The sequence below is a fragment of the Stegostoma tigrinum genome, chromosome 12 (genome assembly GCF_030684315.1).
Source record: "Stegostoma tigrinum isolate sSteTig4 chromosome 12, sSteTig4.hap1, whole genome shotgun sequence".
In the NCBI taxonomy this organism is placed as follows: Eukaryota; Metazoa; Chordata; class Chondrichthyes; order Orectolobiformes; family Stegostomatidae; genus Stegostoma; species Stegostoma tigrinum.
The window spans coordinates 43238426-43382604 of NC_081365.1; positions in this window are offsets into that span (position 1 = coordinate 43238426).

The following is a 144179-nucleotide window of genomic DNA, read 5'->3' on the forward strand; positions in this document are numbered from 1 at the left end:
CAACTACATCCTTGACAATCCATCTACTGCCCAGACTGGATGACCACATCATCCACTAACATGTCACTCACCTACCACCCTATCTAACTGCTACATCACCTACCGATCACCTCAACCACCCACCATCCTACCCACCTGACATCCTATCCAATGGCATCAATGACCTCATCTATTTACCCCCTACCAACTTATCCACCTTGCCCAGTTATCCACCTCACTCATTCTATACATTTCCTTATTATTAATTAATCTACAGCCCTTCTTCTCCGAACATATGTGCTATCGCCCTTACAAGCTATAAACCCAAAATAAAGATTTTACAAACTGTAAGCAATAAGAAGAAAATACTCACCCAACCTTACTCACCCAATCAGTTGCTTCCTCTTTCCTCTTTCTGACACTCCTTCCAGGCTGTTAGACAGTAATGATGACTAAAAGTATTTGAGGAGATAAATAGAGTTTTGAAATATCACAGGGTTCACAGCTATGCTGAGCCAGCACAAGAAAGTTCTTGAGGTGGTAGGGAAGATCAACCATTATATTAGTGAATGTTGGGGCAGGCTTGAGGGACTAATGGCCTACTCCTCTTATTTCTTCTGTTCCTGTGTTCCCTGACATTATGTTGCTCTTTTGTGTCAAATAGTACTTTAGGAATAGCTGCGAAGTGTAGCAACAAAAGAGCTCCATGTTAACTATGTATCTTCCGTATCGACCCAGTGATATATGCAACATATGTATGGTGGTGTTATTTATCGGGGGTGAGTTTAGATTGGAAATGGGTTGAAGAAGCTTGTCATGGTCTCTTGACCCTTTTTGCATGCAGAGACAGCCATGCAGATGCGTTTTTAAATGGTCTGGTCATTGTTTGATGGCAAAATAAACGTCATAAATTTTTATTGTCTCTGATGGTGAGCTTATAGGCTCGAAGAGCATGCAATCAAATCAGATTGGCTGCCAGCTCTTGATAAGCACGGCCTCTGCCCGAGGAATCTCGAATCTGGGGAAGGCCTACCGATAATCTCAGCATTACCTGGTTGGCACTTGGTTCAGTGGGCCATCCCAAAGAGAATTAGCACAAGTCTCTAAGTGGCTCTGTTGCTAGCAGATAAGACCCGTGTCACCTCAAACGTTGCTCTATTTGCTTTATGTAAGGGCTTTAGGACATTGAACAAACTTCACTGTGTTGTTAAGGAACTGCTTTCCACAGGGTATTGTATTACAGTATAAGCATAGTTAGTTAGCTAGAAAGTAGGTAAATTAAAGATGGAGGATAGATAGAATTCAGGAAACAGTCTCTTAACAATGTAGCAATAAGATTAGAACCTGCTTTAACTTTGGTTAGTATGTATGAGTATGTACAGCATTAACATGCAATACAAAAACGTCTACACTTGAAGACTTTACTTTGGCTTCTCCTCAATCAGTCCGTTTTGAATCCAAACTCTTAGGTGCAGGCATAAAATCATTTTACAAAGGACGGTAGAAGCAAAATTGTAGTGCTAAAGATCAAGAAACAGAATTGAAATTATTTAGAGAAAAGAACAACTCAAAACAATCACTGCCAAAAAATCACTGGTACAGCTTTAAGACCACTGGCAACCAGAAAAATCATAACATGAACAGCTGCTGTGAACTAAAAATCTCTGAACAGAAAAGCCCTGCAGAGAAATCGCCAAGGTGACTGTAAGTGAATAAAACCTTCTTACAGCTTGTAATAAGGGAATAAGCTTTCAAGAGAAATTTTAAAAAAAGCCAAGTTTACTGGGGCTGTCAAGAGATAAATCCAGATCCAACAATCACAAAAAGAGACAATTACCGGACTCCTGGTCAAAATATTTAAACTATTTCCTAATTTGGAAAAAGTTAAATCCCACAGTAATCTATTAGAGGACCACTATAATGCCAGATGGGGTCATATGGTTGACAAACATTAGCAGTAGAGTCGGCAACAATGTTTAAGAGATTTAAGAGAATCTCTTAATGATTTAAGAAAAAAACAGCGTCTTATTGTACAGCTGCATGGCTTCAACATTCATGTCATTTTAAAAATTTATCTCGTATTAAAAAGGAAATGAAATGTCTGAAGTGTTAAGTCGACTAACAAGAAAAGCTGATTCACTACTTGACTTACAACTCTTGCAGCACTTAAATTTGCAAGCATTAGAATATGGCTGAATTAGCTGAGGTAATTAGTTCTGATGTCTCTAGGTGGCAAAGTTAGTATTTAATTCACCAGCAGTAATCATTTACTGCTATGTTAATTGCATTTTGGAATATTTGGAGGGGAGTTGCCAGTGTTGGCATTCCAATGTATCTGCTGCACTTGTCCTTCAAGATACAAATGGTCATGGATTTGGAAGGAGCTATCAGAGGAACTTGAAGAATTTCTGCAATGGATGTACACACTGTTGGTGGTACACAGATGGAACACACTGGTGCTACTGAACATTCAGGAAAAGAGTGAGTGGTGGTGGATTCATTTTTTATTCATTCATGGAAGTAGGTATCATTGGCCAGGTGTCAATATTTATTGTTCATCCCTAGTTGCCCCAAGGCAGTGTTGATGTGAAATCTTCTTCAACTGCTTCAGTCCACGTGATATAGATACATCCACAGTGTCATGGGAAGGGAGTTCCAGGATTTTCACCTCACAATTTTGGAGGAACACTGATATATTTCCAAGTCAGGATTGTGAGTTGCTTGGAGGGAAACTTGTAAGTGATGGTGTTCTCACGTATCAGCTACCCTTGTCCTTCTAGATAGAAGTGGATACAAGTTTGGAAGGTGTGGTTAAAGGAACCTTGGAGAATTTCTGAAATGCATCTTCAGGATAGTATTGTAACAGAATATTGATGATGGGTGGAGTGGATGTTATTGAATGTGGTGCCAATCAGGTGGGCTGCTTTGTCCTGGATGATTCCAAAGTCTTGAGTGTGGTTGAAACTACATTCATCCAGGCAGATGGAGAATATTCCATCACACTCCTGACTTGTGCCTTGTAGATAGTAGACATGCACTGGGGAGTCAGGAAGTGAGTTACTCGCTGTAGAATTCTTAGCCTCTGACTTGTTCTTTTAGCCAATATGTTTGTATGGTTTATCTGATTCAGTTTCTAGCCAATCCCCAGAATGTTGATATTGGGGAATATAATGATTGTAATGCCATTGAATATCAAGAGACAATGATTAGATTCATCTTTGTTGGAGATGATATTTGCTTGGCACTTCTGTGACGTGAATGTTACTTGCCGCTTGTCAGCCTAAAACCTGAGTATTACTTCAGGTCTTGCTATACTTGGATATGGACTGCTTCAATATCTGAGGAATTATGAATGGTGCTGAATATTGTGCAATCATCATCCAATACCCTCTCTTATAAACTTATGATGGAGGGAAGGTCACTGATAAAGCTGCTGAAGAGGATTAGACCTGAGGAACTTCTGAACAGATGCCTTGGAGTTGAAATGACTGACCTCCAACAGTGACAATTATTTTCCTATGTTCCAGCCATGATGCTAACCAGTGGAGAGTTTACCTTGATTCCTGTTGAATCCAGTTCTAGCATGGATCCTCAATGCCACACTCGATCAAAAACGGGCTTAATGTTAAGGGTAGTCACTTTCAACTCACCTCTGGAATTCAGCTATTTTGTCCATGTTTGAACCACAGCTGTAATTATGTCAGGAGCTGAGTGGTCCTTGTGAAGCCAAAATTGAGCGTCCGTGAGCAGGAAATTGCCAAGCAAATGCTGTTTGACACCACTGTTGATGACATTCTCAGTCACTTTACTGAAGGTTGGAAATAGAGTAAAGGACAATAATTGTCCAGTTGGCTTTGTCCTGATTTTTGTGCACAGCACATACCTGGACAATTTTCCCACATTGTCAGATAGATGCCAATGCTGTGCCTGCAATGGAAGAGTTTGGCTAGGGGCACGGTACATTCTGTAGCAGAAGACAGCGGTATTATTGCCAGAATATTGTCAGGGCGCATAGAGTTTGCACAATCCAGTATGTCGAACTGCTTCTTGAGATCATGTGGAGTGAACCGAATTGGGTGAAGATGGGCATCTGTGATGCTGTGGAGCTCCAGAGGAGGCTGAGATGCATCATCCACATCAACACTTTGGTTGAACGTTACTGCAAATGCTTCCACCTTATCTTTTGAGCTGATGTGCTAGCCTCCTACATCACTAAGGATGCAGAGATAATGGGAACTGCAGATGCTGGAGAATTCCAAGATAATAAAATGTGAGGCTGGATGAACACAGCAGGCCAAGCAGCATCTCAGGAGCACAAAAGCTGACGTTTCGGGCCTAGACCCTTCATCAGAGAGGGGGATGGGGAGAGGGAACTGGAATAAATAGGGAGAGGGGGGAGGCGGACCGAAGATGGAGAGTAAAGAAGATAGGTGGAGAGGAGAGTATAGGTGGGGAGGTAGGGAGGGGATATCCCCTCCCTACCTCCCCACCTATACTCTCTCCACCTATCTTCTTTACTCTCCATCTTCAGTCCGCCTCCCCATCTCTCCCTATTTATTCCAGTTCCCTCTCCCCATCCCCCTCTCTGATGAAGGGTCTAGGCCCGAAACATCAGCTTTTGTGCTCCTGAGATGCTGCTTGGCCTGCTGTGTTCATCCAGCCTCACATTTTATTATCATTATGGATGCAGATGCTGTGGAACCTTGTCTTCCAGTGAATTCCTTAATTGTCACCACCATTCACGATTGGATGTAACTGGACTTCAGAACTTAGATCTGCTCCATAGGCTTTGAAATCACTTTATTCTTTGTGTCACTTACTGCTTCTGCTGTTTCACATGTAATTCAACCTGATGTGTAGCTTCACCAAGTTCGCACCCCACTTTTAGGTGTGCCTGCTGCAACCCTGCACTCTTCATTGAGCTAGAGTTGATCCCCTGGCCTGATGGCAAAGTTCAAGCGTGGGATATGTGGGGCTTTGGGGTTGCAGATTGTGTTGCAATATGATTCTGCTGATGGCCCTCAGTGCCTCATGGATGGCAAGTCCTTATTTGCTAGGTCTGTTTTTAGTCTATCCCATTTAGCATAGTCACTGTGCCACACAATACAATGGAGGGTATCCTCAATGTAAAGATGGGGCATTTTCTCCACGAGGGCTGTGTGATGGTCACTCTTACTGATATTGTCATGCACAGATGTATCTGCAGAATTTTGGTGAAAGTGAGTTAAAGTTTATTTTCCCTCTTGCTGATTCCCTCATATCTGCCACCGACCCAATCCAGTAGTCATATTTTTAGGACTCGACCAGCCCAGCGAGTTATGGTATTGCTGAGCCACTCGTAGATCATAGAATCCCTACTGTGTGGAAACAGGCCCTTTGGCCCAACAAGTCCACACCAGCCCTTAGAGCATCCCACCCAAATCCAACCCCTATTACCCACCTAATCTACAAATCCTTGAACACTATAGGCAATTCAGCATGACCAACCCACCAGCCTGCACATCTTTGAGCTGTGGGAGGAAACCTATGTAGACATGGGGAGAATGTACAAATTCAGATAGCCAGTGCCAGAGGGTGGAATCAAACCCAGGTCTCTGGTGCTGTGAGGCAGCAGTGCTCACCACAGAGCTACCATGCTGCATCGAAACGTGCAAACTCCACCCAGACATTCACCCAAGGCTCGAATCAAACCCAGGTCACTGGCACTGTGATACAGCAGTGTTGACCACTGAGCCGCCCTTCCCACTCTTGGAGGTGGACATTGAAGAATCCCACCCAGGGTACATTCTGCAGTCTTGAAACCTCAGTGTTTCCTCCAAGTGTGGTTCAACATGCAAGAGCACTGATTCTTCACCCAATGGGAGGTTGGTACATGGTAATCAGCTGTAGGTTTCCTCATCCATACCACAAATGGATTTTAAAGACATATGCCATTGTGTTTCCCTTTTCCCTCCATTTCAGGCTATGCTTAAGAATGATGTATTTCTCATTCCATCGCTGATTTGATTAGTAATTCCAATTTTGATTGTATCAGTTCATCAGGAAGAAGTTAAAAACAATCTCCATTGCCAGTCCACTGTCACACTCTTATTGGTCAATAATGGACTTAGTTTGCTTGTAACATGCTACAAATTGATGTATTCCTTATTTATGTTTAATATTAACTGATTCTCTGATCATGTGACAGCACTTAACAGAGCACCATATCTGACTACTATTTGGACTGTTTCCAAGTTTCATTTCATTGATACCCTAAAATATATATCAAGAATTTGATAGTGCAATAGAATTAATCCAAGCAATGCCAACTTAACTGAACATAATGGAAAATATAATGAATAATATGTCCCATATAAAAATATTGTTTAAGTGCACATTCCCACAATCAGTTTGCCCTTTAGGAGTTATGTAGCCCCCATCTATTTGTTTTCAAATGTTGATTTTAGTACTCTGGTCTGCAATAATTGTGACCAAGGTCATTCACAGCAATTCCTTTCTGAATGGCTACAACAAATTTTTACATGTTAAAACCATCAAACTGATACATTAGAGCTCATTAAGATTAAATTGGTTTAAATCCAAAACAGGAAGCTAATAAGTTTCAGTTAATTTCTTTGCTATCTTCCATTTAAACGTAAATTGTTATCCCATTTCAGCAAGGACAGCAGGTACAGAAAATGCAAGTTTTTCATGAAACATGGCATTAATAGATTATGATATAAATATAATTGCATCGATACTGTTAAAAAAACTGCTTGCATTTGTATAGAACATTTAACATGTTAAATCTTCTGAACAGGATTATCAAACAAAATATGACATTAGGGCTAGTAAGGTGACCAAAAATCAGATAGTAGGAACTGTAAATGCTGGAGAATCTGAGATAACAAGGTGTAGAGCTGGATGAACACAGCAGGCCAAGCAGTATCAGAGAAGCAGACCCAAGGGTCTAGGCCTGAAATGTCAGCCCTCCTGCTCCTCTGATGCTTGGTCTGCTGTGTTCATCCATCTTGTTATCTCAAAAGTCAGACAGGTAAGTTTTAAAAAATATCTTACAGGAAGAATGACAGTTACAGAGGGTGACAGGCTGAAGCTTAGGACTCAGGAGCTGCCAGTGATGGAGAGATTAAAATCAAAGGCATAAGAAGCCAGACTTAAGCAATGCAGAAACTGCACAGGATTGTGGGGCAGGAGGAGGTTGCAAAGATGCAGAGGTGGGAGGGCAAGGCCATGGAATGATTTGTAACCAACGGTGAAAATTTTAAAATCAAGATGTTGCTCCACTGAGAGATAACACAACTCAGTGAGCATATAGGGATAGGTGAACAGAGCTTGGTGGGAGCTAGAACATGGGCAGCAGTGTTTTGTATGAGCTTACATTTATGGATGGTGGAAAATGGAAAGCTGGCTAGGAATGCATTTCAATAATCTAGCCTGGAGATGATAGGAGCATGGATCATGGGATTGTATGGTTCAAAAGAGGCCTTTCAGCCCATCAAGTCTGTGCCATCAAAATACACTACTACCATCACTAGCTCCACTTTTCTACACTATGCCCATAGCTTTGACTGTTATGACACTTCATGCACATCCAAATACTTTCTAAAAGTTGAGAGGTTTCTCAGGCAGTGCTTAATGGCCGAGGGACTCGACAGATGATCTAACATAGGTCTAGAATTAAATAGATTAAATAGATGGAAGCAGGCAATCTTTGTGATATCACAACTATGTGTTTGAATTCTGGACTTTGAAATCAAATGCAAAGAAAACATTCATGTGCCAGGGTGATAGATGGAGTCAGTGGCTAGGGAGTGTGATTTGTATTAAGGGCCACAGACAATTGTTGTCATCTTACAACATTTAATTGTAATGTTCATGCCAAGCTGGATTTTGGATATGCACATTATTGTCCAATTGAATAATTTATTGAATCAATCTAATTGTGGCAATCATTATTCCTTAGTATTAAATGGATTAGCAACTGTGTTACCATGGTGCAGGCAGGAATAAATCTAGTGGATGCAATAAATATAACACGTAATGAGAAATGCAACCAATTTATGTTTTATTTCACTGTCACAATACCAACACATCTCTAAAGTGCAGCATCAATGAATAGATTGCACAAATGTACAATGTTAGAGCACTTGGCTCAGTGAAAAATTAATCAGATTATTCAAATTTACTAGCTGAATAAACAGAAATTAGTCACTGGTCTGCTGAAGATAAACATGACATTATACTAGAAGCAATAAAGAGTATAAGCAGAGATGAAACAAATATTACACAGGAGTAGTAATATACTGATCCTGAATAGATGTGTCAGTACAAATTTAAAATTGATTTCATAGACACTCAACTGTCATTGACAAAACCAAAGAACCGTCCACAGTCACCACACTGAAGTCACCATTCTAAAATATCAACAGAATTCATTAAGTGATGAGAAATGAAATTGAAAGGAGATTTACAAACAGCTCTTACGGAAGAATGGGCCAATCTACCCTGGTCCCTTTGGTGCACTCCTGTCACAACTCAAGGTTGAGAAATTGGGTTATTTTAGTGTCTATTTTTGAGTTTCATTTAAGTGTACAAAATGGTGCTGATAGTGCTTTCTTTTCAGTTGTTGCAGATGTGGCTGTATCTGCTTGAGCCAGCATTTATTGCCAATCTTGGGGGAGAAGGTGGAGGTGAACTACCTTCTTGAACCATTGTAGTACATTGGAGATGTACATCCACAAAGGAAGGGCTTTCCAGCATTGTGACCAAATTACATTGAAGGAAAGGGAATATAGTCCCAATTTAGAATGCTGCGTAGGTTGGAGGGAGCATGCAGGTTGTGGTGTTCCTATGCATTTGCTGCCTTGTCCTAATGGTGGCTGAGGTCATCGGTTTGGAAGGTGCTGCCGAAAGCTCTTTGGGGGGGATTCTCCAAAGCATTGTGTAGATGGCACATACTTGGAGGATGGGGTATCAGTAAAGAGCCTGTCTTGCCCTGGTTGGTGCCAAATTGGTGAAGCTGTACACATCTAAGTAAATGGAGAACACTCCAGATTTTGGCTTGGCGGAGAATTTTGAAAATGGACAAGGAAAGTCCTTACGGAGTCAGGAGGAAAGATCTTCATATCAGAACCTTTAGCATCTGACCTGTTGTTGTAGCCATAATATTTGTATAGCTAGTTCAGTTTAGTTTCTAGTCAATAGTAATACACAAGGATATTGAGATGGGGGAATTTAGTATTGGTAATGCTATTGAACGTCAAGGAGAAATTTTCTATTGTTAGGGATGGGCAGTGCCTGGATCTTGTGTGGCATGAATGTTACTGATCACTTATCAAAATAAGCCTGGATGTTGTCCAGGTCCTACTGCATATGGACACAGTTTGCTTTAGAATCTAAGGAGACATGAATGGTGCATGCAGACTCATGTGCCATGAATTAGTCTCGACATAATAGTAATGATAGTGTTTTCACAGGAGTAGAGGATGTCCACCCTTCCCCATCTCTATAAGCTTTTTAGCTGTCTTACATTTCTCCCTAGCTCTGTAAGGTCTTCTAGTCCCTATCTCCTTCCCTATGCCTATAACCTCTTCCAGCTGAAGACTAGCATCTGTGAAGAAATGGGTATCAGAGGAGGCTGAGATGGATCAGCCACTCAGCACTTCTAGCCGAGGATTACTGCAAATGTTTCAGTTTTATCTTTTGCACTGAAGTATTGCCCACCCTCCTCCTCCTCCTCCTCCTCCCCCCCTCCACCCTCCCCCATCATTGAGGGCAGGGATATTTGCGCAACCTTCTCCTCCAGTGAGTTACTTAAGCTCACCACCATTCGTTACTGAATATGGTAGGACTCGTCTTTGGTTGTGAAATCACAGCCCTACCTATCACATACTGCTAAAACTGTTTGGGATGCTAGTAGTCTTCTGTTGTAGCTTCACCGAGTTGACACTTCATTTTTAGTATACCTGATGCTGTTCATGGCATGCCGTCTCGCACTGTTCTTTGAACCAGAGTTGATCCCTTGGCTTGATTGGAATGACAGAGTGGCGGATTGCCAGGCCATGAGGTCACACATTGTGTTGGATTACAATTTAGCAGCTGTTGCTTGGCGACAATGCCTGATGGCTGCCCAGTCTTGAGTTGCTGGATCTATAGCTGTTGATTTACAAGCTTGCATCTTCTACAAATGTTTAGAACTTGCTTGACCATCAGATTCTCTTCCCCTAGCAGTCATACTGTCATAGTAGACTCCCTTATACACAGGATCATCTTATCTTTGCTGAAATTGTCTTTCAGGTGCACAAACTCACAGGATTCTGTGAGCTGTGTTTATGCTGTCACTTACCTATAAATGCTCTTTTTCAAATACTGAAGGGAAATTTGCAAATATTGTGGAAGCAATCACAAAAACTAAAGACAGTATGCCCAGTGTGGGGAAGACAATGTTTTAATTGCAAGAAGATAAACAAGGGTATAAATACTATGGTAAAGCTATCAAAATAGATGTTGGATGACGATTCTGACAATTTAACTATTTATACCCGAGATATTCCAGACAAGACAATTCAGACAGGGTTTAGAAGAATCAGTTGGAGAACTTTTGGGGTGAAATATACTTTGAGACATTCTCCCGCCAACAGTGTTAGATAGCACTGGATAGCAGGAACTGCAGATGCTGGACAATCTGAGATAACGAGGTGCAGAGCTGGATGAACACAGCAGGCCAAGCAGCATCAGAGGGGCAGGAGGGCTGATGTTTCGGGTCTAGACCCTTCTTCACAAGAAACGTCAGCCCTCCTGCCCCTCTGATGCTGCTTGGCCTGCTGTGTTCATCCAGCTCCGCACATTGTTGTCTCAGTGTTCGCGTAGTACCCATTTGTTGCTGCCCTCGTTAAGTAATCTGCCACAATCTCATGGTTTTGTCATGGCGAGTGGAAAAACTGATTTCTATTTCATTTCAACCGGGTGATAGGAGAGGAAATTTTATGATTTGTGCTTCCAGCTAGGGCCTGTTTCTTTCTTCCCTTTTTCCATTTCTTCCAGTGGCTTTTAGTGGCTTTCACCAACTCTGAGCATTGGTGTTCCTTTTTAGTTAGCTGTGATTTAATACAACTCTTCACAGGATCTCAGCTCCACTCAGATACCACATTACATGGTCACAGAACAGCAGTCTTGTGTGTACTGTGTCTTTATTGAACTGTTTGTAAGATGGCTTCCTCAAGTGAGGGGGCCTTATGGCATAGGTGACACAACTATAGAGAGCCAGGGAGGACATTAGTATTGTATTGCCTTTCTAACCAACAGTACTAGAATTTCATTTATTGTGAATGCTCAGTTACTGTAATGGTAGCACACTATAGGGTCATAACATTCAGCGGGGCTGTGGAGAGGGAGAAGGAAGAATATGATGAATGAGATCAAACTGATGTCACAGATCTGGATTGGTCCCTTTGCTGTTCTCTCTTATTTGGGGGCTTGGCCCAGATTATACTCAGAGTCCCTGTTTGCAGGAGTACGCATTAGAGCAAGTATGATGTAAAGCACAGACATTTCTAAAAGCCTAAAGGTTTCTGATGCAGGATCAAAATTATTACATCACTTGTACATAGAATCCAAGAATATTGTTTTTATTTTCAAACAATAGTACAAAATTAAATGCTTCTCAATCATGACATGTCACGATCATAGTCCAATTTTTACCATCAATATACAGCTTGCACGTTTTGATTATCACCTCATCACAGATTGAGATAATTCTGGGCAACCTACATGGAATATATAAATTAAAAACCAAAAGAACTGCGGATACGGTAAATCAGGAACTGAAACAGAAATTGCTGAAAAAGCTCAGCAGGTCTGGCATCATCTATGAAGGAAAAATCAGAGTTAATGTTTCAGGTCACAAAGCTTCTTGGGGAGTGGAATATATAAAAGCACCTGTACTAGAATTATCTTTTTAATCAGAGGAAAGGTCACCGGACCCAAAATTTTAACTCTGATTTTTTCTTCACAGATGCTGCCAGATCTGCTGAGTTTTTCTAGCAGCTTAGAACATAGAACACTACAGCACAGTACAGGCCCTTCAGCCCATGATGTTGTGCCGAACTTTTACCCTAATCCTAAGGTCTCCCTCACCTCCATCCCCACCTTATACTATCATCCATATGCCTGTCTAATAGCCGCTTAAATGCCCCTAATGAGGCTGACTCCACTGCCCACTCCAGCAATGCATTCCACACCCGACCATGCTCTGAGTAAAGAAAAGCTTCCATGTGTGTAGGGTATATAAAAAGAACCTGTACTAGAATGATCTTTTTTAATCAGGAGGTACTGATTAGGAGGTAACTGTGAGGTGGCAAGAAATTCACACCTCTTGCTTTACTCATGCTTGCTTGATAAATTCAGATTTTGGGAGAGGAGAGGTCTCCTGCAGAGTATTCAGTTTGAGAAAAAGACAATGAAGCTAGACTTAGAATATACAAATGGATCATAATACAACAACTTGCTGTGAGCAACAAAGGGAGAGAAAGCGATACTGGTTAGTGACAGCAAGGGATACTGAAGGGATCTGCTCTCCTCCTCTCTCTCTCTCTCTATATCTCATAAACCAGAACCTGCGAAGGAGCAACTTAAAAAGAATCACTGTTCACCAAGAAATCAAGGTTATCTGCAAACTTAATCACTCTTGAAAAAACAGAGCCACAGCTAAACGTTTGGGACTCAGATTACGCTCTCACAACTCAAGAAATCAAAAAAGCTTTAAACCACAAATGCCTTTGCATTCGAGGCTGGACTATATGGCTCACCACAGCCCAGAAGCCCGCAGCTTGGGTGGAGGGAACCTGCCCTACCTTGGAGTTTTGGAACAGTGCCACAGTAGCATTTCTGTATAGAGGACTCAGACACACTGAGTGCCTTCTGCCTGTGGGTAACTGTACCCTCCTCAGTTTGAACTCTTACAGAGCCGAGATTGGTGGTGGAAAGCTTGGCCACCTCTGCAGTGTACTTAGAGGAGACTTTTGGGGTCCCTGTATGTGATTCCTCTATTGGCTGGGAATTAATTTGGTTCAGAAAAGGTTATGGAGCATTAGCAACATAATATGGATGCTGGAGATCTAAGTGAACTATATAGTCCTGAATGGTTAACTCTCTTTCTCTACTAACACCAACCTGTCTCTTCATGAGGAAGGGTACCTGGAGTTAGGTCAAGATCTCTCATTCCCCTGTTGCCTTGCCATTGGTGCCAGCGTACTGGGGCATTTCTGCCTCAGCCAGCTGTGTAGACTTTGTAGTGAAAAACTCATCAGCAGGCACTCCCAAATCCAATCTAAATAAAATATCCACCGAGATATCAGCATCTGATCTGATGGGAATACAGGAGGCCACCTCTGAGGCACCTATGCTTTTTTCCTCAAAAGTTGAGGATTGTATGTTATGCAGGCCAGCCAGCTTAACAAAGGCCACTGCGGACATCACACTGTTTACCTGCAGGAGTCAGGACAGAGAATGTGACAAGCAAAGGATAAAGTTTGTGGCATGTTAACACTAAATGGCATTAACATTAGGGTGGCACGGTGGCTCAGTGGTTAGCACTGCAGCTCACAGCACCAGGGACCCGGGTTCGATTCCAGCCTCAGGCAACTGTCTGTGCGGAGTTTGCATGTTCTTCCCGTGTCTGCGTGGATTTCCTCCGGGTGCTCCGGTTTCCTCCCACAGCCCAAAGATGTGCAGGCTAGATGGATTGGCAATGCTAAATTGCCCGTAGTGTTCAGGGGTGTGTGGGTTATAGGGGGATGGGCCTGGGCGGGATGCTTCAAGGGGCAGCGTGGACTTGTTGGGCCAAAGGGCCTGTTTCCACACTGTAGGGAATCTAATCTAATCTAAATTATCGAGGTTCATTGGAAGGGAAGCACAACAATGAACTAGGCACCTGATTTGGTTGTTGGGACTTGGAGTTCTCTGCATCCCACTAGGTATGGTCCCAGTCTTTGCCAGCAAGATCCAAGATCTTCTCCTTGTATGAGCAAGGAACAGAATGTCAGGCCCTCACCATCTGTCCCTGTACTTTTTAGCTGCTTTGGGCTGTTTCCTTCTCTACTGAGGGAAAGGGAGGGATTGAATGAAATGAAAGTGGATGACACTTATTAGTGCTGCTGCAGATCGGGGAAACATGCTGAGGTGTCCCAAATGAGTGCATAGACAGTGCATGGGTAATGCAGGGTTAGTGGATGTGGGCTTTGGGATGGGTAAGAGTGAATCCATGAAGATATTGCATGTGATAACAAGAGTAATAGAGCATTAGCCTTGGTGACAAGTGTGTGCAATAGCAGAGGTAAAGTGTGGGGTTGAAGAGGGAAGATGGTGCCAGCTACTTTGGAGGAGCAGAGATTATCAATCATCTTTCTGCATTGTTAGACTTTGCTCCAATTGTGGAGACCACAGTGAAACAGGCAGCAAGATCAGACCAGACTGACAGGGTCTGCTGTCATGGTGTCCTCTGGCAGTACTGTGGGCAGAGTTTGTCCCTCTTCTGCACCATCTGTCCAGCTTGGCCCTCAAGTCAATTTGCACTTAACTTCCATTCCCAGGAAGAATGTGTGCGATTGTGCAGGGAAACTCTGGACTGCCAGCACTTAACTGAGTGTACAACATTTTAAATACAGTGCTGGAGCTAGAGATGCAGTATATACAAGGACAGCGAAATATTGGTGAATACTTGCAGCTGTAGCCAGGGGGAGAATTGGGCACAGTGGCTGAGGGACACCACAGGGACGTGGTATGTCTTTAATGAGGCAGATTTGGAACAGTTGTGTAAGAAAGCTTGGTGCACCTCGCAGAGAGAAAATGGCAAAAATGTCACAGTAAAAATATGGTAAGATTTAGCACAATACTTACCTAATAAGCTAATATTTGGAGTCAACCATTGTTACATTATCAAGATCTACTGAAGCTAATTCTTGGTGGTATTACCTTAAGTTTTTAGACAGTCCTTGTACATTTTAACCAAAAGACCTACTGAGGAGATAATCCGGAACCAGTTTTGCAATTTTTTTTCAAGCATTGTTTACTTTGATAAGTTGTGCATTGTAGTTGATGTCAGCTTTTATAAAACAAGAATAGTTTTAAGTTATCTGTGTATTTTATATGAATGTTTGACCTGGCAGTTTCTTTTTAATTTTTTCCAATACAATTTATTTTCAACAATTCTTTTTGCAGTGCTCTCTTTAGGTTGAGTGCTCTCAATTACTATTTCATGGATGTAGATATATAATGTACTGTTGCCAATGTCAATTTTCCATTATATCACACATACAATATCTAGGATCTTGTCACATGCGCAGTGTTTTCTAAAAGTTCTACACTCAAAACACGTTAATGTAACGGATGGCTACCCTTGCCATTTGAACAATAATTAAATTTCTTGACAAAAAATTACAGTATCAAACTTTTCTTCAATGTTTATTCAGAACAGAACTGTGAATTTATGTACTGCAATAATTTTGTTGCTTATTAGACTGAGCAACAGTATGGGAATAATACTGTTTAGGTATTAGAATCAGAGCTCTATCAAAGTACTTCGTTAAAAAAAATTGGAAATATTGCCTTAAGTCACTTAATGGTAACGAAACAGTTTCAGCACTGATGGTGTTGCGGTCGTGAAGCATGAAGCCACATAGGTTAATTGGATGTGCTGTCTAAAATTGGTCATATTGCTGCTTTGAGTTGTCTCGCAGAAATTTCATATTTCTGTAATCAAGCCACATAGAACTATGCTAAGTAGTGATGGCATCATGATAAATGCCCGATGCCTGCACTACGGTTTTCTGTCAGACAATAATTGGTCAATAAAATTATTGCTCTAACGTTCCCTGCAAAATATGATTTTGTTGTTTTCACATACATGATACCAATTGCATAATATTTATAATACCCAGCTCCGTATGTTTTTCTGCAATGTGCTCCTTGGTTTGTACTGCATCCTCTCAACAAAAGAATATAAATGATCCAAGCTTATTGCATTTTTTTTGTTTGCCGAGTGCATTTACACATCTATTTCTTCAGCATTCTGGATTACTCCACTGGTTTTCCAGCAATGCTCAGATATCTTATCACATAATATTCACAAAAGTGCATATTTTGAACAATAAATTCAGACAAAGAAAAGTATAGGTTGCACATTATTAACACCACTATGAGAACATTTGAAATTTATATTTTAGAAAATCTATGAGCTAGGCAATAAAAAAATTGAAAGTGTATTCAATAATTTATGAACCGAATTAAACATGACCACATCCTGCATAATAAATTGCCTGCATGTCCCCAACACTAAGTACATCTCTGGCTTGCATCTAATGCAGAAGTTTTTTTTAAATTTATTTTCAACCGGAAAGGTTTAAGTCTCTATGATGAAAATTGTTCAAACTAAACACTATAATTATTTCTGAAAGACTTGGCATTATTATATTTTGTTGTGGCCTGTACAGTTGGAATATAAATTAATCTCAAGATCATCAGGATATAGCTGTTTTAGTTGTGAAATAAAGTAGTTGGGAATTCCTGTTATTGCAGTTATTTATTCCAGCAGGGATTGTGTAATTGACTTCATGAATGTACATTCTTCCCACCTGTTCAGTACAGCATTTGGAACTTCCAAGAGCATCTTAGAGGATGGATCTAACATGTAAATCTGGCAATTAATGAGATTTAAGAAGACAGTCAATATTGTCAAACTAACAAATTACTTACCACTGCATTAGTCTCATCTAAAATTGAAATGAGCATGCAAAATCATTTTGGTCTCTCATTTTGGGAATGAAAACAAAAATTAACTAAGGATATTTAGGAGCTGAATTTTTGTCTCAGCCAAAGCTGAGAAGTAAGATTATTTTTAAAATGTCACTTAAAATGCACACAGTGTAAGAAGAACTGGTTATTTCAATTACAAAATACTAGTCTACAAGTTTAAATACAACTTACAATTTCAGCTAAATAAAACGAAAGTTGCAGTATTATGTAACATTACTGTATTTAATATCTATTGTCAAAAATTATGGTTAACAATATGTCACAATGTTTAGAAACAAAAATCCGAAATTGCTGGAAAAAGTCTAGAGGTCTGGCAGCATCTATGGACAGTTCAATATTTGGTCCAGAGACCCTTCTTTAGAACTGTGGTTTTTTGTCATGGTGATTACTTGGGATTCTGCAGTGCCTCAATTTTGCTGGTTTTTGTACTATCAGGAACCTGGTTGTAAAGCAACATCAACTGGAATTATGGTAACCAATAATATTGCATACTACACTACCTCTTTCCAAAGGTTTGCTGCAAAAAAATCTGTCTGACCATTACAGATAATGGGAACTGTAGATGCTGGAGAATCCGAGATAACAAAGTGTGGAGCTGGATAAACCCCACAGGCCAAGCAGCATCTTTGGAGCACAAAAAACTGACGTTTTGGGCGTGGACCCTTCTTCAGAAAGATGATAAAGGGTCTGATGAAGGGTCTACGCCCAAAACGTCAGCTTTTGTGCTCCTAAGATGCCTTCTGTGCTCACCCAGCTCCACACTTTGTTCTGAACATTAGTTTATCAAAATGGGTGCCTTTCCTCCCAGAGACCCTACAGAAGGATTTTCAACACAAGGCCAATAAAACTAGACTTTTAGTAGAATTCGCAAACTTATGCAGTTTTGCCAAAGATCAGCTTGTTTGCCCATTGGATTAAGAGGCTTTTATATATTTGGTGGTCTATGAGGCAGACAAAGCGTATCCTTCTGTCTGTATCCATAACTAGTTTCTGCCGGAACAAGTTGCTAGCCTTTCACCGAGCAGAGGCTAAAATATCACTTCATATTAAGCATGCCTGACCAGGATGCTCTCACATACTTACTATCTGTTGTAGAAATACTGGAAGCACTCACTGGTTCATAGTCAACCCATTTAGCCATGTGATGAACACATATGTCATGCTGATCAAGTCCTGGAGTGCAACTTGAGCCTGGAACTCTGATTCAGAGAGAAGACACTACCTAATATGGTGCAAGATTTGCTTCTTCCAAGTGTTTACCTGGTTGTTAATTGCAATTAGTATCTGGGTTAAACTGCATGGGAAATGCAGGGTTATAGTGCTGGGGGTGTGGCTATAGGTAGATGTTCTTCAGAGGGTCAGTGTGGACTGGATGCTTCCACACTGTATTGATTGTCTGATTATCATTAATTGCTATCCATTTACATTTCCTGCCCTGGCAAATGAGAATGGTTTAATTTAGCTCACCAACTAAACCTAGGGCAAATAAAAATAAATTAGTATTCTCAAAAAAATTCTGACTAAGCATTTAATGTCAATGATTGGCAGATTAACAGAATTTCTTGGCTTATGTCTCATCTGGGTGGACTTTGCAAAAAGCTTTATACATCAATAATATTTCACCAAATGAACTTTATGCCATTGTGAGAAAGGATCACCAGACCCAAGATGTCTCTGATGAAGGGTCCAGGCCTGAAACGTCAGCTTTTGTGCTCCTGAGATGCTGCTTGGCCTGCTGTGTTCATCCAGCTACACACTTTGTTATCTTGGATTCTCCAGCATCTGCAGTTCCCGTTATCTGAGAGCCAAGATGTCAACTTTTTTTTCCTTCACAGATGCTGCCAGACCTGCTGAGCTTTTCCAGCTCCTTTGTTTTTGCTCCTGTTTTTTGATGCCATTATAGGTTTGCCATAAATAAATGTATGACATTATTAAAGTTAGTTTATTTATTAGAATTAAACTGAACCTCAACCTGGTCATGGTTTTGGGACTGTCGGCCTGATTTAGCTGTCAACCCAGTATAATCAATGGCCTGATAATTGCTTTCAGTTGCTTAACATTTCATTTCCACCTATCTGGACTCCATTTTCTCCCCTTTGGTCCAGGAACTCCCCACCTATGTCCGTGACACCACCCACGCCCTCCACCTCCTCCAGGACTTCCAATTCCCTGGCCCCCAACACCTCATATTCACCATGGACGTCCAGTCCCTGTACACCTGCATTCCGCATGGAGATGGCCTCAAGGCCCTCCGCTTCTTCCTGTCCCGCAGGCCCGACCAGGCCCCCTCCACCGACACTCTCATCCGCCTAGCTGAACTCGTCCTCACACTCAACAACTTCTCTTTTGACTCCTCCCACTTCCTACAGACTAAGGGGGTGGCCATGGGCACCCGCATGGGCCCCAGCTATGCCTGCCTCTTTGTAGGTTACGTGGAACAGTCCCTCTTCCGCACCTACACAGGCCCCAAACCCCACCTCTTCCTCCGGTACATTGATGACTGTATCGGCGCCGCCTCTTGCTCCCCAGAGGAGCTCGAACAGTTCATCCACTTCACCAACACCTTCCACCCCAACCTTCAGTTCACCTGGGCCATCTCCAGCACATCCCTCACCTTCCTGGACCTCTCAGTCTCCATCTCAGGCAACCAGCTTGTAACTGATGTCCATTTCAAGCCCACCGACTCCCACAGTTACCTAGAATACACCTCCTCCCACCCACCCTCCTGCAAAAATTCCATCCCCTATTCCCAATTCCTCCGCCTCCGCCGCATCTGCTCCCATGATAAGACATTCCACTCCCGCACATCCCAGATGTCCAAGTTCTTTAAGGACCGCAACTTTCCCCCCACGGTGATTGAGAACGCCCTTGACCGCGTCTCCCGCATTTCCCGCGACACATCCCTCACACCCCGCCCCCGCCACAACCGCCCCAAGAGGATCCCCCTCGTTCTCACACACCACCCTACCAACCTCCGGATACAACGCATCATCCTCCGACACTTCCGCCATCTACAGTCCGACCCCACCACCCAAGACATTTTTCCATCCCCTCCCCTGTCTGCTTTCCGGAGAGACCACTCTCTCCGTGACTCCCTTGTTCGCTCCACACTGCCCTCCAACCCCACCACACCCGGCACCTTCCCCTGCAACCGCAGGAAATGCTACACTTGTCCCCACACCTCCTCCCTCACCCCCATCCCAGGCCCCAAGATGACATTCCACATTAAGCAGAGGTTCACCTGCACATCTGCCAATGTGGTATACTGCATCCACTGTACCCGGTGCGGCTTCCTCTACATTGGGGAAACCAAGCGGAGGCTTGGGGACCGCTTTGCAGAACACCTCCGCTCAGTTCGCAACAAACAACTGCACCTCCCAGTCGCAAACCATTTCCACTCCCCCTCCCATTCTCTTGATGACATGTCCATCATGGGCCTCCTGCACTGCCACAATGATGCCACCCGAAGGTTGCAGGAACAGCAACTCATATTCCGCCTGGGAACCCTGCAGCCATATGGTATCAATGTGGACTTCACCAGTTTCAAAATCTCCCCTTCCCCTACTGCATCCCTAAACCAGCCCAGTTCATCCCCTCCCCCCACTGCACCACACAACCAGCCCAGCTCTTCCCCCCCACCCACTGCATCCCAAAACCAGTCCAACCTGTCTCTGCCTCCCTAACCGGTTCTTCCTCTCACCCATCCCTTCCTCCCACCCCAAGTCGCACCCCCAGCTACCTACTAACCTCATCCCACCTCCTTGACCTGTCCGTCTTCCCTGGACTGACCTATCCCCTCCCTACCTCCCCACCTACACCCTCTCCACCTATCTTCTTTACTCTCCATCTTCGGTCCGCCTCCCCCTCTCTCCCTATTTATTCCAGTTCCCTCCCCCCATCCCCCTCTCTGATGAAGGGTCTAGGCCCGAAACGTCAGCTTTTGTGCTCCTGAGATGCTGCTTGGCCTGCTGTGTTCATCCAGCCTCACATTTTATTATCTTGGAATCTCCAGCATCTGCAGTTCCCATTATCTCTCACATTCAAGTTGATGGTAAGAAGACCAGCCTGTTTCAGGTGACATGCCCCAGTTGAAATTTGGAAGGAGAAATAAGTTGACCATGCAGAGTGCACTGTCCATTGAGCATTAATTTTGCTGGAGTTTGCAGGGGAATACAGCATCTCCTTTGTGGGGCAATGCAAATATAAATATCATTAACAGTACCCAGTGCCATATATTCACATATGCGTGGAAGTCAAACTGTCTATATGTCCACAACACCTAACCACTGTTCCTATGGGCCCCTCAGGAACAGGAAGTCTTTCTAAATCTTTTCAATAAAATTCCAGATATTTTGCAAGTCCAGATCACTTCCCTGGGGCAAGCTGGATCACATCTGTTGAGTCCACATCTGCCTTTCTGAAGACTGCTATGATACCCCTGACTTTGTTTACATATCATAGTTACAAATGCCAGGCATTAAATGAAGTTCAGTAGCCAGAATAGCAAGTTTCCTCTTCCACATTTAATTTCAAATGGGCTGATAGAAGATTTGCCCATTATATGACAGAGAAAATCTCTAGACAGGGCAAAAATCTACAATGTAAGTCGATAATAGATTACCACGACAGTTTGATAAACAGAAACATTTTAAATCTATTAAGAGAAACATTAAACACACAAAGTCCATAGGGGTAACACTGATCTTCTGGCAGGCAGACAAATGGTGGAGCTTCAGAGAATTTCAATTACTTCATGTTTTCATTAAAAGCTCAGAAATGCCTCTTTATTAAAGATGATAAGGATCACAATGATTTGTCAGTGACAAGATTTTAAACTATAATAGTTGAACCCAACTAATGTGGATATAAATTTGGTTATTTATAAAGTAAAGTAATGGTTGGCATTATATATCCATTCCAGCTTTGTGGAAATTATAGAATAGTGTTTAATACAAAGCATATATATTTAAATTATGTATGTGCATATATTTTACGTGTGACAGTGGTTCTCGATTATCTTTAGCCCATTAAATTACATTTTAGTGGAATTCTAACTAACTTACCAGTGAAAGAAAAAAAATCATGTTTATTTGCTTCTTTCCCAGGAAAACATTTTTACATTTTCCATCTAAGTCTAGGGGTTTTATTAAGTTTTCTAATAGGTAAGTGTATCTGACTTAAATGTAAATGAGTATGCATGAATAGTAAGTCATGCACAACTCAGGCTGTGCTGGCTTTTTAAAATGCTGGCAGGATGAATGTTGCTATTTTTAGTACCTATAGAAACTGAAATTCAACAGTGAAAAATTCTATTCAAATCAATGTATAATGTTGCAAAAGCATATGACTTTGTCAGACTGTAGGTAATGTTGGCGTGACTACATTTCATTTGTGTGCTTAACTTCTGAGAAAGTGGTGAATCAGCAAAATGTGCTTGAGTCAGGATGGTGTCTGACTATGCATAGGGCTGAAAATCTGGTGTTCTCATGATTTGCTATTCATCTTGTCATTTCAGGTAAAAGATCAGGATGGTTTTATCAAATTAAGGTTGGTGCGATGTGCAGTGCGCACAGTAATCAAACTATTGTCAGCAGTCAAGTAGTTGGATATTGAGTCTAAAGCAAGTTAATCTGTCCAGGATGGCATCAGTTTCTTGTATGTTTTTGCAGCTGCACTGACCCAGGCCAGTGGTAAATAATCCATCACTCTTCACTGCAGCTTTGCAGAGTTTGGAGAAACTTTCAAAATGATCAAGAATTAATTCACTCAAAAATAATGACACAGATCTTTCACACAGCAATAATTACTGTTCCTTTCTTGTTCCATACACACTTTTCTGGATCCCAATATTGGTTCACATTTTTGGCCAATTATTCAAAATTAGGCTTCTTCAGAAGCCCAGAGAGTGTACAGCTCCAAAAGAGTTCCATCTTAGCAAAGTAGTGTCAGGGAGCAGATAAGCAATGGTCCCTTGTGACAATAGGTGCTATAATGTACTTGAAATATCCATTGTGAATGTTAATGAACAGATTAGGGATAAATGAGTGAATGATCTGGGTATTAGCATGCATCAGTAAGGTGTGTAAGTGAGTAGTGGAAGGTGAATGAGTTGATTCGGGAATAGTGTGGTTGGTAGGTATTGCCTATTCTGGGTAAGTGAGCAGAATGCTAAATCAATTACATCTCTGATCTAATGGAAGCCAGAGGAAGAAAGCTGAAACAACTTTTCCTCAAGTATTTCAAATCTTTGTCATAGATTTTCTGCATCGACACATCATAAGACGATAAGGTACAGGAGCTGGATTAGGCCACTTGAGTGTGCTCTGCCATTAGATCATGACTGAGGTGTAAAATATAACTGAGAAGCATATCACCAAACCCACAATTGTCTGAAATCTTACTAGGCTCTACCACAATCTGCTCCAAGAAAGCATCTCAGAAATTACATAAATTCCTTTTCTTGGGATTTGCTACCAGCCTGATTTTGCCAGTCCAGCTGCATGATGACATCTCCCATGATTCTGTAATAGTGCCTTTTTTACCTGTCCTTTCTATGTTCCAATTTATTTTCGCAACAGCCATTGCTCAAAGCCCTGTGCGTTAATCCCATCAAGGTCTTTTCTTTGTGGTACTTCACTTCTACCCAAATGTTTCTGTGCCTTCCAATCCAATATTGCTTTTTGCTATCAATTTAAATTTTATTTCTTAAGACAACCCCTGGTCATCCTTTTGAGAGGACGTGCATTTTTTGGAAATTAATTCCTCAGCCCTGATACCCTTTCAGCCCTGTCTTTGTGATGCCCACAATATCATACCTGGTCATTTCAATCTGCTCTACAAGCTCATTTATCTTTTTTGGTGTATTGTATGCATTTAAGTAAACATCCTCAGTTTTGCAATGACCACCCCTCTTCTCTTAGTTGTCCCATTATCTGCCGTGCCCAAGTATCCTCACCCCACACACCACACACCAGCCATGTTATCACAAAGCCTGCCATTACATGCTACCTATTGTTAGTCGCTAACAGTCCCCATGAACAACTATTCACTGCCCTGGCCAGATCACTATCAACTCCTTTGTTTATCCAACTGCTTTTCTCTCTTCAGGCTCAATCCTCTATCTTGCTGTTTACACTCCCTACCCCATTCCTCTCTTCTGTAGTTGCCACAGTTGGTCCTAGTGTGGCAATACTATGACTTTAAGAAGTGCATTTTGTCCTTTTGTCTCAAGCTATCTTGATTTTAAAAACAGAGGTGACATGTGGTCTGCTCAAAGACAATGAAGTAAACAGCTTATGAGGCCTTGCAAATTTTTAAAAATTTGAAACAATAGAAGCAGCGTGAATGGGTGGGGTCAAGTTCCCACAGAACCAGGAATTTGAGTTTTAGTTTTCTGCTGTTGCTGGTCTGGCTTCTGCAGCAAGTAGGACTTGAACCAAGGCCTCCCATTCCAGGGTTAGGGATGCCATCACTGCCCCACAAGAAGGCTCAAAGAGTTCAGGTGTTGAGTTCCAGGTGGGCAGGCCCATAAGGGAACTCATACTCAATGAGCTCTGTGACAAAATTAACTTGCGATTTCCCCATTAGTCTTGTAGGGTTTATCACAGTTGTTAATCCTGTAGTTTAAAGCTTCAAGTTAAGAGCCCTCTTGTGGAACAGTGGTCATGTCCCTACCCCTGGACCAGGAGGCCTGGGTTTGTCTCATCTGCTCCAGAGACAGGTAATAACATCTCTAAACAGGCTGATTAGAAAAACAGGTTAATAAAACATAAATTTTCAGGTCATTAGTCCCTACCATATGTGATGGAGAGGAATTGATCAATGGTTATGACGTTAAAGGCCAAGAAGAGATGATTGCACTTTTTCCCTTATAGTTGAAGGTTAACATGCCTGTCAACAATCAACTGTCAGCTTAAGCCTGCATGTTATCCTCATTTTGCATAGTCAAGCACAGGTGGCAATATTATTGAAGAAGCTGGAATGAAGCATTGTGCTCAGTTTTATGAAGGCCCCTGGTGCTATACCAGATAATTTCACAAAGATTACGGTCATCAAGGAGGTTTTCACCAGTGCCTATTTTTGGGTGATATGCAGCAGGGTCTATAGCATTCTGGAGCTTGACAGAGATCAAAATTGACAAATTTAAGTGCTTATAAGCCAGATTGTTGAGAAACTAAGCCCTCTCACTTCAAAACTATTACAAGCACCACCTTCCATGAGTCAGGCTCAGGTTACAGCATTAAGTGGGAGGACATAAGAAAAGGGGATATGATACCATGCCATGCACTCTGCTGATATTTACATTTACCAGACAGGAAAGGGATGTCTAGCAATTTTCTTGCAGAAGAAAGTATAGACCAAAAAGAAAATGTGGTTATACCCACAGAATTGTATCCCCTTTCTCCCAATATATAACTTCAGACCATTTCAGAAAAATTGAACCATTTTAGGTATGAATTCAAGATTGTAGAACAACTAGGTCATTGATTGAGATATGGCAGAGTATTCTGGTTACAACTGTCAAAAATCAATGCTGGGAGCCTAACAAGTATCTTCTGGCCTGGTGCAATATAGGCCATTAAGCTTAATTCCAAACTGTACAGCTAGTTATTCAACTTTTTAATGAGATATACCTGATTACTGTTCTATCAATTTGAAATTTAAAGCTAGACTAATGTTTAATGTAATGACATCCTGATGTCATTCTGCTGAAACTTTCCACCTTGCTGAGGGAACATTATTCCATTAAACCACCTAATATACCAAACTTGTGAACAAGATTGACACATCATAATTCCTATAATCTCCATCTTCAAGTACACAAGTTATAACAATGGAAGTTACTGACCAAACAAACAGATCTGGGTAAAGAAAATGATCTTATGAAAAGTATTGAATAAAAAAGTACGATTACAATACTTGCTCAAAGTCAAGTAAACCAGACAGTCTGGGGATGTTGGAGATAGTAAGAACTGTAGATGCTGGAGTCAGGGGTAACAGTGTGGACCTGGAGGAGCACAGCAGGCCAGGCAGCATCAGAAGAACAGGAAAGTTGGCGTTTCAGGTCAGGACCCTTCTTCAGAATGGGGAGGGGGGGAAGGCAGCTCAGAAATAAATAGAGGAGGGCTGGGGCTGGGGAAAGGTAAAGGGTGGTGGAGATTGGTCAGTGGGATGGGTGGAGCAGGTAGATGGGAGAGAAAAATAGCCAGGTTTGGGAATGTTGTTTTGGTTTGCAGAGCACTTTATGATCCAAAGTAAATGACTCTCAGATTGACAACAATTTTTGACTGCGACTTATGGTACAAATGTACTCAGAGCATGAATGTTTTTGCAGTAATTCTTCTATTTTAATCTTAGTAGAGGATGATGTCTGAGGCAGTGTCAAAAAAGGATGATGCAAACCCATATTGACCATAATCAGCTTTTAGGTACTAGAGGTCTTACAAAGGATTTGGTGATGATCTGTGCTTTATTCTGTAGGAGTAAAGGCGGAACCTTTGCCCATACCTGTAGTTTATATTAATTAATAAACTGAACAGCTCCATCAGTAGCTGTCAGAGTCAACAAAACTCAACTTATATCACTGATTTCTTTTGGGATGCCACTAGAGACTTTTTCCAAAATTAATTAGCTTGCTGACTAAGCCTTCATACAATGGGTCCCTTCAGAAGAGCCGAAATATTAGTTTACTCTGAATTGGCTTCTAGGCTGCAGTATTATAATATTACAGAGGCTATTCAGTTCTATCATATTTCTCCAAACTATGGAGATGATTTGAGTTAAGGAGTTTGACCTCATTTGAATTCATCAGCTAAACATTGCTACACTGAGGCCATTCATTTCTAGAATGACATTGAGCAAACAAAGAGACTTCAAGACAAAATTTTGCTGTATTAATAAACTTGGCAGACTTGTAGATTAGGCACCAAACTGGTTTCATGCTGTGCTGTGCATTAAATTTGCTACTCAATAGATTTTGACAAAAATACCAGTTGGGAATTGGTTCGGATGTGATTGAGCTGAGAAACCTGAATCTCATCATCATTGAGGATTGACACTTGGATAATTTTAAAAGTCGCTATGAGGTGACAGGGATTATTAATAATATGTTCCTCTCAGGTTTAAAGGGCTTCCTTTGAATACTTCCATTACCACATAGCCCAAGCTGTATCTTTCCAAAAAGATCAGTTAGATCAAACTTGTCTTATCCTTAACTATTAATAAATACCTGGAGTGTCATGTCATTCATATTATTCCAGCACTACTTCATAAACTTACCAAACAACCAACAAATTAAAATGCTAACTAAAATTTACTTTTTAATGAGACTGCCCAAACATTGTTCTATCCAGATTTTTCCATGGATAGATTTTCCTATTGCCTATCCTCATGTTGCATCTAGATGTCACGTTAGCCACGAGTGAGGTCCTGGAAGATTGGAGGGTAGCAAATATTGTGCCCTTATACGAGGAGGGCTGCAAAAATAAAAAACCTGGGAATTGTAGATCTTTGAGTTTAACATCTGTCGTAGGTAAGTTATTTGAAAGGATTTTGAGGAATAAGATATACGTGCATCTGGAAAGATAGGGTTTGATGAGGAGTAGTCAGCATGGCTTTGTGCATGGGAAATCATGCCTCAAATTTGTTCAAATCCTTTGATGCAGAGACCAAGACTGTTGATGAGGGCAGGGTGGTAGCCATAGCCTATATTGATTTCAGTGAGGCCTTAGACCAGGTTAGAGATCACATGGAATCCAGGGAGAGTTGGTAAATTGTATACACAATTGGTTTGATGGTTAGACACAGACAGTAATAGTGGAAGGATGCTTGTTGGACTAGAGGCCTGTGACCAGTGGTGGACTTCAGTGTTCAGGCCTGGGCCCATTTCTATCGTTTAATCCTATCAATAATTTGGATGAGAGGGTACAGAGCATGATTAATAAGTTTACAGATGACACTAAAATAGGCAGTATTATGGACAGTGAGGAAAGTTATCAGAAATTGCAGCTGGATCTTGCCCAGCTGGGGAGGTGGGCTGAGAAATGGCAAATGGAATTTAAGATGGGTAACTGTGAGGTGTTGCATCTTAGAAAGTCAAATCAAGGTAGGAGTTTCATGGTGAATGATAGAGCCTTCAGGAGTGTAGTGGAACAGAGGGACCTTGGGGTACGGTGCACAGTTCTCTAAAATTGGAGTCTCAGGTAGACAGGGTGGTGAAGACTGCTTTTGGCACACTGGCCTTCATCAGTCAGGGCATTGAATATAGGAGTTGGGATGTTATGTTGCAGTTGTACAGGATGTTGGCGAGGCTGCACTTGGAATATTGTGTTCAGTTTTGGTCACCTTGCTATAGGAACAATGTTGTTAAACTGGAAAGAGCACTGAAGAAATTTACAAGGATGTTGCCAGGACTCCAGGGACTGAGTTATAGGGAGATGTTGGACAAGCTAGGACTTTTTTCTTCAGAGCAAGGAAACTGAGGGGGAATCTTATAGAAATGTAAAAGATAATGGGAGGCATGGGTAGGGGGAATGCACTCAGCCTTTTTACCAGAGTTGGGGAATGAAGGTCTGGAGGACATTAATTTAAAAGGCAAGAGAGGAAAGAATACACGGGAACCTGAGGAGCAACTTTATTTACACAGAAGGTGATAAGTATATGGAATGAACTGCCAGCAGAAGTGGTTGAAGTATGTACATTAACAACATTTAAAAGTCATTTGGATGGCTATATGGACAGGAAAGGTTTAAAAAGGATATGGTTGAAGTGCAGGGAAATGGGGTTAGTGTGAATAAACATTTTTGGTTGTTATGGACCAGTTTGGGCTGAAGGGCCTGTCTCCATGCTGTAGGACTTTATGACTATCATGGAGGTCATGCTTTATGAGATGTGGTTGGTCAGTACTTTGGTACAAGACAATTGCAGGATTGAGGTGATTTTCTCCTAGTGACAACTGAGTCCTGGAAAGGACCTGCTGTAGGTTGAACTATTTTCAAATGCATGAGTCACTTGGTCTTGGCATCCTTGACTGGAAGCCTACCTCTACCTGAGTAACAGTCACCTCATGTAAGGTGCTTCTGTCCATCTCCATGTCTACTGTAGTACCAATGTCCTATAACCTGCTGTGATGGCTTCAAAATCCAAGATATCCATGAAGATTCCACATGTTCCATTGATTACTGCAAAAAGGACTAATATTCCAACATATTGCCACATATCTTTGACAATAAACTCCATGATTAATTATTAACTGTACACAACTATGGACATGAAACTATTTGATGCTGGCATGCTAACACTGAGTAGGTGTAGAAAACAATCCCTGTGTATGAATAAATTAACCAAAGATACACCTGATATTGGACATTAGATTATCAATGTAAAGGAGGTCCAATCTGCAAGCACTGGGCAAAGCATGAGCATGTTGCAAAGAGGATTTCAGTTTTGGCTCATTAAAAGATGATGCGTAGGTTGGTCCTGAGAGATAGGAGAAGCCATTGGAAAGGAGAAGTGTAATTAGAAAGGATGTATAAATGTATTTACAGCAAGCATTGAAATTGTTTGTTTCCTATTAGACCAGTTGTCACAATGTAATCGATCACTTTACAATTGATTTCATGCTAAAAATCAGTCTTTTAAATTTTAAAAATGTCCCTCAAGCTCTTAGCAAGGCGGCATACAGGCATCCCTCGCACCAAGCACTGCTTGGATTACAATTCAACAACTTATAAAAACAAAGATTAAGCAATTCTGTTTTAATTAAAATCTGTGCCCCTGCCAGGCTCCAGTCTCCTTTGAGACAGACTACTGTTAGGACTTACACAAAGAAAAAAAGTGTTAGAAAATAAATTCAGACACTGGACACAAATATTATAATTCTCATTTGCTGCAATGCCAAGTACTTTATGTATCACATTTTTAAAATATAGGAAATACATGACAAACAATGTCATTTTTGAACATAAATTGCATACATAACAAACCCTGCCATTTTTCTGTTAACAGCAAGAAACTGAGATTTAATATACTATAAAGGTGATCGCTATCACAGGGGGACAGGTGAAGACTTTTTATTTCTTCATAGTGAGCTCAAAGCACTAATGTTATGGACTGGGAGGACAAAATGAGAAATCACATGACACGTGACAAGGTTATAGTCCAACAGGTTTATTTGAAAACACAGCTTTTGGAGCCTCAGTCCTCCTTTAGGTGCCCCAAAAGCTGTGTTTTCAAATAAACCTGTTGTTTTCTGTTGATTTCTGACCTTGTCCTCTGTCATGTTGTCAGTGGTGCTATAAGCTCTCTCTACTGTCATGTTCTTGATATCAGGTATTGCATGAATGCTTTTTCCCCATCCTTGTGAGATAAGGATTGAATTGTCATTTCAACCTGAAAAAGGAACAGAGGGGCTAAAATTCAATTTTTCAATGAGGCCAAGCAGATGATACTAGATCTAATGGTAATCACTATATGACACTATTTCTGCACAACCAGAAGGATGCAGAGGTTTTGGAGAAGGTACAGAAACAGTTTACCAGGATGTTGACTGGCTTGGTGGGTATTAGCTATGAGGAGTGATTGTGTAAATAGGATTGCCATTCAAGTGAAAACCAAAGGATGATGAACAACCTGATAGAAGCTTACAATATTATGAGAGGCATGCCTAGAGCGGATAGTCAGAGTCTTTTTCTCCCAGGGTAGAAATGGCAATTACTGGGGGACATAGGTTTAAGATAAAAGGACATTAGTTTAAAGGCGATATCAAGAACTGCAGTTGCTGGTGGCTGGTGGGGTGGATAGGTGGATCAGAAGATGGACATGATGCATCATGTCAAGGTGGTGAGGGGAAGGGTTGGACATTAGGATGAGACTGGGGGTGGGGAGATTTTTAACCTGGTGAATTCTATATTTAGGCTATCAGACTGTAGGCCCCCAGAGGGGGAATAGATGTTGCTCCTCCAGTTTGCAGCTGGCATCATTGTGACACTGGAGGAGGCCCAGGATGGACATATCACCCAGGGAGTGGGAAGGAGAGTTAAAATGGTTGGCAACTGGAAGGTGTTGGTATTTGTCATGTACAAAGTGCAAGTGCTCTACGAAATGGTCTCTGTGTCTATGCTTGGTCTCACCAACATAAAGGCCACAGCAGGAGCAGCGGATACAGTGGACCAAGTTGGCAGATTTACAGGTGAACCTGATATGAAAGGTTAGCTTTGGTGCCTTGAATGAAGGTGAGAGGGAGGTGGTGCAGGGGCAGGTGTAGCACTTCCTCCTGTGGCAGGGCAAGGTGCTGAGGGTGGTGGGATTAGTGGGGAGTGTACAGCAGACAAGGGAGTCACAGAGAGCCATCCCTACTAAAGGCCGATAGGGGTAGGAGGAAAATATCTGTTTGGTTGTGGGGGCCGGATTGTAGGTGGCGATTGTGATGTGCTGGATGTGAGGTTGGTGGTGTGATATGAGGACAAGGGGGGTTTTAGTTGGGGTGGGGGGAATATCTGTGGGGGCAGAAGTGTGGGAAATGCAAGAAATGCAGTTGAGGGCATTTTCAATCACCAGAGGGCTGGAAATTATGGTCCTTGAAATAAGAGGTCATCTGGGATGTTTGGGAGTTGTTAGCCCCATTTTGGGAGCAGATGCAGCGGGGGCAGAGGAATTAGAAGTAGGGGATCGCATTCTTGCAGGAAGGTGGGTGAGAGGAGGTGTAGTCTAGGTAGCTGTGGGAGTCAGTGGGCTTGAAATAGATATCAGTTGCGAGGTGGTCACCAGAGATGGAGACAGAGAGAGGAATCATAGATGGTTCAGGTGAATTTCAGATCGGGGGTGAAAGGTGTTAGTAAAGTCAATGAACTATCAAGCTCCCCAGTGGAGCATGAGACAGCACCAATACAGTCATCAATGTAGTGGAAAGAGAGGTGGAGGAAGGAAGTGTAACAGCAGAAAAGGAACTGTTCCACATATCCTATGAAGAGACAGGCATAGCTTGGGCCAAGTGGGTGCCCATGGCCACCCCCTTAGTCTGTGGCAAGTGGGATGAATTAAAGGAAAAGTTGTTCGAGGTGAGGACATGTTCAGTTAAACAGTTAATGGTGTTGGTGGTGGGGGGCTGGTTGGGCTTGCAGGAGAGGAAGAAGCAGAGCGTTTTTAGGCCATCTGCACTGGGGACACAAGTGTACAGGGGATTCCATGTCCCTAGTAAAGATGAGGTGTTGGGTGCCAGGGAATTGGAAGCCTTGGAGGAGGAGGAGAGTGTAGGTGGTGTCCTGGACTTAGGTGGGGAGTTCCTGAACCGGTTGGGGGGTTTTGGTAGGGGAAGAGTCAAGGTAAGTGGAGATGAGCTCTACGGGGCAGGAGCAGGCAGTGATGATGGGTCGGCCAGGGCAGTCAGGTTTGTGGATTTTGGAGATAGAAGCGGGCAGTCTGGGGTTGAGGAATGATGAGGTTGGAGGCTTTGGGCGGGAGGTCACCTAAGGTGTGAGGTAATGGATAGTCTGGGAGGTTTGTTCTGGTGGTCAGGGGTGGGGTCATGATAGACAGGGTGGTAGGAGGTGGTGTTGGAGAGTTTGCACCTGGCCTCAATTATGTAAAGATCAGTGCACCATACCACTTTTGCACCCTTCCCCTCTTAGGCAGGTTTGATGGTGAAGTTAGGGTTGGAGCAGAAGGCTGCACATTGTGTGGGGGAAGAGGTTGGAGTGACAGAGTGGTGGAGAGATTGAGGTGATGGCAGCTGGAAATGAAGAGGTTGAGGGAGAGTAGGAGGCCTCGGGGTGGCGTCGAGGAGGATGGCTTATGTTGGAGGCAGTGGGTTAGACTCTCAGTTAAAGAAATAGGAGTGGAGGCAGCAGGAAAAGTGTTTGCCATCCAAACATGAATGGAATTCATTGATGTGTGGGCGAAGGGGAATGAAGCAGAGTGTACTTTGTAAAGCAAAATGAACCAGAAAACTGAAATTGTTTAATTTCTCACTATATGAGTTAGTTCAAAATTTTTCCCCTTTTACAAATAATAGTCCCTTTCCCACTCCAAACTTTACTACTGCGATTGTCCTGGAAAAATATTGTTCTCAGTTCACCTACAACCAAGAAATTCCAACTTCCGGTCCTTTGTCTCTTCATTCAGCACAACATTTCCACATCTATTAGTTGGCTCAGCTACACACAACTCCACTTTAGATGCCTTAGCCTGATTAAGATCATTACTCTCTTACTGTGGCCATTCTTCCAGCACAGTTCTCATCTGTTCCCACATGCCCAAGTGATGCTAACTGGTATGGATTTCTCCATTCACCACCAGAACTGGCTGGATCATTCAAAGATTGTACCTTCATCAGCTAAAACTGAACTTGCATGTTTTTCTTTCCCATCTCATTGCATGACCCCTCCAAGCTCTTTGTCCAGGAAATCAATTCTTGCTCTCTTGACTATTCTCATAAATCACTGACTTATCAACATTCTTTCCATGGCATCTATCTTCATTGATTGAAAAATTCAGTATCCCCAGGCCCTGTTTTCTTGAAATCTTGATTATTGGCATCTTTAAAATCTGTGCCCACTTTTTTCAGAACTGATGTTTAAATCCTTCTGGTGTCTCTGTTCCTACCAGAATAATAAAATGACTTATTAAAGTCACAGATGTCATCCACAAAGACTGTCCCAATGTTAAGCTGTTTCTTCTTGTCCTCCTTGAGCTTTGAAAAACATATTCTATCTCACTTATTCTGTTTGCACTAGCCCGAGGGTAAGCATTACTAGATTAATGCCACACAACTAATTTCACAATCCTTAATTATCACAGTAAAATGCCTGCATTTCACTGTTTGATTGCATGATTATAGACTCTTTACTGCAGAACTACAAACTTATCAAACACTGCTCTACCTTCACCCAGCCAGATGAGACTACACTTGCTTGGTTCCATTTTTATTTTCCCAAATGTAGTCAGTACGCCTCATATAGCCTGACATGGGATGTTGGTGTTACTGTTAGGGCCAACATTTGTTGCCCAGCACCAGATTGCCCTGAACTCAATGGTTTGCTAGGCCATTTAGAGAAGTTTAGAGTCAATTACTATGAATTTGAAGCCAAAGAACCAGGTAATGATGGCAGGTTTCCTTCCTCAAATGACACTAGCCAACCAGATGTGTTCTTTTTAATAATGATCAATGGTGTCAATGAAACCAGCTTTCAACTCCATGACTGGATCCAAATTCCACCAGCTGTCCTAAAATTATTTGAATCCATGAGCATTAACCTGGGCTCTCAATTACTAGTGCTGTGATATTAAAAGAACACCACTGACTCATTTACAATGACTTTTCTTTCCAATTTCACATTGGTAACTCTGGCATCTCCCAATGAGCTATCCTTGGTCACTTCTGATTTCTCATCTACATATTGCTTACACAACATTAATGATGTTTCTATTTATTAATTATGGTGGACTGTCATTTTAAGAGTTCATTCACATGATATCATGCTTATGCCCTTTGTTATTTTGGATGGGAAACAGCTCAGGCTAACCCTGCTGTTGCACAGTGAGCACACTCCTTCAGAAAGTTTCTCCTGTTCTTAAACACTTCAATTTCATGATCCTTCTTCAAATGTAACAATTATGAACACCAAGTGTAAGCTCTCACACATTCACTAACAACACTAATAAATGCTGTACCCTTCAGTCATTGTCCTTCTGAACCACTTAGCTTTGTACATTTTCTGGCTACTTACCCTGCAATCAGATGAACAGAAATTTCTTTCAACTAAGTATTAGGAAAACTGAAGGGCAGAAACCCAGTTCTCTAGGCACCAATTCCATCCATGGACCTGGCAATGTTCTGAGACTGAAACAAACTGCTTGGAATCCTAAGGCTATATTCAATCATAAAATGAGCTTCTGATTTATTAGAACATTAATAAATAGCAGAGAAAAGAAAATTCTACTAGCGTGCAACTCAAATAATACCCTTTTAGAAACCTCAAATATATACATGCTCATTCACAATTAAGATAGACAAAAGATAGACAATTTGACAGATATCATAGTGTAAAAGAGAGCTGTGGACAGCAAGAAACAAAATCCTGAAGATCAAAAATCCAAATATCAAGAGTTGGTTAAATTGTTGCTCACAGTTCCTTTTGATTTCAGTAATGACGACATGTTTCCTGCAAAGCATTGGTCATTTTCCACCTCATTAGTTGATCTGGTAGATCTAGGGAGTTTTCTTGTTAGAGAGTTTGTTCTTTCAAGCTTTCTTCTTTGCGCAGAGAGGTGCGAGAGGCTGGGTGTTGGGGAAGAGGGGCAGTGCTTTGAAGCTCTCAGGCTCTGGTAAGCCTCTGACTGCCTATACATCTTCAGGATTGCACTAGACAACAGCTCAAAGGACTGTCATCAAGCATACTTCCCTTAACTCAAATACTCAGTGCTACCTTTCTCAATATAGCCCCCTCACTGCTTCAGACATTATCCTGCACAGCTAAAATTAGGTACCTAGTTGAAAAACACTCCTTATATGCCAGCTGTGTAGCAGTTCAAATTCTATTTTGATTTAGAGTACTATGATGGAAATATATATAGTCCATTACAAGAAATGGGAACAGGAGTAGGTCAGTCAACCCCTTAAGATTGCTCTGCCAGTCAATAAGATCACAGTTGAACTAATATGACTGTTCCTGGTTTACAGCATCCGCAGTTCTTTTGGTTTTTATTTATTATGACTAACTATTTTCCTGTCTGTATCTGTAATCCTTGACTCTTTCTGTCTGTCTAACTCAGTCTTGTAAATAATCAATAAGGCAGGTCCACTGCTCACTGAGGGACAGAATTGCAAACACAACTGATCTTCTCAGAAGAAATTCTTCTTCATAGTCATACAGCAAGAAAACAGACCCTTCAGTCTAACCAGTCCATGTCAATCATAATCCCAAACTAAAACAGTCCCTCCTTCCTGATCCTGGCCCATATCCCTCCAACTATTTCCTATTCATGTACTTATCCAAATATTTTTGAAACATTGAAACTGCACCCACATCCACCACTTCCTCAGGAAGTTCATTCCACACATGAGCCAACATTTGTTTAAAAAAATTCCGCCTCATGACTTTTTAAAATCTCTCTTCTCATCTTGGAGTAAAGACACCTACCATTAACCCTATTTATACCCCTCAATTTTAAGAACGTATAAGTTTACCTGGCAACCTCCTACGCCCCAGTGAAACAAGTCCCAGCTTATCCAACCCTCCTTTATAATTCAAAGCTTCTATATCTGGCAACATCCTGGTTTATTTCTTCTGAACCATTTCTAGCTAAATAATATCCTTCCTGTAACTGGGCAACCAACACTGGATACAGTATTCCAGAAGGGGCCTCACCAAGGTCCTATACAACCTCACTATGACTTCCCAACCCTTATACTCAAAGCAATGAATCAACATTTTAAATGTGAAACTTATTTTAAATTGTGTCCCAGTTCTTCACTCAATAGTTAAAACCTCCTCTCAGCATTTACTCTGTCAGGGTCCCTCAATTTCATGGTTTGTATTTTTCCTCCTGGATCAGGAGCACAGAGTCAAGACATTTCCCACATATGTGGGAGAATCTGTCCCAAATGTTGCAATTTTCATTTCAGATGGTAAGGTTCCTGAGGAATCAGATCAGATGAATCCTGAATGACTGCAGGGGCAGGTTAGACAGAAGCCCTACTTCATGTCCTGCCACTGTTTCAAAGTTCAAAAATAAAAGTGAAGAGACTTCCCTTCACCCTTCACACAGTTTTACTTCAGAGTTTCATCTTATATCTTGTACCCAAATCACAGGATGCCTCTGATCCTCCATACCAACCAATGCCTCTCTGCACACTCTCAATCTCTCATACACAATCTATACCCTTCTGCCCACTTTTAACCCCCAAAAGCTACATGTAAACTTCTTCCCTCTGCCAAATCCATAGTCCTTTATAGGCCCATGGTCAATTCCGTGTCCCTTGCACTTAAAATCCCAATACACCACGGGTAGAACTCCACACTGATGCAACAATAAAGTAAATTAATGTTCTAAGCATCTATTGCAGACTTTGCTAACATTAAAAACTCATTCAAAAAATTCCAATTACTACATATACATTCCTTCAATTACATAATGCGTTATAACAAAAGTATTTCATTCAAGTGCATAATTCCTTATAATAAGAGGCATTGAAATTCATAGTCCCACTGTAAAGAGTCTATAATCACGCAGAGTTGTCAATCAAACAGTGGACTGGCAGGCATTTTACTGCGATAATTAAGGATTTTGAAATTAGTTGTGTGTCATTAATCTAGTAACGGTAACCCTCAGGCTAATGCAAACAGAACGAGTGAGAAAGAATGCATTTTTCAACACTGCAGAGAATTCTTTTTCAAATAAGAGCATGACATTTAAATGTCTTTAAACATTGACAGATGCTGTTGACATTTCCTTTTGACATTTCCTGTTGACACTGAGACAGTTCCTCTCGATGGTTCCAATAAGCTTCACACTTCCAATGAGCTTATTCACTTTTTAAATGCAGAACCTTACCTAATTTTAACAAACTTAAACATCTTACCTCTCAAATGTATCATAGTATAGTACAGCACTATATCAAGATGTATCCACAAAGTTCAGACCTACTGCTACAAGGTTTAGTTTATGCACACTGCATTTCAAACACTTGTTTGAAATCATACTTGAGGATACAGCAGCTGACTTATATTGGCACCTGCCTTCAGGAAACTTGCATGGGTGAAGCATGATCTGCTTGCAGTGCCACTTTGATAACAATAATGGCTCCTAAGATGCTGCTTGGCCTGCTGTGTTCATCCAGCTCTACACTTTGTTAACAATATTACATCTCAGTTTGGAATTGGGATTTCCAGTATTGTCCACCATTTTCAACAAAACTATTTTTCATTCCTGCAAAGTACAATGCATGTACAGCTAACCTGTATAGCCCCATCTACATTTATACCTCTAGAAGTGGGTATTTAGGGGCAGCAAGGTGGCTCAGTGGTTATCACTGCAGCCTCACAGCACCAGGGACCCGGGTTCGATTCCAGCCTCGGGCAACTGTCTGTGTGGAGTTTGCACATTCTCCCCATGTCTGCGTGGGTTTCCTCCCACAGTCCAAAGATGTGGGGGCTAGGTGGATTGGCCATGCTAAATTTCCCCATAGTGTTCAGGGTGTGTGTTATAGGGGGATTGTTATAGGGGGATGGGTGCAGGTGGGATGCTCCAAGGGGTAGTGTGGACCTGTTGGGCCGAAGGACCTGTTTCCACACTGTGGAATCTAATCTAATGCACAAATCGTATTCTCCACGAACTTGAGATTATCCAGAATCTCAAATACTTAATGTTCTAAGCAACACCACATCCCATTCAAATATCATTCTGTGCTCATTGATCTACATTACTTCCTGGTTGAGCCACACCGTGCATTTAAAGTTCTTATCCTTGTTTTCAGATTCACCCATGGCCTGATTCCTCCCCATCTCTGTAATCCCCTCTATTTCAAAACCCTGCCTTACCCATGGCTTTTTTCATCATTCCAGTTTTAATCACTTCACAGCTGGTGAAATATGATCAGCTGCCTGGGGCCCAAGCTCTGGAATTCCCTACCTCTTACTTCTCTACCTCCCATTTGGTCTTTAAAATGGTCCTTAAGAGGTGTCACTTTCATCAGAATTTTCTTATCTGTCCTGGTACTGTATCTCCTCATGTGGCTCAGACACAAGCTTTATTTAACTGTCATATGCCTTTGTCTTATAACCTCACTTCAAAAAAAAAGGACAAAATCACTTTTTAAAATCACAGCATCATCACACATTACCAAGTCATTACTTTTGTTTGCATTGGATGAGTCCTTGACACTGAACCATCTCCCTGAGAGCCAGCATTCAGAGTGAATAGAACCCCTGACACTCCTGTTTATATCAGTCAGCCAGGGGTCCCTGATTGGACCAGGTTATCAGCCCCAATTAAGGAACTTCTATTCTGAGAGACCCATCTGGCTGATCTTGTTGCAATCACTATTGATACCACGTCACATCAGTGACAGACCTACGGCTTGTGCAGGTAGCTTATGTAGTAACAACAATGATTGTGGTTCAAGCAAATGGTCATTTCTGAAAATCAAAGGAAATAGTCCCAAACCAACTGTAGGGGCACCATGGTCACTCTGAGGTTTCTGCAACACTCAGTGAAGGGCATTGTCTGATCTCATTCCAAGATTTTGCCGAGGTCAGTCAGGATCTTCATGTGACAAGAGCCTGGGATCTGTGCCTATACAGTCTGGGGGCTGAGTCAAATGCCTTCCTGCAGGTCAAGCCCAACCAATCCAGGCAGTCCGCAACTGTTGTGAAGACATCAACTTGGGCTGGGATGTGCTCAGTGAAATTGTCCTCATAAATCAGTCCTGTAGGTGGACAATGATCGGGTCTTAGATTTGCATAATAAGTGTCAAGGGAGGTTATCAGTGGGCAGTCTGTGCAGTGTAGCAAAAAATGGGAAATCAAAACCAATTCAAACTGTGTCACAGAGAGCATTATGACTAGTATTGAAAGAGTGTGTTTTGATATAACACAACAGGGCGTAGGTAATGCAGAAGGGATATTTCACAAGTCACCACCACTCTGGCTTCAATGGGCAGACAGTGGATAGTGATAACATGCATGGAAGCACGGTATACCATAGGCTGAGGGGGAAAATTGGGGATATTCGCTTCATAAAAGAGTTGCATAGGAATGCGAGGAGTCTAAACACTGATGGTTTGACAGGAATGGCAATAATAAAGGATACATGTAGAGTGGAGGAATCTTAACTATCCCGTGGAGCTTGGAAATCACTCACAGGAGCATGATCAAATCTCAACTACAGAATAAGGAAGAAAATACATTTAAGTATTGGCAACGATCAGTAGCTTGATTTGTGGATAAGGTTGTTGACTTGCTCGTTGAGCTGGTTTGTTTTTGTTCAGACGTTTCTTAATACCTGAACATTCAGAAAATGAAGGCCATCAGTTTAACTGGGACAAAGTAACCATAGTAGCCCAAGCCAAACATAGGCAAACACGGGAATTCCTAGAGGCATGGTTTTCCACCCATACTTCGATCAACAGTCATATAGAATTGGATCCCATATACAAACCCATACAGATCCAAACTGGAAATGACAGCACTCAGCATAACAGACCGGACAGTATAAATTCCAAGCAGAGTAGAATAACATTGCTTCATCGGAGGATCCACTGATGTTGTCACCTAGCATAGTGACAAAATGTCTGAACAAAAATAAGCCAGCTCAACAAACAAGTCAACAAGAAAATACATTCTTCCAACTACCAACATATTCACTGTGGATGCAATAAATTTCACTTTTATTTGGTCTGAAGAGATGGGGTGTACATGTTGTACTGAATTTTGATGGTAGGTCAGCATTGGTCATTACCTATTCTTGTCCCTCGTCAGTTAGCTTAAGCTGGTAGTAGGCTTAGTTTGGCTAGAGTAGCTCTGCTCACAAAAGTATCAGGAGAACTTGTTGAGCTGCCTGCGATGGACAACCTAAGAAGCCCCACCAGCATACAACAGAATTCCAACATCAGTCAACGCATCTGGTCCAGCTGACTGTTCAAAAACTACACGGGCACAGGCTTAGAGGTTGGAGGACCTGAAACTTAACCACTGAAACTTAAAGAATTAAATAGAGCAGAAGGAGGCAATTTGGCCCATTTTGTTTGTAATAGCATTTTGAAAAGCTTTTCAGTTAGTGTTATTCCCTTACTCTGTTTCTGTAAACTGGCAAATTTTTCTTTTTAAGTATTTATTCAATCATGCTGTGAAAATTATCACATTAGATTATTACATTTTAAATCTGCTTCCATCAAATTTACAAGCAGGGAATTCCAGATTACAACAACTTGCTATGTAAAACTTGTTTCCTCATGTCACCTCTGGTTCTTTTGCTAACCACATTAACTTCAGTATTTCAGTACCAACCTCCTCCCAGTGGAAAAGTTTTACATTATACTCTATCAAAACTATCCATTGTTTTGAATATATTCATTAAATCTTCCATTAAATTTCTCTTCTCTAAAGGAAATGATTTCTGCTTCTGTAAAAGATTACATTATTAAAGTCCCTCAACCCTCATAATTCTAAGCAGGCAGCTCAAGTGGCTGCCTCATAATACCCATTCTAATAAGTTACCTTTGCACTCCTTCTGAGGCCTTGAGATTCTTCCTAAAGTGGTATTCAAAATTGGACAGAATACTCTGGGCGGCAGGTGGCTCAGTGGTTAGCACTGCAGCCTCACAGCGCCAGGGATCTGGGTTCAATTCCGGCTTTGGGCAACTGTCTGTGTGGAGTTTGCACATTCTCTCCATGTCTACGCGGGTTTCCTCCGGGTGCTCCGGTTTCCTCCCACAGTCCAAAGATGTGCAGGTTAGGTGGATCGGTCATGCTAAATTGCCCATAGTGTTCAAGGGTGTGTGGGTTATAGGGAGATGGGTCTGGGTGGGATGCTTCAAGGGGCAGTACAGACTTGTTGGGCTGAAGGGTCTGTTTCCACACTGTAGGTAATCTAAAAAAAATCTATCTGAGGCCTTATCAGTAATTCATACAGTTACATCATGACATCCTTGACTTTGAACACTTTAAGAAGCCCATGATCCTGTTAATCTTTTCAAGAAGCTTATAGATTTATGTTATTATTTTCAAAATTATATAAAGCCCTGGTTTCTCTGATTTTGCTTAAAATTATATTGTTTAGTTTATACATCTTCTTAGAATACCATAGAATTTGAAGGATGACATTGTAGAGGTTCTGGTTACAATCTTCCTTACATATGCAGGTGTTAATTCTAGTCAGCTTAGCCCTTCCAGACCATAGTGCTGCTCTCTCATGAGAGAGGTGACTGGTGGCTATTTAACACGTGCACAACTGTACCTCAGACAAAGGAAGAGATTGAGAAGGAGAGTCCTTCATAGTAACCTCAGCTAGTGTGGAAATTGAACCCACATTGTTAGCAGTGCACTACTTCACAAACTAAATATCCAACCCGTAATGCTTGGGGATTGCAGCATGTGAGTAGAGAACTTAGATATTTTCATATATATCACTGTCTTGTTGGTGGTTGGGAAGCAATTGGAGAGAATTCTTAGGGATAGGATTTATATACATTTGGAAAAGCATGGCCTTATTAGGATAGTCAGCATGGCTTTGTATGGGGCATCACATGTTTTACTAAGTTGATTAAATTTTTTTGAGGAAGTGATACACGAGAGTAAAGCAGTGGATGTTGTGTACATGGATTTTAGTAAGATTTTCGACAAGGTCCCTCATGGTAGGCTCATCCAGAAGGTTAAGATGCATGGGATACACTGTGACTTTGCAAAGTGGATTCAGAATTGGCCTTCCCATGGCGGCAGAGGGTAGTGGTGGAAGGGTATTTTTCTCGCTGGACGTCCGTGACTAGTGGTGTTCCACAGGGATCAGTACTGGGACCTCTGTTATTTATGATATATATAATTGGCTTGGATGAAAATGTATGTGGGTTGTTTATTACGTTTGCAGATGATACAAAGATCAGTTAAGTGGTAGATTGTGTAGATGGTTGTCAAAGAGTACAGTGGAATATAGATCAGTTGCAGATATGGGCAGAGAAATGGCAAATGGAATTTAATTCGGGTAAGTGTGGGGTGCTACACTTTGGGAGATCAAATCATCATAGAATCCCTACAGTGTGGAAACAGGCCCTTCGGTCCAACAAGTCCACATCAACACTTGGAGCAGCCCACTCAGACCCATCCCCCAATAACCCACCCAATCTACACATCCGTGGACACTATGGGCAATTTAGTATGGCTAATCCACCTATCCTGCACATCATTGGACCGTGGGAGGAAACCAGAGCACCCAGAGGAAACCCACAGAGGCTCGGGGAGAATGTGCAGACTCCACACAGATAGTCGCCTGAGGCTGGAATCAAACCCAGGATCCTGGTGCTGTGAGGCAGCAGTGCTAAGCACTGAGCCACCATGTGGACCCTAAACAGCACTGATATACAAAGGGATCTTGGGGTTCAAGTCCTTGGCTGCCAGTCTATGCATCTCATGATTTTATAGGCTTCTATCAAGCCTCCACTCAGTCTCTACCGCTGCAGAGAAAACAACACGCATTTTACTACCCTCTCCTTCTAGCTCATACACTCTAATCCAGGCAGCATCGTCGTAAACCTCTTCTGCATCCTTCCTGTAATGTGACGAACAGAATTGAATGCAAACATGACCTAGGTGGTGGGTGCCTGGAACATGTTGCCAACACGATAGCATCACTCAAGACATTTATAAACAGATACATCAACGGGCAGGGAGTCCATGGCTCCCTGAAAGTGGCCATATAAATATATAGAGTGGTACAGAAAGCATATAGCATGTTTAGATTGATTGTGGAAGTGAATACAAGAGAGAATTTTACAAGACTTTGGTTAGAACAAAGAACAAAGAAAATTACAGCACAGGAACAGGCCCTTCAACCCTCCAAGTCTCTGCCGATCCAGCTCTATCTAAACCTGTCACCTGTTTTCCAAGGATCTGTATCCCTGGGCTCCCTGCCCATTCATGTATCTGTCTAGATACATCTTAAATGACACTATCGTGCCCACCTCTACCGCCTCCGCTGGCAACACGTTCCAGGCACTCACCACCTAGGTCACATTTAGAGTGTTGCATTCAATTCTGTTTGTCACATTACAGGAAGGATGCAGACAAGGATGCTGCCTGGATTAGAGTGTATGGGCTAGAAGGAGAGGGTAGTAAAATTTGTGTTGTTTTCTCTGGAGCGGCAGGGACTGAGTGGAGACTTGATAGCAGTGTATGAAATAATGAGATGCATAGATCAGGTAGAAATGTCCAATACTGGGAGCATGCATTTAGGCTGAGAGGTGGAAAGTTCAAAGAAGATGTGAGGGACAAGTTCTTTTACAGAGTGGGAGGAGTCTGGAACATGCTGCTATGGGTGGTGGTGGAAACAGATACATTACGGGTGTTTAAGCGGCTTTTAGATAAGCACATGAATATGCAAGGAATAGAAGGATATGGACCATGGGCAGGCAGAAGGGATTAGTTTAATTTGGCTTCATGTTCAACACAATATCGTGGGTATAAAGGCTTGTTTCTGTGCTGAACTGTTCCATGATTTATGTCGGTAATGGGGAATTATTTAGAGACAATGGCTGATATTAGTCTGAAGGTCACTTCTATGCATTGGGATGGTAGTGGAATTAGTTGAAGGAACTTTGAAGTCAACTGAGCAGGTATGAATCCACAAGAATTGGATTTAATTTACTGGTTAGCATCTTTACACTGAACAGAAGGAATAGCATTCACGCACGTGACTCTGTTTCAAAAGATTTAAAAAGATGAAAAATATAAAAATCAAAAGTCTTCAGGAAGGATGTGGACATACCACTAGGAAAGCATCCAGATTTAATGATACCGATGGCTGTGGTCAAGAGTAAGACGTGCTTGGGAGCAACGAGAGGAAGAAACATAACTCTCATGAAGACGATGTGGTTGGAAGTAACTCAGCAATGGGAGAAACTATCAGAGATAATGGGAACTGCAGATGCTTGAGAATCCGAGATAACAAAGTGTGTAGCTGGATAAACACAGCTGGCCAAGCAGCATCTTAGGAGCACAAAAGCTGACGTTTCGGGCCTAGACCCTTCATCAGAAAAGCAAAGGGTCTGATGAAGGGTCTAGGCCTGAAACATCAACTTTTGTGCTCCTAAGATGCTGCTTGGCCTGCTGTGTTCGTCCAGCTCCACACTTTGTTATAATGGGTGAAACTATGTCTAGACCTTAGATAAAAATTAGGAACTGGTTTAACATCCTTAACAAATCAGCAAATGAATACATTTTCTGATTTAATTACGGCCTATGCTTTATGGGCAACATGGTGGCTCAGTAGTCAGCACAGCTGCCTTACAGCATCAGGGAGCCAGGTTCAACCCCAGCTTTGAGAGACTGTCTATGTGGAGCTTGCATGTTCTCACTGTGTCTATGTGGGTTTCCTCCCACAGTCCAAAGATGGGCAGATTAGGGTGAATTGGCTTAATGCTTAACTCCCCTGTAGTGATCAGGAACCCACAGGCTAGGTTGGCTAGCCATGGTGAAAGTGGGGTTACAGGGATAAGGTAGGGGGCTGGGTCTGAGTGACATGCTCTTTGAATGATCAGCATGGACTCAATGGCCTGCTTCCATAATGTACCGTTTCTATGAAGGTCACCCATACTTGCCTTCACTCTATCTTGTAAAAGTTTCTCCATCACATCATTCAACCTTCACAAGTAAGCAGCCTTTGTTTTCTATGAACCTTATTTATTCACTCATCATGGCCACTCACTCCAGTCTTTATGCAATAAGACGCATTTGTCTCATAGTCACTCCCACCAAATGCACTACATTCATTTGGTGAATATCTAATGTTTTCTTGCCCTTTGTAAAAGAAAGAACTTAAAACCCAACAGAAAGAGCGAGAGCGAGAGTGAGCGAGAGAATTTGATCTGAGTGTCCACAAATGGTCCAGCTACAGGTGATAAGGAGATCCCAAAGATAAATGACACATTTGCATCCCTCTCAATCAGAGATGGAGAGATAGGGGGTTCATTGAAACCAATGATGGAATAAGATGTTTGTAACACACATTTGCAACTTAATTTTAGCAATGACTGAATTATGATTACACTGAGTAAGGTGACTGTTGAGCTCATGGCTTCACCATGATGAATATACAACCCTGTCTTTTGTTTTCCAGGTCCTTCATATCTAAAGCAATCGTTGCTGACAGTGCACGCTCACAGGATATACAACCACACATGACCACAAATACTTGCATTTTGGTGGGACCAGTCAAACTTTACTTTGGTGATTCGCATCTCACAAACAAGCATTTCCCACATTCCACCTTCCCACCCTCTCCCCACCATTGCCAATTCTCAACATCCTGCCTCCCATGAGATAAGTCTACTAGTGCACGGGAATACAGTGAGTAGATTTTGGTGGAGTCCTCAAGACTTCGAAAACCACACAAGCTTCATGCATCACAACAGTCAGGTGGATAGTGTTGGTGTACCAGTGGATTTTGTTTGCTGTGTTTTGTACCAGGGCATCCCAGGCATTATCGTAGTAATTTAGGTGGGTAGTCTGCTGATCAATACGCTAATGATATTCTACTCCTCCATGATGTTTTACTTATCTGGAGGTGATCAATGTGATCTTTCATCATCCTCAACTGACACACCTCAGTCCTGTGTATTAATGAAAATTATTGTTGGCTGCCATGGAAGATAATGGATTTCTTCTTCTGATGCAGTGTCAAACGTATCCAAGCTGCAATTTTCCTGATCTTGTCAATTTTAAATCTGCAAAGATTTGAAGAAAGCTGTATCTACATAAGTATTCCCTGTTGTACATTTGCTGGAGGGGACTGAGATGGCAGCTGCAGTAAGTGAGCTTTAATTCATATGCAACAATGACAAGTTTAAATATCCATATGCGCTGCTGCTCAAAGTCATCCTCATTTTCTTGATCTGTTTCCTAACTGCCCTGCTCTAAGAATGTTTGGAACTGTGTCAAAAACAATTTTAAACTATCTTATTAACTTCTCCTAATGACATTAACTGTGCCAAGAAGGACCTACCTTCATTCACTTAGGTAATCCCTGATTTTACCTTCAAAATTCACCTCAGTAAAAACTGGAAGTGGGCATACTAGAGTTGGTTTGTCTGTCCTGTGTTAAAAATAATTGATAACTATTGTCTTTGCCAACTCCCAAATATGTTCTTGGAATTAAATTTCCCACACCCCACACTCAATGATCCAAATTAAATGGTAATATGAGCTAATAAATGAAAGCTAGTATGGATCTTTATAAGATAAATTGTAGTTGATCAATTTGATCGTATGTTTTGCTGAAGTAGCAAGACATTGCCTATAACTACCCATTTTGAAATGAAATAATGGCACAAAATCCACACAGGCATTGTATATCAACAGCAGCCTTCAGGCAAAGTGATGGAGGAAACAATATGGACTGATAACAACAAGGATATTAAAACCATTCTGTCCCTTGTTCATGTTCAATTTCAGTCTCATTCTCAGTTGCAGAAACTAGCGTCAATGTGAAAACAATTTAGAAAAATCACTGTTCTCTGAGAGCTCAAGATCAGCAAACTTTGTCATTGCTAAAGAAACAAGACAACATCTAAGCAGTTGGACACATCTTTCTATTTTTGCAACCTGAAGCATTCCTGAGATGTACAATTGTGTTTGCCTTTACCTTTCTGCCTACACCCCAGAGCCCATTAAGAGGCTGTCCAAATTTACCTGACAGTTCCCTCAGGAGCACCGGTGGCTTCTTTATCCTGGACAATATTTGTGAAAATGTGAAATGCATTTTAATTAGTCACTTACGTGGCCTAATTGGTCACCATTTAAGCGGGAAGATGCAAACAGCCCTCTTGACTCGGCCTCAACATTTTTGCCATTCTGTCTCATCACAGCTCATTCCCAAAGGGTCTGGAAATTCCAGACCTCAGGATGACCCTCTAAGATGACCCCACTCTCACAAGGTGACATCTCAACAATCTGTTAGATTACAAAATTGCCGGGCTACTGTGGTGTCTCTTCATGCATTATTAACGTTGAAATGGCAGCTAAACTGGCCATAAATATAGATTTCATGATGTGTAATTGAGCGTCCACTGTAGTACTGCAACATATGTGGCTTCTGCCTTTGCTGCCAGTGCTGACTGCACTGCAGTGAAAGTTGAGTCAGAGCCAGCAAACTGATAGGCTTGCAACTTAAAAACATGGAGTTGGCCATCACTTCCATGCAATGAAGAATTGGCTCCAAGTCTGTGCAATGCACTGTGCCAGTGAGTCGGATTCCCCCATACTCCTTATATCACAAATCTCATAGAAACTAATAACCTGAAAAGAAAGAAATCCCCAAACAACCCCAAGGAAATGAATCGATAGACAATATTACACGTTTTTAAAACTTTACTACAAAAGACAAACTGGAAACCAATATAAAATAAATCATGTATTAACACTCAAATGGTATTTCATGAGGAAATTTTAAATCGTAAACACAACAATGATGCATCTCACAGAAGTGTGAACTTTCCATTTCAGCATGTAATGGCTTACTTAACTGCACAATTCCAAAATATGCTGTTCTTCATTCATCCGGGTAGGTCAGGAGTCTTATCTTGCAAGAATTTTCATGGAGACAATCACCTCCAGCAACACTTCTATGAACTTTCAGTCCTCAAGTCATGATAGTCCTAACAGTGTAGCTTTCCAGAGTTCTTTTTTAATTAATCAATCAGTCACACCCAGCATGTAGCTTGGTCACTTCTGAGTAAACACACAGCTCTTTCGGCATCCAAGCTATTCCCAGCCTTCCAGTTTTTAGATCTTTATTAAACATCTTCCATTTTGCCTCCATGAGCTACCATCTCTTTTTTTAAACAAAGCTGACAAAAATGACCTCTTCCTAAGCGAAATGTTTCTATATCCTTTTCCTTTATTTATATTTTCCGAAGTGAGATTTGTTTCTTAACAAAAATCCTGTATGTTCTGCTTCTAATCTCAAGTTGTAGCCTGAAACCACAAATTAGTTTATAAATTTTTAACCTAGATTTAGTCTCATAACAAGCTTAGATAGAGCCTAACTGCTCAGAAATGAGGCCACACCCAGAAAATCTGATTATATCCACTGTTCCAAAATTCACCATATTTCATCTTGTTTCAGAGAGACTTCTAGCAAATACAAGGTACAGAATTTGGCACACTTGACCATGAATGAAAGCTGAGTAGCAGCCCTACCAATGCACAGGTATCTCAGAGCGCGTTTTCTTCAGTTGTCTCCTCTGTGCCTTCCCATCAAGCCTTCAACTGAGTTTCCTGAAGTAGAGTTGATCTGTAACCTCACCTTCGGGGATCTGGTGCAGGTTCTATCCTGTCTTCAGCCTGTCCACTCACAACTATGCTTGATGACTGGCCAGGTGTAAAACCTGGTTTTATACAAGCAAATAAAATTTTTGTAATGTCAATAAATGAGCTGATGACTACAGTGTTAAATCAAGGGAAGGCGCTCCTTTATTGGAGCTTTGCTGAAGATCACACTCCCCCTCCCTGAGCTGTTGTGGCTTAGCATACTGAGATTCTGATGAGTATATGATGTCATGTGAAAATTGACTCATTGACATTAATTATGTGCATGAGAACATTAAATAACTTCAAGCACCATTGCCAGTTTGTCAGGACTGGCCTTCAGGGACCACTCCCTTGTCCACCTATTCCCAGTCTCTTTGGAGGGTGATCCTTGGGAGAGCTAGGCTCCCTGTGGAAAGTCAGCAACTTTTCTCAATTCACGTCTCTGAATAGAGATTCGAACACAATATTTGTGAACTGTGGAACTTTCTTTCTATCATACTATTTTATTTTCATTTTTGCCTTTTGCAGTACTGACAGCCACCAACAATCTCCAAATCAGTTCATTTTCAGTTCACTCACTATATGAGGTGTGTCAGCGCTAGGGTTTAAGATGAGAGGGGAGAGATATGAAAGGGACCTAAGAAGCGACTTTTTCACGTAGAGGGTGGTGCGTGTATGGAATGAGCTGCCAGAGGAAGTGGTGGAGGCTGATACATTTAGAACATTCAAAAGGCATCTGGATGGGTAAATGAATAGCAGGTGCTTAGAGAGATATGGGCCAAATGGGACAAGATTAATTTAGGATATCTGATCGGCATGAATGAGTTGGACCTAAGGGTCTGTTTCTGTGCTGTGCAGCTCTGTGTCTCTGACTCTGTAAAGGACCTAAACCAACTATGGGGACATCAAACCATAGGGGAAATGACAGGGGCAGAGATGGGATTCACTGCCAAGAATATCAGTACAGTAGAAAATATTGAGAAATGGACCTGAGATTGTCTGAAGACAAAATGAAATTGTTGTTACAACTTTAAGATCATCTACCAGCCAGGAGAAAAAAAGCTGCAGAGTTTAACAGCAGCTGTGAAGGAAACACCTCTGAAAAGAAATTCCTCTAGAGCAATCACCAGAACACTAAGCCTCAAAAGAACCTTTTATAGTTAGTAATAGGGAGAGGTGAGTATTTAAAAACAGCAGTGAGAACATTAAAAGCCCATTAGAAGCTAAGGGGAGAATTTCTAATTGATCCATGTGAAAACAAGTTGATTATTGAAAACCAAAAAAAATTTGATCCCTTTAGGGTTTGAACACTCAATAACAAATCACTTTCACCATAAAATCTAATCTGAGAAGCGCAATTAAGAATTAGGGAGGGTTGGGAGAGATAAGGACAAAATGTATACTGAATGTTGGAAAAACAAGCAAACTAAGTAATTCATTTGAGTATATATATATAAAACTACTAATCAATATTTAGGACAAGAGGGGAAATGCTTGAAGTGGGATTTTGTGTAAGGGCACTAAGGCCCCAGAGCAACCTTGCAATGATGTCACATGTTGTATATCATCTACACAAAAAAATGCATTGTGGACAGAGTTAGAACACATTGAAAGAATGTATAGTGTAAGAACACTATGTTACAGGAGAGAACATGGACATTAATATACAAAGAAGATAGATCAGTTATTACTTAATAAAACTATAAGTTAGAACACAGTGTATCTATGATTACCATCTAGCATCATTACATTGGTGAAACAGGCCATTCAGCTCATCATGTCCACACCAACCCTCCAAATAGAATCACACCTAGACCCACCCAACTACCCTATCCCTGTAACTGTGCATTTCCCACAACTAATCCACCTAGCATGCACATCTCTAGATACTATAAGTAATTTAGCATTACCAATCCATTTGACCTGCACATCTTTGGACTGTGGGAGGAAACCAGAGCACCCAGAGGAAACCCATGCAGACACGGGGAAAATATGCAAACTCCACCCAGGCAGTTGCCTGAGGCTGGAATCAAATCTGGGTCCCTGCCAGCGTGAGGCAGCAGTGCTAACCACTGAGCCACTGGTCCACCAACTGCACAGCTTGGTATATTACAGTATTTAGTGTGTGGTCTAAGCCTGAAGACTACTTTTGATTTTGCTTTCTCCTTGACCAGTCTGTGCAGAACGTAAACTTATTCTGTGTCATCAAACTATGGGGGTGGCATGGTAGCTCAGTTGTTAGCACAGAGTCCAAAGATGTGCAAATCAGGTGAACTGGCTATGTTAAATTATTCCATAGTGTCCATGGATATCTAGGTTAGGTGCCTTAGTCATGGGAAATGCAGTGTTACAGGGATTGGGTAGGGGGACGGGTATCGGTGGGATGCTCTTCAGTGGGTTCGTGTGGACTCATTGAACTGAATGGCCTGTTTCTGAACGTGGGAATTCTACATACACAATTATTAAGATGGCTGACTGTCTTTATAATGGAACACATACTGCTGGGCAGCCTGCAGCCAGGATCTCGCTGGTTTGCACAAATGAACCAGCAAAACATTTGCATGCTGCCTGTCTCAGTGGGAATAGTTGCGGGTGGATTTTGAATTATGATCCTCCATTTCTGAAAATGGTCCTTAGTAAATTCTTCTCTGCTTCATCGATATTTTCCCTTAATGGATACTTTTCAGATGCCAGTGAAGAAAGACCATTTTGCAGCATGTATAACATGTTAATTTTATATAATTTGACCTTGATAGATGTATTCATGACTGCACCAGCATTTTTGCATTGTTAAATACTGTAAGTTGACTGTGGAATCTAATATGACCTGATGGAACCAAATCTGAACTGCATTTAGAAGATATACAGTCATCTTGCATTATGTAAGTACTGAAAATTGACAAAACGTGCAGAACAATAAAGTGGAGGAACAGAAAAGACTCTCTTGAAGTATAGAGTATTGATTATTATGGTAATTGAGTGGTTAAACCAGATTATCAATTCAAGTGAATTAAGCAAAGAAAACAGAACCAGACAACATAAATGAAAAACAATGTCAATCTAATTAGATCAGAAATCAGGAAATATTGTTTCATTCAATTCATAACAGTTAAATATTTGGAATAATAACACACAGAAGGCTGAATTTTTGAAGTTTTTCAAAATGAAATGAAATGTCATCCCTGGAGAAATGCTGTCACAATATTCATCACATTTGCCTTGTTGCAACATTGGCTGAGCTTGCCAACAATGTCAAGATGATAGTTTAGCTGTGTCATCTGAACATAAATCGAAAATTGGTAACATATCAAATTAGAAGATTTTATACTTTTACCACTTGAGTTAAAACTTGATTGTAAAGTTTGAACGCAGCAATATAATTCTGATCGAACATACAACAAGTTGCCAGATAAATACCTATAAATGCAACTCTGCAAGAAAATGTACTACAGAAGCTCTGCTTTTCTTTTCTTGTCGTGCTTTGAGCTTGACAAAGCTTCTGCCTTAAATTTACACTTTGACAGTGAACGTTTAATGCTAGGATAGTTGTCATCCATTGACTTTCTGAGTAGAGGCATTTACATTGGCTCCTCATTTGCATATCCTGGGTGATGCTGCCAATGTTTGTAATTGCACACCACTGCTGTATTTGTGCTGCAAAGCATGATAGACTTTACTGCTCAATTTGGAGTGCAGATTTGTCTTAATTTTAAGTCTCTACACAAATCTGAAGGCTCAGGCTTCAAGAGAGTACCTGATCATATGACTGAGGAAAAATTATCAACATGAAATGTCAACGTTGTTTTTCTTTCCACTGATGCTGCCAGACCTATTGAGTATTTCCAAAATTTTCTGTTTTCATTTTAGATTTCTAGCATCCAAACTATTGTGCTTTTGTACCTAGTTGAATGATGCAGCTTGATGAAAAAAATGACAATCTGTAGGAATGGGATCATAAGACTGTGCCAGCACAATTAGTGAACATGATGAGAGAGGAACGTCAACCAATATGCAGTACTTATGTAAAAAGTTAGCTTTAAACTTCTTTGGTAATTCTAACCTTAACACATAAAATCAGTATCCTAACATGCAAAATTCTTCATTAGACAGCAAATCGAAACTCTCTATCAGAAAGTAACTAGTTGTGCAAGTTTGGGACAGTGTTGAAAAGTCAGGCAGAGATCCAATTGGCCAGATAACTGCTCACATTGCAGAAATTGGAATTCCTGTCAATCTTCAGGCCAGCCAAAAGTGGTTTTGCACAAAAAAAGGAGTGCTGCAGATTTAATATAAATTATTTTGGGACTTTCCAGTCTTCTCTTGGAATAAATGAACAATCAAATGTTACTAATAAGGTGCAATGCAAATTCAGTTTTATGCTGGCTTATTGGTAGGTGATTACTCAAAGTTACATTTAGTTTTGGGCAATATGTTCTTAATTCTTAATATGGAATTGATATGCCTATTTTATCATGGTTTCTGTCTCTGCAGATGAAGGAAGAGAATGGAGGAAATGAAAGCAGATTTACTTGCAGCAGAAATACGGCTTTCCCCAGATCTCCATGTTCTAGATGACTCAAAAATGTATCTCAGTTTCCTACCTTTTAATACCGAATGTCTCCATTTGCCCCAGAATAACAAAAAGTTTCATCAGGGTTCATTTCTTTCATGAAGCCAATCTAAATTCCCCATGCCAAATGAATATGCTGTTTGTACTTTAGATTTTCCCCTCCTAGCTCAATATTAGGCAGATTGAATGCTTAAACTGCTGGATAATGGATTAGTCCTATTATGTTAATAAGTGGTGTATGTTATAAGAATACATGAAATAGGAGTAGAAGTGGGGAATTCAATCCCTTAATGTCTGCTTAACCATTTGATACAATCATGGCTGATTGCACCTCGGCCTCAACTCCATTTTCTTGCCTGCTATCCATAACTCTTTAACCCTTACTAATTATGAATCTATTTCCTATCTCCTCCTTAAATTTACTCAACATCCTAGCAACCACTACACTCTGGTTAGTGAATTCAACTGATTCATGACTCTTTGAGAGAAGTAAATTCTACTCATCTCAGTTTCAAATCACCTGTCCCTTATCCTCTAACTAAGTGTTATCTGTAGTGCCTGGTGATGTAGGGATACACCTGCAACTAAGACCAAGCCTGAAAGGTTCTAAGACTGTTCTCTTCTCCCCACAGTGTCACAGTGTTTTCATCTTTTTTTCATCATTGAATGTACTTGTCAAGCAAAATCAGGTGTACTGATTGTAACAAAGTCAGCAAGGTGGACTGCTTAGAATATGAGTTCTCTGACTTGGGCTAATAATCTGGTCCAATCAAGGAGCCCTGGCTGACAGATAAGAACAGGAGTGTCAGAGGGAGCCAAATCAGTGTCAAAGACTTTCAGTGTGTAAATAAAGATGACTTGACGAAGGGATACCTGTCTCAATAGAGTTATTTCATAGGGTTGCATAGCAGCCTCATTGACTATCACAAGCTCTGCTTAACACAAATTTGTATTTCTTTACTTTTCAATTTGTTCACACCTTACAGTGGCATGACCTTGTTACAGTAAAAGATATTGAAAAATATTGGAAGTTAGCTCTCAAAAAACTAAGTCATCGGTTTCTGCTTAGCATACTGTCTTCAGATAAATGTGATAAAATCCACAATATCATCAATGGGGTCAAAATTCTTTACCATGTTTTTGTGGTGCAGTTCTAAATCGTGGAGAGTGTCAAAAGCTTTACAAACTCATCCAGGCAACCAGGCAGATGAGTGAGCAGGCAATCAACAGGCTTTTCAAGGTTTTCAGCATCTTTGACTCCTTGGTTGAAGAACAGGCTGGGTCTATGTTTGCTTATCTGTCAAATCGGTAATGCCATGTATAGTATCGTATACCTTCATGTATATTTCCACAGTTGCCTCTGTTGGAATTTCCTGCCAGCCTCACACAGGTAAGCAACAAATACCTTGTCTTGAGTTGATAGTCCACACTGCTCTCCCATCATTCTCAGCATCTTGCACATTGTCGCCTGTTTGAACCTTGTGTGGTGGAAGCAATTCAAGATTGTGACTTCTATCACCATCTATCATACCTCCTTCATCATGGACACAGCCTCTGAAACAGTTTTGAAGTGCTCCTTCTTCTTATCAATGGTCCTGATTCAATAAGAGATAAGCTGTCCTCAGTGTTTGTGCTTGAGGTTTGAATCATTCCCTGACCCATTTTGGGAAGCAAAAACGTCACTTTGATGCTCTCAAGGCAGCAATGTCGGGGTGCACAGGTCTGTTTCCTGTACTGGTGACAATCTTCCTCTTCTTCTGACGATACATTTTGTCTACTTTTCTGATCCATACCTGAAAAATGTGAAAGGTCATCCAGGTAGGTTTTTAGCCTCAAACTGCATGTATAGCATCTTATAATCCATAAAATAACATGGTTTCATGCACTTTTCTATCCCAAGAGGCAACAGCTTTTCAGTGCCATCCAGATTGTCACAGACCATAGAAATGACACATTTACTGCTACACATCCCACCATTTTACATGTCATCTTTAAATATTGTCGAGCAATCCAGGAGTAGGCAACAAAATAGTCCAATTACATCTACGTTAAAAAAAATCACTTGGCACATATTCATTCAAGACCTGATCAAGACTGTTTTACAGTCAATCATTGCTGCTGTAACTGCACACCCTCATGACTTACTGTATGAAAGACAATGCAATGCCTAGTCTTAAATCAATCCAGCCATCCATCATTGTGGGTAAATTCCTTGTGCCAGTCCCTTTGCCAGGATGACTCCACTTTCCTGCAGCACTGGACCAGAGATGGAAATGTTCTCAGCTCAAGCTGCTTAGAGCTACAGTAGCGCAGCTTCTTCAATAGTGGGCTAGGCAGTCATTCTCCTCCTCTTCTTTGCTGGAGAGACTGCTGTTTGTCAAACTGTTTCATGATGTTTACCTTGCAGACAATTGACAAACTCAATTGTGGAATCTTACATTCTTTAATGAGGTCTGTTTTTCGCCTGCTGTATCATCTCTTTGTCCCCAGTTGACATCATCTTTAACATCATCACAGGTTTAAATGTCTCACAAAGAGATCTCAATGTCAAATGATTCATTTCCATGATTTCGTACTGTTGCATGATCTAATTCTGCTACAATTGGTTAGAACATAAGAAGCAGGAGCAGGACTAGGCCATCTGGCCCCTTGTGCATGCTCTGCAATTCAATAAGATCGAGGCTGATCTTTGCATGGACTCAGTTCCACTTAGCTGCCCGCTCAACTTAACCCTCAATTCCTTTACTGTTCAAAAATTGATCTTTGCCTTAAAACTATTCAACAAAGTAGCCTCAACTGCTTCACTGGGCAGGGAATTCCACAGATTCACAACTCTTTGGAAGAAGTTCCTCTTCAACTTAGTCCTGAATCTACTTCCCTTTAATTTGAGGCTATGTCCCCAAGTTCTAGTTTTGCCCGCAAGTGGAAACATCCTTCCTGCTTCTATCTCATCTATTCACTTCATAATTTGTATATATTTCTACAAGACACTCCCCCAACTCTTCTAAATTCCAAAGAGTATAGTCGATGTCACTCAATCTCTCCTCATGACCCAACCCTCTCAATTCCAGAATCACCTTATTAACCTCCTGTGCATCCCCCCCCCACCCCCGTACAAGTACATCCTTACTCAAGTAAGGAGATTAAAACAATACGCAATATTCCAGGTGTGACTTCACCAGCACCCAACTTTATCACATGATAAACTTATGCCAGTTCAGCTAATCAAGTGTTATGAGTCTGAAGCTTTGTTCCTCTTGAGTTTTCTATGATGCTGGCAGGAATGGCTGACAATTTTGACACAACTGGAGTGATGGGGCATCTGATTTGGACTCATTATGATATCACTGTCTTATGAACTGTGAGAAGGATAACGAGGGATTTCAAAAGGATTGGACAAGTAGTAGTGGACATTCGACAGTCAAAATTTAATAGTAGAGGTATAACCTGCCACATTATTGGGAAAAATGAGAAAAGCCAATATAAAGTATAGGGTATAATTCCAGAGGTGATCCAGGAGCAGAGAAGCCTGAAGGTGTGTGTACACAAATTATTGAACAGGGGGTAGCCTCTGGGCCTTATAAATAGAAACATAGAAACATAGACGATAGGAGCAGGAGGCAGAGATAATGGGAACTGCAGATGCTGGAGATTCCAAGATAATAAAATGTGAGGCTGGATGAACACAGCAGGCCAAGCAGCATCTCAGGAGCACAAAAGCTGACGTTTTGGGCCTAGACCCTTCATCAGAGAGGGGGATGGGGAGAGGGAACTGGGATAAATAGGGAGAGAGGGGTAGGCGGACCGAAGATGGAGAGAAAACAAGATAGGTGGAGAGGAGAGTATAGGTGGGGAGGTAGGGAGGGGATAGGTCAGTCCAGGGAAGATGGACAGGTCAAGAAGGCGTGATGAGGTGGTAGGTAGGAAATGGAGGTGCGGCTTGAGGTGGGAGGAAGGGATGGGTGAGAGGAAGAACAGGTTAGGGAAGCAGAGACAGGCTGGGCTGGTTTTGGGATGCAGTGGGGAGGAGGGGACGAGCTGGGCTGGTTTTGTGATGCAGTGGGGGGAGAGGAAGAACTGGGCTGGTTTTGGGGTGCAGTAGGGGAAGGGGAGATTTTGAAGCTTGTGAAGTCCACGTTGATACCATTGGGCTGCAGGGTTCCCAAGCGGAATATAAGTTGCTGTTCCTGCAAACTTCAGGTGGCATCATTGTGGCACTGCAGGAGGCCTATGATGGACATGTTCTCTGAGGAATGGGAGGGGAAGTTGAAATGGTTCGCGACTGGGAGGTGCAGTTGTTTGTTGCGAACCGAGCGGAAGTGTTCTGCAAAGTGGTCCCCAAGCCTCCGCTTGGTTTCCCCAATGTAGAGGAAGCCACACCGGGTGCAATGGATACAATATACCACATTGGCAGATGTGTAGCTGAACATCCATTTGACATGGAAGGTCATCCTGGGGTCTGGGATAGGGGTGAGGGAGGAGGTGTGGGGGCAAGTGTAGCACTTCCTGCGGTTGCAGAGGAAGGTGCCAGGTGTGGTGGGGTTGGAGGAGAGTGTGGAGCGGACAAGGGAGTCGCGGAGAGAGTCGTCTCTCCGGAAGGCAGACAAGGGTGGGGATGGAAAAATGGCTTGGGTGGTGGGGTCGGATTGTAGATGGCGGAAGTGTCGGAGGATGATACGTTGTATCCGGGAGGTTGGTGGGATAGGATGTGAGGACGAGGGTGATCCTCTGGGGGCGGTTGTGGCGGGGGTGGGGTGTGAGGGTTGAGTTGCGGGAAATGCGGGAGACGCAGTCAAGGGCGTTCTCGACCACTGCGGGGGGAAAGTTGCGGTCCTGGAAGAACGTGGACATCTGGGATGTGTGGGAGTGGAATGCCTCATCCTGGGAGCAGATGTGGCAGAGGCGGAGGAATTGGGAATAGGGGATGGAATTTTTGCAGGAAGGTGGGTGGGAGGAGGTGTATTCTAGGTAGCTGTGGGAGTCAGTGGGCTTGAAATGGACATCAGTTTCTAGCTGGTTACCTGAGATGGAGACTAAGAGGTCCAGGAAGGTGAGGGATGTGTTGGAAATGGCTCAGGTGAACTTGAGGTTGGGGTGGAAGGTGTTGGTAAAGTGGATGAACTGTTTGAGCTCCTCTGGGGAGCAAGAGGCAGCGCCGATACAGTCATCAATGTAACGGCGGAAGAGGTGGGGTTTGGGGCCTGTGTAGGTGCGGAAGAGGGACTGTTCCAGGTAACCTACAAAGAGGCAGGCATAGCTTGGGCCCATGCGGGTACCCATGGCCACCCCCTTTGTCTGTAGGAAGTGGGAGGAATCGAAAGAGAAGTTGTTGAGGGTGAGGACGTGTTCGGCTAGGCGGATGAGGGTGGCGGTGGAGGGGGATTGGCTGGGCTGGTGGAACAGGAAGAAGCGGAGGGCCTTGTGGCCATCTGCATGAGGAATACAGGTTTTTAGGGACTGGACGTCCATGGTGAAAATGAGGTGTTGGGGGCCAGGGAATTGGAAGTCCTGGAGGAGGTGGAGGGCGTGGGTGGTGTCACGGACGTAGGTGGGGAGTTCCTGGACCAAAGGGGAGAAAATGGAGTCCAGATAGGTGGAGATGAGTTCAGTGGGGCAGGAGCAGGCTGAGACGATGGGTCGACCAGGGCAGGCAGGTTTGTGGATTTTGGGAAGGAGATAGAAACGGGCTGTGCAGGGTTGGGAAACAATGAGGTTGGAGGCTGTGGGTGGGGGGTCCCCTGAGGTGATGAGGTCATGAATGGTGTTGGAGATGATAGTTTGGTGCTCGGGGATGGGGGTCATGATCAAGGGGGCGGTAGGAGGAGGTGATGGAGAGTTGGCGTTTGGCCTCGGCAATGTAGAGGTCAGTGCGCCATACTACCACCGTGCCACCCTTGTCTGTGGGTTTGATGGTGAGGTTGGGGTTGGAGCAGAGGGACCGGAGGGCTGTCTGTTCTGCAGGGGAGAGGTTGGAGTCGGTGAGAGGGGTGGAGAGGTTGAGGCCGTTGATATCTCGACGGCAGTTGGAGATGAAGAGGTCAAGGGAGGGTAGGAGGCCTCGGAGTGGTGTCCAGGAGGAGGACTTGTGTTGGAGGAGGGTGAAGGGGTCAGTGGAGGGAGGGTTAGGCTCCCGGTTAAAGAAGTAAGCATGGAGGCGAAGGCGGCAGAAAAACTGCTCGATGTCCAAACGTGACTGGTATTCGTTGATGTGTGGGTGGAGGGGGACAAAGGTGAGCCCCTTGCTTAGGACTGACCATTCGTCCTCAGTCAGCGGGAGGTCTGCGGGTATGGTGAAGATGCAGCAGGCCTCAGTGTGACTGTCTACTGTGGGGTTGCTAGCTGTGGAGGCCTTCAAGCCTGTTCCGCCATTCTTCATGGTCGAGGCTAATCATCCAACTCAATAGCCTAATCCTGCTTTCTCTTCATAACCTTTGATCCCATTTGCCCCAAGTGCTACATCTAGTCACCTCTTGAATACATTCAATGTTTTGGCATCAACTACTTCCTGTGGCAATGAATTCCATACGCTCACCACTCTTTGGGTGAAGATATGTCTCCTCATCTTTATCCTAAATCGTCTATCCCGAACTCTCATACTGTGGCCCCTGGTTCTGGACACACCCACCATTGAGAACAACCTCTCTCCATATACCCCGTCCTGTTAGAATTTTATAAGTCTCTATGAAATTCCCCCTCAGTCATCTGCACTCTAGCGAAAACAATCCCAACCTCATCGCTCTCTCCTCATTCTTCAGTCCCGCCATCCCCGGAATCAGCCTGGTAAACCTTTGCTGCACTCCCTCAAGAGCACTCCTCAGAAAAAGAGACCAAAACTGCGCACAATATTGACAGAGTGTAATGAAGTTATAGTGAACCTTGACAAAACACTGGTTCTCTATAATGGGAATATTGTATCCAAATCTTGACACCAAATTCCAGGAAGGATGTGAGGGTACAGAACCGAGTTCTGAGGAAGGGTCACTGGACCCGAAACATTAACTCGGTTTTCTCCTTCACAGATGCTGCCAGACCTCCTGAGCTTTTCCAGCAACTTTTTGTTTTTGTTCCAGATTTATGGCATCTGCAGTTCTTTCGCTTTTTATTTAGGATGTGAAAGTAATGAAACAGGTTAGAATAGATTTATGAGAATGACTCCAGGGATTAGATCCACTTATGTGAGTAGATTGACAAAATCGTGACTTACAGGAGTGCGACTAACAGAGCAGAGTCAATAGAGAAACGGTTCCCATTGACATAAAATAAATGAGAACAGAGGGCATCAATTTAAGGTGATTGATAAGAGTACGAGCAGCACATAGATTTTTTTAAATACAGCTAGTGGTTAGAATTGGCTGAGTTTGTGGTGGATTCAAGCATGTTTCTTAGACGGGAGTTGAATAATTATCTGTAAGGAAATCATCAGCAGGGTTATCACAAACGTTGTGGAAGTGAGGATGTAAATCTTATGGAAAGCTGGCATGGGGACAGTGAGTTGAATTGCTTCTTAGGTTACAACTCTTCTATAATTCTATAATGTCTGAAATGGCTATTAGATAATTTGGGGGTCTAACATTGGTTTAAAACTTGTGGCAAAACTGGATTAGACATTCATGAAGTCCATGCCAAGCACGTTGCAGTCAGTTTCTTCAACAAACAATTCTTAAAGAACTTTAATGCAAATCAAAGCTGGAAGAGACATCAAGCAACTTGTTGACTTTTTGTGTGGAGTCCTCCATTTTGTAGCCTAAATCAGGAAGTTGGAGCAGGAAATAACATATTTTTCACTGTAAGTCTGCTTGGGTTTTGTGCAATGATCACATATTATTCATCTAGCCATGTAGATAAATCAATGAATCATATGGTTAGACAGACAGGGGAGTTGTTGGCTCAGATGTAACCATGATATGAAATATGGACACCATATTTGAACATTCTCCAGACAGGAAATCTTTCTCTGTGTTCCAGCAGCTTCACATTATTTCAGTTTTATCACAAGCACCCCTCCATCAACATTTGCAACCCCACCCTTTAAACTCCATCTCCCCTCCCCACCTCTCTTTCTCAGCTCTAATCATTTTACTTAACACTTCAGCTGCATAACATGCCTACCTCAATGTACCTTACTCCCTTAGGGTTCTCAGCCATGCTTCCTGGATATTTCTGCACATGACCTCCCATCTCCAATTGCCCCACCAAGTTAGAAAGACTTTTTCACCATCATCCACTATTTACAAACTCAATCAAGATAAGAATTTAAGAAATTAGGGGGAAGAAAGCTTTTTGATAATTGGTCCTCTGATTTTTTTTCTCGAGGCTTTATTTTGCATATTGCTTTGCAAATTACATGAATACTGGAGAGTTTCCTCATGTCTACCCTGTTACACTGCCTCCCTTGGTGAAGCTCTTTGCCACAGATAGAATACCTCTTATCACTTACTGAGAACTTAATTGGGAGGAGAAATTTAGTTCTGCCAAGCTGGCCTTTTAATGTACATATGTGAGCTGTGGATAACTGCAAAAGGGTTTTCTACCAATTTCTCAAACCAACTGTAAAGTTCAGAAAAGTTCATTCGATAAGATCATTCTACCCTAAGGATTCTGAAGTTTGGCCTCCCAGCTAATTAGTTTCCCTGCCCATCTTCCTTCTTGTTCTTAGGACAAGCATGAGTCCACCTGCTTATCACCACTTCATAATGTGCAAACTCAAGATCTAGCCCAGAGTGTGTTTTACTGCAGTCATTGTTGTGGTGTGATGTTTTATTTGTGGTGTGATATTTCTTTGGTTGTGTGGTTATGTGATATTGTTATGTGGTACTGCACATTACTACATTGTTGCAGTTTTCATGAGTCATTTCAGTTCTCAACTAGGTTCTGCCAAAAAGTTTTAACTTTCAGCACTACATTAAATTTTGAGATTGAACCCATTTGATAAACTCCAGAGATATTTGTTTGCATGTCATTCTATCATCCAATCAGAGCTTAATTTGCAAAACTTTGCTGTGCTGCTGGAACGCAGTATTAACTTGGCCATGTGGTCATGAATTTATTTCTTTGTTGACAGCAGTTCTTAAAACGTCCTGCTGCTGGGAAACTGATGGTAAAACTGCACCATTTTCCAATACTGCTTTGGATACTCAGATATAGGAAATCTACATTATCACAACAAAGGTAATGTGGATCAAGAACGTAAATATGATCCTTTTTGTGCCCTTAACCCAGGGCAACTGAGCAATTAATTAGCTTGCTAGAATGAGTGCACTGACTCATGACTTGATTCACAATGATGCTTTCTCATGTATCCTACCTGCTATTGAAACTCAAGGTATAAGTGAAAAATGCATTGCGCAGCTAACTTTACATTTTTCATACATGCGTAGACATGCTCACACATTATCAGCTTACTTTGTTAATGATTGCATCATGCTTGAACTTTTATCCCTAGGTGCATTCCCACGGTTTAATTTAAAGTGATATTCTGAGTGAATTGCTGCTTAATTCTTCATAATTTTATATACCTCCGGAAGATCACCCTTCAGATACATCTTTTCTAAGATGAAAAAAAATCCAACTATTCTTTTGCAACAACTTATATCAATGGCATTTGTTATGAGTTGTTCTTTGCAAAGCCTTCAACACTTGCATGTCTCTCTTGTTATTTGCTAACTTGAACTGTATACACTATCAAAAATGCAACATGACCAGAGAAATGTAATTGTTACCTTCTCTGCATTATGTTACTAATCCAATCCATATAGTCTACAACTTATTTAAATTCCAGCAGATGGGAAGCAGCAAGAAACTGCTCACCGCCGCAAGTAGGTAGCATAGTTGGGATCCTTGGGTACATCATGGAATACCATTGTCAGTAAAGATGGTTATCCTAAGCAGAAGTATCATAAGCTTTCCTTGTGATTGTGTTTTAGTTTTGTTTTCTTTGAACACTTCTGTTCATTAATTTTAAAATCTTATGGAGATTGAAAATAGGGTTTTTTGATTACTAGAAAAATTCATCCCATTGGATAATGAAACATCTTTTTGTGTTTCAATTGGAACAAAAAGGCACAAGGAAGTATATGTAGGATGACCAACATCAGGGGCATGAGGGACAGCTGTTAGACACAGGAGCTCATATGATATCCAAGAAAACGTTCAGAGTTGGCAACTTTACCAAGAGTCCTAAAAGAGTGTGTTGTACTCAGCATCTTGCGAGACCAACCTTCTTTTGTTATGAGAGATAATGGGAACTGCAGATGCTGGAGATTCCAAGATAATAAAATGTGAGGCTGGATGAACACAGCAGGCCAAGCAGCATCTCAGGAGCACAAAAGCTGACGTTTCGGGCCTAGACCCTTCATCAGAGAGGGGGATGGGGGGAGGGAACTGGAATAAATAGGGAGAGAGGGGGAGGCGGACCGAAGATGGAGAGTAAAGAAGATAGGTGGAGAGGGTGTAGGTGGGGAGGTAGGGAGGGGATAGGTCAGTCCAGGGAAGACGGACAGGTCAAGGAGGTGGGATGAGGTTAGTAGGTAGCTGGGGGTGCGGCTTGGGGTGGGAGGAAGGGATGGGTGAGAGGAAGAACCGGTTAGGGAGGCAGAGACAGGTTGGACTGGTTTTGGGATGCAGTGGGTGGGGGGGAAGAGCTGGGCTGGTTGTGTGGTGCAGTGGGGGGAGGGGATGAACTGGGCTGGTTTAGGGATGCAGTAGGGGAAGGGGAGATTTTGAAACTGGTGAAGTCCACATTGATACCATATGGCTGCAGGGTTCCCAGGCGGAATATGAGTTGCTGTTCCTGCAACCTTCGGGTGGCATCATTGTGGCAGTGCAGGAGGCCCATGATGGACATGTCATCAAGAGAATGGGAGGGGGAGTGGAAATGGTTTGCGACTGGGAGGTGCAGTTGTTTGTTGCGAACTGAGCGGAGGTGTTCTGCAAAGCGGTCCCCAAGCCTCCGCTTGGTTTCCCCAATGTAGAGGAAGCCGCACCGGGTACAGTGGATGCAGTATACCACATTGGCAGATGTGCAGGTGAACCTCTGCTTAATGTGGAATGTCATCTTGGGGCCTGGGATGGGGGTGAGGGAGGAGGTGTGGGGCCAAGTGTAGCATTTCCTGTGGTTGCAGGGGAAGGTGCCGGGTGTGGTGGGGTTGGAGGGCAGTGTGGAGCGAACAAGGGAGTCACGGAGAGAGTGGTCTCTCCGGAAAGCAGACATGGGAGGGGATGGAAAAATGTCTTGGGTGGTGGGGTCGGATTGTAAATGGCGGAAGTGTCGGAGGATGATGCGTTGTATCCGGAGGTTGGTAGGGTGGTGTGTGAGAACGAGGGGGATCCTCTTGGGGCGGTTGTGGCGGGGGCGGGGTGTGAGGGATGTGTCGCGGGAAATGCGGGAGACGCGGTCAAGGGCGTTCTCAATCACCGTGGGGGGAAAGTTGCGGTCCTTAAAGAACTTGGACATCTGGGATGTGCGGGAGTGGAATGTCTTATCGTGGGAGCAGATGCGGCGGAGGCGGAGGAATTGGGAATAGGGGATGGAATTTTTGCAGGAGGGTGGGTGGGAGGAGGTGTATTCTAGGTAACTGTGGGAGTCGGTGGGCTTGAAATGGACATCAGTTACAAGCTGGTTGCCTGAGATGGAGACTGAGAGGTCCAGGAAGGTGAGGGATGTGCTGGAGATGGCCCAGGTGAACTGAAGGTTGGGGTGGAAGGTGTTGGTGAAGTGGATGAACTGTTCAAGCTCCTCTGGGGAGCAAGAGGCGGCGCCGATACAGTCATCAATGTACCAGAGGAAGAGGTGGGGTTTGGGGCCTGTGTAGGTGCGGAAGAGGGACTGTTCCACGTAACCTACAAAGAGGCAGGCATAGCTGGGGCCCATGCGGGTGCCCATGGCCACCCCCTTAGTCTGTAGGAAGTGGGAGGAGTCAAAAGAGAAGTTGTTGAGTGTGAGGACGAGTTCAGTTATCTTCTTTTGTTATGGTTCAGTCCAGTTTCACTGCCTAAGCTTGAATTAAAATTGCAGTCAAGATTCAACAATGTTCTGGGGACATGACATGTATATATATTGCAGTTAGTGGCCTTGCAGCCTGTTAAAATTATGGTCTAATGATGACCATGAAACTATTGTCAATAGTCAGGAAAAGGCCATCTAGTTCTCGAATGTCCTTTCGGGAAAGAAACTGCCATTCTTACCTGGTTTGGTCCATGTGTGACTCCAGACTCTGAGCAAAGTAATTGACTCTCAACTGCCCTTTGGGCAACCAGGGATGGGCAATAAGTCCTGGTCTGGCAAGCAATACCCACCTCCTATAATGAATTTTAAAAAATCATTTACTTTTCTTCCTATTGATATAACTTCAATTTTGTCCATATCATATTTAATCTGTCAAAGTTCTACCCCATTTATTATTTGTCCAGTTCATTTTGTAAATTCTGAATTATTGAATCAAATTCCATTGGTCCTCCTAATTTAGCATTAGCTGTAATTTTTGACCACTTGATAATGATACACTTCTTTTTGCTGTAAGGGCAATTTACAAGTATCATGCAATAACAAGGAGCAGTCAGCCACATGATTGCCAAGCATAACCTACGCACTGTCCTTAGTTGAAGAGTGAATTATGAACAGGGGGTGTGTCTGGAATGCATTATCTGCACAGGCTGGAGGGTAGATCCTGCAAATTCTTAATCTTTCTTTCCATTCTGCCCATCTGATTTAAGTTTCACCTTTACAAGGAATCTGTAACACAAATAAGAACTCTTCCTTTTCTTCCATTTCAGCTGCAGTCATCTCACTCAGGCCTCCAAAAGAAAGCAGTATGATAGAACAAGATTTGTTGTTGATTCTGTTACAGGCATCAACTCAAAGATTGGAATTGTATATAGTTCATGGATAGAAGGTGGTTTCTGTATGTGCAGATGGCCCTATCACCACAAACTAGATCTTGGAGCAATATGTTGAAGAGCCAACCAGGGAGCAGGCTATTCTGGATTTGGTACTGTGTAAGGAAGTGGGATTTATTAATGATCTCAGAACCAAGAATTGTCTAGGAATGAGTGATCATAACAAGCTAAAATTTTGAATTCAGTAAGAGGGCAAGAAATTGGAGTCCTAAACAAGCATTCTGGAGTTAAGCAAAGATAACTGCATAGACATAAGGACAGATATGGCCTCAGTGGACTGGTTGGAAAGATTAATAGGTAGGACAGATGATGAGCAGTGGCAGATGTTTAAGAAGATGCTCAATTGCGCCCAAACAAAATATATCCCAGAAAACAAGAAAAATTGTAAGGGGCGGGGAGGGAATAAAATCCATAGCTAAGCAAGGAAATTAATGGTAGGAAAGCTAAAAACTAAGGCATACCTTATTGCAAAGACAAGTGGCAGGTTAGAAGACTGGGAAACTTTTAAAGGTCAACAAATGGTTACTAAAATATTATAAAAAGTACCAAGATAAATTATGAAAGAAACCAAGAGCAAAAATGGATTGCAAAAGCATCCGTAAGTGTATAAAGGAAAGAGAGTAGCAAAAGTTGGTGTTGGTCTCTTGGAGGATCAGACTGGGGAATGAAAAGTCGGGAACACAGTAATGGCAGCGATACTAAATCAATATGTTGTTTCAGTTTTCATGGTGGAGAACTCTAGTACCATCCCAATAATGACAGGTGATACAGAGGTTATAGAAAGGGAGGAACTTAGAACAATCAGAATCACTAGGGATAAGGTACTGAGCAAGCTATCTGGATTTAAGGCAAACAGGTCTCCAGAGCCTGATGTTCTACATCCTGGTTCTTCAAGGAAGTCAACACAATGTTTACTCATCCAGCACACCCACGTCCACAAAACTGAAATCTCCTGTGAGTTATCTCAGACTGTAAACATGACGGGAGAAAAGGGAATAGCCTGGATGAGACATGATTTTTATTTCCCCTTTTGAGGAGTTGGACCTGCGTGGGAGCATGTACATGAATACACACAGTGTATTTAAAAAGAATGGAAGTTACAGGCACAGATTTCCTTGTGATATCATGATGCTGTGGCGATAATGGAGATCTGGCTGAAGGAAGAGCGTATGTGGCTGTTAAAACATTGTTTGATTTAATATATTGACCTTCACCTAGTGGAAAGAATATATAGGAAAAAATCTGAAAGGAAATTACATAAAATGTAAATATCATTACGTAGTTATAATGGGGGACTATAATTATCTACCGATTGGGATAGTGGTAGTGCAAAGGGCAGTGAGAAGCATTCCAGGAATGAATTTAGGTGAGTTTCCTGGAGGAGTATAATTCAACAAGAAAGTAGGTATTGCTAGCCTTGGTTTTTGGGAATGACGTGACAGTGGAGATCATTTAAAGGACTGTGATCTTTGTATCTTAAGGTTTAGGACTATGGTGGAAAATAAAAATTGGTCAATTCAAAGTAAGAAGAATCAACTGGCAGAGAGCGGACTTCAAAATGGGACAAGAACAGAGCTGGGATAGACAGATGAAAACCAAGGGTTGGAGAAACAGTGAGCTGAACAATGGTCTACTTTCAAAGAAAGAGTGCCCAGTGTGTGATGATTGGGGTAAAGACATAGGCGAATGTGCTCAGGCTCGATAATACTTGAACTTGATGTTGAGTCTCAAAGTCTGTAAAGTCCCTAGGCAGAAATGATATGCTGATCTCCCAGCTTGTGCTGAGCTCTACTGGAGATAAGCAGCAAGTGTCAGACAGAGAGATATTCGCCAGGGAACACAGTGGTGTGTCGATGTGACACATAGCAGAAAGCTCAGGGTCATTTTTGCAGAGGGAATGTAGGCATTTGCCAAAGTGATCGCCTAGTCTAGACTTCCTCTCCCTAAATAGAGGTGCACGCTACAGTACTCCAGCAAAGCTCAGCGCAAGCTGAAAGAACAACATCCCATTTTCCATGTGACCTTCCTTACCCCAACCCCCACACACTAGGCCTTTTCATTGCATTGGCTGCTGTCACTGTCTGCTACTAATGGTCGCAGTTCGTAGCTATTGATTTCCTCAGGTTGACCTTTACCCATTCTTTTCTCTGTTTGACTGTTGTTCTCTCTCTCTAGACTTCACCTCCATCCATTTCTTACTCCCTCCTACCATCTTCAGCATATATACCAACCTTTCCTGCGCTACAATCAGTTCTAAAAGAAGATCACAGGGCCCTGTATGTTAACTGCGCTTTTTTCTTCACAGATGCTGTCAGATCTGCTGAGGTTTCCCACCAAGTTCTGTTTTTGTTTTTGATTTCCAGTATCCGCAGTTCGTTGGTCTTTTTTTTTGTTATCAAATATCTGGCAATGGAGTTAACATGGAAAAGTGTGAACTTGCTCATTTTGGCAGAAAGAATATTTTTTAAAAAGTGTACTTTTTAAATGGTGCAAGGTTTCAGAGCCCTGAGACACAGGGAGATCTGCAAGTCCTAGCGTATGAATCACACAAGGTTAGTATGCAAGTGCAAGTAATCAGGAGAGCTAATAGAATTATGTTTTATTGTGAGGGGCATTGAATACAAGAGTTGGGAGGTTATATTTCAGTTATACAGGACACTGGTGGACTGTATCTGGAGTACTGTGTACAGAACTGGTCACCATACTTACTGATGCATGTTAATATATTAGAAGTGTACTAGCAAAGATTTACTAGACTAATACCTGGAATGAGCAGATTGCTTCATGAGGAAAGGCTAAACAGCTGCTTTGTGGACTTTAGAAGAGTCAGAATTGACTTTGAAAGATATAAGATTCTCATTGGACATGACCGTGTGGATGTGGAAAGGATGTTTCCTCTTGTGGGAGAATGTAGAATGAGGGGTCTTGAATTAAAAATAAGCAGTCATCCACTTAAGATAGAGATGGGGGGATCAAATTCGCTGATGGTTGAGAGTCCATGGAATTTCATTCCTCTAAAGGCAGTGGTTGCAGAAAGATTAGTGGGGATATGCAGGAATGTAAAGTTGAGGTTCAAATCAGATCAACCATGATCTTATTGAATGGTGGTGCAGGTCCCAACGGCCAAGTGGCCGACAGTTGTTCCTGGTTTGTATATTTCTGTGTAATTCGTTGGGTGGTCACTTGGCTTATGGAGTCAAATTTTTGAAGTGTTGAGTATCTCAAATTTTCAGAAGTTATTTGGGAATGCTGAGTTAATTTTGGCAAGATGTATAACTTATGAAATGCAAATGTGTATATGAAAACCTTTTGCCATTTGATAGTGAGAAAGTAATCACAGCATCTAACTAAGGGTGATAAAATGTGAGGCTGGATGAACACAGCAGGCCCAGCAGCATCTCAGGAGCACAAAAGCTGACATTTTAGGCCTAGACCCTTCAAATTTCCACTCCCCCTCCCATTCTTTAGATGACATGTCCATCTTGGGACTCCTGCAGTGCCACAATGATGACACCCGAAGGTTGCAGGAACAGCAACTCATATTCCGCTTGGGAACCCTGCAGCCCAATGGTATCAACGTGGACTTCACCAGCTTCAAAATCTCCCCTTCCCCCACCACATCCCAAAACCAGCCCAGTTCGTCCCCTCCCCCCACTGCACCACACAAACAGCCCAGCTCTTCCCCTCCACCCACTGCATCCCAAAAACAGTCCAACCTGTCTCTGCCTCCCTAACCTGTTCTTCCTCTCACCCATCCCTTCCTCCCACCTCAAGCCGCACCTCCATCTCCTACCTACTAACCTCATCCCACCTCCTTGACCTGTCCATCTTCCCTGGACTGACCTATCCCCTCCCTAACTCCCCACCTATACTCTCCTCTCCACCTATCTTCTTTTCTCTCCATCTTCGGTCCGCCTCCCCCTCTCTCCCTATTTATTCCAGAACCCTCACCCCATCCCCCTCTCTGATGAAGGGTCTAGGCCCGAAACGTCAGCTTTTGTGCTCCTGAGATGCTGCTGGGCCTGCTGTGTTCATCCAGCCTCACATTTTATTATCTCAGAATCCAACCCGTACTCTTGATCTCGATTTCATTTTCAGATGTTGAATGGTCAAAATGTTCTTTTTTTCAGATTTACAGCATTTAGCTTTTCTATTATTTGCAGTCAAAATATATTCCTCCTTGTCCTTAATGAAAATAGTAATTGCAGAATCTTATGAGAAATATTTGTCTGTTTAGAACAAAACACACAGCTATAGCCCCTCAAAAAGCTTGGACAAATTAAACCTTGTCCAGTAGAAACAGATTGATTCACTACAGAAATTTCAAGCTAAATGTAGGTACAAGAAGCCACGTCTATTTTTTTTCTCTCCAACCCATGACTAGTTGCTAATTATTAAAATACAGTTATATCACTGAAAAAAAAAGCTCTGATGAAGGGTCTAGGCCCGAAACATCAGCTTTTGTGCTCCTGAGATGCTGCTTGGCCTGCTGTATTCATCCAGCTTCACACTTTGTTATCTTGGATTCTCCTGCATCTGCAGTTCCCATTATCACATCTAACTAAGGGTGACTGACTTTCAAAAGTTTAAATCTGTAGTGCAAATCGCATTTTTTGGACTCTTGCCTGATCAAGTCATCATGTTTAGCATTATTCGTACCATCCCAGGGAGGGGAATATTCCACTGTATGACTTTGTTAGCATTTGTAATTGTTTTGTTGACATTCAATGCTGGTTTGTTTGCCAGTAACCAAAGGCCCTTGTATGGTCCCGTTCAGTTTCTTATTTCAAAGATGTAAGGGTTGCTTACATATTTTGCATCAAAATGCTTCATTTCATATAAAAATCATAGAATGATTATAGCCTGGAAGGAGGCTATTTGGCCTGTGCTATTTCTCAGCAAGAAGACTGAGTTAATCACAATCCCCTGCCTTTTCCCTGTTGCTCTGTAGGCATTTTATTTTGAGACAATTATCCAATTCCCATTTGAAAACCATGATTGAAACAACCTCTATCATACTTTCAGGCAGTGCATTCTAGATTCTAGTAATTCACTGTGCTAAGACATGTTTCATCATGCCACCTATAATTCTTTTGTCATTCACCTATAACCAGTGCCCTCAGTTCTCAACTCTGCCATCAGCGGAAACAGATTATCCCTATCAAGCCTCTCGTGATTTTGTATGCCTCTAAGAAAGAAGCACCACTGAGCTTTTCTAATCTATCCTTGTAACGACTTCCTTCAACCTCGAACTATGTTCATAAATATTTTCTCTTCCCTCACTGATGCCTCCATATCTTTCTTAAGTATTGTACCTAAAGTTGGACATAATACTCCAAGAGAGGTCAAACCATTGTTTTCTAACACTTCGTGATAAATTCTTCACTTTTGATTAATATCAAACTTTAGATGGTGACTTATCACTCTTCACACCCTCAACTGGAGAGCCAGTAAGAAGGCATTCCTACCAATCACAACCTCTGTAAGCCATTTAGCATTCCAATTGGTTGAAGGTAGGAGCTCTGATTGGCCAACAGTTTTCTAGTCCCAGTTGTGTTAGTGGCGGCAGTAACCACACCCAGGACATGAAGCAGACCCCAAAATTAGAATAATGTTCATGGTACAGGTATGTGATGTTATGGTGTGATGGGGAGGTGAGTTGGAGAGAGAAGAGTGTGGGGGTCTTGATGGAGAGGCCTGGGGAAGGCAATGGCTATGGAAATGAATCCATTGAATGAGGTGCTTTCTATTCCTGCTTGATGCTCAACTAGTTTGGCCTGGCAGACTTCCCTTATATCCTGAATTTTTTCTGCAAGTCTCAAAATTAAGCCTGAGCAGCAAGTGACCTTTAAGTGTAATTATTGGATGCTTAAAGGATTCAATTGGGGTGAGAGTGGATGTCATCCTAGACTTTGTTCACCCTACATAAAAGAGTGGACCAATGGAAGTGGGTGGGAGAAAGTCAAAAAGAGCATTTGGGAAACTTTACAGGCATTATATGGCTTGACCTGGCATGGAGACATGAGTCAGGGTGATATCAAGTGACGTGAATGAGGCATTGGATGATGGATGAGGGGGCTGAGGGCTGGAGAAACTTTCCGCTTATGTAATAGTTAAATAAAAATCCCTCAGAATTGAAGCAGGCATTTTAAACAGCTGGTTTCCATTCTTGGGAACCTCTGAATATTTTTGTACAATGGTTGGCCTGACTACTGTCCTTTCTCAAAGAAAATCCTGTTCTTGCAGACACGTTCTCCCAAGGTGAATGAGTGAAACCATGAATATTCTTATTTTCTACTACTAGCCTTAAGGATGAAAATCCGGGCCTTAATCTCTAAATCTGCTGGAGATGGTTATGCACCAGTTTCTAATGGGCATAAAAATGTCCACATCAATGTATAGTCTAGCAAAATGCAGGAGGAATACTTACAGGAGTTATCCCATGTTCTGAGCATACCTCAAAGTTCCAAAGGCACTTAATCTCTTGGATATTTATTATTTGTAGCAGCATTCAGTTTTTCAATTTCATGCAGTTGAAAGGGAGCAACGTACAGATATGCACAGTTCATTTTTGCATGCAATGAAAGAACTAACAAAAATGTCAAACTATTAAACTTCAACATTTAAACAGAAACACAACTTTTAAATCCTTTTCATATAACAAGACATCCATTCATCTCTGACTGATATTGTAATTAATGTTACATAAACTGTGGCAGGTTCAAAAAGCTTACTTTTTTGTTCATTTCCTATTTTCATTTTATTTTCTGAAGTTGGAAAAATCCAATGGTTTTTCTACAGTCTTGACAGTCATACAACAGCTCACTCACCTGAGTGGTTTTGCCACTGCATCCCAAAACCAGTCCAACCTGTCTCTGCCTCCCTAACCTGTTCTTCCTCTCACCCATCCCTTCCTCCCACCTCAAGCCGCACCCCCATTTCCTACCTACTAACCTCATCCCACCTCCTTGACCTGTCCGTCTTCCCTGGACAGACCTATCCCCTCCCTACCTCCCCACCTGTACTCTCCTCTCCATCTTCGGTCCGCCTCCCCCTCTCTCCCTATTTATTCCAGCTCCCTCTCCCCATTCCCCTCTCTGATGAAGAGTCTAGGCCTGAAACGTCAGCTTTTGTGCTCCTGAGATGCTGCTTGGCCTGCTGTGTTCATCCAGCTTCGCATTTTATTATCTTGGATTCTCCAGCATCTGCAGTTCCCATTATCTCTTTCCTAGAGTTCCGCAAGTTCCAGCAGAGGTTGTTTGATGAATTGACATGACAATCTGTATGGTACTCTCTCTGCAGCATCACTTTGTGGGTAACTCACGATCTTTAAAAATGTATTTTTCTCCCACTTAGTATTACAGGTCTGAATTTTACTCATTTTTCATTTTCTTAATTCATGCGGAGTGACACCAGTAATGAATAGCATGAAATTTTCATATTTTGCTCGAACTGATTGATGCAAATGTTGATGGAATCCTCCTCTATCATCCGTTGTGTAAGGGTTTGAAAGGTTAAATAGTAAAAAACAGTGCATAATGTGATCCTGTGATCAGAATAGGTTAGTACCGAGGAGTAAGCTCATCCTTGAGGTCTCTCTCTAACAATGTGTATGATACCAATCTAACTTGCAACTAATTGCCAACGTGCAGTTAATTACTTATTCAATACAGGCAAGCCTTGTAGATCCCCACACTTGAAGAGAATGTTGGTAACAAACTACCCCACAGTGAAGTGCAGACTCCATTTGCTTACACAATCAACACCGTCTAGTGGAGAATTTTGCCTATTTAGGTGGGAAGACCTCACTCTGACTGTCCCATTTGCAGTTTTCCTTCTCATCCTCACTTCACTACCATTGGCTGCTCCTTCTTTCCCAATATGTAAATGAAATTTGTGTGCAGCAGAATCCCTTTTTCTTCCTCAGTTACGACTGCTGCTTTTACTGCCACATGGAGGGTGAAGGCATTAGGAAAGAGTGCTAAGATTCCAGAGTTTCTCCACTTTTTCCAAAAAACTTATCAATTGAAGGCATTCATCCATAATAAAGACTTATGCCTAGAATTTCTGCTGCAGTTCTTTGAGCTCTTACTTCCATTGTTAAGTTTCCAAAATTTTGCAGAAATGACACTGTATGGAACAATAGTGCAGAAGTTGGCAAAAACATAAATGCAATGCTTTGCTCTGGGAGAATAAAGGTTGAATATAGACCATTTTTTCTACAAAATAATCAATGGGTTTTGAAAAATAATCAATTCACTATCTAAATTGACAGTCTGAAAATGTGTCCAGCACTAGAATGAATAGGGAGAGAGGGGGAGGCAGATACAAGATGGATAAAGGAGAGGATAGGGTGAGAGGAGACAGACAGGTCAAAGAGGCGGGGTTAGAGCCAGTGAAGGTGAATGTAGGTGGGGAGTTAGGGAGGGGTTAGATCAGTCCAGGGAGGACAGACAAGTCAGCGGGGGTGGGGGGCAGGGGGCGTAGGATGAGGTTAGTGGGTAGGGGATGGGGGTGGCGCTTGAGGTGGGAGGAATGGCTAGGGAGGCGGGGACTAGCTGGGCTGGTATTGGGATGTGGTCGGGGTGGGAGATTTTGAAGCTTGTGAAGTCCACATTGATACCCTTGGACTGCAGGGTCCTTTGTGGAACAGAACTATGCTCAGTTCGCAACAAACAACTACAACTCCCAGTCGCAAACCATTTCAACTCCACCACAATCACACACCCCTCCGCCGCTCCTTGGACAACATGTCCATCCTGGGCCTCCTGCAGTGCCACAATGACGCCACCCGAAAGATGCAGGAACAGCATTTGGGATCTCTTCAACACCTCAAATGGCAGTCTTATATATTGGTACCTAACCACAATCGCATAGCTCATGTCCAGCTTCGGGAAGGGCAGCATCCTCACTAGTTTTGTGTATAGTCCTCTATGTGAATCATTAGGTATATATCCAGCTGCAAAAAGTGATCTAAACATTTGTTTAAAATCCCGACAAAAGCGAACTGACCCATCAGGCTTCACAATCAGTACAACCAGTGTTGCACATTTCATAAACTGCACTGGTTTGATGATTCCATTGCTTTCCAATCTTCAAATTTCCACCCCTACTTTTGCCTTTTAACACAAATGACACTGGGTGGTCTTTACAAATCAGTGAATTGCTTCCTGATCAACTTGTGAAGTGGCCTTGGTTCCTCTCACAGTCCCTAGGTCTTCTTGAGAAACATCCAGGTATTTAACTTGGACTTCACTCAGGCAGCCATTTCCTAATCAAGGAATGTTGAGCCAATCTCAGTGATTCTTTCTGAACTGTTTTTGCCCCATCAGTTTTACTACAATCAGTGGTAATTGAACCAGCTGTAAAGGCTCCCCTGTATAGGCTCTCAGTGTAGCTGAGGTCTTGTGAAATGTAAGGGTTGGATTCCATAGCAAATTTTGTTAAAGACTGTAATGGCCATGCCAATATTGACCTCCATTAGAACTGGGATTTAACCAGACTTTTATTTTGACTGGTTCTGATTTGGATGTTGCTGAGCCAAATAACTGTTCCAATCCAGATGTAGATAGACTTTCCAGGGTTTGCACTCTCCTGGATATTGACTTATGAGTTCTGTTATTCAATTTAAGTCTAGCGGAACTCGAGCCCACAACTCAGAAGCAATTGCAATAGCTTGCTGACTCAAATCCTGATGAAAATTTTAACTATTTAGCTGAGGCTTGGCTTTGTTCTGGAGTTTTGCTGTGGGCTGACCGAGAGTTGTTTCACTGATGTGGCACTTTCCTTGCCCAGTTGGACTGGCGAGGGTGTCCACTTCCATCAGAATACCTTGCAACTCATACGCACCAGTTGCCACATTTCCAATGATAAAATCAGTTGTAGTGCCTGTTTGAATTCCAATGGGCTTCAGTTAATAGGCACTTTTGTATGGTCGCATCATTAGACCCACTCTCACTGCCAGTGAAATAACTCTACAGAAGCCGGTGTCTCATCACCAAGTCACCGTTTATTTGTACATGAAGAGTCCTTGACACTGATCCAGTTTTATCAGAACCTGCTCTCAGAGTGAACACAACCTCTAACACCCCTGTTCATATCCGTCAGCCAGGACTCCCAGCCTGGACCAGGTTAATAGATCCAATCAGGGAACTCATATTCTATGAGGCCCACCTGGCTGACCTTATTACAATCACTAGAGGTAACATTTGCAAAGAGCCTGGACATGTAGAATGAGTAGAATAGTCTCCACCACACTCCCACTTTCTCTCTCTGCCTTTCTCTCTCTCTCAAGCACAGGCATTCAGTTAGAATTCATTATGCTTATAGTTTCAAAATTGATAAGGAAGGGAACTAGTATGCAACAAGCTTACAAGGTTTCTCTTTATCTATCCTTTCAATTGTTTCTAAAATCTTAATAAGAATCCCTTTCTAATCTCCTTCAGTCCAGGTTTTGCAAACACAGTTTATATAATTGCTCCTCATAATCCAACCTTTGGAGTCAGTTTAACAGCCTGGAAATTCCGTCCTGTTGTTTTCCAGGGGCGTTTTACCCTTTCTAAGGCATGATATTAAAAACTGTACATCGTACTCTTGATGTGGTCTAACTAGGGCTTTTTATAGTTGCTGTAAAACTTCACCCTTACTTTTTACAGATATTTTCTAATCAACCTGCTCAGAGAGATTATCAGATAATTCTGGAGTAGGTACTCCAGGACTCTGGCTCAGGGGTAGGGAAACAATCTTGTGCCACAAGAACCCTTGTACCTATCCTTTGCATTCTAGCCCTCTGATTACAAATACTATCAATCCATTCACACTATAATTAAATGTTGTTCGTGGTGATTACACTTTAGTCATCTGTGCACTTGGGCCTCCAAATCCCTTTGGACCTCCACTGATCCTAACCTTTAGCCAGTTAAAATAATTAGATATATCCATTTCAGTCCAATATTTATGATCTCACACTTGAACTGACACCCACCTGTCACAGTTTGCTGCTCATTTATTCCGTTTTTGAAGTTTAATGTTCCTATCTATGCAACTTATTAATCGACTAATATTTATTTTATTGGCGAATTTGGATTTTTGTCAATTGGAATGTTGAATTCATTTATAAATATTTTCATTAAAGTATTATACATTGTTATAATCCCATTACAGACCCGAATGGGTCCATCACTTCTTTCTAACCACTATTTCTACTCTATGTTCTACTGCATACAAAATGTCCTAACCAGGTAAATAATTTGTGTTCAGTTTCATGATGTTAATTTTAGCTACAAACTCTAATTTAGAACCTGTCTCAAGGGCAGTAATTGCTGTCCTCACCAGCAACATTCGTGTCCAAAGAATGAATTAAAGCAAATCTTACTGGAAGCCTACAAAAGCTAGATCCACATACATTCCCCTGTATTTACTTTAGTTACTTCATCACAAATTCAATTGGGTTTATTAAATATACCTCCCCTTAAAAATCAATGTTGTTTTTTTTCAAATTAACTCAGATTTCCCTTAAGTATTCATTCACTTTGTCCTGGACAGATACAGAAAATTGTAAATTCTGTTAAAATATAGATGCTGGTTAAAATGCAAAACAACTACACAACCCCTCAAAGTAGGGGTCTGAAGAACACTTCTTTAAGTGCATATAAGACTTTCTTTCTCTGAATGTAATCATCTCACAATCAGGTGGACCACAATTTTAACCCTTTGAGAATTGCATTAGTGTTGACAAATTATTTTTCAAAAAACATTGACATTTTCCAGTTCATTTAATATTCTAAATGCAACATTGTGAATTGCGCAAGATAATGGACTATTGTAACCTGCTTAATTTTCAGAAACTGAAAAAAAATTCACCTCTTGAAATTCTCGCCATTTACAAAAACCTCGTACTAGCTCAGGAGGTCATATTAGATGGCTTCATATATGCATGAAGCAGTATAGGTACGCTATTCAATAAATTAACAATAAGGAGCTGTACTATTACCTCTCAACTACGCACCAGGATACTGGTATTTCCATTGATATTAGTTACATGCTCGCCTGATACAACTAATGTACAGGCATTTACTACCCGGAATAGAGTAACTGGAGAATACAGCAGAGCCATGGAACTAACGTTGGAAGGGTTTTAATAAGATTTTAATTTAATTAAAGTATAACCCCAAATTACAGATTATTTTCATAGTTAATTTCGAGTTTTAAATTGCGGCTGTTGTCATTAATTATTTACAGATTAGTACTCGAATGGTGTTCTTCCTGGAATAACTGTAGTTTTGTATGACAGTTTACTAGTTTATTATTTTCAAAAAAAAATTGTCCCAACAAAGAAATATGGGATTTGATAGCAAAACATACATGAAAGTATATCAGAATTACAGATTTACATTGCAGTGTGAAAAGGATCTAATGAAGGGAGATGAGGAATGATAGACTCTTGACCAGAGGATCATACGTTTGGCTGTCAGTCAGACTTACTTGTTTAATGAAAACCAAAAGAACTGTGGATGCTGTAAAAGGAACAAAAACAGAAGTTGCTGGAAAAGGTCAACAGGTCTAGCAGCATCTGTGAAGAAAAAAAACAGAGTTAACATCTTGGGTTCGGTGACCCTTCCTCAGAACTGTTGCGTTTAAGACTTATTTGCTTAATTGTTTGAGCAGAAGAGGTAATGGGAAGGGGAAATCATTTAAAATGACATGGATGGTGCAGGTGGAATATTGAATGGTCAACAGATTAGTGAGAATAGTTTCAAGAGAGAAGTTTCCTGGTTTTATGGTTAAGATGAACTTCGAGATGGTATGAGAGAAAATCTAGAGAGAGATGTTGGTTCAGGTCTAGGGCAGGAGGAGCTGGGGGTGGTGTAGCTTCATGGAAAAATTTAAAATAGCAAGCTGCAGATGAACAAATTGTCTCAGTTTTTGCTTGAAGCAAGCCCAGGAGTTCCTCTGACCTTTTTGTAGGGAATGGAAATAAGGCTTTATGGAGATGCTTAGTAATGTTGAGGTGATAAACTGAGGCATGATCTTTGCTTTGCAGGATGATCGTGGACTAATGAACAGTCTTAGCAAAAGTTGTAATCTTACCTGACCCAGGATTAAGTGATATGAAGATCAGGCACATTCAATTATGTGCCCTGTGGACATTAGGAGTGATATGTGGGAAAATGATTGCAATGGCAAATAAAGAAGATTTTACTGAGGTAAAGTAAAATCAGAACTGAAACAACACTTCTTTAATTGCATATAAGACTTTTTTTCTCAACTGTAATTATCTCGCAACCATGTAGACTACAGTTTTAATAGCTGAGGGCCGCATTAGCTCTGACAGATTAAATCAAAAAGCATTGACATTTTACAGATCATACAATGTTCTAACATGTACTATTTTGAATTGCGAAAAATTGTGGATTGTAATAATGTGCTTAACTCTCAGAAATGGGGGAAAAACATTAGATGGCATAAATGCATTAAATAGCATAAATATCCTTTAACGTTTTAGCACGTTTCACCTTCTAGGTGAGATCTTCAGCCTCAGTTTAAGCACTGTTGTTCTGTCCCGTTCTGAATTTATATGGTCCTGTCTGTCATGGTGGGTAGTTCTGTTTCTGGTTTTACTCCATTATGGTGTGTAGATGGAATCTATTTCAACATGTTTGTTTACGGCACCAGTGGTTGAAAACTAGGATTCCAAGAATTTTCGTGCTTATCTTTCTTTTGCTTTCCCAATCCTGTTATGTTGTCCCAGTTAAACTGACATCCTTCTCTGTTGGAGTGAATAGAAATGGGGGAGTGTGTTCATGTATCCTGGTGGCAAGTTTCCTGCCCGCCTGTCCTTTGTATTGCTTCTCGCAGTTGCTGCGCGGTATTTGGTATATCACATTTGTCCTGCTTATTGTGGGTACGAGGTCTTTCATCTTTGAGTGTAGCTGGCATAGTGTGGCTGTTGGTTTGTATGCAATCATTATTCCAAGAGGTTGTAGGAGTGTTTTAGTCAGTGCCAATATCTTTCTAATATAGGGTAAGATGGCCACTGTGTTGGGGCGTACAGCGTCTTCTTGGTGTTGTTTATTTGCGGGGCATCAGTGGATGAAGCTGTTAAGATACCCATTGCTTACAAAGACTTTGTATAGGTGCTTTTCTTCATTTTTGCATAGCTTCGGGGTGTTGCAATGTGTTATTGCTAGCTTAAACAGAGTCTTGACACAGGTCTGTTTGTGGGCGCTAGGGAGGTTACTATTGCAACTCAGGATTTGGCCTGTGTATGAAGTCTTTCTGGTAAGGAATTCACCGTTATTCATTCGTTCCACCATTACGTCTAGAAACAGAAGTAGATTGTTGTTATCTTCTTCTCTGGTGAACTTGGTCCCAATGAAAGTGTTGTTAATAAGGTGGTGTGTTTCTTCTAACCTTGCTTGTTTAATGATCATGAAAGTATCGTCCCATTTCTAGATATTATTTGCCTGGCAAATAAACAACACCAAGAAGACATGAGAAGCTGTTGGCGGATAGGATCAGGGTAAACCCTAAGGCTTTCTATACATATTTAAAGAATAAAAGAATGATGAAAGTAAGATTAGGCCCAATCAAGGATAGTAGTGGTAAGTTGTGTGTGGAGTCAGATGAGATAGGAGAAGCGCTAAATGAATATTTTTCAACAGTATTCACTCTAGAAAATGACAATGGTGTCGAGGAGAATACTGAGATACAGGCTGCTAGACTAGGTGGGATTGAGGTTCACAAGGAAGAGGTATTAGAAATCCTTCAGAAGGTAAAGATAGATAAGTCCCCTGGGCCGGATGGGATTTATCCTCAGATCCTCTGGGAAGCCAGGAAGGAGATTGCCGAGCCTTTGGCATTGATCTTTAACTCGTCATTGTCTACAGGAATAGTGCCAGATGACTGGAGGATAGCAAATGTGGTTCCCCTATTCAAGAAGGGGAGTAGAGACAACCCTGGTAATTATAGACCAGTGAGCCTTACCTCAGTTGTTGGTAAAGTGTTGATAGGAAAAGGTTATAAGGGATAGGATTTATAATCATCTAGAAAAGAATAAATTGATTAGGGATAGGCAGCACGGTTTTGTGAAGGGAAGGTCGTGCCTCACAAACCTTATTGAGTTCTTTGAGAAGGTGACCAAACAGGTAGATGAGAGGAAACCAGTTGATGTGGTGTATATGGATTTCAGCAAATCATTCGATAAGGTTCCCCACAATAGGCTATTGTACAAAATGCGGAGGAATGGAATTGTGGGAGATATAGCAGTTTGGATCGGAAATTGGCTTGCTGAAAGGAGACAGAGGGTGGTAGTTGATGGGAAATGTTCATCCTGGAGACCAGTTACTAGTGGTGTACCGCAAGGGTCGGTGTTGGGTCCACTGCTGTTTGTCATTTTTATAAATGACCTGGATTAGGGCGTAGAAGGATGGGTTAGTAAATTTGCAGGCGACACTAAGGTCGGTGGAGTTGTGGATAGTGATGAAGGATGCTGGAGGTTGCAGAGAGACATAGATAAGCTGCAGAGCTGGGCTGAGAGGTGGAAAATGGAGTTTAATGCAGACAAGTGTGAGGTGATGCACTTTGGTAGGAGTAACCGGAAGGCAAAGTACAGGGCTAATGGTAAGATTCTTAGCAGTGTAGATGAGCAGAGAGATCTCGGTGTCCATGTGCACAGATCCTTGAAAGTTGCCACCCAGGTTGACAGGGCTGTTAAGAAGGCATACAGTGTTTTAGCTTTTATTAACAGAGGGATCGAGTTCCGGAACCAAGAGGTTATGGTGAAGCTGTACAAAACTCTGGTGTGGCTGCACTTGGAGTATTATGTACAGTTCTAGTCACAGCATTATAAGAAGGATGTGGAAGCTTTGGAAAGGGTGCAGAGGAGATTTACTAGGATGTTGCCTGGTATGGAGGGAAGGTCTTACGAGGAAAGGCTGAGGGACTTGAGGCTGTTTTCATTGGAGAGAAGAAGGTTGAGAGGTGACTTAATTGAAACATATAAAATAATCAGAGGGGTGGATAGGGAGAGCCTTTTTCCTAGGATGGTGACGGCGAGCACGAGGGGGCACAGCTTTAAATTGAGGGGTGAAAGATATAGGAGAGATGTCAGAGGTAGTTTCTTTACTCGGAGAGTAGTAAGGGAATGGAACGCTTTGCCTGCAACGTAGTAGATTCGCCAACTTTAGGTACATTTAAGTCGTCATTGGACAAGCATATGGACGTACGTGGAATAGTGTAGGTTAGATGGGCTTGAGATCGGTATGACAAGTCGGTACAACATCGAGGGCCGAAGGGCCTGTACTGTGCCTTAATGTTCTATGTTCTATGTCAGACACTGTTTGCCCCAACACACTGGCCACCCCACCCTATATTAAAAGCAGATGCCTGTCATGTCAGACCGGATCATATAAATTCAGAACAGAACAGAACAACAGTGCTTAAACTGAGGCTAGACAGCACCAAAGATGTTGCTTAGAAGAGGGACGAAATGTTTGCACAAAAACTGTTCAGCTCGGCAGACCAACCAACAGCTCTGTAATATAAATATGTTATTAACATGCTGATGGCCTGAGAAAACCATTTTTTTGTTACTTATTCTTAGTGTTATGATACCAGCTGATTATATATTAGACAAATCATATTCCAGAATAAACCCTGAATTGATAGGTTTTTTTCTGTACAGTTAATTTGTATGGTTGTCAATAATTGAATCATAATCACATGAGGCTGCAGACTTTGTTCAACAACAGAACAAAACTTTATCATAAAAAAGAAGAGAAAGAACAAAAAGAATCAAACTATTTAAATATGAAAGACAGAATGATCTCAAAACAATGTTTCAGCCTGTTTCACAACACTACTTTTTTTAAGAATCCACACAGTGTGGAAACAAGCCCTTCAGCCCAACAAGGCCACACTGAACCTCAGAGCATCCCAACCAAATCTATCCCCCTGTAACCCACCTAATCTACACACCCCTGAACAGTATGGGAAATTTAGCATGGCTAATCCACCTAGCCTGCACATCTTTGGACTGTGGAAGAAAACTAGAGAACTCTGACAAAACCCATGCAGTCACAGGGAGAATGTGCAAACTCCACACAGACAGTCACCCAAGGGTGGAATTGAACCTGGGTCCCTGGTGCTGTGAGGCAGCAGTGCTACCCCCTGAGCAACCATGCCATCCAACTGTCTGATACAAAGACTCAGGCCCAGAGAAAATATACCCTGCACATTAATTCCTTGGGTTTCTACTTAACTGGCTCCTTCCAAGTTTTGATTTCCCATGAAGTGTGAATACAGATGAGTCTTTTCCAGACCTGCTGACACTAACTTTTCATAAACCCAATAGCCTCAACTTTCTCAGTTGTAATATCGTGCAGATTTCTAAATGAACTATCCTGACTAGTACATTTCACAAACTAAACCTTTCTGCGAAGATAACATATTCCTTGAATGAACCCAAATCCTCCTTCTACGAGAGAAAATGACGTCTAAATTCAAATTTGGTTATCTTTGAACTTAAAAATATTTTTCTGAACTGAATTTACAAAAACCTGCTCATCCTAGATTCTACTGAACTTAAAACAATGCTAATAACATTAAATATTTACCCTACCTGTTGTAAACTCCACAGTGAACACACCTTTCCATTAATATTGCAGGAGTCTGCAATCACCTGCTCTCTGACAAAACTTGGATGAGATAATTGCCCCAGAGAGTTGTGACAGATGTTATAGAGGTAACCAACACCAATATTTTGATTTCCAAACTCCAAAAATGAGATGTATACATGTAAATTATACACCATTCACCACAACAGGACGTAGGCATCAATGACTTGGACAGCATTTATTGCCCATTAATGTTGCAGAAGAACTGTGAAAATGGAAGGTAATAGGAGTATGAAAGGAGAACGGTAAATGAGTTGGAGGAGAGTTATTTCATGAAAAGATACTCACAAAAGAGGGTCTTAAAGGGGTTAGGGTGGTTCAGTGGTATGGAATGCAAGGGACTAGTCTTAAATTGCCTGGATAATGAGGAAGGCAATGAACATGGAAAAACGGTAGGAGACAGATGGGCATAAATATAGGTTGGAACATTTACAAGGAAGGAAACATTCAGAGAGTACAAGAGGGTATGGATTCATGGATCAGAAAGCAAGGGGAACTCAGGAAATAAAAATGCCAATGAGAATAATGAAGGTACTGAGTGGAAGTATTGAGGGAGGAAAGGAGACAGTGATTTCAGTTAGAAACTCAGTACTAGTCTTGTTAAACAGTAGAAAATGAAAAACAAATGAGGTGGAAGAAATTTGGTGGTGTGAGGAAGAGAAACCATCAAATGAGTAAATTGAGAGGCCAAATTGTGATTTGTTGAGAGCGGCTGCTTTGCCATTACAGTGATGAAATTATAACTAGGCAAAAACACTTCTTTGGGCTAATTTTGAGAGACAATTGATGGTTTTAACTAAGGAGTGACTTTTGAGTTACAACACTACAAAAACCAGAGTGATTTTAATATAATTAATGGTTTGAATCAACATTAGTTAATGTAGTGATTGTAATGAAGTCAACCAGTTGGACCTCATAGAATATGAGCTTCTTGACTGAGTTCCAATCAGAGAGACCTGGCTGACAGATAAGAACAGGAGTGTCAGACATTCGGTTTATTCTGAGACCTGGCTCAGAGAGAGCTGGATCACTGTCAAGGATTCTTCTCATGTAAATAAAGGATGATTTGGTATCAGATACTGGCCTCTGTAGCGTTATTTCAGTGGCAGTGAAAGAAAAGCATGTTCCTGAAGAAATGCCCTCACAACAGTTGTCTTTGAGTTGAGGTAAGTATTTCTGGCATTATGCCTTTGTTTGGGAACCTCAACACATTTGACCCTGCAATCAAACTCTGGGCCCAGTTTGTTGAAAAAATGTATATTTTGTCAGCAAACAACCTTAGGGCAGATGAAAAGCAACAAATAATTTTCCTGACAGCTCGTAGGTCCTCAGTTTTTCCAGTTATTAGTGCCTATTTTTCCCTGAGGCACCAGACACTAAAACCTTTCAAGAGTTGACAGATTTTCTTAAGGAATATTATGATCCCAAGCCTCCTCTAATTCTGAGATGCCATCAGTTTTACTCGGCGGTTTGAGAACCAGAGAATCCATATTGGGATTTTTAATTAGATTAAGCCGACTGGCAGAGGCATGTGACTTTGGTTTAACCGTTAATAACATGAATTAAATATAATTTGATCATTATATTAAGGACTTAATCATATTTCCTTGAGGTTAGAGCCAAGAGCCCCAAGTATTTGAAAACATCACTTAGTATTTCAATATACTCATTTCTTTATTAATTTGATTATTAACTAATATTTGTTGTAGAAATATAGTTGAATTTTAAAAGAGGGGTGAACTGGCTTTCCTCTTTCATTTATTTGCCTTATTCAGCATTTATATTTTCTGTCAAACTTCACAATTTACTATTATTGTTTCCATCAAAAGTCCGTCCTTTCTTCTCTTTGACATGATCAATATAGGCTTCAGTAAGACATTCAACAAGGTTCCTCACAGTAGACTGGTTAACAAGGTTTGATGACACAGAATAGAGGGGGATCAAGCCGTTTGGATACAGAACCCGCTCGAAGGTAGACGACAGAGGGTGATGGTAGAAGGTTACTTTTCAGACTGGAGGCCTGTAACCAGCAGTATGTCACAGGATCAGTACTGGGTCCATTGCTTTTCACCATTTACGTAAATGATTTGGATGCAATCAAAAGAGATATGGTTAGTAAGTTTGCAGGTGACACCAAAATTGAAGGTGAAGTGGGCAGTGAAGATTACTTCAGATTACAATGAGATCTTGTTCAGATGTTCCGATGGGCCAAAATTTAGATAAAAGTGATGCGCTGCATTTTGGAAAGGCAAATCAGGGCAGGACTTAAACACTTAAGGGTAAGGTTCTGGCAAGTGTCGCTGAATAGAGGCACCTTGGAGGGCAGGTTCATAGTTCCTTGAAAGTGGAGTCGCAGGTAGATAGGACAGTGAAGAAGAAATTTGGTAGACTTGCCTTTGTCAGTGGATTGAGTATACGAGTTGGGAGGTCACATTGCAGCTGTACGGGACATTGGTTAGGCTACTACAGGGATACTGTGTGCAATTCTGGCCTCCCTGCTAGTGGAAGGATGTTGTGAAACTTGAAAGGATTCAGAAAATATTTACAAGGATGTTGCCAGGGTTGGAGGGTTTGATCTAAGGGAGAGGCTACACAGACTGGGACTATTTTCCCTGAAGCATCAGAGGCTGAAGGATGTTCTTATAAGGGTTTATAAAATCATGAGGAATATGGGTAGAGTGAGCAGACAAGGTCTTTTCCGTCAAGGTGAACTCCAGCAAGGTCTTTGATCAGGTCCCTCATTGCAGCTTGATACAAAGGTGAAGTCACATATGATCTGCGATAAGCTGGTAAGATGAATATGGAACTGGCTTAGTCATGGAAGACAAAAAAATAGCTGTGGAAGGTTGTTTTTCAGATTGGAGATCACCACTGGTGTTCTGCAGGGATTAGTGCTGGGATGTCTGTTGTTTGTGATATATGAAAATGATTTGGAGGAGAATTTAGGTGGCCTGATTACTAAGTTTGTGGATGCGCAAAGACTGAAGGATCTATGGATAGTGTGGAGGATTGCCAGAGGATACAATACAGCAGGATATAGATAGGCTAGAGACTTGGGGGAAGAAATGGCAGTTGGATTTTAATGCCTACAAATGCATTTCGAGTAACATCAACATACAGTTTCCTGAAAGTGGCTACACAGCTGGATAAAGCGGTCAAGAAGGCATACGGCATGCTTGCCTTCATCTGGGGACAGAGTATAAAAATTGGCAAGTCATGTCGAAGATGTATAAAACTTTAGTTAGGCTATATTTGGAATATTGTGTACAATTCCGCAATCCTCCAGCACCAAGTTTGAAAGATAGTTGCCAGTACATTTGCATTTCCACTTACTTCGTTTAATATCCTTGTGTCCATCTTATCTTGTTCCCATGTAATAACAACCTTACATATGACAGCATATCCAATAACTCCTCCTTATCAATTTTTAACCCTGCTAGTGATGAAGTCTCCTCCTTTGTCACCATGGCCCTGGCAGCATCTGCTTCACACTCAGACACATCCAAATGATTCATTTGACCCTTTGTCATGCATCTTGTCTCCATCTATAAATCCCCCTTTTGACCCCCAGTCAGCCATACTCCCCCTTTTACTACCCTTTTACCTTTGATATGATTATGGAAGACTTTTATCATAATCCTTTTGCTTCTTGTGTTTCCTTTTTTCACCTCCCTTCTGAACCTTCAGTTTTCAGCAATTGTATTTGCTACTTGACATCTATCATAAATACACTTTCCCCTGTTTATTTAAATTTCTATCTCCTTTGTCCTCCAGGGAACTCTGAATTTAATTTGAATCTACCTTTCCAATTTGAGGGAACATTCCTTGACTGTGTCTACACCTTCAAAGAGGGCATTGTCATCAAATGGGCTGTCACCATAACCTTCCCATTGTCAACTACTGTTGGTCCCTATTAGCAGCAATCCCTCGGGCTGATCTTCACCCATCCCCATGTCTACCTAATTGTTGTTTTCTCACTCTGTTTCACTGCGCTTCATCTCCATTTATCTTTTACTCCTTCCTCCTCCCCCGACCTCACCTTCAGCAATGGAAAACCAAGCTTTTCCTGGATACAGTCAGTTCTGAAGAAAGGTCACTGGGCCCAAAATGTTAACTCTGCTTTCTCTTCACAAATGCTGCTGACCTGCTGAGCTTTCCAGATATTTCCATCACTTATCCCACCTAAATCCCTTTACAGGCTCCTTTACGTCCTTTTCATGACATCTCTTTGAGTCATCTGAAAATTTACTGCCATATTTTCAGTCTCTTCATCAAAATTGTAAATTGAAGAGATTTGAGACCTCAGTGCCACTGACAGTGACATCCTACCAGTCTGAAACAGTTTATTCCACTCTCTGCTTCCTGTTAGAGAGCAAATATTCAATCCATGCCAAGATGTTGCCCACTACACCATGAGCTTTTATTTTCCACAATAAGCTTTGACATGACTTCTCATTGAATGTCTCTGGAAATGTAAGTACATGACTTCCACTTATATTACTGTTAGTATCTAAAGAAGGTACGTCTTTTTCTTTTGTTTTTCACAGAGTGGAGATTGCAGGAGGAGGGAAGTCACCAGTATCAGTGGGAAGGCATGACTTCTGAAAGACTGCTCCTTGCACTTCCTATCTGAGGCTTCAACTGTTCTCAGATTCAGATAGATGGAGTCCCTCCCTTTCCCCAGCAACCCAACCCAGAAGGCAGATCACCCTGATTTTCCAGTTCAGAAACCAGCCTTTTATTTCAACCAGCTGGAAAGTGACAACCTGAGACATATAAGTGGCCATTAATTGACAATTAGCCTTAATTGTTTGTAGGTAAAAAAAAAGTCCTCAATGAAACGTCTCACCAAGACTTAATTAGTTCAGTGGCAAGAAGGCAACAAATGTCATGCGAAGGACAGCTGGCCTAATTTTCCCTTCCCACCACCTCTAGGGAGGAGAAAATTGTGCCCGTATCTGAGAGCCAGTCATTTGGGGAAAATTACCCACTTATATTTTACTATAGTTATGAAAGCTATTTTCTCATTCGTAATGGCAATAGGCATGACCATTTTAAAGTCTATTACTTAATTTCCTGATGTCAACTGATTATTTTCCATCATTGCATTCAATAATGAGACTTATAACTTATTAATATGAAATACAGTAAATCATGGACTAGCATCAAACTAGGAATAAGATGTTAATAAATGAATTATTTTTGGAAAAAACGCAACAAAATACAAATTATTTCCAGCAATAGATATCATCAATTTAGCTGTGTGCAGTAAATAAACAAGTACAATAGTAATCTTTAATAAGGCAAACTGAAGAGTCCTGGAAATACACAGCAGATGCGGCAGTATTTATGGACAAGAACAAAGTTTCTGGATTGTCAGTCATCAGAACAGAAGGAATACAGAAATTAATTTTTTTTCTGCCGGGGGCAGGGAGAACCAAAAGGAAAGGTAGGGTAGAGGGCAGGACTAAATAATAAAAAGTTTTCTGGAGAAAAAGACAAAAACAGGGATTCAGCATATTAAAGAAACAACAATTGTGACCAAATGAGGCATCAATTCATAAATAGCAGCCATCTCAACTTACAACGAAGGGACAAAGGAAGAAACAAATGAGCACTAAAAGAGAGTGATGGATCCAAAGGTTACGATCCAAGTTTCCTCAACTCAGTATTGTGTCCTGAAGACTGTACAGTGCTGATATGAAAACCAAGGTGCTATCCTGAAAATAAATGTGATACATATCCTGAAATAACTCCACGGAGGCTGAGATCCCGCCACCAAGTCACCCTGTATGCACACTACATGGGATTCTGACCAGCTAGCTCAGAACCACTCCTCAGAGAGAGGAGAATCTATTTGACTCCTATTTTTATCTATCAGCCAGCACTCTGTGTTCGGCCCAGGTTAACAACTCCATTCAGGGAGCTCATACTCAGTGCGATCCACCTAGCCAACTCTTGTTCCAATCACTACATATCCCTATTTTTCCAGTTACATGAATAGGATCATCTGGGGACAGGAGTTTGCAACAGCCATTGTCAAGGCTTTTTTAATCTGCCGACAAAACACAGAATAATTCACTTCAGCAGTTCTTCTTCCCTGATGAAAAGCAAGTCAAATATACTATTATCTTGAAATACGTTATCTTCTAACTTGGTCGATAAATGGACAAATATGTCCCCTCAGAATATCTAAATGAGAATGTCAGTTGAAACTGATATTTACACCTGGACCTTCTGTTTTCAGGACCCCCTGCTCCATCACTAGATCTATTGGTTTGCTCATGAAGCTAAATATAAAACATGTTATTGATATATTTCAAGATCATTTGCAATACATTTACATAGGGAACACTGATATGCAAAGGTGGGTTGATGTTTGTGCAGGCAGCAATTTAAAAGAACAAAGAATGACAGCATTTTGCTAGCAGAAACCCATATAACTCAAACATCTTTGTTAGTGTGTGGGAAATCTTCAAAGACCAATGAGACATTCCATTTGAATATATTAAAATGCAAATTCTTGAAGTTTTAACATTCGTTTCAAAATCGAACTCATCTTCCTGGAACTCACTAGGTAAGATAAAAGGAGACGACAATGGGCTAGAGCAAGTAGCAAAGGGGTAATAAGAACAGTCACTCACTCTTGCCTAAGTGAAATAATTTCTTTCTTATAGGACCTGTTTCAGACTGTGTAGGAGACAAATCCAAGACTTTGGAGGCGATTTCTGCCATTTTGGAGTGTTTTGCCTTTTATAATGTCCTCCCCAGCTGCCAGCCTTCACTGCAGCATAAGACCAGCTAAATTGGATATCTGATAAGGAACAAAAGAAGCAGCACCAGTATTAGCAGGAGCAGCATCAGCCTTGTCATCACTCACTTAAGGTCCATGGGGCAGAGGGATGAAATCAGAACTCCGGCTTGTAACAGGCCAAGCAAAAGGTACACAGTAGAGGATTAACTTTCTGGGTATCATGCAGCATCAGTCTCTCTGGATGCTCAGACTTACCCATTGCTGATAGTTGATGAATTCTGGAAGAAGATGTCTTGCACGCTGACCAAGTAGATGCACATTGCCAGTGTAGTCAAGGCTATAGCTCTGGCTCTGTCTAGGGCTATGTTGGAGACAGCTGTAGAATTGCACAATTTGCTGCACACATATGTATCTCCCAGGAGATGGATGCCATGTTTGACCAGGCCACATTCTACATTCTATTTAAAGATGACCAGTCCAGTAAGAATGAGATGACTCTTACTTTTGCTGCCTTGGCTAGATTTGCCTGCATCTAGAGAATCATAGTTTGCACACACTTGGTAATCAAGACACCTTCAAATTATGCAGTAGTCTTCATAAATTACCATAAGACTGTAGGAGCAGAAGTAGGTCATTCAATCCACTGAGTCCACTCTACCATTTAATGAGCACTTACCATTGGTAAAAGTGTAGTAACTGCGAGAGTGAGTGGCTTGATGCAACCAGATCACCACTAGATCTTACATGCCCCACCACTCACCCTGCCCAACTTCAGAACCTACTGGTTGGGAAGGCCCTGGTGTCAGTGTCAGTGTCTGAACTGGTGACAACAAAGAATTCACTAACCTTGGCTATTTAGAAAAAGTCATTTCACTGTTTATAGCCATTACGTCCACGTCCTCAGGACTGCACTTTTTCAATTAACCAAAGCAATCATTTGACGTTATTGCCTCCTTGGACCCTGTGAAAAGAAAATGCTATGTTCTGTCTCTCAATCTGTGTGGCAGTAAACCTTTAAAATATATGCTCTTGGCACTATATCCTGGTGTGTCATTTGAGAATATTAAGGTCTCATATTCCACCCTCCCACAGGAACACTAAAATGATACATTATGTACATTGTTAACAATTCAATATCCTAGCACTAATATATCCGAAGAATGCAGTGTTTGCACATAATATCTATACAAAATTATTGTCTGTGGATTCATCAACACAATAATATCCATGACCAGTTTCTTATACCACAGTTAATGACATAAGTATTGCTGCTTCAGGTAAAACCATCTATTGTAGGCTAAAATAAAACAAAGAACTGCAAACCCTAAAGATCTGAGACGAAAACAAAAATTGCCAGAGAAAATTAGCAGGTCTGGCACCATCTGTGGAGAGGAAACAGAGTTGGTATTTTGAGTCTGGTGACCTTCAGAATTGAATTTCTGTTTCTGTTGCTTCTGTTGGAGTCTAAACACACATCGGAGGATATCTTATGTTTATCTCTGACTTCTGCACAGTCATCTCCAGCGCTGCATCAAAGAACATTGAAGGATGCCCTCAGTCTTTGTTGCATCATTAGTCAGTGTTGTTTCTGCTCAAAATTTCCTTCCCCAGTCACTCTCAGCACCTGCACCAACTGTGGCATGCAACCATTCAATGGCATGCTTAGCACTGGACTGCACACACCCAAGATGTACATCAGTCAGCAGCACCAGAAGGAACCATGCACGGATTAATAATGCCGACCAATTCCCTCACCAGTTATAGGTGCTACTGAATTTTGCCCAGAAAATGTATCAGCTTGAAACAGTTAACAGTGTTTCCAATAGTTAGGTGTAGAAATGCTGAACCAAACAAATTCAATGGTGGTGTCTATGATGTTGCAACAGGGATTATAAACATCAGAAACATGTTAACTGACAAATCGTAATTTACAATATTATCATCTTCATCAGCATTCCCATCCATGCTGCTACCACATTACAAAACACAAATTACATTCAGAGTTCCTGCCTGGTGCAGTGAGGAAGGTGAGGAACTATTGGCCCTCACAGTTCTCTTTCAACAAAATAATAGGAAAATGCTCCTTTTCAGCATAATTAACAGTTACAAAATTGTGCACACCTTTGAAACACATAATTCCTAAGAATACATTTTTAATAATAGAAGCTAACACTAATATGATGGCGAAAATGTCATTTGCTGAACATATTGGTATAAATGATAACATGTTTATTATTCCAAATGAAGAGTCTCAGGATGATTCTTTTTGTCAAGTGAGAAAATCAGCTTAATGGCCAGGCTTGTTATTAGTGCAGTAGCATATTTGTGCAGGATAGGGCAACCTAAATATGCAAAGAAGAGTCAAGCATGGTACATGTGAATACTGGGACTAATTTTACCAGTTGATGCAGCTAGCTGGGTGCTTTGATGTCCAACAAATTTTTGAAATGTTCATTTTAATTGGCAGAATGTACCCACATTTCTCTTCAACAGCAGCACCAATTTGTTATTCTCTCAGCCCTGAAGGCTTAGAAAAGTAGGACCAAATATCATTTGGACCACTAATATGAACAAGATTGAAGATTTCAGGAAGCTAAGGTGAGCTATCATATTGGCACTGCAATGTGATTCTGCTAAAATTGTTCATCCATTAAACAGTGCGAGACAATCTGCCATTGGTTGTACCATAGACTGTCACTTGTTGACGTCTATTTCTTTCAGTATGCACTATGGTAATACGATGGCATAAACTCCCATGTGGATTTCTTCTGTACTGTGTGACGTCCTGCCTTTACAGGAAATTTGATATTAACATCTGCAAAGCTTTTAATCATTTTATATCATTGACACAGTGTGTAAGGATAACAAAATGGAGAAATTAGTCAACCTCTGAAATTTACTTTTTGCTCAGTAGACTTTGAATCCCATTGATGTGTTTGAGTTTATGTACCTTCTTATCACACCCTTTAAGAGGTGTATTTTGTTCTGGTTTATTTTTGGATGAAAGGCTTTAAGGCAGAAGTGTGGAGCGGTTTGCTCCAAAACCAATAATATAAACACCTTATAAGGCCTTGGTTTTTTTTCCCCCTCGCACAAAACCATATTGACTAACCCTAATCATTCCTTGCCTCTCTCCAACTGCATATTTATCCTATCTTTCAGAATCACTTCCAACAACTTACCCAACACTGAAGTCAGACTCACAGGGCTCTCATTCTCCTTGCATCCCTTCTTTAAGAAAAGCACAACATTAGCCACTCCCTAGTCATCTGGCAGCTCACCCAGAGTTATAGATGGTACAAACATTTCTGCAAAGGGACCCACAATTTCCTTCCTAACTCCCATAAAGTCCTGAAATACTGTAGATCAGCTCCTGGAGATTTATCCACCTTTATATTTTCTAAGACCTCCTGCAATTCTTCTCTGTCATGTGAACTGCTTTCAAAACATCAATATTTATTTCCCTGAGTTCTCTTGCCTCCATTTCTTTCTCCAAAGAGCTCTAATTGAATAATTTCTTCTTAATTAATTTCAGTAGTTCTCTCAACTCATGCCCAAAACGTAATTCAAAGAGACTGAATTTAGTTGATTCATTAGGTCCATACCTAATGGAAATGTACGTTATTCCTTTGTCCCAATACTTTTAGTTTAAAGGTTTCAAGAAGATTTGTAACTCGGGTTGTGGATCAGGTTGTAGACATGCTCGCCAAGCTGGTGGGTTTGGTTGCAAACATTTTGTCACCCTGCTAGGTAACATTGTCAGTGAGTCTCCAGTGAAGTGTTGGTGTTCTGTCCTCAGTTTGCTGAGGTGATTGGTATTATTTCCTGGACATAATGGTATAACGTAAAAACAACAGGGAACTCCAGACTAGTGTATAGAGAAAGACCACACATACAGACCAAATACTCAATTATACTAGCAACCTCCCCAATGCCCACAAATGAAACTGCATCATGACACTGTTTAAACAAGCGACAACATATTGAAGGGTCTAGGCCTGAAACGTCAGCTTTTGTGCTCCTGAGATGTGGCTTGGCCTGCTGTGTTCATCCAGCTCCACACTTTGTTAACCTATATACAACATATTGCAGTAACCCGGAACTGTGCAAAGCAAAACAGGAGCACCTATACTGAGTCTTCAAGAGGCCATTACCTCTGAGGCAGACCGCAACAGGAAGGCACAACACGACAATCACTAATCACCCTACCATACATCAAAGACATTTCAGAGATGACCATAAAACTACTCAGACCCCTAGTTATCAGAGCAGCCCACAAACTGACAACCACCTTATGACAGTTACTGATGAATGTTAAGGATCCCAAAGACAAAATGGCAAAACTGGGGTAATATACAAAATACCATACAAGGACTGTGAGAAACACAACATAGGCCAAACCAAAGAAAATTGACAATTCGGATACACGAGCACCAACCAGACACCAGGAGACACAACCAATTCTCACTTGTCTCACTACACACGGACAATGAGGGACACGAATTTGATTGGGACAACACACTGATAATTGCACAAGCCAAACAGAGACAGGCCAGGGAATTCCTAGAGGCCTGGTATTCGAGGCCCCATCAACAAAATCAATGAATTAGGCCCTGTGTACAAACTATTGAGAAACAAAATCAGAAATAATACCAATCACCTCAGTAAACCGAGACATGTAAATAGCCAATGGGACAGAACACCGACACTTCCCTGGAGATGCACTGACAATGTTACCGAGCAGGGTGACAAAATGTTTGCGACCAAACCCATCAGCTCGGTGAGCATGTCTACAACCTCACTTTGGATTGTCTTGACTTTAAGCCCACAACGTGGTCTTAAAGTTTGATGCCACTGTTCGAATGATCCCTGTGATTCTGGATGGTACGCAGTGGATTTGAATTGTTTTATTCCTAAGATATTCACAACTTCCTTGGATAACATCGATATAAAATTTGACACTTGATCTAATTATATTTCTGTGGCTAGACCATATCTAGCAAAAAAATGAGTAACTTTTCCACAATCTTTTGCCTCTAATTCAAGCTGTTTAATTTTTAACTGAATTTTAGCCATTTCCAAAATATTTGCCACAATTATTTCCCCTTTCTTTACAAACACAAGCAACTGTGGCTCCAACTTGTTTGTCATTAACAAAGGCTTTGCCTTACGCACTTTCTGCAAAACTCCTGACGTGACTTCTTTCATGTCCCAGGAATCTTTTAGTGACTGAAAGACCCATTATTATACAAAGCACACCCTGTTTAAACCAATTGAATGCAACACTGCGATTAAAAAAACACTAACACTCACCACTTACTGCCTTTGAGTCCAATAATCCCAAACCCAACCTAGAATTAGAGATTTTTATCCCAACAAGACCCCACAATTTGTTCTGGACTAGACCAAGTCCCCTCAAAATATTAAGTAGATAGCCTAATCCCTGCCTTTCCCTTTTTTTAAAGACAAGTGTCAGGCACTGCATTCGGGAACAATTGAAGCAAAACACACTTTATTCATAGAGTACAGTTAAAATGTAACAAAAGAAAGAACTGGAATAACAACTCTATTGAAAAACTGAACGCAATAATAGATTACTTAACTACTAAACAGTAACTGTTCCAACATATTAACATCTCATAAACACACCCTTGACAAAGGCAAATTCAGTAAAATAGGTTGTATCACATGTAATTCTCAACAGGAGGAAAAACGTTGAGAGAAAGAGAAAATTTGGACAGAGAGAGTCACAGGGACAGATGTACTGCAGCTCTCAAACCCAGCTTAAAGACCCCAGCAACTGCAACTGAAAAACAAAAACTAAAAATCTTGGTTCTGTGGGAGCTTGTCCCTAGCCAAACAGGCTGCTCCTATTATTCCTTTTTCAAAAAAAAAATTCAAGGCTTCACAAGCTTTTTTTTTATTGGATTCAAATAGACAGCTTTGTACCTCTGTCCTAAAATCTCCCTTCAATAAAAAAAGGACAAAATACAGCTCATAAAACCAGAGTATGTTACAATTGCTTCTTGTTCTTTATTCTTTCATAGAATGTGGGTGTCGCTGGCAAGGCCAGCATTTGTTGTCATTAAATTGAGTGTCTTGCTAGGCCATCTCAGAGAACAGTTAAAAGTCAACACCATTACTGTGGATCTGGAGCCACATAGAGATCAGACTGGATAAGCAGACTCCTTCCCTAAAGGACATCACTGAGCCAGACAGGTGTTTACAACAATCGATTGTAGTTTCATAGCCTCCTTTACTGAGACTAGCTTTCCATTCCAGATTTATTAAATGAATTTTAATCCCACTAGCTTCTGTGATAAGACCTGAACTCATGTCCCTAGAGCATTATCTTGCTCTCTGGGTTACTAATTTATTGGCATTATTACCAAGTCACCATTTTCCCTAATGGTCATGGTTCAGTCTTCACTGTTTTTATATTAAACAGTAAACTAGAACACAACAGGGAGGCATAACAGAACAGCTGGTGGTGTGATACCATTAATTTAATGTCAATTTTGATTACTTAAGATGGCCAATTCAGAAGACATTTGGACTGCTATGATTATAACAAGTGCAGAACAACTGGTCTGCCCTACATTAACACATTTTCTATCATTTATGAAATATATCTGTTCAATTTGCACATGTGTGCTGATGGCACATAATAATGCGTATAATGACAATACAAGATTCAAATAGATAATAATAATTGTATACTCATTAAATCCCATCTGCTCTCTGTGCAGAAAAGGGAGATGTATGTGAATGCCGTGAAATACAATCCACAATCACGCCAGTTGTATTAGGAAAAGCAAAAATGCACATATTATGAGAGATTATGATTATGATGATAAAGGTTGAGTACTTGTTGGCAAAACTTGCCATAATGATAATTGGTAAAATACCTGGAATTGCAATATTTGTAGTGTCTGTACTGGATTATATGGAAGACAAAGTCTTTAGAAGGATAGCTTTCAAAAGGAGGTTGTTACAGAAATATACCATATTGCTGTTACTTCCCTCCCTGCACATTGCATTGAATTGAAAGCTGGTCCAGTGACACCTCCAGCGCATATGGAATCCCTAGCTTCAGCAATAGTATGAAAGTGGGAGCAGTGAAGTGGACAGTTGATTGTTTCAGGACCATTACATAGCTCTGCACAAACAACAGTGGTGCTGGCTTTCAAATTAATAATCCTTTAGCAGAAATGTTCATTTTCTCAATGCTGAGTCAAGCTTATCGAGAATAAAGTGAAAGTTTCCATAGTCTCAGAGGACCACAGCCTGCTCTCTCAAAGAGAGAGATGTTTGGTGGTGAATTTAACCCGAGGGTCACACATCGTAGGTAAGTGGTTGAGAAGATGAGGCTTTCATAGTGACCTCATCAAGGTTTATGCGCATACACGTATTACACTCCTACAGCCATCTTTTTAGATATGTGCCAATTCATCAATGTTTCCTTCAAGCAGCAAAACAAATAACAGTAGAGATAATAATGGTAGAAATGATAATAGAAAGTTACAAACCATAAGAAGCAACACAATAAGAAGACACAATAAACACATACAACACTGTTGTATGGGAGAGATAAAAATCATTCTTTAACTATGTTCATATAGTTTGCGGTTTTTAATGTGCAATGTGCAGAAAAGAAAGCGTCTGATGTTCAAAACATAATTAAATGGCTACTCCTGAAACATCACTGCTATTTGCTTGAAAGGGCATCTGGCATGAATTTTGAAATGGTAACTTTCATCACTGTCTGTAGAGCATTCAAGGTGACTGCTTTCCTTGTTGTTGTTTGTGGGCAATTTGGGATAGTATAGACTGTGAGTTACATACATCCAAAAAATTTTTATCACCATCTCCAATATATCATAGAACACAGAACATAGAACATTACAGCACAGTACAGGCCCTTCGGCCCTCAATGTTGTGCTGACCTGTCATACCAATCTCAAGCCCATCTAACCTACACTATTCCATGTACGTCCATATGCTTATCCAATGACAACTTAAATGTACCTAAAGTTGGCGAATCTACAACCATTGCAGGCAAAGCATTCCATTCCCTTACTACTCTCTGAGTAAAGAAACTACCTCTGACATCTCTCCTATATCTTTCACCCCTCAATTTAAAACTGTGCCCCCTCATGCTCGCCGTCACCATCCTAGGAAAAAGGCTCTCCCTATCCACCCTATCTAACCCTCTGATTATTTTATATGTTTCAATTAAGTCACCTCTCAACCTTCTTCTCTCCAATGAAAACAGCCTCAAGTCCCTCAGCCTTTCCTCGTAAGACCTTACCTCCATACCAGGCAACATCCTAGTAAATCTCCTCTGCACCCTTTCCAAAGCTTCCACATCCTTCTTATAATGCTGTGACCAGAACTGTACATAATACTCCAAGTGCAGCCGCACCAGAGTTTTGTACAGCTTCACCATAACCTCTTGGTTCCGGAACTCGATCCCTCTGTTAATAAAAGCTAAAACACTGTATGCCTTCTTAACAGCCCTGTCAACCTGGGTGGCAACTTTCAAGGATCTGTGCACATGGACACCGAGATCTCTCTGCTCATCTACACTGCTAAGAATCTTACCATTAGCCCAGTGCTTTGCCTTCCGGTTACTCCAACCAAAATGCATCACCTCACACTTGTCCACATTAAATGCCATTTGCCACCTCTCAGCCCAGCTCTGCAGCTTATCTATGTCTCTCTGCAACCTACAGCATCCTTCGTCACTATCCACTACAGCATTCTTCGTCACTATCCAATTCTATCACTTCAATTCTACAGTACCGTAAGCACCAGCAACCATTAAATATTCACACTCGAACAAAAGACCTCATTGCATACTATTCATTACAGAACATAATGATTTCCCATTTATTTACTTCACCTATGTCAGATGTGAACTCAAACAAAGTACTTTAAGTACGGATTCTACAGTGATAGAATAGGCATTAATTCTTCAACAAAGATTTTAACGATTTGTTAATTGGGCAAAATATTCTTATTGATTTGTCATCATGATTCTTCATTCAGTTTTGGAGGTTAGCTATTGTCAGATCAGGGTTCAACACAGGTGAAGTCAGTTATTGATTTATGCCATTGCTGAGATATTTGTATCATTGATAGCCGCAGGTGAGGTGCTGTAAGAGGGACCCAAGGGTTCAGGAACCTAATTCTTTGAAATTTGCATCATGCCCAGACAGGGTGGATAAAAAGGCCCTTGGCATGCTTGCCTTCATTGCTCAGTGCTTTTTGTATAGGATTTGGGAAGTCATGTTGAGGTTGTAGATGACTTTAGTGAGGCCTCTGCTGGAATAGTGTGTCCAATTCTAATCGCCCAGTTATAGGAAGGATAGTATTATGCTGGACAGCATTCAGAGAAGATTTCCAGGATGTTGCCGGGTATGGGATGAGTTATAAAGAAAGGCTGGATAGGCAGTGACCTTTTTTTCACTGGAGCATAGAAGATTGAGAAGCGACCTTACTTATAGTTGTTTATACAGAATTAATCGTAATTGTCTTTTATCTAGGATAGGGGATTTCAAGACTGGAGGTTCATTTTTCAGCTGAGAAGAGAGATTTTAAAAAGACATAGGGGCATATTTTTCACACAGAGGGTGGTTTGCATGTGGAATGAACTTCCTGAGGAAGTGCTGGATGTGGGTTCAATTACAACAGTGAAAAGTCATTTGGATAAGTACATGAGTAGAAAGATTTGGAGGGATATGGGCCAGGAACAGGCAGGTGGGACTAGTTCAGCTTGGGATTATGTTTGGTATTTACTAGTTGCACTGAAGAGTCTGTTTCCATGCTGTATGACCGTATGACTCTTAATGACAAAGGAGACTGATGAAGGCAGAACGGTGGACATTATCTGTATGGGCTTCAGCAAGGCTTTTGACAAGGTTCCTCGTAGTAGTCTGGTTAGCAAGGTTGGATTGAATGGAATCTAGGGAGAGTTCGTCAATTGGTTATAAAATAGGCTTGAAGGTCGGGGATGGGAGGCCTGTGACCAGCAGTGTGCCACAAGGATCAGTGCTGGGTCCACTGTTCTTTGTCATTTACATAAATGATTCGGATGTGATTATAGGAGTAATGGTCAGTAAGTTTGCAGATGACACCAAAATTGGAGATGTAGTGGACAATGAAGAAAGATAACTCAGAGTACAGTGGGGCCTTGACCAGATGTGCCAGTGGGCCAGGGAGTGGCAGATGGAGTTTAGTTTAGTTTAGTTGTCCCTGTGTGTACGTGGGTTTCCTTCAGGCGCTCTGGTTTCCTCCAACAGTCCAATGATGTGCAGGGTAGGTGAATTCATCATGCTAAATTGCCCTTAGTGTTCTGAGATTGTAGGTTAGGTGAGTTACAGGGTAATGGGTCTGAATGGGATGGTCTGAGGTTAAATGTGGACTTGTTGGGCTGTAGAGCCTGTTTCCACACTGTAGGGATTCTATGATTTACCCCGTGAAGCCCTTCAGCATCTTATTCAGAGTTGTACAGCAAGGAAACCCTTCATTCCGACTCAACCATAGAGTCATCGTTCTAGAGATGTACAGCACAGAAACAAACACTTCAATCCAACTCCTCCATGCCAACCAATTTTCCTAAATTAATCTAGTCCCTGTTACCAGCATGTGGCCCATATACCTCTAAACCCTTCCTATTCATGGACCCATCCAAATACCTTTTTAAATGTTATAATTATATCAGCCTCCACCACTTCCTCTGGCAGCTCATTCCATACATACACCGCCCTCTGCATGAAAAAGTTATCCTTTCAGACCCTTTTAAATCTTTCCCTTCTCACCTTAAACCCATGTCCTCCTATATTGTACTCCTCCACCCCAGGGGAAAAGACCTTGTCTATTCACCCTATCCCTGCCCCTCATGATTTTATAAACTCTGTAAGGTCATGCCTCAGCTGCCGACACTCCTGGGAAAATAGCTCCAGCCTTTTCAGCATCTTCCTACAGCTCAAACCCTCCAACCCTGACAACATCCTTGCACATCTTTTGGGCACCCTTTGAAATTTCACAGGAAGACCAGAATTAAATGCAGTATTCCAAAAGTAGCCTAACCGATGTTCTAAACAGCCGCAAAATGATCTCCCAACTCCTACTCTCAAAACACTGACCAATAAAGGCAACCAAATGCCTTAGAGATAGCAGGAGCTGCAGATGCTGGAGAATCTGAGAATACAAGGTGTAGAGCTGGAGGAACACAGCAGGCCAAGCAGCATCAGAAGAGCAGGAAGGCTGAAGTTTCGGAGTGGTCTAGGCCCAAAACATCAGCTTTCCTGCTCCTCTGATGCTGCTTGGCCTGCTGTGTTCATCCAGCTCTATACCTTGTTATCTCATACTAAATGCTTTCTTCACTACTCTGTCTCCCTGCGACTCGATATTCAAAGAACTATGAACCTGCACCCCAAGGCTTCTTTGTTTGGCAATATTCCCCAGGGTCCTACCATTAAGTGTACAAATCCTGCCCTGATTTCTTTTTTCCAAAATGCAACACCTCATATTTATCTAAAGTAAACTCCATCTGCCTCCAAAATGTCCACCTTCTTCTTCAATCGAGGATTCCCCAGCACCGTTGTCGACAGGGCCCTCAAAGAGATCCAACCCAACTCTCGCACTTCTGGCCTCACCCCTTCCTTTCCCTCCCACAACAGCAACAGAGTTCCTCTCACCTCCCATCCCACCAGCATCCACATCCAGACGATCATCAGACAACATTTCACCACGTCCAACCAGATGCCTCTACCAGACACATATTCCCCTCCCCTCTCTTGTCTGCCTTCCACAGGGTCCATTCCCTCCGGGACACCGCGGTCCATTCTTCCTTCACTCCCAACAACACCCCCACAGCCCCACTGCACCCTCCCCTGCAATTGGCATAAGTGCAACACCTGCCCATTTACCTCCTCCCTCCCCAGTATTCAAGGGCCCAAGCATACCTTCCAGGTGAAGCAACACTTCATCAGCACTTTCCAGAATCTAGTCTACAGCATTCGCTGCTCACAATGTGGTCTTTTCTACACTGGGGAAATGAAGCGTAGAGTGGGTGACCACTTTGTAGAACATCTATGCTTTGCTCACAAAAAAGACCCTGAGCTACCTGTTGCTTGCCACTTTAACACACCCTGTTCCCTGACTGACAGTTCTGTCTCTGGATTGCTGCAGTGTTTCAGTGAAGCTCAACGCAAGCTGGAATGATAATATCTCACTTTCTGCTTGGGGACCCTACAGCCCTCCAGACTCAATATTGAGCTCAATAATTTTAGGGCCTAAACTCTCCCATGTACTAGCCCCCTACTCCACACACCAGGCCTTGTTACACAGCCTGCCAATATACACTGCCTATTGTTGGTCCCTGACAGTCTCCATTAACAACTATTTACCCTCCCAGCCTGATCTTTATCAACTCCCTTTTCTATTGAACTGCACTTCTCTGTCTTCAGGCTCTATACTCTCATTTATTCCCTACACCATCACACTCCCTATTTTCTGCATATAAACTGACATTTCCCAGCTACCATCAGTTCTGAGAAAGGGTCATCAGACCCGAAACATTAACTCTGATTTTTTTGTTTACAGATGCTGCCAGACCTACTGAGCTTTTCCAGCAACTTCTATTTTTGTTTCATCTGCCACTCCTTGACCCATCAGCCCATCAGATCAAGGCCCATTGTACTCTAAAATAACGTTCTTCACTGTCCATTACCCATCAATTTCAGTGTTATGTGCAAACTTGCCAACCATTCCTCCTATATTAACATCCAAATCATTTATATAAATGACAAAAAAAGCAGTGGACCCAGCACCTATCCCTACATCACACCACTGGTCACAGGCCTCCAGTCTAAAAATAACCCTCCACCACCTCCCTCTGTCTCCTACCTTTAAGCCAATTTTGTATCCAATTTGCTGGCTCTCCCAAGATTCCATGTAATCTAACTCTGCTAACCAGTCTACCATGTGGCACATTTTCAAGTGCCTTGCTCAAGATAACCTCCACAGTTCTGTCTTTATCAATCTTCCTTGTCACTTCTTCAAAATACTCAACCAAGTTAGTGAGGCCCAATTTCCCATGTGCAATGCCAGGTTGACTATCCCTTATCAGTCTTGGCCTTTTCAAATATATGTAAATATGTTGCAATAGGGTCACTTCTTAGTTTTGCGAACTGCAATGAGTGTGCAGTCTTCCTGCTCGAACTTTTCCCATAAAACAAGCATCGCAGCAGCCTGGTCAAGCTTCTCTGAACTGCTTCAAGTATTCCTTTGATAAGGACAGCAAACTCTAGGGTCAGTTCCATCAGTGCCCTATTCTATTTTTATATTTTGCTCCCTGGCAATAACTAGCAATAGTCCCCTCACTTTAATTACTCACTGTATCTGCACAATAACATTTCATGATTTTATGCACAGGACCACCTAGATTCCAGAATTCAGTGCTTTCTTTCGATTTAAGTAACATTTGACTTTTCTGTTCTCCCCACCAAAGTGAACAATCTCACATTATCCCACAATATATTCCACATGCCATTTTTTTTGGCCACTCACTTAATCTACCTGTGTCATTTTCCAGGTTATTTGTTTTCCTCACAATTAGTATTTCCACTTATTATTGAATTGTTAGCAAATTTGGCTACGATACATTAAATCCCTTCATTCTAGTCATTAATAAAAATTGTACTGGATTGAGGTTCAGTGCTGATCCTGATCGCACTCTACTAGTTACAACATGACAGCCCAATTACCATTGTTCTCAAGCTCCTATTAGACAGCCGATTCTTTATCCATAATATAGTGACATAGCATCCACAAGTACTGTGAACACTTGTTTTATGTAGTAACATTTGGTGTGGAGCTTTTCAACTGTGTCTGGAAACCTAAATAAACTGCATCCAATGTTTCCATTTATCTATCCTATTATTATTCTCAAAACACTCTCCTACAATTATAAAACACTATTTTCCCTTTTTCAAAATGATGTTGATTCTGCCTAATAATAGCGTGATATTGTAAATGTCTTGGTATTAACCTCTTAACCACTTTCCCAATAAAAGGCATCTAGCTTCTTGCTTTCTATGTCTCTCCTTTCTTGAATAGAGGTGTTAATTGCAATCCTGTGCTCTGCACTAACTTTTCCACAGCCTAGAAAATTTTAGATTAAAACTAAGCATCCGATGCATCTGCAGTCACTTCTATTAAGATTCAAGGATGCAGGAGATTTATTAACATTTAATTCCATTAGTGTTCCTGATGCATTTTCTATAGTGCAGTCATAGAGTCATAGAGCTGTACAGCACGGAAACAGACACTTCAGTACAAACAGTCTATGCTGAACATAATCCCAAACTAAATTAGTCCCACCTGCCTGCTCCTGGCCCATATTATTCGAAACCTTTCCTATTCATGTACTTAACAAAGTGTCTTTTAAACATTGCAACTGTACCCAATTCCACCACTTCCTCAGGTAGCTCATTCTATACACAAACCACCCACTATATAAAATATTTGCCCCATGTCTTTTTTAAATCTCTCTCCTCTCATCCTAAAAATGAGCACCCTAGTCTTGAAATCCCCCATCTGAGGGAAAAGACAACCACCATTATCTATCTATACCCCTCATTATTTTATAAATTTCTATCAGGTTGCTTTTCAACCTCTTACAGTCCAGTGAAAGAAGTCCCAGCCTAACCAGCCTTTTTTTATAATTCAACTATACCTTGTAACATCCTGGTAAATCTCTTCTGAAACCTTTCCAGCTTAATAATATCCTTTCTCTAACTGGGTGACCAGAACAGTTTTCCAGAAGCAGCCTCACCAATGGCCTGTACAACCTCAATATGACTTCCCAATTCCTATATTCGAAGGATTGAGAAATGAAAGCAAGCGTGCTAAATGACTGTTTAACCATCCTGTCCTTATGTGATACAAACTTCAAAAAATTATGAATCTGAACCCCTAAGTCTCTCTGTTCTACAACACTGCCCAAGGCCTGATCATTAATTGTATGTGCCCTACCCTTGTTTGTTGTACTAATATGCAACACCTCCCATTTTTCCAGATTGAACTCCATCTGCTATTTTTCACCCATTGACCCATTTGATCAAGATCCCTTTGTAATCTTAGAAAACATTCTTCACTATCTATGATGCCACCAATTTTGATGTTGTCTGCAAACTTACTAACCATGCCTTCTATATGCTCATCCAAATCATATAAATGACAAAAACAGAACCCAGAGCCAATCCCTGTGGAACACTGCTAGTGACAGGCCTCCAGTCTGAAAAAAAATCTTCTGTCTCCAGCTGTTAAAACCAATTCTGTACCCAATTGCCAAGCTCACCCTGAATCCCATGTGACCTAGTTTTACACAGCGGAACATTGTCAAAGGCTTTACTAAAGTCCAAGTTAACAATGTCTATTGCTCTGCCCTCATCATCTTTTTGGTACTTTCCTTAAAAGGCTCAATCAAGTTTGTAAGACATGATTTTCCTCACACAAAACCATGTTGACTATGCCTAATCAACTTTTCCCTCTCTAAAATATTGCCTAAATTGCCTCTCTCCTTGTGCCTTTGATTTACAACTCTTTTTGGGATTTGTGTCTGACAGATATAAATTATTTGTTCAAAGTGTCTGCCATTTTGTTGTTTTCAGTTATAAATTCCCAGTCTTACTCTCTAAGGGACCAACACTTAAAATGGATAAATTTCTTCTTTTTCTGTAATTGTGAAAGATTTCACAGGGTTTTTTTTATACATTTTGCTGAACTATTTTTAATCTCTAACTTCTTCCCTTTTTTGTCAACCTTTACTGACTTTATCCCTTATTAACAGGCTAGTCCACCACCTTGTCCTTCTTTTCTGTCTTTTTGAAATGTCAAAAACAATTGTTTATTCACAATCCAATCTTTGTCATCTTGCATCTTATGCCTCTGTAAGACCATAAGACCGTAAGACATAGGAGTGGAAGTAAGGTCGTTCGGCCCATCAAGTCCACTCCGCCATTTAAATCATGACTGATGGGCATTTCAACGCCACTTCCCTGCACTCTCCCTGTAGCCCTTGATTCCTTGTGAGATCAAGAATTTGTCGATCTCTGCCTTGAAGGCATCCAACGTCACGGCCTCCACTACACTCCATGGCAATGAATTCCATAAGCCCACCACTCTCTGGCTGAAGAAATGTCGTCTCATTTCAGTTTTAAATTTACCCCCTCTAATTTTAAGGCTGTGCCCATGGGTCCTAGTCTCCCCACCTAGCGGAAACAATTTCCTAGCATCCACCCCTTCTAAACCATACATTATCTTGTAAGTTTCTATTAGATCTCCCCTCAACCTTCTAAACTCTAATGAATACAATCCCAGGATCCTTAGCTGTTCATCATACATTAAACCTACTATTCCAGGGATCATCCGTGTGAATCTACGCTGGACATGCTCCTTCCTGAGATGTGGGGCCCAAAATTGGACACAGTATTCTAAATGGGGCCTAACTAGAGCTTTATAAAGCCTCAGAAGCACATTGCTGCTTTTATATTCCAACCCTCTTGAGATAAACAAAGCATTACATTCGCTTTCTTAATCATAGACTCTACCTGGACCAACACTCCCAGATCCTTTTGTACTTCTGCTTTGCAAATTTTCTCACCATTTAGAAAATAGTCCATGCCTGTATTCTTTTTTCCAAAGTGCAAAACCTCACATTTACGCACATTGAATTTCATCAGCCATTTCCTGGCCACCCTCCTGAACTGTCTAAATCTTTCTGCAGCTTCCCCACCTCTTCAGTACTACCTGCCTGTCTACCTATTTTTGTACCATCGGCAAACTTTGCCAGAATGCCCCCAGTCCCTTCATCCAAGTCATTAATGTATAAGATGAACAGCTGCGGCCCCAACACTGAACCCTGCGGGACACCACTCGTCACCGGTTGCCATTCCGAAAAAGAGCCTTTTATCCCAACTCTCCACCTTCTGTCAGACAGCCAATCCTCAATCCAAGCCAGTAGCTCACCTCGAACACCATGGACCCTCACCTTGCTCAGCAGCCTCCCGTGAGGGACTGTATCAAAGGCCTTTTGGAAGTCTAGATAGATAACATCTACTGGGTTTCCCTGGTCTAACATACTTGTTACCACTTCAAAGAATTAACATATCATTGCATTTATTTCTCTTTGTGCCTTAAATTAATCCAATTTGTTATGAATGTTGCATGCATCCAGATATAGAGCCTTTAACTCTTTCTTTCTACCACTTCCGTACATTATTTTATTTACTCGTGTATCCTTATGCTTGTACCTTGTTCAATCCTTTTACACTCTGATTATCATTACCAGTATTGCTACCCTACTTAATCACCTTGCCCTTTCTCCTTTATTTTTATACCACTCCCCTCAACTGAAGTCGTTCAGCCCACTATTCAGTGTAAAGCCCTCTCTAAGCCCTAGTAATATGATTCACAAAGACATTGGCCCCAGCACAGTTCAGATGAAAATGTTCCAATGGTAGAATTCTGTTGCCCCAGTCCTGATGTCAGTGCCCCATGAATTGAAACTATACAGATTTTGAGCCACACATTCACTACTATGATCCTTTATACCCAATGTCAATCTGCCTGTGGCTCAGGTAGTGTTCTAAAGATTAATTCCTTTGTGGTTTTACTTTAAGATTGAATCTCTAGCTGCTCATTCGCACTCAGCAAAGCTTCTTTCTTAGTCCTATCTATGCTACTGGTACTCCAAGACAACTGGATCCTTCCATTCCCACTCCAAGTTCATCTCCATGGAGAAGGTGTCCTGACTCCTGACAAGAAGGAGACAACACAGACTTCAGGACTCACATTCTACCTTACCTCTTCAACTGTATTGTCCCATATTACAACTACCTTCCTTTCTACTCCATCACTTGAATGGCCTTTGCTCTGTAATGCTGTGGTCAATCTGTTTATCCTCTCTGTAGTCTCTGCTCCCATCTGCACATTGCATAAAAACATTCAATATGCATGGTATGTGCAAGAATTGATGTTCCTACATTGTTGCTTTCTGGATCCCCATATCTGCCCCTCTCATGGTCAGATAGTCTAACAATGTATTACCTCCAAAAATGGTAAATGAGAAATAAATTACGAAACAATCTACAGAAAGGTGAAATAATAATTTGGGAAAAATGCAAGTAATGCCAAATAAAAGATTTTGGGAAGTAATTTAAAAACTTTAAAGATGAATCTGTTAATCATATAGTATCATGTTGCAGTTGATAGCTTTATTAAATGTCAAGTGCAGGACCTTCCAGATGTTCATTGATCTGTGTACTATATTTTAGATTTACACATAAATACGTCTGTTTACACTGAAACTAGTTTAGTTTCTTAAAAGTTGAGATACTTCTGTAACCTTGAAGCTATAGGGACAAAGCCTGGGACTTGCTCAACACATCTGTCATAAATTTTGTTATTTCTCAGATAACCAAAGAGGTATTTTCTTATCTCTGACATTTAAAAATAGCAACTGCAAGATGATACATAAAAGCACCTTGCAGTAACAAGAGATCACACAAAAAACGTGCCAACTTGCCTTCTGTACTAGTCTGACAAAGTTGTGATGACTAACAACTTGCCAAATCAACGTACTGAGAATTAATACATTCCCTTAACTCACGGCTAACCTTGATCTTTTCCTTCTAAGATGTGAATTATGAGCTGTCGTAAATCAAAAGGACATGATTTGGATCTAATTGTTTCCCCAGTTCTGAGGGAACTTTGCTATATTTATTCTAGTTATACAGGGCAGGATTTGGTTGGAATGCAGGGGCAGTGTCTGTTGCTGGAACTGTTTGTGAAGTGGGGGAAAGTAATTGCAAGCCCAAGAAACACCTGGGGGAGGGATGACCTTGTGTAGTAACTGATATGGAAAGGGGGTCAGTTTCTATTGCAGGGAATATGCACTTGGCTTCCTTCCATTCACCGCTCTGCCCTGAACCTCTCTGAAGAAGGCTTTAGATGATATGAATAGGTTTTTTATTGGGGCAATAGCAAATAGGTTGTCCGACGCTTTAGCTGCTGCCCATGAAATTGCCTAACCACCTGTCCCTGACTTTGCTGCAATGCAAAGATTGTTTAGACAGTTATACTGCTTGCTAACCTGCGAACCTCCCTGACTGACTCCCAAACCTGAGAATTCCAATCCACTGTAGCTCACCTCTTATTGTCTGAGAGCAAAACCATCAAAAAACACTGTTCCGGCCATCGCTATCGTCTGTCTGGTAATTCTCTGAGGTGAGATGACCCAATCTGAAGATCAGGAACTGGCAATTAAATTACTGCAGGGGAGTGTTTTATTACCAAACAAACATTTTAGAAGAGAGGTGTTAGGGACCATGGTGCTCCATATAATTTAGATCTAAATTTTGAATTTTGCATTATTTTGGCAGAGTCTGAGTTCTGTCAAGATTTTTGGAGGGTTTGTTGCTGCAAGGTCTAGTGAATTTCTCACCGTGACTCACCAAACTCTACTCAGTAATTATCTACTACCCTTCCAGCATCTCTCATGTCTAATTTCTACCGCACATTATGACATAGTCTTTCAGGAACAACTTGCCACTCAGTGATATCACATAATTCACCAGTACTCCTTACACCCACGCCAGCTTTAAAAGTTTGTTGTGCATCCCAGACAAGCAGTGTCAATCTGGAGCTTCCTTTCTCAGTTGCTGACATTTTCCCTTTACATGACAGAGGGAATTGCCACCTTGTTTTGTCGGCAGAATCCTGGGTGTTCTGACTGAACAGGGTTGTACCAAAACAAAAATTCCTCCTCCCCATCCAGGACAAACAATGGAGATCACAACATTGGATCATGCCAGTACATTCTGGGGTGGCCACTCAGATCAAAGCAAAGATGTCTGGTGGATTACCTTGCATTGTAGGAAGAAGGTCAATACCCTCTCCACTCTGTCTGAATAAGGTCTACCATTTCCCTCTGATACCACACACTAACTTCTCTCTTCTACAGCGCCCGCCCCCCCAACACGGCTCATGCTCTACCTCACTCACTATTGGCAGCAATGTCTTCCCCACTTGCTCTCACCTACTTCAATCTCCAACACCAAGAACTCTGCATTTCCTGATGACTTTCTCAGGGCAGCTCCCAACTCACACCAACTGAAATATTTGTGCCACCCACATTCATTTCTTATAATACATGCTCCCTTTATATGGACAAGGTCCTGACTCTGACAGCCCCACGCAGAGCATAGACTGAGGTCAGCGATTGCCCTTGACTTATTGTGTCAAGACCCTTGAGAAAAGGCTATTCTCTTGATTAATTGAGGCTTGCTGACTATTATAATAAATTTCCTGGCTTTGTGTCTATGCTAAAGGGAGCTCTGGCTATGGGGATAGAATGTAAAAAGGCAAGGCAAAGCAAAGCTAGTCAGAGATTCTGTGTCTCCAGGTAGCCTCAGATTTAAGGCTATTATAATAAGCAAAATACCTGGAGATGCAGGCTGGGTGGTGTTCTCGCAGCTGTATTACAATGATATTTGCTGGCATGGAAATGAAGCACAGAAACAACCTGTAAGTGAATCATATGTATGCCGTGAAGACAGAGGCTGGCACATATTGAATGCCAGTGTACATGGATGTGGGGTGTGCATGGCCAGTACACTTGTGGACATGATCTGAAAAGCTGGTGCCTGGTTTCCAACATGGAGTTGGTCAGAGCAAGTGGCTAGCTGAATCTATCAGATGATTGCTCTGCTTTGCTTGATAACAAGGTGTGGAGCTGGATGAACACAGCAGGCCAAGCAGCATCTTAGGAGCAGGAAAGCTGATGTTTCGGGCCTAGAGCCTTCATCTTGTTGTATTTTCCTGACATCTAGCAAATTTGGTTAGATGGGAGTCTGAAAATTAAGGCAAACAGTGGCATTAACAGGGCATTTAACTAGTAATAATAACTATCAAATGGAATCTCACTGTTGCCTCATCATACCCATTGCACCTGTTAATGAGCTCCTACAACCTCTTCTGTCAGGCAGAAGGTACAGAAGCCTCAACAGATGTACCAGCAAGTTCAGGAATAGCTTCTTCCTGGTGGTTATTAGACTGAAGATTGAACTGTCTAGCCTCGAATAATGTGAACATGGATCTCATCTAGCACACATCCTGTGCAATATAACCTGTGTGCCTCTGTCTAAGTCTTTTTACAACCTCTGATCCATGTGTCCTTGCTTACTATGATCTGCCTGTACTACTCATAAACAAAGCTTTTCACTGTACTTCAGTACATGTGACAATGAATAAATCAATCAATCAGCTTCGCAAGAACCTTGCCGTACTGCTTGTGAAAAACATTAAAGATGGAGTGAGGTGATTTCAACATTGAAATGAGCCTTACTATTGCACATCTCACCATAGCTCATGTTATTCAGGCTTTAGTAAGGTTCTGCCCTACATTTTGAATACAACCATAGTTACTTGCTGGTTACATAGGTTTTATATGTTAGACTAATTTGTGATAGTTTAGTAAATATAACTTTTTAATGTAAAATTAACAATATATTTCTTGGAATAGATTAAAATGAAACGAGTGCCCATTTCCTAATGGATTTCATGCGGCATTACAGCAAATAGAGGTTAACAAAAGATTTATCAAAGATCAGCAAATACAACTAAAATGAACTAAAAATATGCAATATACTAAATAAATTCTTTCCTGAAGAAATCTCTGATAGCACAAATACTAACAATAGTAAATACTACAAATAAATACTATTGTTTAGACATCATGGAGATGGAAACTATATGTAGCATCTTAAAGAACATGATATATGTGACTATATACACAAGAGCAGGTGCTTAATTTTCTTTCATAACTCAGCTCAAAGCCAGGTGATATTGTGAAAAATAGGCACGTTTGGATGGCCACATCGACCTCTGCTTCCGGGCTTCCATTTCCCATCACCCATCAAGACACACTTAGCTGCTGCTGATCAAACTTCTTCACTTGCTATACATAAAATCAGCAAGGAAAAAGATTCAGTTTTCCATATATTTTTTCTCTTTTCCATTCCTTTAATTTTACTCCCTTGGATCACCCAATGAAAGTTGTGGCACATTCAAGATAGAGGAAAGAACTACAAAAACAGAAGCATTCTTCATTCATGAAGTTCTTCTGCTCTTGTTTGGTCGGTAATAGCTTTGTCTGCTCTTGCATGTCACTCAGTGGTACTGGCTAGCTTTGAAATAGTGGCAGGAATCCAGTTAGGAGTCTGCTCTGGTAGCTTTTGCTTTAGTATTTCAGTTGTGAAATCTGGCTGCTGGGTGAAAGTCAATTTTGCAGGACACTAACAAAACTAAAACCAAAAATGATTCTAATTATGTGTCTAGTAACATACTTTAGTTGAGTTTTTTTTAATGTGAAAATGATACAGAAGAATTTGGTTTGATTGTGTTAAAATGTTGTATTACAAAATAGCTGAGAATAATTTATACAGACAGAATGTAGGATGTGTTAGATTTAATGAGGAATTGCTATGATACCAACCTTGCATCCCCAGACTAGTCTGCCTAGCCCCAGTCTGGACCCCACATACTTGGTTGTGAGGTTGTTCACTCCTTCCTGTGTTTCACCCAGGTGTAGCTCCAACAGTAGCCATAATTTCTGGTAGTGGTGCTATGACCTGTCAGCTGCACCCCTCGACTTTTTTTTATATTCATTCTTGGGATGCGGGTGTCACTGGCTGGACCAGCATTTGTTGCCCATCCCTAATTGCCCAGAGGGCAGTTAAAAGTCAACCACATTGCTATGGATCTGGAGTCACATGTAGGCCAGACTAGGTAAGGGTGGCAGATTCCTTCCCTAAAGTACATTAGTGAACCAGATGGGTTATTCCTGATAATTGGCAATGGTTTCACAGTCAGTTTAGATGCTTAATTACAGATTATAATTGAATTCAAATTTTAACCATCTGCCAGGGTGGGATTTGAACCCTGGTCTCCAGAACATTATTAGAGTATCTGGATTAATAGTCCAGCAATAATACCACTAGGCCATCACTCATGATCACAAAAGCCAAGTCTTAATCATGGAAAAATATTACTTGGTTGTGAGGTTGTTCACTCCTTCCTGTGTTTCACCCAGGTGTAGCTGGGTGAACATTCTTCAGCGATAAGAAGGGATCCACCCTGCTTCTACCCCTTCCCTAACCTATACTATTCAAAGGGATCACCTCTATTTTCAGATCAAAAGGATAGATTTCTTTTGTCTCGATTGCGCAATTTTTTGGCGCTTTCCAAAGTTCATATCTGCTGAAGTCCACAGGGAGTGGTACAGTTAGTAATTTAAGACTTGGCCCTGACTTCAAGGTTTTTGCACAAGCCAAATATTTCCAAAGACATTTGCACTAGTAGACATTTCCATACAGCATTATTGGGAGAATGAGCAGAGGTCAATTATATGGCTTTGCCAGGATTGCAGGCTTTCCTATGATACTATTACAGCATAACAATTCTTGAGATATACCACAAATAAAGTGACTCCACTCTCTCAACCTTGAATAACTCTTGGACATTGTACAGGACAATGCCCAATGTTGACTTTAGGAGTCTTAAAATCAGTTACGTAATACGGGCAGTTGATGATTTGTAAGTAATTTTCTAACAGTTTATTAAGTTTGTTAAGAGCAACACTTTAGATATGATACATTAGTTAATTAGATAAAGAAAATATACAACCATGACAATTGAAGATGGTTTACTAATGGCTGGGGATTGAGTTCCACAAAGCAGAGTTACTGCTTAATTGAGAATGAGTGTCAGGATTGCTCCTTAACAATTGTTCCTCAATTTGCGTACCTACACTCTAATCAGCACAAAATTCATAGCAGGTTAGTCCATGAGTGAAAACAAAACAAGGACAGTTCAGCTATATAATGCCCCAGAGGAGATGTGTTTGAAGGGGATTGTGTGGACGACTGTTACAAAGCTATAGCGAGGTTGCTGTTTTTCATCTTCCTCAATGTACTGTGACCATTTCACATAAAAAAGTGATCCATATCTGGAAAGGGCAGAGGAGCAAAACATTCTCGATTTACACATTTAACTGCACATCTGTGTTTCCTGAAACTACTGCCAATTTGTGAATAAATAACACTGAACACCATTAGCCCTACTGTTACTTCTGCAATATATTCTGAACAGATGTTTTTATGGAAAAATGAGTCAGATAGGCTTCACTCATCTGTATTTCCCTTTAGTGGGTATTTCAGCTGGAATTGCTACTTAGACAAGATAAACAGCTGCTCAGTGACACTAGTATGATTGCAGAGAAGTTAGAATTCATCACTGTTACCATAAATGTTAAAGTGTAAAAATATATAGAAATACAACAAAAACACAGTGATTTTTCCCAAGAAAGTGCTAGTGTTACACTTGAGAAAGCAGAACGAGAAGTTATTTCTGCTAATGATAGACCAGTAAAGCATTTGATCCATCAACTTCGCCTCACTCCTAGAATGTTTTCTCATATTCCTGCATTTTTTTCTTCTTCAAATGTTTATCTAATTCCCTTTGAAGGCCACATTAACTTTGGATCCACTATTCTGTTAGATGGTGTATGTAAATCTTAACTACTCATTGCATCAAAAGGTTTATCCAAATGTAATCTCTGGTTCTTTTGCCAAAATCTGTACTGTCTTGTTATTGATTCATTAACCAGAGGAAAAGAAAACCTCTGTTTACTTTATCTAAATTTTATGTTTTAAACATCTGTTAAACTTGCTCTGAGATTTAGAATTCCATTCCATTTCCCCTCCTCTTCCATATTTTTTGCACAGAAACATAGAGATAGGAATTGTTCATTTGGTTCTTGAAGTCTGCTCCACCATTCAATAAGATCATGGTTGCTCTGGTTGCGATCTCGGCTCCAAATGGCTTCCTGCTTTCTATAATCCTGGACCTCCTTGTCTAACAACAATTTGTCTTACACAACCTTGAATATATTTAAAGATCCAGCCCCCACTATCTTCTGCAGAAAAGACTTTTGCACTCTAATAACCTCTAAAGGGGAAAAAATTCTCTTTATCACTATCTTGAAAAGGAGATTGCTTATTCTAAAACTATATCCACTAGTTTAAGTCTCCCCTGATGTTGATGCTATCCAATCCCCACAAGATCATATGCGTTTCAAGTTCAATGCGTATCCAATTGTGACATTTTCCACTTGGTCACTTCATTTCTCAGGCCTAAATCTGGCGGCACCAACTTATTGGGCAAGAGAAGTAACCCAGCAATAATGTTCTCCTGAACACGGCTCAAAAATTCTTATCTGTCTCAATAGTCACTGGACTAGTTAATATTGGCATAAGGTCCTCCTTTAACACTACTAATAGTTCATACAACCCATTGTAAGTTCTTTTCAGATCTGGTGCTCGATATCGTTAGTAGCTAATAAAATAGAAATGTAGCACAATAGCTTGTTATTTGGTTCTCAATTTCAGCTAAGCAGGCTCTGTCTTTGATGTGTCAAGAATATTCTATTTCAGTGATGTTTTCCCAATTCAAAACTGCTCTATTTTTACTTTTCTTTGTGATTTCTGAATACCTTGTATCCAGGAATATTCAAGATTTAATTGCCCACATCTTTGAGACAGATCTCAGCAATCACACCGCATCATATTCTCACATGGCTGTCTGCTTCTATGGCTCATCAACCTTGTTGATTGCCCTGTGTGCTTTTTAACTTAAACCTTTTTGTATTCTTTATAATGCCACCTAATTTTATTTCTAATTTTTTCTGTCCCAGTCATTTGCACTTTGTCTCCATGTTATAATACCACATCTTGAATGTCCCCCCATTAAATTAGTTTGAAACTTACCCTACAACACTGGCTAAATTGCCTGCTTGGATCCTAGCCTGTGCTGCTCACATGCTATCTATCCATCTCAAACACGTTCTTCTTGCGACAGAACTGGTTCTCATGTCCCAAAAATGCAAAGCTCTCACTCCTGCACTATATCTTTAGTCACACATTAATCTATCGTTGCCCTATATTTGTACCCTCAGTATAAGATGACTATATTCTGACCCTTTATAAACTATTTCTCCTCACTGGGATTTCCATGAAAGCATTTGTACACTACCCTAAGTGTTAAATGTCCTGTTCATTCTGCAGTGGAGTAAAAAATAGAAAGACTGGCATTTTTATTGCATATTTTCATGCCCCAGCATATCCCAAAGCAACTTACAGCCAATAAAATGCATCAAAGTGTAGTCATTGTTGTAATGTATGAGACATGTCTACTAACATCCAAGTTCCCACAAACAGCAAGATAATCTTGAGCTCATGAACTATATTGTGATGTTACTTGAACGATAAATATTGGCCAGTATACCAGGAGTAATTCCTCTGTTGTTCTTCAAAATAGTGACACCGAATCTTTTAGTTAAAACTTAGAGAGAGATCGAAGCCTTGGTTTAATGTATTATCCAAAATACATCACCTACTGCAGTGTAGCACTTCTAAAGTACTGGATGGAGGCACCAGCCTTAAATCTGGTGGTTAAACTGAAGATTAGGACTTGAGTTTACAATGCCTTAAACCAAAGGTAAAGGTGTATCAACTGAGCTACAGCTAACACAAAGGTTATCAGTGATGGCAAAACAATGTACTGTAGTGGATAATTTGGAGAAGCATTGATGCATCACAATGCTGATTCTCTGTAACTGACATTTAAAAATATTTGTTTGTAGTGGTGATACCATTTTCTGTGGTCTTAGCATTAGCTGACTTCCTACATGCGTTTTATATCTTTAACATTAACATGAGTTCTGGCACAGCAAAATATTCATTTCCCCAAACCTAAGCCACAAATGTCATCAGTCGAAAACTCCACTCCCTTTGTACTACAGAACTGTAACTTAGGATGGCTGTCAGCAATAACACTGTGGTAAATGATACATAAATACTTGAGTCTAATTTCCAATGTTAGCTGATTTTCAGCATTCCCTTCCAGTGGCGGAGCCATTATCTATGTCACGAGAAAAAGATTTGTAGCTGATGTGGAAAAAAATGTAACAGAATCGATCTTCTTTGCAATTGACTGCAGTAATGTTGCAGATTATAGTGCAACTACAGCCTGAACACAATTTTCCATTATTTGAAAATGAAACTAAAATTACTTTGAAGGGCTATTTTATGAGCACATGCTGCCACTAAGTGAGGCTCGGTACCAGGAGAGGGATAGTAAAATTATTGCATATATGTCTGTAATTAAATCATTTGAGTTTCACAATTATCGATAGATGCAATAACACGTGTCTGAGCTCCAAAGCAATAATGTAACCTGCAAGTTGGGACAAACATCATAAGCTTTAAGATCCAAGCTTGAGTACTCAATAACAATCAGCTAAAATCTAAAGTAAAATTACTAACTTGAATTCATTCTAGGACAAATGAACCTAGAAATCCAATCATGCCCAGAATTGGGCAAACAGGGACAACGAAGGCCCTGCACATGTTTGTGCTGTCAGTTCATGCAATATTTATGCTGCTTAATCATTTTAATCATGTGGGTATCCTGCCAGTGCTATCCATGCCACTTATTGTAGCTGTGTGATTGTATAAGTGGTTGCATTTCAGATGCTATGCCACCACTTAAATGTAGCCAGTACTTCTTAAGTGTAAAATGCACTTTAACCTGCAGACTTAGCTCTGTAGTCTTGCCTCAATGTCCGAAGGTTTTAATCCCACCTCAAACACATTTAAGTGCCAATATTGAGATGGCAGGGGTATCTTTTCCTTCAGACGAGGTATTAAATTCACCATTCACTTTCTATTGATTCAAGGTATTTAGGAATGATTTAGGAATCAAGATTTTGCCATAGGCCTCCATATAATTCAACAGCCCAACTCTCAAACCACAGATCTTTGGACACGTGGGGCAGGATGTCCAATGATGTAACTGAATCTGGACTGCAGAGTTTGCTTATGTTTCTTTCCTTCTCTGTGACTGTTCTGCCTCAGAGTCGAAGAAAACTGCAATACTGACACTTGTGCAAAAAATCCGGAAAGTTAGCACAGAAGTGCAGCAGGTAATCTGGATCACTATCGGAATTGTGGGCTTTATTTCAAGGGGTTGGAGCATTAGAGTATGGAAGTCTTGCTGCAATTGTACAAGTTACTGGTGAGATCACAGCTGGAGTACCATGAGCAGTTTTGGCTCCCCTTATTTGAAGATATTATTTATTTTGAGAAAGCAAGAACTGCAGATGTTGGAGTCAGAGATAACTCAGTATGAAGCTGGAGGAACACAGCAGGCCAGGCAGCATCAGAGGAACAGGAAAGTTGTCATTTCGGGTCAGGATGCTTCTTCAGATTTCTGAAGAAGTGTTCCAACCCGAAACGTCAACTTTCCTGCTCCTTTTACTTCATTGAAGGCAATTCAGAGAAGGTTCACTAGGATGATCCCCAATATGGAGGGATTGTCAAATGAGCATATATTCAATAGATTAGGATTCTATTTTTTGGAATTTTGAAGAACAAGAGATGATCTGATTGAGACCCAGAGGATTCTTAAGGGACTTGTCAAATAAATGCTGAGAGAATGTTCACCCTCATGGGAAGGTGTAGGATCAGAGGGCATGGTCTCAGAATCAAGGGGTCTTAATGTAAGATTGAGATAAGGAGGAATTTCTTCTCTCAGAAGGGTGAGAGTCTTTGGAACTCCATTCCGCAGAAAACCTTTTAGACTTTAATGTCAATGCTGCCATGCTCCAATAAGGTCTGCTTGGTCAGTATGAAGGAGACTTCAGCTGAATGAGGTGTAGTCTGTGGGTACAAGCTTGGAAATTTGGTTCATAATGGAAATTCAGTACAAAGGGGGACAGAGGTGCTTTCACGAAGGTTTACTATAAGAACAAAACTTACTGGAGTGAGAGATGATTGGGTGAGGATAAAAGGTGTGATTGAGAATCCAAACTGCAACGATGCTGGTGATCGAATGACATTGCAAAGCACATCGTCACAAAAGTGCAGGAAAACAAGCAGATTGGTGAATAGGCTGGTGAATATTTGTAGCCTTTGAGGTAAAATTAAGGTCTTCAGTTTGTACTTAGATCTCCAGCTTTTTCTCCTCTTAAAAATACCTGCTTAGATATAAGATTGATAATGATGATTGTTAAATTTTATTCTATTAAAACAAATTATTACAGTTAAGTTTAAACAACAAGGAAGCTAGAGTCATTAAGTTATAATTTAAATCAAATATGATAGGAACAACAAGATGGGTGATATGTGCTAATTTAGTACGTGTAAACTGCTGGACACCAATATAATCTATAGCAAAATATTTCCAGCTAGAGGGGCTGTAGATCTGAGTTAAGGAGCTGGAATCTGAGCTGTAGACATTATACCACATCAGAAAACAGAAAGGTTACCTAGACACTTTGCACAAGAGGGTGGGTCACACTCTTCAGACTAGTTAATTCTAAACTGGTCTGTGATCAGAGCCAGGAAGGGGTGACCGTATGTGAGGCAGATATGAGGACCCAGAAGGCAACAGTTGGCCTCTACCCCTGCAATTGCCAACAGCTATGATGTTCTCATGGGAACTACAGGAAGGATACGCAAACAAACCATGGCACCTTGGTTAAGGAGCGAGTGAGGTGGGCCAGAAAGAACAGAAAGGTACTAGTAGCAGGCATTAGTATAATTATGGGGATAGATACTGCTCTCTGCAGTTGTGAGCAGCAGTTCTGAAAGCTGTATTGTCTGCTGGTGCAAAGATATTTCCCGGGACCTAGAGAAGAGCTTGGAGTTAAGAGGGAGAATCCAGTTGTTATCACTCACATTGGTACCGATGACGTTGATAGGACTAGAAGGAAAGTCCTACTTAAAGATTTTGAACAGTTAGGAGCTAAATTAAAAAGCAGAACAACCGAGGCAATAATTTCAAGGTTACTACCTGAGCCTTGGGAAAACTTGCATAGGGTAAATAGAGTCAGGAAGTTAACTGTGTGGCTGAAAGTTTGGTCAAGGTAAAATGGGTTTCGGTTCATGGTGCGGCAGTACTGAGTTAGAAGGGAGCTATTCTGATGGGAATCTCTTGAACCATGCTGGAACCAACTGCTGGGAGATAGGGTGTGTCTGCTTTGGGATAGGGAATGTGTAGGCTTACTTAAGAGGTCATAGCATTATAGGGCAGCTGTTTGGATAATGATAACCAGAGTGAGACAGATAGGGCCAGAGTGTACAAGATTACTAGAACATCAGAAAATCGGATCAAAGGAGGAAAATGTCATAAAAGGCAAATTTAAAGACTGTTTACTTGAATGTGCATAATATACAAAACAAAGTAAGTGAATTAACAGCACAAGTACAGTTAACTGGGTTTAATCACAACCGTTACAGAGACATGGTTTCAAGGAGATCAAAGCTGGCAACTAAAAATTCAGGAGTAGGAGTATATAGTTTTATGAAAGGACAGGCAAGAGGGGTGATGGGGTAGCATTGTTAGTAAAATAAGTAATTATTTTTCTTCTAATCCAAGAAATTATCTTGGATTAGAAGATGTAAAAGTGAGGATAGGTAACTGTTTCTCCTCCACAATAACACTAACACTGGAGCACACACTCCTCCCCAACCAAGGATGCATCCTCAGCCCCCTACTGTACTCCCTGTTCACCTATGACTGTGTTGTCAAATTCTGAAAGAATGCCATCTACAAGTTCACTGACGACACCACCGCAATGAGTCAAATTACAGAAGGGTGATAGAGGGCTTGGTTATATGATGCAAACAATAACCTCTCCCTCAACGGTAGCAAAACTAAAAATCATAATCATCAACTTCAGAAAGAAATGAGGAGAACGTGCCCCCATCTACATCAACGCAAGTGAAATTGAGAGAGTGAAGAACATTAAGTTCCTCACAGTGACGACAGCCGACGACCTGTCCTGGACTTCCCACATAAATTCAACAGTTCAGAAGGCACAAAAATGCCTCTACTTCCTCAGGTGGCTCAGGAAATTCAGCATGTCCATAAAGTCCCTCACCAGCTTCTACTGATGCACCGTTGAAATCATACTGTCTCGGTGCATAAGGGCCCCGGTACGGCAACTGCTCTGCCTAGGACCATGAGAAACTACAAAAGGTTGTGTGCACAGCCAAGACCATCATGGAAGCCAACCTTCCTTCCATGGACTCTATTTACACAGCTCGCTACCATGGAAAGGCGGACAATATCAAAGACCCCTTGCACCCTCGTAATGACCAACAACCTCTTCCATCAGGCAGACGATAAGAAGCCTGAACACACAGACAAGCAGCTTCAGGAACAGCTGTTATCAGACTGTTGAAAGAACTCTTGCCTCAAATAATATAATGTATGCCTCTCAGTCTTTTTGATTTCTACATCCTTTGCTTGTTGTGATCTGCCTGTATCGCCCGTAAACAAAGCTTTTCACTGCATTTTGGTACACATGACAATAAAATCAAAATCAAAATCAAATCAAAATCCACATGGATAGAGGTAAGAAATAACAACGGGAAGAAGACACTGGTTGTAGTAGTCTATAGACTCTAAGGTTTTTGAGTAGATTTACAGCTCAGGTTGTGGATGTTGTGGTTGGTTGGCTTGCTGAGCTGGTTCTGAAGACTCTCTGAAAGTAGCTATTTAGCAGGACAGAGAATGAAACAGAAGATAACGAGAGCATGTAAAAAAGGCAGTACATTAATGACAGGTAGCCTTAATCCCCATGTAGATCGGCATAGCCAAATTGGCAGATGTAGCTACATGGACGAATTCATGAGAGTTTCCTAGGGCAATATGTTGTGAATGCAACCAGAGATCAGGATATTTTGGATGTGGTTATGTGTAATAGGACAGATTTCATAAATGATTTAAGAGTAAAAGATCCCCGAAATAAAAGTGCCAAAACATGGTAGAATTTAGCATTCAGTTTGAGATGAAACAATTGTGCTAATCTAAAATAAGGGTAATTACAAGGGAATGAGGGCAGAGTTGGTTGGAGCTGGGAAGGGTGTTGAGCAGCAAACATGTTTGAGGAAAAATGGCAGACATTTCAGAAAATTGTTCACGGCTCACAGCAAAGATATACCTGAAGGAGAAATAAAGAATCTAGGATGTATATAAGCCAACATTGGTTAACCAGGAACAGAGAGAATTAAATCGAAAGTGAAAACATACAATGTGGAAAAGAGTAATGGTAAAACAGAAGATTGGAAAAGTTTTAAAAAGCAAACAAATGGAAGGAAAATTAGTTTTGCGGGTAAACTTACAAATAATTTCAAGATGGACAGCACGAAATTGTTTAAAAAGGAAGAGAGAGAGGATAAGCATAACACAGGCCCCTTCAAAAATGAGGCTGGGGAAATAATAATGATGTAAGGTGGGGTAAAAAATCCCCATCATTGTTTGAATTTACCCTGGACTATTCCAAAATTACCAAATAATCACAGGGCAAAAGGATGAGAGGACATATCATTATAAAAAAAGGTGCTCCAGAAACTACCAGCACTAAAGACCAATAAAGTCCACTGGCCCTGACAGGATGCAACATGGGATATGAAAAGAAGAAGCTACAGAGATAACAGATGCACTGGTAGGAATCTTCCAAAAAATCCTTGGATTGTGGAAAAATTTCAGAGGATTGGAAAACTGCTAGTATAATACCTTTTGATTTAAAATGGGAAGGAGGCATAAATAATTTAGTTAGCTTACCGTCTATTATTGGGAAAATGTTAAAGTCTATTATAAAAGATGTAATAGCAGAGGATTTGTGACCTCTTGGAGATTAAAAAGGGGTGGCACGGTGGCTCAGTGGTTAGCGCCGCTGCCTCACAACACCAGGGGCCTAAGTTCAGTTCAACTCTTGGGTGACTGTGTGGAATTTGCGATTCTCACTTCATCTGCATGAGTTTCCTCCAGGCGTTCCCACAGTTCTAAGATGTGCAGGCTGGCTGAATTGGCCATGCTAAATTGCCTATAGTGTTTAGAGATGTGTAGATTAGGTGGGTTAAAGGGGGATAGGCCTGGGGTGGGATGCTCTGAGAGTCAGAGTGGACTTTGGGCTGTAGGGGTTCTAAGAAATAAATAATATGATCAAGCAGAGTCAATGTGGCTATATGAAGCGGAAATGCCGGACAGATTTGTTAGAATTCTTTCAGGAGATAACAAGCAGGATTAATAAAGAGAAAACAGTGGATATAATATATTTGGATTTTTATAAGGTATTTGATAAGGTACCACACATTTCATTATGGAATAAGAGCCAATGGCTCTGGAGATAGGATGTTAGCATGGATAGAGGAGTGGATAACCAGAAGGCATAGAGTTGGGATAAGGGATAACACTGTATGGAGCTGGAGGACCACAGAAGGTCAGGCAGCATCAGAGGAACAAGTAAGTTGACGTTTCAGTTCAGGACTCTTCAACTGCCTGGCTGCTATGCTCATCTAGCTCCACATTGTGTTATCTCTGACTTCAGCATCGGCAGTTCTTATTAACTCTGAGTTGGGGTAAGGGGGGCTTTTTCAGGATGGCAACCTGAAAATATTGGAGTGCCACAGGGATCAGTGCTGGGAGCACAATAATTAACAACATAAATTTGTGACTTAGATGAGGACTTGTGAACAATGCAAAGAAAAAGTGGAAGGCAAATCATGAGAATGACAAAGAGCCCACAGAGGGATGTATACAGGTTTAGCAAGTGGGAAAATACTTGGCAGATAAAATATACTGTGGGAAAATACTTTGATTTGAATTGATTTCCTATTGTCATATGTGTCTAGTTGTAGTGAAAAGTTTTGTGATGTATGCAGTATCATACCATACAAAGTGAATTAGGGTAATAGGATTGAACAAAGAATACAATCTTATGGCTGCAGAGAAGATGCCCTGAGAGCGGGATCAGCATTAAATTTAAAATTTGAGAGGTCTATTTAGAAGTCTAATAACACCAGGAAAGAAGCTGTTCTTGATTCTATTCATATAAGTATACAAACTTCTTTACCTGCTACTTGACAGAAGAGGGTGGAAGAGTATATAATTGGGATGGAACGATTGTGGACTATGTTGATTGTTTTCTTAAGGCAGTGGCAAGTATAGACGGAGTCAATCAATGGAAGGCTGGTTTGCGTGATGGACTGGGCTGTGTTCAAGATTCTCTGTAGTCTTATGGTCTTGGGGAGACCTGTTACCAAACCAAGCTGTGATGCATCCAGATGGAATGTTTTCTATCATGCATTTATAAAAATAGGTAAGAATCCTTGGGGACATTCTAAATTTCCTTAGCCTCCTGAGGAAGTACAGATGTTAAAGTGCTTTCTTAACCATTATCTTGACATTGGTCGCCCACAACATATTTTTGTAATCATCACTCCTAGGAATTTGATACTGTCAACCATCTCCATCTCAACACCATTGATGCAGACAGGGGTGTACTCTCCACACCGCTTTCAGAAGTTAATGGCTGGCTCCTTCATTTTGCTGATGTCAATGAAGAGATTGCTGTCTTTACACCATGCAGCTTAAGCCCTCAATCTCTTTCCGTGTTCTGTCTCGTCGTTGTTTGAGATCCATCCTACAACGGTGGTGTGATTAGCAAACCTGTAAATGAAGTTGGGGAAGAGTTGGGCCACACGGTCATGAGCGTATAAGGAGTATTAGAGGGGGCTGAGTATGTAGCTTTATGGGCACCACTGTTGAGGATTATGGTGGAGGAGGTGTTGTTGCCTATTCTTCTTAATTGCAGTCTATGGGTTAGAAAGTCAATAGTTCCGTTACAGAGGGGGGAGCCAAGACCTAGGTCTTGAAGTTTAGAGTTTAGAGATGAGATTGTTTGTAATTGTGATATTGAAGGCAGAACTGCAGTCAATAAGCAGGAGCCTGACATAGATATCCTTGTTATCCAGATGTTCCAGGGATGAGTGCGGAGCTAGGGAGATGGCATCTGCTGTGGACCTGTTGCACAGGTAGGCAAATTGCAAAGGCAGTTTGGTAGGCTGGAATTGATGTGAGCCATGACTCGCCTTTTGAAGCACTTCTTAACAAAGTTCAGAACCACCGGGCAGAAGCCACAGAGGCATGCCATATGATTTTCCTTTGGCACCAGGGTGTTGGTGGACATCTTGAAGCAGATGGGGGCTTCAGATCATAGTAAGAAAAGGCTAAAGAAGTCTGCAAATATTCCCACCAGCTGGTCTGCACACAATCTAAGTGCATAGCCATGGCCGTTTGCTTTCCATTTCGCAGGAAAAACAGAGGAGCTAAATATTATATGAATGATAAAAGTCTGCAGAAAGCAACAGAACAGTGGGATTTGGGAGTCTTCATACATAAAAATTAAAAAGCTACCATACAAGTTCAGTGGATAAGAGGCAAGTTAAATGGAATGTTAGCATTCATTTCAAAGGAAATGGAATATAAAAATAAGGAAGACTTGTTCAAACTATAAAAGGCACCAGAGGCAATCCAGAGAAGATTCACTAGTCTCATCTGCATATGGAGGGACTGTCTTACAAGGATAACTTGTATAGGTTGGACCTGGACTCATTGGAGTTTGGAAGAATGAAAGGCAACTTGTCAGGTTAGTTGCAAAAAGGTTATTTCCACCTGTGGAGAGTATAGGACCAGAGACCAGTTTCAGAATAAAGAGTTGCCCTTTTAAGATGGAGATGAGAAGGAATTTCACTTCTCGGAGGGTAGTGAATCTGTGGAATTCATTGTCATGGACAGCTGTAGAGGCTGTGACTTTAAGTACACTCGTGGCAGAATTTGACAGATTTTTAAATTAGTAAGGCAATCAGTATTATGGGAAAAGGTAGGAAGGTAGAGTTGAAGATTATCTATTCAGTCATGATCTAATTGAATGGTGGAGCAGCATCGATGGGCTGAATCACCTGCCTCTTAGGTGTTTTATGGTCCTTTTTGTCCTCTCCTGGGATATTGGCCATTTGAGAGTTGAGAAAATATAACCAACCCTGTTACAGGAAGGGTATTATTAGACTGGAGAAGGTTCAGAAAATATTTACCACAATGTTGCTAGGAATGAAAGATTTGAGATATAAAAATATATCGGAAAGGCTCAGGTGTTTTTTCACTGAGCATGGGAGGTTGAGCAGTGATCTTATTGAGCTTTATAAAATCATGAGGGGTGTCGATAAGGTGAATGACAAGGGTTTTTCCCTAGGGTGGGAAAGTTCAAAACTAGGAGCCATTTTTAAGCCGATAGAAGCAAGATTTAAAAATGACATGAGAGGCAACTTTTTTTACGCAGAGAGTGGGTCCATGTGTGGAATGAACAACCAGAGAAAGTGGTAGAAGCAGATACAGTTACAACATTTAAAAGGAATTTTGATAAGCTCATGAATAGGAAAGGATTGGAGAGATATGGGTTAAGTGAGGCAGGTGGGACCAAGTTTAGTTTAAGAACACGGTCAGTGTGGGCTAGTTGGACCAAAAGATCTGTTTCCATGCTGTGTGGCTGTATGATCTGACCATCTAGATTCAGTGTCTACTCCATTTCAGTTGATTTCGCAGCAGTCTTTCTGAATGCTTGAAGGGCACAAGTTTAGACAGATGGTCCTATCGTTGAATCTGAAGGATACAACACAAAAACAAAGTTGCTGGAAAAGCTCCACAGATGCTGCCAGACCTGCTAAGGAGAAAACAGAATTAATGTTTCGGGTCCAGTGACCCTTCCTAAGAACTGAGACAAGGGACATTTTGTTAAATGTGGCTTGAATGTCAGAGGTAGTTCACACATCTCAACTCTAGAATTCAACTATTTTGTTTATGTTTGAATCAAGGCTATGATGAGGTCAGGAGCTGAATACCCCTGGCAGAATTGTTATGATGCCAGCTGATATTATTACCAGACAGTTCAGATCCCAGGCTAAAATTTGGCTTGAAAGATTATATTTGTTTTGTTTCAGTTTTAACAGAGTGGTGTCTGATTAACACAAAAGCACACAATGTTGCAGATTTTATTTTAACAATGGAACAGAATTTTAATAAGCAAAAGAACTGAAGATAAAATAGAACAAATCAATATATTTCTTATATCACAAATTCAATGAGTTTTTAACATACAATAAATTCTATTAATCCAAAACACAGCCTTACAATACATTTTTAAATCTCCCTTGTGCAATACTCACAACAGAATCCCTTCCTATAACACTTCGATATTTTTAGCAAACTGTGACTTTAACACAATTAACAACTGTGACTGGAAACATTGATAGCTTATTCCTGAAACTATCATACACTTAATTTTAAATTAATTACTTTTCAAGTCCTTTTCAGGGTGTTTCTTAAAGCTTCCACTGTGGGATTATTGCTAAATTCTTACTCCAATCTAAGTAATCTCGTTTACCTTATTCTTTACTTCGAGGTAACAAGAACTGCAGATGCTGGAGTCAGAGTCAATACAATGTGGAGCTGGATGAACACAGAAGGTCAGGCAGCGTCAGAGAAGGAAGAAAGATGACATCTCAAGTTTACACTAACAAAGGACTAATTAGGACTAATGAAGGGCGTAAACCCGAAACATTGACTTCCTGTTCCTCTAATGCTGCCTGATCTGCTGTGTTCTTCCAGCTCCACATTGTATTGACAGTATTCTCTACTTGTCAGGAGCACTGGATCACCAAGCAAGGACTTCACAGAACTCCCCAAAACAATGTAAAACTAAAACTAAAGTTTTTCTTTCTCACTCTCTCTGTACTTGGGTGCTCTCCTTCAGCTTAAGAAAACACTCCCAGTCCAGAATCTACCAGCAAAAACTTTGACGTACAATTATTACCTAGCTAAGATATAAAATCCTAAAATAAACAAAAACCCATTAGGTTGCCAAAGTAGTTCTCCCAAATAGTTATAAAATAACTATGGCTACAGAAATACTCAAATATTAACTTCAGACATACAGAGCACCCATTGTCACCTAGTACAGATGAGTCAAAGGCACCTGTAAAATTCTACAATTCTACTAAAACAATATACTACATTGTAATCTGAAATAGAAAACCAAAAACATTAGAAAAACTCAGTAGTCAGTTAACATCTGTATAGAGAGAAACAGAGTTAACATCTCTATGTTAGAGTATTAGCTCAAACTTCAAAACAACCAAATTAAGATAAATGATATTAAATTGTGTATAGATCAGGCAGTTAACATCATAAAACCCTAAATGAGCATCAATAAGCAGATTATTTCTCAGCAAATGTTGCTTCATAACATTGCTGATGACACAATGGTGACTCTAGCCATTTCTTAATATCATGTGAATATTAATTGTAATATCAGGTTGAAGACTGGTATTCAGGTGGGCCATGAACTGCACTTGGAATTTCCCTTTTGGTTGAGCTACTTAAGGATCTTCTTTCTAATAGAGCTTGGGCCTTGTAATAATTTAGTGCTAGGCAGATCCTCATTCTGATTGAACAAGTTAATATGTCCACATGCATCAGTCTCCCACATAGATCAAGCGATACAGACATCACCACTTCACCCAAAAAATGGCATAATCCTGGAGCTTCTAATACTTCATTCTAGCATGTCTCTATGTGTTTTGCATTTGTCTTCCTCACAGAAAATTCTCTTAAGGTTAAATGCAGGTTAGTTGGCAGTTGTTAGCATTCATTTCAAGAAGCCTAGAATACAAAAGCAAAGATGTACTGCTGAGGCTGTATAAGGTCTGGTCAGATCACATTTGGAAGATTGTGAGCAGTTTTGGGCCCCATATCTAAGGAAGGATGTGTTGGCATTAGAAGGGGTCTGGAGGAGTTTTACAAGAATTGAGTATATTCAAGACAGATAGATAAGTTCTTGATTAGAAATGGAATTAAAGGTTACCGAGAGAAGGCAAGAGAATGGGATTGAGAAACATATCAACCATGATCAAATAGCAGAGCAGACTCAATGGGCCAAATGGCCTAATTCTGCTCCTATATCTTATGGTCTTATGGTCTAAACCTGACAATAGCTGACAAAAATTCTCCATAGTCAGTAATCAAGCCAAACAAAACGTAACAACCAGCCTGAAATGAGAGTCTCACTGGTAACTTGTAAGTAATGCATATTGCCCTAAAATATCATTCACAAGGGTACCTTCCTGATTGTTTATGCCATGCTGTGCTGTGAATGCACAGCATATAATGCGTGAAATTCTATGGAATTCAAAGACAGGCCTTACAAGAAATGTAATGCTACAACTTAATAAATGATTGCATCCTTTGAGAATTTGGATGTGTTCTCATGCTGCAAGCACATCTACTTTATCCAAATGGTATCGGTGTACTTCCATCTGGGAATCTGTGCAGTTTCCTGGCCATTGTATTGGGATCTTACTCGGCCAATTTGTGCCTAAGGTTCAAACATTATACAATCAACTCACCTGGCCATTTTATTTTTATTTTTTATAATATGCACTGACAATCTATCAGGACAGATTGAGTCCATTTATATTCTTGTAGTAACTTGTTAACTTCTACAATTACAGTCAGTCTAGGCAAATGACATGTTCGCTGAAAGGTTGGTGATGTTACGCTATTATGCAAATATTGAGACAAAATTTCCAATTGGTTGCAAAGATACAAAAGGCAAATTAGAGTGTATAAGAAAACAATAGTCATCCTTTCTTAAATATTCTTGTGGATAATAGTAGGTTTTAAAAATATACTTTGATGAAGATAAAAAAAAATCCCAAGTGGGGTAAGACTGAAGCTGATGTGTGCAGATATTGCTTGGGTGTTTCATATTACACTAAGCAAGAAATTAAACGCTTGCTTCAGATGTTTATGTTATTCTGCACATTCTCTCGAGTATAATTCCAGCAGCAGCATATAAATTAAAGAGATAGTGCATTCCAAACACTTTTAAGAGACAAGGACCTCAGAACTCCTGATATTTTCACAGATTATATAACTAATAGTTGACCGAAAAGGACCACTATATTAAACTTCTGAAACTGTTAGCCTGGTTAAATTAAACATCCATATGGTATGAACAATTATTGAGTAATTATGACAGGCTTTGAAGCCAGCTACATCAATCCAATGAAAAGCTTAGAGGGTTCCTGTAAACCTCAAACAAAGCTTCATTTGACTCCCAATTTCTTTCTTTCTCAGTGGTCTAAAACAAATTGGAACTCAATCAGAATATCCTTATTTTGTTAGCACAGGAATGAAAAAGGCGCATGAGAAAAGCATAACAACCACAGATGTTTTACAAAGTTGACCTGGGAAGAGGATGACATGACTTAGATGAATTGTATTGTGCATCAAATGAACTATTTCCATTATTTCCACAGGCCAACTGCCAGCAATCTCAAAGAGGAAGTGAATATCAGTTATAAAATTAAAAACGTGTACCTTATTTTTCCATTTCAAAGAGTAATTATTGTAAAATTTGACTTTTGGCTCTGATGTTATTTTAATTAGCTTCATGTATTCTTTTCTAGAAGGGGTGAATTTATCTTTTCTTCATAATCATGTGTCACATCTTTCAAAACTTCTTTCCTTTTCGGGTATCTTATCTAGTCTTTCTCTAATGTATACTAGAACGATTGTCCTCCTGACTGTTATTCTGGTATGCTTCACTAAAATAACATAAATAAATATATCAGACAAAATTAGCTGGCTTTATTCTGACCAGTAATACCAGGATTTTTCACTGAACAGAAGTACAAAAACTGAATTACAGTGGATCCTAGATACTACAAATATCCATCTTTGATCCTTGTTGGTCATCCAAACTCATCATCACTTATTTACTGGAAATGGCTTCTAATACTTTATTTTGCCTGGGGAAAGAGCCCAAATTTTCTTTTTCTAGAGTAGGAACAGGACAGCATTTTGACAACTTTCTTCACGATTGAGCAGCTCTCTTCAGGATCCACTCTGGTCACTCCACATGGGAAAGGGGCTATAAAGGTGCCCTAAAAATAGCCCGTTTAATCACCAAGCTGGCTGGGAAACTATATCCAGTGGAATATGTACAAACACTCGCGGATAATGAGCAAAACAATAATCTGGAATGGAGAACTGTCCCTGAGCTGCAATGGCATCAATATAAACTTGAAGTGCCTGTGAATTCAGGCACTTCAATATTGATATCATTGCCATGCAGGAGACTTAAAAAGCAGGTGAAGGGCAGCTGAGGGACAAAGATGGTGGTTAACCTTCCTCTGGAGAGAAAAATACAAGGATCAACTCAGAATGCATACAATATGACTCGCAATCGCGAACAAACTCTTTAACTGACCCTTCAAACTCCCTATTAATATCATTGATCACCTTGCAATTTTCCATCTCTACCTTGCCCAGAACCAGCAGGCAACAGTTGCACCTCTGCTCCAACCCTTAATGCCACAGATCAGTCCAAAGATGGCTTCTACTCCACCGTGGACGCCATACACATCAACATTCCTAAGAAAGATAAAACTATCTTCCTTGGGGACTTCAATGCCTGAGTTGAAAAGGATTCCTAACTCTGGAAAGGAGCCATTGAAAAGGAAGGAGTTAGGAATTACAACACCAATGGGTTTCTCCTGCTCCCCAAATGTACGAAACACCAGCTGGTCATCATTAACTCACTGTTGTGCCAAAAAGACAAGCTCAAGACTTCTTGGAAGCATCCACAGTCAAAGCGCTGCCAAATCATCAACTATATCATCATCAAAGGATGTCCTCATTACCAAAGCAATCATCAGTGCAGATGACTGCTGGACAGACCACTGATCTTCTATGCTCATTAACTGCCACAAGAAGCAGCTAAAGATGAAGAAACAAGAAAAATGTTCAACATTGAGCAGCTTCAAGAACCAAGTCAGGCTCATGAACATCCACCAATGTCTTCACCAATATCTCCAAACCATTCGGTATAATGAAATGGAGGAATTCTAGAAAGAGCTGAGGACAGCCATCATCTCCTGATGTGAACAGACTTTTGGCTACAAGACCAGAAAACACCAAGAATGGTTCAACATCATCCATTGAAAAGAAGAAGTAAACTCTCCATGGCTGACAAAACAATATTATCAGCAAAATAACAAGAGAACTTATCAAACTTATTCAAAAGCAGAGATACAAAGAACTAGGAAAATCAAGAATCAATGGTGGACTGAGAATGCTAAGGACCTGCAACCCATTGCTGACAAGCATGACACATGGAACTTCTTTAGTACTTCCAAGGCAATATACGCATCCACTGTCCTTGGCCTCAAACTGGTGCAGAGTAAGGAAGGAACTCATTTGAAAGACAGAGAAATGTCAGCCCTTGATGGAGAGAACACTTCAAAGAACTCTTAGACAGCAATGCTATTGTACATAAGGACTTGTTTTAAGAAATCATTCAACGCCCCATCAAAGATGATCTTGAACTTCAACCTAATGTGGCAGAAGTCAAAACTGCCATTAAACACATGAAGAATGGAAAAGCTGTAGGAGTAGATGGGATTCCAGTGGAAATTTTCAAACTTAGAGTAGCAGAGCTTACTAATCATGTCTAGTGACTGTTCCTGAAATCTGGGACGAATAAGAAATCCATGCCAATCTCATAGATGCTGCCATCATCACTATATTCAAGAAAGAAGACTAAATGGACAGTGGGAACTAATGAGGAATCTCCCTACACTGTGACTGGGGAGATCATCACTTGAAACCTCGTTTGTCGCCTTCTTCCTGTCTCTGAAGAATTCTCCTGGAAAGCCAGTGTGTTTTCTGCCCAAACTGTGAAATTGTGGACTTATCTTCATTGCTCAACAACTCCAAAAGAAATGCCAGGAACAACACCTACATAGCCTGCATCAACCTGACCAAAACATTTGACTCATTAATCAGTAATTATTATGGAAGATCCCGACAAAGGCTGGGTATCTAGTGAAATTTGTTAACATCCTCCATCTCCTTCAGGGCAAGGTGTCAGTGAAGGTCCTCACTAATGGTCATATGAGAGAATCCTTTGAGTTCAAGACAGGAGTCAAGCAGAGATGTGTCATTGCCACCACTCTTTTTTCCATCTTCATCATGTTGAGAATAAGTTTCTTAGTGCTTTGGACATTGTCTAAAGGAATGGTAAACAACATTTCAACCTCAGCTGATTGAAATCCAAGATGTGAACAACACTGATATTGCTCATTGAATTTCAATGTGCAGATGGCAACATCATTGCTAATCCCTCGGAAGAGAATCTTCAAACCTCTCTTTAACAGCTTCATAGAAACCAACCAAAAAATTGCCCTCAGTCTCAATCTCAATCTCAAGAAGACTAACTTCTTTAGCAACCCATCCTAGGGTCGTTTCTATTCTAGCCCTCCATTAAGATCAATGCAGAAATCCTCCCAAAAGTGAAACACTTCCCCTACATGGACAGCCACCACTCATTTTCAGCTAACATCTATGTGGGGGTTTAAAACTTCATCCAATCTGTGAGCACTGCCTTTGGATGCCTAAGAATAAGAGTCTTTGATGGCTATGACATTTGAACTGATACCAAAGATCCTTGTATCGATGTATTCTCAAGGCCCTGGAGAAGTACCATCAATGCTGCTTGAGATGAGTTTTCCACAATAGTTAGGATTGCAGTCATATTGACATCAGCATCCTTGAAAGAGCCAATAGCATCAACATCGAAGCCACAATCATGCGTGGGCCTGTAACATGTTTAAGATGCCTGAAATTTGAGCACCAAAGCAAATCTCCCTTGCCCAGTTAAAGATAGGCAAGAAAAGGACCAAGAAAGCACTTCAAAGATTCCCTTCAAAGTCATACCTCAAGAAATACAGCTTAGACACGAATGCTTCACCAATGCTATACAGAATAAACCAACTTGGCAGAATATCCTGTAGGAAGGGAGGCAATTCTTCGAGAGGACCTGGTGGCAAGAAATTTGAAAAAGGAAACTGAGAATGTACTGCTAATTATCTCAAGGCCAAAGACCAATTCCACTTCCTGGAAACATCTATGAAATGTGTAGTCCTGGATGTGGAATTTCAGACAGTTTTGGAAAGAAAATTTCCCCAGTTACTTAGGGTTTTTAGGTTTCTGCCAAAATGTTACCTGGAAGCTCCAACAGGCCAACCTTCAGCGTAACCTAAAAAGATGGAAAAAATTACAAATACAACTGGAGGAATTGAACAGATTACTGAATGGACAAGAACATGTCATACAGAATACAGTAAAGAAAAATGTAAAGTTATCCATTTTGAAACCAACAAAATAAAAAGTTGATGCAGATAAGATGATTTCCCAGGTAGGGGGTTTAAAACCAAGGGCCACCATCTAAAAATAAGTGAGATACCATTAAGTTGAAGATGGGGAGAAATTGCTTTACTCAGAAGGTTATAAACCTTTGGAATTTTCCACCAGAGAGGACTGTGGAAGCTCAGTCGTTGAGCATGTGTAAAATAGAGATTGATATATTTCTGATTTCTAGCAACATACAGGGTTATGGGGAGAAGGTGAGTAAATGGCAAGACAGGTTGAATGGCCTACTTCCTGTTCCTGTGTTCCTATGTTCTAATGTTTCAATGCAATAGTTTTCAAAAAACAAGTTATTGATTTATTCCACAGCAAAATAGATAAAAAGGAAGATGTACACAAAGAATAATAGCACGTTTCCTGCAAGAAAATAAATACTTGCATTTACATAGCATTTTTCCAGACCATTGAATGCCTCAAAGTACTTTAAAGCCAATGAAGTACCTATTGAAAAGAGTTGCTCCTAAGATGCTGCTTGGCCAGCTGTGTTCATTCAGATCCACACTTTGTTACCTCTTGAAAAGACTTCACCACTGTAATTTTGGAAGCACAACAGCTAATTTTCATTCCAAAAACTGTCACAAACAGCAATGGGATAACAACGAGACATTCTCTTTCTTTGTGTGTGTATGTTGGGGGTTTGGTAGTGGTGTAAGAGAAAGAGAGAGAGAATCTAAATGGCTGCCCAAATGTAAATACGTCTCTCATTCTTTTTCTCATCATTAGCAAGTAAAATCTAATTCTTTTTAACACAAGAAAACTTTGTGATTGGTCCTTACTGTAACATTAAAAAATAGTTACATATTAATTGTAAAAAGTTAAGTCATGCTAAAAAATAGCAACTAGTTATTGTGAACAACAGAAAAGGTTGAAAAGAGGGCAGATTTCTGAAAATGGAAGCAATAACAGTGGATTATTTAAAATGTTTGCTTAAAGGTAAACCAAGGGATTTAGCAGATACATTGAAGACAGTAGTTAAAGCAGGATTTTATAAGGATGAGAGAAGACGAGCATACAAAATTTAGAATTGGGAAAAAGGATGTGAAACGAAATTGGGTATAAAAACACTGGAGTTCTGAGGTTATATTTTGAAGTTATGGAACTCAATATTAATCCTAACGACAATAAAGCGCCTGAGAGGAAAATAAGATGCTGTTCATCCATCTTGTGTGGAGTTTTTTGGAACACTGTAGCAGGCCATAGATGGAAATACTAGCAAGGGAGCAAGATGGTCTATTGAAATGGCAAGCAAACAGAAGTTCAAGGTCATTCCTTTGGAAACAGTAGAGGTGTTTACAAAAGCAGTCACCCAGTCTCTGTTTGGTCTTATCAATGTAAAGCAGGCCAGCTGTACAGCAAATACAGAAGACTAGATTGAAAGAAGTACACATAAAATGGTGGAGTGGAAAGTGAGAACAAGAGGAACTTTATTGTTGTTTGAGGAGGAAAGGGAAGGGGTAAATGCAGAAGTGCAGGAGATGGGTCAGGCACAGTTGGGGGCCCTATTAACCACAGTGGGGTGGAATCCTTAGTTGGGAGAAAAGGAGGACATGTCAAAGACACCCTAGTGTAAGGTAGCATTATCAGAAAAAACTCAATGGAGACAAGGGATCTGGGAAAATTGAATAGGGTTCTTACAGGAAGCAATGTGTGAGGAAGTATAGCCATTGTGACAAGTGTGGAAGTTACATAGAATGTAGGAACATAGAAATTAGAAGCAGGAGTAGGCAATTTGGCCATTGAGTTCACTCTGCTATTTAACAATGTCATGGCTGATCTTATCCTGGTCTCAACTCCACTTTCCTGCCTGCTCTCCACACTTTTGGTAGGTTTAGTAAGTTTTGTAGTAGTTATTGGTGGACAACCTATCTTCAAGAATTGAAAGAGTGAAGTCAAGAACAGGAAGGGGAGAATCAGAGGTGAACCAGGTGAAGATGAGGGAAGGATGAAAACTGGAAGCAAAATTTACTGACTTTTATAATTGTTGGCAACAGAGGATTCAAAAAAAAACAGGAGTGGCAGAAAGGCTCCATTAATAGTGGAATAATGGTTAATAATTCGTTAACTGTGCAAGAATATGCAGAGAATGCATTAACAGATTGAGAGTGGAAGAGAGGGTCTACTAAACAATTCCAGTGTGATGAAGAGGGTTCATTAAACAGTGAGAAATTTAGAGTGGTGGAGAGGTTCCATTAATCAGTGGAAGAGTAATAGAGGGTCCATTAAATATTGTGAGTGAGAGTGGTTGACAGGAATCATTAAACAGCATGACAGTGGTAGAAAGGGTTCATTACACAATGTGAGAGTGAGAGTGGCAGAGAGGGTTCGTTAAACAGCGTTAGAGTGGAGCAGAGTTCAATTAACAGCCTGAAAGTGGCAGAAAATGTCAATGAACCAGGGCAAGAGTGGTGGAAAAGGTCAATTAAACAGTGACAATGACAGTGGCAAAGATGTCCACTGAACAGCGTGGAGAGTCCATTAAATAGTGTAAGAGTGAGGGCGACAGAGAGAGTCAGGAATTAGGTTTAAGAAGGTACAAGCTGTTGTAAAGTTTGCCAGCAGAAATAAAGCTTATTGGGAGCAAAATATTTACTAATTATAAATTAGTTAAAAGTGATAAATTAGTTAACACATGATAAAGATGAAATACTGAATGATAATACTGAAAGCATCTCTCTGTTGCAGCAACCAAACATGATTGAATTTTACATATAGTTTGAGGAAGAGGAGTGTTGTCCAAGACTACTATTTTGAATTTGAATTATAAGGGTCTAAAAACAGAGGTAGCAAAAGTAAATTGCCAATTTAGGTTAAGGGATAGGTCAACAGAGATGTCTAGGCAGACATTTGAAGGGATATTCCAGAAAGCCAACAAACAACAAGAATTGTAACAGTTAGATCACTGCCCATGGTTACCCATCGACTAAAGAGTCAAAGATCATATCAAACTCAAAGAGAAGACGCACAATTGTCCAAATCAAGGCGTAGGTACAAAGGTTGGACAGAATACACAAAAAAGAGCAAGGAATGACTAAAACATTAGTAAGGAGAGAAAAGTAGAATATAAGAGAAAGTTAGCCAAAACAATAAAAAGATAGGAAATGGCTCTTCAGAGATTTAAAAAAGAAAGGAGTTAACACAGTAAGTGTTAATCGTTTAGAAAATTAATGTGGGGAATTAATAATGAAGGAGAGAATTAGCTCCCTAGACTTGGCTGTAAATCATGAATTGAAAATAAGGAAGGAACGCAGAAAATCATAATTAACACTGAATTAGCACTGAGTAAATTGTTGGAACTGCAAGTTGACAAATCTCCAGCTCTTGATGGATTTCTTTTTAGTCTGAAAAGAAATGGCTAGTGAAATAGTAGCTGCATTGGTATTAGTTTTCCAAAACTCACTAGATAGACGGAAGATTTCTTTAGATTGAAAAATATATAATGTAATTCCTTTATTAAAAAGAGAGGGAGGCAAAAACCAGAAAACTACACGCCAGTTAGTTTAATATCTGTTATAAGGAAAATATTAGTAGATATGATTAAAGACATTTTAACTGAGTACTTGGATAAAATCAGAGAGCAATGCCATACAATAACAGCACTTTTGTTTGTCAAGGGATAAAGTTGCAGGATGACATTTGCCACTGAGAACAAACGAAACATCTGATTAAAAAGAGATTTTGAAATGTTTTGTTCCCTCTTAGAAGTGAATCTGCATTGTTACATCGTACATTTTTCAACCCTGACAGACTGTTTCCCATGGGATGACATTTTCATGGTTCTAGCAATTTAAGAGTCGTTGCATACCAAGGTAGATATCTCTTTCAGTGCTTATCTTTTAATGCTTGAATCCCATTGCATCTAATATTTTCTCAAAAATAACAATCTATATAACAGTAATTGCAAGAAGAAATCTGTTCCAAATTTCTTGTGTGGGAAATTTTTTGAATTCAAATCTTTTTTAAGGTCTAATAAGTTCAGGGATCTTTTCTCCAATTTTAGACTTGAAATGTCAATTTTACTCAGTTGATATCACTGTCACCTTGAGTCTGAGGTTCTAGGTATAAACACTGCTCCAAAACTGAAGCACAGTTTAGGCTGACACTTTAATGTTGTAGTAAGAATGGTGCATTATTGGGAATGCTACAATCTGGGTGAAACGCTAAACTGAAGTCTTATCCTCTTTTTCAGAGTTCTAATGATCCCATAGCATTTCATGAAGAAAAACACAGCCAGGCTATTTAAGTGAGTTTGTGGGATACATATAAACTGATTATAAAAGATCCTATTGTTATGCAAAGAAAAAAAATTGGTGAACACAAACGTAGACCCCTCACAATCAGAAACAGGGTGAATTATCATGGGGAACAAAGAACTAGCAAACTAATTAAATACATACTCTGTCTTCATAAAGGAGGACACAAATAATGTCACAAAAATGTTGGGGCACACATGATTTAATAAGATGGAGGAACTGAAGGAAATTACTATTAGTAGGGAAATGATGGTGGTGAAATTGATGGGATTAAAGGTCAATAAATCCACAGAGTACCACAGGGATCCAACTAATCACAATATATATTAATGATGCGCACGATGGGACTAAATATAATATCGCTAAGTTTGCAGATGACTCAAAACTGAGTAGAATGATGAGCTGTGAGATGGCTACAGATTTGCTTCAGTGTGATTTAGACAAGTTCAGTGAATGGCCAAATGTATGGCAAATGAAGTATAATGTGAGTACAGGATTAGGGATGTCTTGCTGCAGTTGTGCAGAGCCTTGATGAAACCACACCTGATGTGTTACGTGCAGTTTTTGTCACCTTACCTGAGAAAGGATGTTCTGGCTATGGAGGGTGTGCAACAAATGTTTACCAGGCTGATTTTTGGAATGGCAGGACTGCTGTATGAAGACAATTGGATCAATTAGGTCTATATTCACATGATTTAGAAGCCTTATAAATCCTCTTCCAAGCACCTTATAATTATATTAAATGCACTGTATAAATACAAGTTGCTGTTAGCAGTTTGCTGACATGGTCCCGAGAAGGAATTTTTTTTACAATAATTCTGAGGTAGATTCATTGAGCTTTGCAGAAATCATTGTCAGCATCTTGGAAATTGCCTTAAATGGTCAATGCTAGAAGCTGGGCATTATTACATTCATTATTTCATATAGTAATATGTAAAGCCTGATATGCTGCAGTTGGGTAGTTTCTAAAAACCCTTAAGGATAAGAGCTGGACACGCCTTCAAAACGATGTCCACATGTCTGCTGTTGCAACCTCTGAGAAAAGGACCGCAACCAGCACAATAAAAGCATGATACATCTCCTTGCAGACATGGGAATGTGAATTCATGGGGGAATACACACAACCTGAACTCCCTTGCATTCCTCTACTGATTCTACTCTTTTTCCAAGCACAATTGATCCAAGTTCCCAATGACAAAGCCTGCGGCAACAATAAATGTCACTGAATTAATAAGCAAATGTCAACTTGAGTAAAGGTTTGTCTAGATGAGCAGTAAAATGTGTCAAGAGAAAGATTAGAAAGGAGATGAGGGAGTTAATTAAAAGTAGGCATCTTTAAAATCTATGGAACTTTTTGCCTTGCTTCATTCCTGCCAGGTTTCCATGGGTGTGCCAGATTCTTAGTGTCCAGTGCGATTGCAGTGCACTTTCCATAGTGCCTGATTAAATGGGAATTCTGTAAACTACATATCCATCCACCTTCACAGAAAATTTGATAATGCTGCTTATTAGGCGCAATTATTTCAAAGTCCATTTATCATTATTGCAACTCTATTTTTGATTGCAAAATACTTGATCACAAAATAAAGAAACAAAATCCTTTCATGGGATCACTTGACGTCCTTACCAATGTTCCTCATCATCACACCATTAGTATTTTTGAGATCTTGCTAAGTGTAAACTGGTTCAACATTAAAGTTGTTCAATGAAATTTAAACGTTTTGCAACAGGCCTGAGAAGTGCGATAGAGTGAAATAGAAACATAATTTGCTCTAAAATATATTTTTATGAATGTTACTCATTCTCCTAACTCATGTCTCTTCTAAATTTCTTTAAGCAAATTCAGGTTTTGAAAGTATGTGTCTTTCTCAGAAAACTACAAGAAAAGCGTGAGGTCATTATAAATACACATTCTATTTTACAACACATCTGCAACAGTGCAGAAGAGAAATTTGCTTGCCAACAATTTGTTTTACGTTTTCAATTATTTGATAAATGTCAACTTAAAGATGCTCTTTTTTACTGTCACCATCATGTATAGTGCAATTAACTTCTTACATGGCGGAATCAGTGTGGTACGTTATGAGCATAGTAGAAATGGGCTGTCAACTATATTTCATTGTCTATTCTAAAAATATCATATCAATAATTCTGTCAAGATTTGACCATCATGCAATCTGTTGAACTCTCTTCTGTAACAGCACCATGCTGAAAACAATCAGTATTAAAGTTTAAAAGCTGGTAGAACTGTAGAGCTTTACCTAAAGTTAGACTTTAAAAATGAAAGAAGTTCTAATGAATGGTCAACAGCCTGAAACATTAACTCTGTTTCTCCTTCTACAAAGAAATTTGTAAGCTGGTAAGTGTTTTAGGCAACTTCTGCTGTTACTTGTAGTTGCATCAAAAAGATCATTTATAGAAGGTTTCAAAGAAAAACAGACATGTTGCTCAGGGTGAGCACAATCCAAAGCTACAAAACTCACTGGAATGTAGAAAGATGAACTATTTGTTGTTAAAATCCTGCCCCACTGAACTCATCTCCACCCACCTCGACTCCGTTGCTTCCCCCCGGTCCAGGGACTCCCCACCTACATTCGGGACACAACCCATGACTTCTACCATCTCCAAGACTTATAATTTCCTGGCCTCCAACACCTCATCCTCAGCACAGACATTCTGTCACTATACGCCTGTATCCTCCATGAGGAGGGCCCAAAAGCCCTCCATTTCTTACTCGCCAACAGGCCCAACCAGTCCTCCTCCACCGACATTCTCATCTGCTTCACAGAACTTGTCCTTACCCTCAACGACTTTTCCTTTAACTCTTCCCACTTCGTACAATTTAAAGGGTAGCTATGGACACCTGTACGGGTCCAATGACTGCATCTTCGGCGGATATGTGGAACAGTCCTTCTTCTGTAGTTACGCTGACACCATCCCTCACCTCTTCTTCCGTTACATTGAAGACATTCTCGGAGCTGCCTCGTGCTCCCATGGAGGAGCGTGAACAATTCATGCACTTCACCCTGACTTCAAATTCACCCGGGCCATCAGCAACACCTCCCTCACCTTCCTGGGCGCCTCTGTATTCTTCTCTAGCAACTGACTCAGCACCAACATTTATTTCAAACTTTCTCTTACCCACTCTTTTGCAAAAATGGGACCCCATAGTCCCAATTCCTCCACCTCCACCACATCTGTTCCCGGAATGAAGCATTCCACTCCCACGCATCCCAAATGTCCTCCTACTTCAAAGACGATAACTTCCCCTCTCCCAAGATTCACAATGTGCTGAACAGCATTTCCTGCATTTCCCGCACTTCTGACCTCAATACCCCTCCCCCAACAACAAAAAGGATAGAGACGCCCCCTCCGGTCTTCACATATCACCCCTCCAACCTCCCAATCAAAAGCATCATCCTCCACCACTTTTGCGACCTGCAATCAGACCCCACTACCAAAGAGATAGTCATCTCCTATTCTACCTGCTTTCCGTAGGGACTGTTCACTCTGTGACTCTCTCATCCACTCTACACACCCCACGACACCTTGCCCTGCAACCGCAGGAAACGCTACACCTATCCCTATACTTCCCCTCTCATCTCCATCCAGGGTCCCAAACAATCATTCTGTATCCAACAAGGATTCACCTGTATGTCTTCTTACCTCATCTACTGTATCCGTTGCTCCCAAAGTTGTCTCCTCTACATCAGAGAGACCAAGCAGAGACTCGGAGACCGATTCATGGAGCGTCTTCACTCTGTACGCTCCAATCAACACCACCTTCCGGTTGCCAGACATTTCAACTCCCCTTCCCACTCCCTTGGTGAAACGTCCATCCTGGACCTCCTCCAATGTCACAATGAGGCCACACGAAAATTGGAGGAACAACGCCTTATATACTGACTCAGGAACTTACAGGCCCATGTGTTCAACATAGAATTCACTAGCATCAAAATCTCCCTACCCCCAGGTTCATCCCTGTCCAGCCCTCCCTTTCATCCCCACCTCCTTGACTTGACACAATCTGTCCATCCTCCTTCTCAGCTATCTGTCCCAACCTTCCCATTAACCAATCTCACTACTCCCACCTTTATGTACCTATCACCATCCCACCTACCTTCACCCCCACCCAACTCCCCATCCCTCTATTTATTTCTGAGCTCCCTTCCCCTCCCTAGTCCTGACCCAAAATGTTGACATTCGTGCTTCTCTGATGCTGCCTGACCTGCTGTGTTCCTCTAGCTTCACACAGTATCGACTCTATATGGAATGTCAGTTCTCTCTGAATGTATTAGACCTAAAAGCAGAAGGTGTATAAGCCATTAAGAGTGTTGTCTCTTTGTGCTTGGAAATAAATAGCTATACAGTATATATTCCTTCATCATTATTCCAAATGTGGCACATTGCAACCTATTTTATATTATTGCATTGTACTGTATAATTCTAAAGAATAAGAAATATTTACCAAACACTTCTTTCATGAAGACAATTGCCTTTGTTACAAGATCACAATACTTGAAGCAGACATACAAGCACAATGTCATCTTAACATTTTACATGAATTCAGAAGAATGTGTAGTACTGTACCAGCAGGTATTGCACACAACTGCTGAATGTATTGTCGGTTTAAAGTGCAGAATTTTAAAAGCAGAGTGAACTTTCAGCTGCAGAATTGTTCACTATATGTATAAGGAATTAGGAAAAAGTGCATATTATGTTTTTAATATTCTCAGCTACTAACGTGACAAATATTCTATATTCACCATGGTTGTCTCTATCTGCATCTGTGGTTTTCCAACATGAAAACCTGTGTCAACTGTGTCTTAGTAATTGTATTCTTACCTCTGAGTCCAAATAGCAGTGAACCTACTCCAGAGACTTGTTCACATAAATGAGCCTTTACTTCAGTGCAGAACTGGGAGTGTG